The sequence below is a fragment of the Onychomys torridus genome, chromosome 11 (genome assembly GCF_903995425.1).
Source record: "Onychomys torridus chromosome 11, mOncTor1.1, whole genome shotgun sequence".
Lineage (NCBI taxonomy): Eukaryota > Metazoa > Chordata > Mammalia > Rodentia > Cricetidae > Onychomys > Onychomys torridus.
In genome coordinates, this window is record NC_050453.1 from 30,377,248 (window position 1) to 30,521,426 (window position 144,179).

General features: G+C 41.5%; 2 protein-coding genes across 2 annotated transcripts; both read right to left on the bottom strand.

Moving 5' to 3' along the window:
* Positions 1 to 236: 236 nt before the first annotated feature.
* On the bottom strand, positions 237 to 70,951 carry F5 (coagulation factor V). The gene is made up of 25 exons (XM_036202546.1): positions 70,691 to 70,951; positions 67,889 to 67,977; positions 55,540 to 55,662; positions 43,969 to 44,181; positions 40,969 to 41,112; positions 37,450 to 37,671; positions 35,885 to 36,050; positions 34,663 to 34,840; positions 32,738 to 32,837; positions 31,743 to 31,954; positions 29,831 to 29,981; positions 27,157 to 27,369; positions 23,005 to 25,564; positions 18,637 to 18,811; positions 17,245 to 17,481; positions 14,458 to 14,665; positions 12,680 to 12,859; positions 10,474 to 10,590; positions 9,651 to 9,722; positions 8,522 to 8,625; positions 7,950 to 8,105; positions 5,575 to 5,719; positions 3,066 to 3,217; positions 2,118 to 2,300; positions 237 to 805 (listed from the first exon to the last, which is right to left on the bottom strand). The coding sequence occupies exons 1-25, from the start codon at positions 70,846 to 70,848 to the stop codon at positions 659 to 661; spliced, it is 6,405 nt and encodes a 2,134-aa protein (XP_036058439.1). The 5' UTR covers positions 70,849 to 70,951; the 3' UTR covers positions 237 to 658.
* A 3,232-nt stretch (positions 70,952 to 74,183) lies between these two features.
* LOC118592853 (selectin P) lies at positions 74,184 to 101,838 on the bottom strand. Its single transcript, XM_036201957.1, has 16 exons — positions 101,825 to 101,838; positions 99,413 to 99,497; positions 98,660 to 98,750; positions 96,369 to 96,755; positions 95,548 to 95,655; positions 94,885 to 95,070; positions 93,245 to 93,430; positions 91,091 to 91,276; positions 88,437 to 88,622; positions 84,849 to 85,034; positions 81,113 to 81,298; positions 79,814 to 80,023; positions 78,627 to 78,812; positions 77,665 to 77,784; positions 75,409 to 75,439; positions 74,184 to 74,238 (listed from the first exon to the last, which is right to left on the bottom strand). The coding sequence occupies exons 1-16, from the start codon at positions 101,836 to 101,838 to the stop codon at positions 74,184 to 74,186; spliced, it is 2,403 nt and encodes an 800-aa protein (XP_036057850.1).
* Positions 101,839 to 144,179: the final 42,341 nt, after the last annotated feature.

Consider the following 144,179-nt stretch of genomic DNA (forward strand, 5'->3'; position numbering starts at 1 on the left):
TGGCAAAATCAAAGGATAGCTTTTCAGAATCAGTCCTCTCCCTCCCCTCTGGGTATCTGAACTCAAGCCATCAGTTTTCCAGAAAGCTCTTCTGTTTGCCCACGAAGCCAGCTCATTGCAGGGTCCTTTACATTCTCACTTCATTACAGCAACATTTTTTTCTCTATTCTCAAAAAACTAAACTAATTTAGTCTCCATTGTTTAAAAATTATGGTTTGTTTTTAAAAGAAAAATATAGGAATAAAAGTTTTCTAGGTCTATGAGTAGTTTCTGAAAGTAATATCTCTTTTATTAATGTCTACAGGATTTGAAAGAGCTATTACAGCGAACCACATTACTCCATTATATAACTATTATATTATATAACATCTTTAATCAGAGTAAAATACAGTCATACTCTTGCTGGCACTTAATATTTTCCCATCTATATTCAAATTAATGAAGAAATAATAGCTGCCACCTCACTTAATGGCAGCCATGAATTAACATTGTAAAAGCTTCTTATATAAAATTTATTCTCTATTAGAAAAAAAAAAACCTAGCAGAAAATTTTTTTAACATTTGAAATAGCCATACTATATTGCCTGCTCTAAATGGTTTAGGCCTTCAGAAGTTTTTTCAGTTTTCATTCTTTCTTTCCCAGTTTTGGTATTCAATTCTAGTAAATGTCACAGCCGAAGAGTTCCAGGCGAAGCGCAATACTTTGGTTCCATGTTTTAGGAATGATGCGGATAAATCTGGAAATGATGGGTGGGTTAAAAAAGTTCTTCGCATGTCCTTTGGTATTACTATTTCCTTCAAAGATCTGAAAGACAAACATGACAAAAAACTGTCAACATCTGCATCATGGGCATTCATGTTTCATACTCATTTTTAAAAAATTCTCTTATACCAAAGTCAATCATCAATTATTATTATTATTATTATTATTATTATTTTTTTTTTTTACCATTATCAGTAAGTTACTAAACCACAAGCCAGAAAGAGGGGCACAGAGGGAACCTTAACCACTTGCCAATTTGGCCCGGAGCAGCCCTTAAAGATGCTCCTTTCTTAATGATGGGTATCAAATTAGGAAAAATAAATAAACCTGACATGAGGGTTTGTAAACTTCTTCTGTAGCTTCTTTGTTGCCATGTGACCTTGAAGAAGTTGTTACAGTCCCTTGCACACCATTGCCTCATCACCAGCGTGAGAGTAACAAAGGCTTTTCATCACACAAGTTGTACAGGTTTGAAAATGTCGGTAAATACATGGCAAGTACCTAGTAAGGGTCATGTGGTGGGTGCCAATAAATAACTTGCTGTCATTGACATTTAAAATAAATATGACCCTTGAGGCTTTTATTTTTCTTTTTGGTGTGTGCTTCTCCTCGACTGTTCATGTTTGTTTTCATTTTCACCCACAGGAAGTTCCCTGAGATTTGCACGAACAGCAGGGACAAGTCATCATCTCTTTATGACAGCGGGGTTTACCCTGGTGTGGGGATAGCCTGCTATAACAAGATAAAACGCACTGCCAGTGGTTTTAAAGGGAGGAAGGGCACAAAGTTATTCAGTGCCGAGCATCAATTAGAATTAGAATTTAATATGTCCCCCTCACTGGGTTGTGTTTCCTACTAGTTTTAGCCCATTTCCCTTTCCGGAGTCACTAGGCACATTTCCTTGGCCTGACTTGTGGTAGAAGGTAGAGGGACTTAGGAATGTAATGGAGTAGTTAATTTCACCAGAAGAGCAGTCTTCCCAAATGTTTTCTGTTTAATAGCAACATGACACACAGAGGCTGGTGGGCTCGGGCATCCGATTTACTACAAGCAACAAATCTACCTGCAGCAATGCTTTTTTTTTTATTATTTTAGCAGGAGCTTCTCTGGGTAGGTTCACCGTCTTTCCCAGTCAGAGATCATGAACGGCACACTGCATCTCCTGGCATTTTGTCCCTCACCATTTCACTTCACAGGGGGGCTAAGTCAGAAAGGTTATACAAACGGGCCCTCTGCGAAGAGCAGCCCCCTGTAGAATGGGGGTCCAGAAGACCAGGGGGAGTGGTACATAATCAGCATCCTCAGATTCGAGATGCTGCTCTGGGTCTCGCTTTGCCAACCTGGCGCCCTGTACCTTGTCCACCATGGAGGATTTCTGTCTGTAGGGCTTCCAATCCACGCCCTGGTCACTGTACTGGATGCTGTAGCTCTTCACGTACATTTCAGAGGACAGAGACTTACAGCCCTGTGTGACAATGGCAGTTATCTTCTTGACTTTGAGCAGATCGACTTGTAACCACTGTTTGTTGTTATTTGCCTGTAAAACAAAACAGAACACAGAGACGAGGAAGAGGCTGAGCCTTTTTCTTTGTTAAGATCGGGATGTTTAGAGATGCACAAAGCTTTCCCATTTGCTTCCTCGGGAGTCACTGTCTTTTAGAAGTCTTCCCTGTGATTTCTTGTTTTCTGTTATGGATCGTGATGGGGGCGGGGGCTAAAGAGAGAGGAACAGAATGTGTATGGACAGGGGATGGCAGTGCTGAAGGGAAATGATTGAGAACAAAGTACAATGACACATATGTATGAAAATGCCATAATAAAACCTATTACTTTATATGCCAACTTAATAAATTTAATTTCTACGGATGGATTCCATATCATATACAACCATTATATGCTTTCATAGGTCCCTTGCTGTTCTAGGGTGAGAGCTTACTTAGCTTTTCCCCTGATCTTCGTAGCAATGTTTATATAGCTGCTACATTAATACTTAGACTAATTTTACTTGAAACAAAAAGAATAAATTTCCAAATTACCTGAAAGCCTAAAATATTTACTATCTAGCTCTTTGCAAACTGCCATCCCTTCCTGTTTTAAATCAAAGCTAGACCAAGAACCACAGGGAAGCTGTGTGACTTTCCTTTGAGCCATGGTTAGAGCTGCTTTTGATTCTGCAAGTCATGCTAGACTGTCACACCAGGGACTTGAGAATCTAATGCCCCTGCATTAGCCGCCCCCACAGTAAGTGGTCATTGTTTGTTTCTGGAAGGCAAGAGAACACCATTTATACGGTTGCTGTCACCTTGGCTTGCCAGGCATTCACACGGCCCTGGGCATTCAGGCGGGCACGGAAGGGATCCCAGAAGTCTCCCCACCATGACTTTTTAAATGAAGATGCAGTGATTTGCTTGTTTTCTATCCTTCCATCTTCCAGGCCCAGTGGTGTGGAACATCCTGTCAAGTGGAAAGTAATGTGATTAATTACATAGCACTAATAGTCCTTGCATTGCATTTTGCAATAGAGGAGGCAAGAAATACTATTCCTAGGGAGACAGCAAAACAATCAAAACAAAGAACATTTGTTCAATTCAAGTGCAAATAGCACTCTGGTGCTACAAATATACTGGTCAATGCCATACTCACACCCATTTGACAGGAGAGGAGAGAGTACAACAAGACACAATAGCTTGCCCAATACAAGACAGTCAGGAGAACAGGAAACTGAGTTTAATGCCAGTATATCAAATACTGTATCCTAAGTATGGGTGCTCCCTTCTCCAGACAGTCATGGAACTATCCACGCCACATGTCCATGCCACATAATGACATTTCAGTTAATGACAGACCACACAGATAATAGTGGTCCCATTAGACAATGGTACTGATGCCTTGTGACATCATAGTTGTCATAAGCAACACATAACCTCTGTGTTTGTGATGGTGCCCATAGAAATCAACTTACTATGCTACTACATGTGTAGGGGTATAGTGCATACAATTATGTACAATTCATAATAGTCAATAATAAACTACAGTGCAACCACTTTGGTACTTACTATACTTTTTAATCATTTTTTAATGTGCTGCTTCTACTTATAAAAAAGTAGCTCACTGTGGAACAGTGTCATGTTATTATATCAAGAAATCACATTGAGTGACTTGCCTGCACTGTCTAGGTTTGTGTAAACAATTTATGATGTTTGCATGGTAACAAAATAGCCTAAGGATGCATTTCAAAGAACTGATCCCTGCTGTTGAACAATGCATAGCTGTACAAAAACACAAACAAATAAACAAAAACAAAAACCAGTTTCTGCTAACAGAAGCTGACGAGAAGATGTAGTGGGGCTTTGGATGCCACTGCTTGTTTTTCCTTTTCAAAATTCTGAGCACATATACTCTTTGGAATTTTGCCCAGATATAATCCGAGCATGGTAGGCAGCAAGGCTGACCTATTGGTGTAGGAAACCTAGCTAGTGAGCAAGGCTAGCTCACTACTTGCCTTAATACTACTTTGGTTTTTTTCCTCTGAAAAACACAGACAGTTGTTCGAAGCTATAGCTTGCTTTTTCTGTGGGAAAAAAAAAAATTCTAAAAGGAACATGTGCTGCTCCCTGTATAAGTTCAAAAAAATGGAGAAAAAAAGTAATGTTTATTATGTAGAAAATGAATGTTTTCAATAAATTAACAGACTTGAACTTCACATTTTAGGTTAGATAGACCACATGATAGAACAAAGCTATCACTTACACTATAACTATGGAAACAAAACTTCCATGACTTGTGGAACTGTTTCATGGAGTAATACCGCCTACACAAAATTTGCATTTTGTGTGGGCAGTTTTATACACTACTAGTATTGAGATACTGGTATTGGTACTATATATTGAGATACTGTCCAGATCCATATCTCTCACAAACGTCAAGTGCCGCATTATCTGCTTTGGTAAGAAACTGGTTCCAAACTTCAGGTGCTCTCTTCATGGTGAGGTGAGTCAGGGCTTCCTCCCCTACCTCAGGGGAGGATCCTGTAGCTTACAAGAGTATGACACAGCATCTAACTATACATGCCTTCACCTACTGACTTCTTTAGCAGTCAGCTGAGGCCTGGGTCAGTCAAGCGCTGGCCAATTGTTTTAGTCTTTTCCCTCAGAATGCCTGGCCAATGATAGTATTTTCTGTATGTGCCTGAAAGTTAAAAATACTGAGAAGCTTTGCTTCAAAATCTGAGAACAGTCAGTGGATCATTATTATGACTGATTCTTATGACCCAGATTTTATTAGATCACAAGCCGAATTTGATCCCTGAAAAAAAAAAAAAAAAATAGAAGCTTGAAAAGACTTGAGTACTTACACAGGGTTCAAAACAGAACACAGAGCACACTCATGGTTCAGAAATTTGAAATCAGGTTCAGAGTAAAAAACACTCACTGAACTCCAAAAATATTCCAGTGATGTGACTCCTTCATTAAAATCTGACTGTTCTAGGGGACTTTGAGTCAGACAGCTCTCACTGAAAATGGGCTGGTGTTCCAACCTAGACCATTTCCTTGCAAAGCCATGATGTGCCATGATGGTGCTCACGTCATCTAGACATCATTTAGTGAGGCATTGCTTACCTCCTGACTACTGGAAACAGGTCTAGTCTCTGTTTAGATCATATGGAGAGTATCCCTGATTGGAGCTTGTGTTTTTGCAAAGAATTTTCTGGAGCCTAAGTCATTGAAGGTTTCTAAGAATTCTAGTCTCCCACATCACTCAAATCTTGAGTCTTGGAGGGGCCATGAGAAAGTGGTGCTTCTTGCCCTTACCATTCACTTCACAGCCTTGCAGCTCTAACCGAAGGGCGGGTCTATTATAGGACTTTGTTGGGTGTATCCTAATGTATCTAGCCACAATAGGTGGATCCAACCGATTCTCCTTTATTGTAGAGGCATCTGAATTGCCAGCAAAATCCTGGAGGGAAAGGGGAAAGCATCAGTAACGATTCTCTATAAACACTGTATTTTAAAAAACCCCATCTAACAAGTTTTGTAGGGTTCTTTCATGAGAATTAAATCAATTCAATTTAGTTTGAAAAACTGTGGCTACTTCTACTTGAGGAAGCTGATGCCAATGCACTTTCCCCTATTCCCTCTGCTACAGTGAGCCAGAAACCCTGGACTACACAGAAAAGAAGCAAAAGAAGATGGGAAGATGGTCAAAAAAAGTAACCCAGAGATAAAGAGCAGTGAGGTCCTGGGGCCACCAGGCTTTCTGTTTACTTCAGATGTCCCAGGCTTAGAGATGAAGAAGGCAACAATCTCTCTAGATAACCTGCCAACTATCACAGAAAAAGAAACAAAACCCAGACACACTCCAGCACAGGAGTAACAGTTGTAATGAAGGGTTAGACTTGAAGGGTTCCTGGACCTGATGAGGAACTAGAACCATCCTAGGGTATTAGAGAAGGCCAAAGGAGGAGCCTAGGATGTTGTCTCTGCAGATCCTAATAAGGATCCCTCAGCTGGGCGGTGGTGGCACATCCCTTTAATCCCAGCACTCAGGAGGCAGAGCCAGGCAGATCTCTGTGAGTTGAAGGCCAGCCTGGTTTAGAGAGTGAGATCCAGGACAGGCACCAAAACTACACAGAGAAACCCTGTCTCAAAAACAAACAAACAGACTCCTCAGCATTGTTAAGAGAAGCCAGTGTGGAACTCTACTCCTCCCTAGCAGCCGAGAAAAATAATGCCGCCTAAGGTACCCAGTGAGAACCTGGACTCTGACCTGCTACCTGACAGTCACCAGACCTTGCCCCACCTCCCTTTCCCTGACTCAGAAGTACCAGAAAATGCCCAGCTAAAACGGAAGCCAAGAGTAGGCATCAGTAAGACTGAACACAATTGACAACAGAAGGAAATCAATAAAGGAACTGGTGCTTGAAGAAGATGAAAAACAAACCGACAAAACCACAGCAGGACTGACCCAAAAGTAAAAGAAGAGAAGAATTATGATATTAGAGATGAAACAGGCAGTGTTGCCACAGCCCCTGCAGATGTCGGGAGGACGTCCAAGGAGACAGTCTACACACATGACCAATAACTTAGAGAAAAGGGGCCAATTCATATTTTAAGAGCCTCAGGAAGTATCATTACTTGCCCAATATAAAATAGACAATCCAAATAATCTTCAAACTATTAATGAAAGAAATTGAATTAAAAATTTTTAAATTTCCCACAGAGAGATTTTTTCCAGGTCCTGGTGGGTTTGTGGGTGATTTCTGCCAAATGAAGGAATCAAACCCATTTTAGAAATCTCATCCTAAGCACGAAAGGGAAGAGAATGCTCCTTGATTTACTTTACAAGTTTTCTATTGCTGTGGTATTAAAATTAGAAACAGCACAAAACAATCAAACTACACACGGAAGTTCCTCACAAATACGCTTGTGAAAACAACTTTAAGTATGATATCAACTGTTCTCTGTGTTGTCTCTCCCGCTACTGGTTTATAAGCACCATAATTTAAGATTTTTAGTGATTTTGATCTAAGCTACATTAGAAATAGCCGAGATAGCAAAGGAAAAAGTAGCATATGGTAAATGTTTCACGTAAATTATCAATAGAAACAGATTCAAGGTGGTCGGTCTAAGGATGGCACACAGGCTCTCTGTATTTGGATATTTTTCTTTGGGAAGGAGGCTGGGAACAAGGGAATGATCTAGGACTCTTGGTTGGGCTCATGGAGGACCAGGCAGAAGTACACCAGTCCTCAGGCATGTCCTTTAAAGCAGCCTAAAAATCACACTGCCTCAGAGCCTCACTGAGTAATCATAATCGCCATAAGTTAAGGCATGTTAGATAAAAATTGAATAAAATATGACAGTAAAATCAAAACTCTTGGAGGGCGGTCTCTAGACAGGTTGTGTGCTGATCAAGGGCAGACACTGGTATATACCACCTGGCAGTACTTTGTAGGGGTGCTTGCTTAAATGAGTTGTTCCCCTCAAGTTTTGTGGAGATTTGAAGTTTTAGTAGCCCCATGTATCCTTTTCATTTGTAATATACAGATTTGTCACATATTGCCATTTTTACTTCCCAATACCCTCAGAAAACCATTCACATTTCAACCCCCCTGAAATATAATTGTAAAGGATACTGGAAACCCCAGGGTGAGTCTTAAAATTTAGACAGAAATATATGCACAAACCATCATGTTCTTTGTACTGTTCCCTCTGAAGATCTTCCAGTTGGTTTGGTCAGAGCTGTAAGCCACATGGAATTCCGTGATAAAGCAAGACTTTAGGTAGTGTTTAGCACCTTGGGTTTGTATCCCTGTGACTACAACTTCCTTCTGCATGTCCACCTGCAATACAGCCAAGTCAGTAAACAGAACCATCCTTGTTAGTGAGTCACACCTTGCCATAACCCATGCAATAATCAGCTTTCATTAGCATTGGACCATGCCCAAGTTCTTAGCGAACTCACACAATGGCAAGGTACAGTCCATAGTAGAGCTATGCGCATCCGGACTTGAGCGTCATTTGAGGCACTGGTATGCTTTACTTTAGGAAAGTAGTTGACAGCTTTGCCTGGGTTTTTCTTTCTTACATGGAAAATCACTAAAGCCACCTCTCAGTGTTGATATGAGGAAGCTCAGTGCTGAGAATGGTACCTAGCACCACGGAGTGCTCTTTCCTTTGACACCATTGCAAGAAATTACCAACTCACTGCCATTTTTGTCATAATAACAGTCAGTCTTCTCAAGTTAGTAAGACATACCTGGATCCAAGATTGAAAGGCAAAGTCTAATGTAGATTTCTCTATACTCCAAGCATTGTATGAGCCACCATTGTTTAATCGTGCTAATTTGGGCTCCCAATAACCTAAATTCAAAAAAAAAAAAAGGAAAAAAGGGAATTATGAATTAATTTATTTTTTGAGAGAAGGCCTTGTTATATAGCCTAAGGTAGACTCAAGCTCACAGTATTTCTACCTCAACCTTTGACTACCATGTCTAGCTTGAAGTGGTTTTTTTGTTGTTGTTTTGTTTTGTTTTGTTTTTTGTAATAGAAAAGTACCAATTTCTCAAGTAAGTTTAGTCCAGCAAAGAAGCAGATCCTTGGAGATCTGTTCTAAGTTAGGAGACTAGGCAGGTGGCATGGGCATGAGCTGCCAAGCCAGTCCTCAGTGATGAAACCTTGGCTCCAGACCATGTTTAGTCAGCTGTAAACCATCACCCACCCTTTCTTGCGCACAGGTCATGTTTGTGTTTTCTCAGTTCTGTTGATATGGCTACTGCTGAATGGGTCTACCAAAGAGGAAGATTTGGGAGGAATCTGTGGGAGCCTCATTATGCTCTTGATGATGACTTCTAGATCTCAGGAAGGGATTTGGGGCAGAATGAATAAATTTAAGAGATATTTTGATCATAACATTTCTTGACTAGATGAATGATTAGCATAAGCATTAGGACCATCTTTCCTGGATGATAAAACCCTGTGATTCTGGCTGGAGGGGTTATGTGTGTGAGGCAATCTAGGCAAGATAAATGGAGTTTGGGTAATGATCACAAGGTCATAAGATTAAGCTATTTACTTCCTGCCAAATCCCTGCAGAGTTATGGGCTGCCTAGGTAGAGATATCAGCAATGCTGAGTTCTTGGTGTTTCCTAGAGAAGACCCCCTTGGGAACTACACATCAAACGGAGTGGAAATGATAAGTATATTAATAGGATTTTATCTCCTGCCATACTTCTAGCTCTACCTGAGGAGAACCACAAATGGAGCTATTTCATTAAAGCTGTGGCAGATGGAAGCCTAGAGAGAGGAACTGGCCCAGGGTCAGGTTGTCATATATGGCTTTATGAGTTGCATACTGCACAGTGTAGGTATCGCCAGTTACTACTTACTCAGATGTCCTGAAGCCTTGATCTGTGAATCAGATATGATACCAGTGCTCAGTCCCATTGGCATCTTACATTCTATGAAAAACAAAAACAAAAATCAATAATTTTTGCTTAGAAAATATATATAACAAGAAAAACCTTCATGGTGAGAGATTGTTTTCATGTACCTTTCATCATAGTGACTTTAATATACCTGATTTGAAAGTGATAAGCACTCAGCGAGATTGGTGTTTATTAAAATAGTGACTACCACAGGAGAAAATAACTGGAGTCTTAAAAAATATTTTTAAGCTGATTTTTATCTGGTTGGATTTTAAAACAAATTATTGATATTAAGCACTATTATTCATAAGACTGTACTCTTGGTCATTGACCTAGAGATTACAAGATTATTTACATCTTACTCAAGGAAGGAAATGCCAGCTAATGGGTACGTGGATGTGAGCACAGTGTTTGGTAGTCAACAGATGATTGTCAAGACTTGATAATGGATGGATGGATAAACTACCTGTTACTACAGAGTCCTGGTTTCTCTTTCTGCAGTACTCTAGGAACTTGAAGATTTTCTTACATCTATTTTTCCCTTGGGTCAAAAATTATGAGGAAGCACACTTTCTATTGGCTACCCCAGTCATGAAATACTTGACCCATCTGTTAGGGTTTTATAGATAAATTGTTATGTTTTTAATGGCCAGAAAAAAGCCCATTTTGTCATTGTCACAACAGAATGATGAGAATCAGATATTTGCAAGAATCACATATTTGGAAATCGGAGACATTGTATTATCAGGCATCTCCTCTCCAGCAAATATCACATGGGTGATACCTTTGTCTATGATGAGAAAGGGTGTTTGCATGCCCGCCATCTGGTTTTCTCCAACCTCTGTGTCCAGGAGCCACCAGCCAGGCTTTGATGCCTTCATTTCAAGAGTTTTAAATGAACCTAAAATAGAGAGTGAAAGAAAAGTTATCAACGCGATGATGATGATGAGGAGGATGATCAAATTAATACCTCGGTGGAATTCCCTAAAGGCCTTACAGTCAAGAGACTCTGCAGAGGACAGTCTAAGAGTGATTCTTTCCTCCTGAGGCCATGACAGATAAAAAAGAATCTGACGATAGCTACAACACCAGCAAATCACAAAACTAAGGAAGGGAGGGACTCAGTCAGAATGCTTGCTTACAATTCACAACGCTCTAAGCTTGACCAAGAACCCTATAAACAGGGCACCCCAGTGCATGCCTCTAATCAAAGTGCTCAGAAGCAGAAGGAAGAAGGATCAGGGGTTCAAGGCCATCTGTCGCTGCTTAGGGATACATGGACTTTATTTCGAACAAACAAACCATCAAGCAGATAAATAACAAAAAAGAAATTGCTAAAAATAAGTCACCCAGATTAAAAAAAAAGCCTACCAGTCCTCCTTAAAAAGGAATTTTCTTGTATCTGAACATATTGTTATAAATTAGCCCCTATAAAATTCAAATACATAGTTTCAAGTTTCAAAATGACTTTGAATGACTTATCACCCAGCTTTATAATTATGTTTTCTTTTTCTTTTTAATATTTAATGAATAAAAATATCCTTATGGTTTCAAATTCTCTTGAAAGTGTATATACTTTGATGAAACATATATAAATTGTTTCAGAAAATGGAAAAGGTTTCTAAAACTTCTGTTTATTTGTATTGACACTTAATGCCACTCTCTTCCATTTGATTCTATACTTAAATTCTATTGACTATAATTTATAACCATGCCTCAGATAGTGAGTATAAATTAACAGCTGATAGCTAGCCATCTCAAACACAGTGAATCAGATCTCTCATGTTCCTTTCTGAAATTTGTTATTTTGGTTTGAAGATTTATGAAGAACATTAACCTTAGCTTCTCAGACCACCTTGCATGCTTATGCAATGAACCACTCTCTTGCTAACACTTGGTGAAAAGATGGCATGAATTTGGCCTGGTCCATTCTGCCTCTGAGATTAAACAAAACAGCTTTGTTTTTCTTCCCTAGATCTCTTTCTCCCTCTATTGAGTAAGACAGACTCGTCTGGACCTCCATATCAATATATGAGACCAATTCATACAATGACTTATGCACCCTAACTCCTGTGAAGGGGTTGCCTTTCATTAGTTCCTCAGTATGTGTGGGAGGGCAGCTGCTTGCAAGAGATTCAGAATCCTGGGTCTTCTCCCTGTGATCTATACTTTTGCAAAGTCTCTGAGAGTAAAGTCTCAGTAGATGTGCATCTTAACCATTGTCCTGGGTTCTTCCATGGCATCTCACCTTCATAAACCCATTCACTAACAGAGTCCTGGGTTTGTCTGTGGTATCTCACCCTCATAACCCCATTCACTAACAGAGTCTTGGGTCCGTCTGTGGCACCTTGCCCTCATAACTCCATTCACTAACATATTTCCCTACAAACAACTCAGTGACAGAACAAGAGTCTTTCCCGATGCTTCCCATCTCTTTAGGCCTACATTAATCATCTCACTGTCACGTGAATAGTTCCAAATACCTCTGTTAGTTTTTACAGTCATTAAAAGGATCTTGCTTTCCAAACAGAGTCGTGAATCAGTTCGAGATCATGATTCCCAGAATTACTTACTCAAAAAGGCTAGAGTGAAAGTTTCTGAAGTGGAATTCAAGAATCCAGAAGAGCTCAGTTTAAGTTTCTAATCAACCTCGCAACAGCATTAATTTGTGCCTTGGTAAGTTATTTGTCATAGACTGAGATCTGATTCTTATGGCACACAGATGCCCAGGAGAAACTGCATGGGGCACAGAATCTCTGAAGACCCAAATGGGGTCACAAATCTGTCTTATGAGATGCCTATACATAGCTCATAGGAGATCTGGGTTGTGCTCTGTATGTATATCACATAGAAACAAAGCTTTGCCTTGGCATCTAGATCAGAAACTTCCCTTCAACAGTAGATGTACAAAGAGACAAGAAGAGGAAGTTACAGGTGCCCTGTCCTGCTATTTCTTAGCAGGGACCTCTTCCATTTGCCCAGATCTTTACCAGGCAGAAGGGGCCAGACCCCTAACTGGTGCTGTTTGGTGCTATTATCCAGCAGGGTCTGGCCATGGAAGTGAACCACATGAATGTCTTGGGAGCCGCCCATGTTCAGCAGGTGGAGCCTCACCCACTCTTGCTCGTACATTCTCAGGCCAGGCAGGTGGTAGATCATCCCATTGATGGCTGAAATGAAAGAGAGCTGCAATCAATTAAAAACTTGAATGCACAAGGAGGAGACGGGTAAACCACCCACTCGCCACCCATCTTCCTCATTCCTAGGCCTAACCAAGTAGAGAAAGGGCCCTTCATGGTTTCATAGAACCAATACCAGGCTGAATTAGAACTTCCAAATCAGTAGGCTACTTCACAAACATCTACCAAAGTGGGGGGTCAGTTCATTATGGAACAGTTTTTTCTCTTTTTCCCACAGATTTTGTCCCTTTCCTGCTTAACGCTTTGCCCATTTGCCCTTCACATTGATAGTATAAGTATCCCTTTGCTGCTGAAAAATGAAAAGAGCAGATAAAGAAAATCCCTGGGTAACAGTGTGTCACACTCTCCTTGGTATGACTGTTCCTCTACTCACCTCCCAGGCACAATCTAAGATTGCCATGCTGTATCTACCTTCCCTTTAGCAAAATAGGTGAATTTTGTTTGTTTTAGATGGGGTCTTGGTGTATACCCCAGGCCAACCTGGAACTCTTTCTTTAGCTCAAAGTGACCTTGAACTCAAGGTCTTCTTGTCTTACCGGTGGGCACAATACCACTGTGTGTGTGTGTGTGTGTGTGTGTGTGTGTGTGTGTGTGTGTGTGTGCTTAAAGCACCTGATAACCTCAGTCACCTTAAAAACATAACACACAACACACACACACACACACACACACACACACACACACACACGCACACACTCACAAATTAATGATAAAGCCTGGTGCTACCAAATACTTCACTTGAAAAGAAGCAAGGGAAGAATTCTCTTCCCCTTCAAGGGATTGCTGTAGGATTTCAGAAACCAGTCAAAAAAACTTTTGGAGGGGGAGGAGGTGAAATTATTTTGACACTTGTCAGATCATATCAAGCCTACCTACATACTTGAACATCAGCTCTCACCCCCGTGCTTCAGTTTCTGTTAAAGAATTAGATGTTGTAAGAGAGAAGGACATTGGGAGTGATCATTATGTCATTATTATTAAGCAGCTGCACCAGAATATGGGAGTGGAGACTTTCAACAGAGATGCTCAATGGACATTTGATAGATGGAGATGAATATGAAAACTGTTCATTTATTCACTATTTCATATAATTCCTAAGCACATGCTATAAAAGCCAGGCACTAAGCTAGGGCCTGGGGAACTCCAGAGGTCTGCTTGTCAAATACCCTGATAAATATTACATATTGGTATCACCAAATGTCCAAGAATTAGACAGCAATGTGTTTAGGACCAAAGTTACAATAAGTGTATATGGCTTTTTTATTTTTATTTTTATTTTTTTATTTTATTTTATTTTTTTTGAGGAAATCAGGGAGCATTTCCTAGAAGATGCTCCTCAAGCAAAGGGCATGGCCAAGAGACAGCTCATCTGATTCTGTAACCTGTGCTGTCTTATTAGGCTGAGGGGGTCCCTAAAGGGTACTTTCTGCTCATTCAAGTAAACTTCAGGGCTGAGAAGCCTAGATATGGGAGAAGATAAGGAAAAGGAAGGGAAGACCTCAGGACAGGAATTTATGTGACCTGGTGAGGTTTAATCAGAGAGCAGATTAAAGTTAGAGGAAAAATACCGTAAAACTCATGAGAATTCTTCACTTCTGGAGATTCAATTCTCCATGACCTTTTGGACTTTTCATAGTACCAACTCTTTTTTTCATCGAAGACCATAAAGAGTAAGACAAATTCCCTCATGTCCATAGGCAGGTTGCTCTCTGGGTGAAGTGTTCCTTTCTGGCAGATCAGAAGGGGACCGATCAAGCCCGAGTGAATGTCTCTCTCCTGAAAGACAAGAAGAGCAAACTGCAAACACTTTCCTTCCATCTGAATATTTTTTTTTCTGTTCTGACGATCATGGTTCTTACACAAAAGGAAATCTCATCAAACTTGAAGATCAGTAATGAATAAGTCTGGACAGTTAACCTTTATCTGAGCAATAAGAACAACATTGACTACCAAATGGATACCATTTATTGAGCATCTATGCTGTATTAAAGGCTCTGCCTATAGTAGCTCATTTAACCTTGACAGCTATCCCATATGGCAAATGGAAATACATTCACTGAACATGTGTCTACTAACCTCCCCACACTCCCTTCCTCCTCTCCCTCTCGTTTTGGTACTGGGAAGGGTCCAGCCTCTTTTTATTTTCTTAAAGTCAGGAGGAGCTCACTAAATCACTCAGACCATCCTTGAAAACACTCTGTGCCAACCCGTCAGCCTCCTGAGATGCTGGAATTACAGATCTTTGCTGCCATGTACAGCTCCTAGTTTATTCTTTAATTTTAGAACCTGAAGTTAAGGAAGGGCAAATCATTTTCCTAGTGCTCCTGTAGTGACAGATGTGTATTTACACCCAAGCCAAGAAGTACATGTGTTTGGGGAGGGGTGGGTGTCAATGGTGGAGTATCTGTGAGCACATGGGAGAACCTGGGTTTGGGGAGGGGTGGGTGTCAATGGTGGAGTATCTGTGAGCACATGGGAGAACCTGGGTTTGGTGCTCAGTATTGAAAATAGCATCAAACATCACCACCAACAAATAAGAAAGAAACTGAGTCTGTGCTTTCTACTACCCCGCCCCCCAAAACAAAGGACTCTCTTGCTCTCTCTTCACTGAAAAACACATGTGTATTTACTATATGAAGCATGTTGTTTTAAACAACACATATATTGTAGAATGATTAATGAGGGATCTTTGAATTTTCAGCGAACAGCGTTTAAAAGCTTATAAATACTCTTCCAAAAGAATTTTGAGAGTCAAAGCCTTCTGCTGCACCCAGAGGGCCAGCTGGGTCAGTGTAGGGTATGGTAGGGAACTGCATCCTCTATGACAGGGTAGCACAAGGGCTGGGTGGCCAGGTCTTGTCCCTTCACCCTTGCCCATGAGGCTAACTCAGCCTATGCTGGGCTGTGTCTGGGTGTCTGGTCGCCAAGGGGTGCAGGGAGGTAAGCAGAAGCTTGATACCCGCATGGCAGCCCCAGACATTTGATGTCTGGCTACCTTTCCCCAGGAGTGCCACCAGTGTTCAGGGGGTCCTAGATGGCCAGAGACAGGCACAGTATTTCTTGTAGCACTGGGTTCAGGAGGCTCCCCAGGGACCCCTCTGCCCTTGATATGGGCTGTGTGCCCTTGTTACTTGAGAGGCCTTTCACAGCCTGTGATGGCCTTGACCCACCCCCACCTGCCCCCAAAAAGTGTTGGAGACCTCTGGCACACCTGATCCTAGTAGAAATCAGCCTAAACCACTCATTCAGGGACAAAGAGGAACCCCAGGAAACTTTCCAGATATCTTGCACTAGCAAAGAAACCTTTGAGGGCAAATCTGAACCCAAGCCGCCCTTTGCCTGGTGGAGGGCTGGGAGAAGGCTTTGTGTTTTGTTGGCTGTGAACCTGGGTAGAGTCCTCAGCCACCTGTGTTTGGGTGTCTCACTGTACAAAGGCCTCTTTGTCTGAAGGTCAAAAGGGGAAAGAAGGCAGCTGAGTGTCCAGTGGGGACTGCATGGATACAGGCTTCCTTCTGGGTTTCCTGGGTGCCCAAGGCCAGCCAAGAAGACAGGGGGTAGGCACAGTTTGTCATGATCAGCACAATTACTAGTTTGCCCAGAGAAACTAATTGTTCCCACCTTCCTGTGGGAGTTGGACAGGATGGAATGTGTCTGGATTATTCCTCTGGGAACACCACGACCTCCTCCCTGTGCCCTTATTTAACTTAGAACAGGGATGACTTCTTATCACATTGTCCTTTATTGGCAAAGGCTACTCATTAAGTAACACATTTAATCTCCCCGTGGCCTAAGCAGAGCAGGGAAAAAATTTCCTCCTTAAACTCCCAACCCCAGCATGCAATCTGTGCCCACACGGTTGGCTCAGTCCTTTCCTGTACCCTCCCTACCTCCTGGAGACCCCCAAAGCCTGGCTTAAGACTACCCTACTTTGAAATTGCAAACAGTTCTTTGTAAGCACACTTAGATCACTCACTTATATAATCCCCATGATGTCCACTGAAGGGACACTTTTCTCAGTGCTTCATTCGATGAAGTGTGTGGAGAATCCTTGGCAATGGCAGCCATACTGTGAATGACAGCCTTGTCACATGTCCCATACAAAGCATAGGAGGCTTTTTTTGTTTTGTTTTTGAGACAAGATTTGTCTACATAGCCTTGGCTGTTCTCACTCTATAGTAGGCTGAACTCACTCTGTAGACCCAGGCTGGCCTCACAGAGTCCCACCTGCCTCTGCCTCCTGAGTACTGGATTCAAAGGTGTGTCCCACCACCCATCAGCCTGTAGGAGAGACTCTTAACAGGAAACATTGAACTGTGGCTATATGGTGAGGGGAGAGATCAGAACTTGAAACCTACCACATTGACTGCAGAGTAGTAGGCCCAAGCCCGGCATGCAGAGCCAGGGTTCTCTGGGCCGGAGCGCTCGGTGGCATGCCATACATACGTATAACTGCTATTGGGCTGGACAGCATTGTCTTCCTGAAACCATTCAGGAGAGTCATCATCATAAGTCTTTCCCTCGGAAGACTTTTCATAGGAAAGTCCATGGGCATGAAGAGAATATGGTCTGGATGCTAAATTTTTAAAGCGAACCTAGGAAGAAAAAAAAAAAAAAAGAGTGTCCCACAAATGTATTAACATACGAAACCAAAACTTGTCAGCACTATAGGCTGTGGCAGGAAGTTATGATATCAGTTAAGGTGTACTGGGTGCTTATAACTGCAAATTAGTTTATGCATATTACTTGATTTAATGCAAGACCCAAAGTGAAGAACTCAAGCAACTGTTGATAAAATCGTGGGCTAAAAGAAGTTTTTCCGGGTTGGGGATTTAGCTCTGTGGTAGAGCGCTCGCCTAGCAAGCCCAAGGTTCTGGGTTCGATCCTCAGCTCAAAAAAAAAAAAAGAGAGAGAGGGAGAGAAAAGAAGTTTTTCCTCCTTTGGGTTATTCTCTCAGATCATTTATCACAACAACAGAGCTGACTAACCCCGATTTCCATTGCCTTCTGTGTTGGATTGATTGGTTTTGCTGTGTGGGGAGTTCAAGGCCAGGATCTTGCATATCACATGCTAAGTAAGTGATTAATTACTTTTTACCCACTGAGCCATTTCCCCACCCCCTGGGTGCCTTTTGAAAAGGAACAAATGGTCATTAGCAAATTGGCAGATACATACCCGCACAGGTAAAAGGTTCTGTTTTTGGACATAGAATACTCTTTAGATGCAGGACATTTTTCCTGCGTTTTGTTTACTGTTACATTGTTTTCTTTGTTTGATATGAAGGATAGAAGAACTGGATGCAGGGTTTTGAAACCAATTAACGACAAGCTTGGTAAAATACTTAAACTGGCTCACCCTTTTAGGGCAGAGAGACATCTTTCCTTTCTGGTTTCCTTTCACTTCCCCATATTGCCTCTTACAAAAAGCATGTTTATAAATTACTATCCTGGCTGCCACTGCTTCTGCCATGGAACATGGATGGATCATTTTCCATGTTAGCTCAAGACAGGCTGGTGTCAGCTAGGAACTCCAGTGCCACCTCGTCCAGATTAAACGTTTTCAGGATTAAAAAGTCTAAGTTTTTTTTTTTTTCTAATCTCAAAAACTGTCAAATAGCCAAGCAGTCTTTGGTGGAAAAGTGCAGTCATTTATTAATTCTGGGAAGCAAGCTACCTGTAGTTTTGATGTCTCCACAACGTGGGCTCTGTGGCAAATTCCTGAAGATTCAGAGGGTTCAAGTGATGACTTACTTGGATCACATCGCCCACTTCAGCTCGGATAACAGGACCGAGAATACCAAGATGCTCCTCATATTCCCCCTGAGGATCACGTCTCGTGAAAGTACTGTCAAGGTATTTTCTGAAAACAACTTTCTTGTATGTGGTGTCCTTTGGAATGCCATCAGTGTCTTCATGGTCCATCTCACTAAAATGACAGCAAAAGCATTTGTTTAAAAAAAGGAATTAAAGACTGTTGGAAAAATCTAGGAGAGATGGCTCAGTAGTTAAGAGCACTGGCTGCTCTTCCAGAGGACCTAGGATTGGTTCCCAGCACCCACTGTGGGCAGCTTATAACTACTTGTAACTCTAGTTCTAGGGGATATTCTGGCCTTTGAGGGTGCCAGGCACACACACAGCTCAGATACATACATTCAGGCATTCATATATGCACATAAAATAAAAATCAAAAGTTTAAAAAGAATTTAGGAAAGAATCTGTTTGGTAACCAGCATAGAATATTTAATAACCACTTCATGTATAAATTAATGAATATATGTAAATGAAAACACAGGTGACTACATATGTTTTAATTTCCAGCTCAAATATAATTTCTTAGGTAAGATTCCTGGATCTCTTGGACTAGGTCAAGTATTTCACACACACACACACACACACACACACATATATATAATTATTGTTGTCTACACAGTAAATTCTTATAGTATTTTTATAGTATGTATAAAAGTTATATAAGACATGAGAGATCTATTAATGTCTTGCCACTAAGGAGTAAGTCCTGTGAGGTCAAGTATTCTTCCCAGCCTGCTCATGATACTTTCTCCAGTTCTTAGCATGTTATTTGGCATACAGAAGGCAGTTAATATACTTTTGTCAAGTACCTAAATTAATAAACAAATATAACAATATAGTTTTTAACTATTTAGTGTAAAAAATTTTGACACCAAAGACAGACTAAATCATTCAGTGGTTAGTGCCAGAGCTGGGGCTGCCAGATGATGATCAGCTAAACCAGACGATCGCATCGCCCTCATAAAGACACTTGGATAGATGAATGTCTTTTACCCTGAGTGGCCAGTCTTAGCTTTGATTTTTATTAAAACATATTACCCCCTAAGCTTTTAGACACTGGCCTGAGCAAAGACTTTCATGAGAGGACTCTCGAATTACAGGTAATAAAACACAAATGGACAGATGGAATTCCGTTCATGCAATATCAGACTGAAGTTTATGCACAACAGAGGAAATAGTGAAGAGAATTAAGAAACAATCTATATGATGGGAGAACACATATTGATAAGCATGTATCTGATAAGGAAGCACTATCTACAATATATAAGGAACTCAAACAAATTAGTAGCAAAAATATTGATTAATAATAGGCAAAGAACATGCATAAACATTAATAATTAGTAAACAAATATAGTAATATAGTAACATAAATTTTATACATAGTATATTTAAATTTTTGATATATTATCAAAAGACTTAGAAATTGCTAACAAGTGCATAAAATGCTCATATTAATAATCAAAAACTGAAAGTGAAAATCCCAAAGATACCGATTTTAATGTTAAGATGGTGATTATAGGAACAAGAGATAAGTGTTGATAAGCATATGGAGAAAAGGAAACCCTTTAAAACTGAAAAAGTGTGAATCTAAATTAATTTATATCACATTATGAAAAATAGTACCGAGGTTTCTCACAAAAATAAAAATAAAGCTGAATATACATTTCAATTTCTTTTCTTTTCTTTTCTTTCTTTCTTTCTTCCTTCCTTTCTTCCTTTCTTTCTTTCTTTCTTTCTTCCTTCCTTCCCTCCCTCCCTCCCTCCCTCCCTCCTTCCTTCCCTCCTTCCTTCCTTTCTGTTTCTTTCTTTCTCTCTTTTTTTTTTTTGAGATGGAGTTTCACTGGTAGGACGAGCTAGCCTAGAAGTTGCTACATTATATAGACCAGGCTGGCCTTGAACTCACAGAGATCTGCCTGCTTCTGCTTCCTGAGTGCTGGAATGAAAATGTGCCACAATGCCTGGCTGGAAATAACATTTTTTGGCAACAGAATTGAAGGCGAAACTTGTACATCAAAGAAATGGCTACATTATCACAGCATTATTTATAACAATATATGCCCCAAAGCATAATCAACCTAAGTGTCTATCAATGGATGAATGGATAAAGAAAATTACACACACACACAAAGAGAGAGAGAGAGAGAGAGAGAGAGAGAGAGAGAGAGAGAGAGAGAGGAGAGAGAGAGAGAGAGGAGAGAGAGAGAGAGAGAGAGAGAGAGAGAGAGAGAGAGAGGATACAGCCTTTACAAAGAGAAAAAATTGTTGTGTTGCTAAATGAAATGAGCCAGGCACAGAAAGACAAAAACTCACACAGACAGAGTGGTTACCAGGGACTCTGAGGGAAGCAGACTGGGAAGATGTTAATAAAAAGATACAAATTTTCATTTACAGAGCAAAAGTCACTGCAGGAGATCCACTATACAGCATGACAACTGTGAGTAATCATTCTGTAATATAGCCTTGAAAATTGGCAAGAGTAAGTTTTAAGGGTTCTCTAACAGGAAGTACATGTACGATGCATGTGTCCATTAGCCTGGGATACTTGCACGTGTGTTGAAACCCTCATATTTGGCACCATCCATCTATGCAAACAGCAGGAACTACAACAAAACTCGTGGTGCATGTCATGTGAAATCCTGCTGAGCAGTAGAATGAATTGGTAAAGTGTGCAATAACAAGGATGAATATCCGGAGAATTATGTGTAGTGGTGGAAAAAAGCCAGTTCCCCAAGATCACATGTGGCATGACACAATGGTCATGAAATGTCAAGATGACAGGAACAGAGATCTGACCAGTGACTGTAGTGTTAAGGAGGAGTATGGTGGGAGGGAGGTGGATGAAACACACAAGAAAAGTATGAGGCACGAGTATGTGTGTGTGTGTGTGTGTGTGTGTGTGTGTGTGTGTAAATGTTCTTTCTCATGACAGCAGCAAGGTCTATATACTGTAAACAGTATACTATAGTTTTCTAAGAGGCTACCATTGGGGGGAACCAGGTAAAACATTCAAGGAATATTTGTAATTTCTGACAACTGTGTGTGACCCCACAATTTTCTCAAAATAAAAAGCTTAATAAATTATAAATCCAATACATTATTCCTACAGATCTTTTCAACTCAGCAAGAGGCCAAAGGACATCAAATTCTCTTATAGACTCAAATCTCCCCAAGTGTATGGAAATAAGCCCCCAACTCATCCTTCAAATGCATAATAGCCATCTATCACAAAACACACGGAGTAGGCAGAACAAGGCTGCCAGCCCGAAGAGCCACTGTTAGGCCTGAGATGTAAGATTTTGAAGGAACTAGCTCCTATTATTTCTAGTCTGGGTAAAGGCTACAATCCTGTCTCATCTTAGAAATAGTCAGATAACTAGTTTATTCCCATGTAGTAACGGGCACTGCGTTTAAGTGAGAAATCACAGGGAAAAGCATTTTAAACAAGAATTCTAAAGAGGAATGCTAGCCACTCTACGCATAATTTGGGTGGATCAATCTCAAGGTACATTGTGTTTACCTACTATAATTACACTTCTAAAATATTAGCGTGGCAGCCTTTTTTAACCACTACAAGCTGTTTATGGTACACAGTCATCCAGATATATCCCAGTGAATCTGTAGTTGACTAACGATTCTTGCCCCATTCTTCTCTGTTTTCATCCCAGGACACAGGGCCCTGCCCAGAGTGGCTTCCACTCCTCAGTGATATTGAATTGAAATGATATTTAAAAAAAGGAGTAAATGGATCTCTTAGAAACTGCGGTTAGCAAGTCAGTGCAAATGGAGACATCTACATTAAAGTTTAGATTGGAAGCCAACCTCACATAAACCGTATTGGTTAGCAGATAACTATGCATAGGTAAAGGTGTGTGTTAGAACAAGAAACAGGGATAGGAGCATGGAAGAGGATGTGAGACAGGAGAGACTGATTTACCCATAGGATACCACAGACTTCCACAGTATTGGTTCTTTGTTTGCCTGGGTGTCATCTAAAGTGTAGAAGCTAATATTGGAAATGACAAAGGAAATATCACAGGCCCAGCTGAAACATGAGAATTAGACTATCTTTCGGCGGTGGTGGCGCACGCCTTTAATCCCAGCACTTGGGAGGCAGAGCCAGGTGGATCTCTGTGAGTTCGAGGCCAGCCTGGTCTACAGACAAAGATCCAGGACAGGCACCAAAACTGCACAGAGACTTAGACTATCTAAAGCCCAGTTTGTCCAAAATCATCTCCCAAGAACTGTTGTAGGTGACTTTCATGGCAGTGGTGGAAAAATGAGAATATAAAGAGAGAAAACTAGCCAAACCTTTGGGCAAATTTTGCATAATCCCAGGATATTTCTTCAGCAGCAATAAAATAGTATTGTTTGTTTCCACGATGGCCGCGGAGGTACCACGCTGCAATAGTATCAGGATTTCTGGAGGAGTTGATATCTGTCCTGGTGTCTGTCTTGTAGGGGTCATTATAGGACACATAGTCATCTTCAGCGTAATCATCGTCAATGCTTTCTAGCTCTTCATATGGAATAATTTCAATGTCATCTCCATCGACTCTACTGAGACCTACTACAACAAGAGGGTTGAACTCCTTTGACATAGAAGTGGTATTGAGTGTGGGTGATGGTAAAGGAGAAGGTATGTGAATGAGATCTGGATGGGTAAGAGTCTGGTTTGGTTCTGGAAGGGGTGAAAAATGACCAGAATCTGTTTTTGGTCTGTGGTTAAGAGGGGGGCTTGTCTGGATGAGGTCTGGAGAGAGGGTCACCTGACTGAGGTCCTTCGATAGGATTATCTCATCAAAGTCTGGAGAGAGGGTCATCTGATCCAAATCTGGAGAAAGGACTGTCTGATCATATTCTGGAGGAAGAGTCAAGAGGCTAAGGTCTGGGGTGGTCATCTGGGTGTTGTCTGGAGAAAGGGCCATTTGGTCCAAGTCTGGGGAGGAGGCCTCCTGGTTGTTGTCTGGAGAAAGTGGCACCTGGCCCAGGTCTGGGGAGGAGGCCTCCTGGTTGTCATCTGGAGAAAGTGGCACCTGGCCCAGGTCTGGGGAGGAGGCCTCCTGGTTGTCATTTGGAGAAAGGGCCACCTGACCCAGGTCCTCAGGGGAAGTCATCTGGTTGTCATCTGGAGAAAGGGCCACCTGACCCAAGTCTGGGGAGGAGGTCATCTGGTTGTCATCTGGAGAAAGGGCCACCTGACCCAAGTCTGGGGAGGAGGTCATCTGGTTGTCATCTGGAGAAAGGGCCACCTGACCCAAGTCTGGAGAAATAATTATTTGATCCAACTCTGGAGAGATGCCAAAGAGACTTAGGTCTGGGGATGGAATTGTCTGGCCATTTTCTGAAGAGAGAGACTTTTGACTTTGGTCTGGAAAGAAGGGTGTTTGACCAATGTCTTCAGGGTAGGATTCATGGCTTAGGTCATAATCAAGCCCCTGTCTGGGCTCTGGAAAAGGGGATCTGTGACTAGGGTCTGTGGTAGAGTGTGCTTGATCAGGATCTTGGACAGGAAATGTTGGAGAGTGTCCCTCCGGAGGCACTGACTGATACAGATCTAAAGGGGTATTCATCTGCCCAGGGTCATGTCGGGGGGTCTGATTATGGTCAGGAAGTGACCTGTCAATATTCGTTGAAGGATTCAGGCCTATGGCAAGAGTTGTTTCATTGGGATTGTGGGGTAACAATGAGTGATTAAGTCTCTGGTCTAAAAATGTGGTCTTGGCATCTCCTCTCAGGGGATGAAAGCCCCTTGGAGATAGAGGGCTATGGAATGCAAACTTCTTATCCTTCTTCTTCTTTCGTGTCCTGATGAACAACTGTCTTTTCTTTAAGTCACTGTTTCCTTCCTCCTGTCTGACTTGTGGAGATTTATGTCTAACTCCAGGAAACACTGGGAAGTCACCTGGCTTTCCTGTTGTTTTTGTAGGGGAGGTGATATTGTCCAAAGTCACTGTGATGTTCTGATTTTGAGGGCTGTTCGGTGACTTATCCACAGCTGTGTCTTCACTATTTGCTGGTATTATTTCATAACTACCCTTTTCAGAAGCCAAATACCATTCTCTATCCAAGAAACTGGATGAGTTCTTTGGTTTTAAGAGGAACAAACCAATAGGAATTTCCTCCCTGGACCTGGATCTGGGGTAAGTACTCTTTGGATTTGCATGCCTTGCAGTTTTACGGGCTGGTGATTTCATCTGAGGGAATCTATGCTTCATCAGATGGAGTCTTTCCCTCTTGGCTGTTTTATGCTTAGCCTGTTCTTGGCTCACCAATCCTTTTGCACCAAGGGGAAGTAGGTGAACCACCGTGATGTCTGATTGTGAATCATTCATATCATTTTCATAATATGAGCTGGAATGATGTTCTGTGGAAGGGTTGAGAACTGAGTTCTCATCTAAGCTGGTGAGGTCCTTCAGGAGGGTACCAGTCATGGCAGCTCCTGAGCCAGGAACGGTTCTTTGAGATTCTTCAAGGTTATTAGCAGGGATCCCACTAAAGTTTCTTGGAGAAGATTTTGAGTCATTAACTCTGTCTGATCTTGGAGAGATGAACTCAGAGCTGTTCTCTAAAGCAAGAGCAGTAAGATTGAACTCATCTTCCTCCTGAGTCAATGATGAGTTTCTGAACGACCTAATTCCTAGTGATGAAGCCAGTATATACTGGTAATCATAATCTTCACTGTTTATGCCAACCTCATTTTCTGTAGATTCATGAATTTTCCGAGTTGTCATGGATGTAGGTGCCAAAGGTTCATAAATCTCATATGAGTCTTCGTCGTCGTCATTCCGGATACATTTAACATCCCTGAATCTCAGCCTTAGGTTTCTGTGTCTTGGATTGGAATTCATGGTAGTTAACATCCACGTTCCTTCAAAGGAGAGACAGAAGAGAAGGTTGAAAGCTTAGGAAAAGTTACAAAAACACCAGGATCTGTTGAAGAAACAATTTCTAGTGAATTAAAAAAAATACTTATTTATTTTTATTTTTTGTGCATTGATGCTTTGCCTACATGTAGGTCTGTGTGAAGGTGTCAGATGTTAGAGTTACAAACAGTTGTTAGTTGGCATGTGGGCACTGAGAATTGAACCTGGGTCCTCTGGAAGAGCAGTCAGTGCTCTTAACCTCTGAGCCATCTCTCCTATTTTCTAGTGAATTTTAACCAGAGGTAGCCATGTGTGAGTTATGGACCAGGGTAGTCTATGAATGGTGAGTTACTGAGCCACAGTGACATAAGGAGAAAAACCAAAAATAGGGTGTTTAGGAATTTTTTAAAATGTAACTTGACATTGTTTTGATATCGAAACAGGATCATTGTCCTTATAGCCCAGGTATTTAACAGAACTTGGCATTAAAGCACTGGTCTGTGGAGATTAAGGAGAAACAAAGAAATCTTCAGTTTGGATTGTTTAAGAATTGCCATTTTAGAATCTATCAAGAAAAGAGGGGAAATTGGAGACAAAATGGACCTTGAAAGTCATTACCATCTGCTTAGTGGTACATTTTGTCTGAGACTTGGAGTTTGGGAGATGATGGTGAGGTCATCTTCCCACAAAGAAGGGATATTTAGGGGTTTCTAAGAAATAATGTATGTGGGACAGGGTAAGTTTGAGTCATTTTGAAAGTGAATCACGGACACACTGAGGGTGACCTGGGACATCTCCAATAGCAACCCCTTGTTGAGGACTAGGCACTGGGCACAACTTACAACTAGGAGCTGAAGCAATTGTAAAGGGCTGTCATGCTTTTCAGATGGGTGACTTCAGGCTTAGTCAGGGCAAGCAACCTGTCTAAAGTTGCAAAACACTGTGTGGCAGAACAGGATTTGAACTTAGGTCTTACATGCTAATGCTGTCTCTGAGACAGCCTCTAGAGCTTATCTAATGGCTAGATACCTGAAGGTGGGGTGGTCTCTAAACAGAAGTTGAAAAGTGGGGCTGGGGAGATAGTTCAGCTAGCACAAGGAACTGAGTTTGATCCTCAGAACCCATGCAAAAAAAAAAAAAAAAAAGTCAGGCATGGTAGCCCATGCTTTTAATACCAGCTCTGGGGAGGTGGATATAGGTGGGTCCTTGGTAGCCCCCTGGATGGTAACTATAGCTTATTTGGCAAATTCCATGCTCATGTTTCATAAAAAGGTCAACAACACTTGGGGAATGGCACCAAAGGTTGTTTTCATGGCTAATAACTTTATGCTGCTTCTTCATTTGGCTATATTTGTCTTTCTGCCATTGTGTGTCTTTACTGCCCAGTTGTTCCAGAGACGTGCAAACAGAATTGGCATGAAACTGGTTCTATGTAAGCCATTAATTTCCCAACTATAAACCATGAGAAGCAGGATAAAAACAAGCCTTCAGGGGTCCTGGAGACACTCTAGGAGTGGTGGTAATTTGGATAACTCCACAGACCTTTCCACTTGAGAGCCCATCAGTTTTCTCTCCAAATATCTACACTCTTACTCACCAACATTATCCATCGTGACAGTCACAGATTCACCACGCATGGGGAACAGGGTCAATGTGTCCTCATGCCTCTTTCCATAGATGAATGAGTGTCCAGTGAAGTGGATGGTCAAAATATCGTCATAAGTTCCCACACTGCAGAAGTGCCACTGGACAGTGTCATCAAAACAGAATCCCAGAGTGGATATGCTCTCGGGCACGTAGCCATTGATAGCTGAAAGAACAAAATCTGTCAGATGCCGGCCCTGAACAACAAGGGGACTCCTGTTTAGTTATACCTAAGACAAATGCCCCTGTGTTCATCTGGCTGCATCAAAGCAATACTTATTAAAGATAATTATTAAATTATTTAAAATTTAAATATTAAAAAATATTTAAAAATTAAAGATGAGGTCTAATGTGTGAGTAGGGCACATTCAGCTTCCCAAGTGATGGCTGATGCTCCTGAGTTAGCTGAGGGAGGAAAATCAGGATAAAGGCAAAGCCTTCCACTCACACTGATTCAGTCATTCATCCACCAAGGGAACAGACAATGTTACTTTATGCTTTGCTATAAATATATTCTCATAACTGATTTAGATTGTCTAAAATGAGCCTACCAGGAAGACACGTCTCTATAAGAGAACTTTATTTTCTTGACATAGTAGTTTGAGTAAGAACAAAAATCTCAAAAAAAGGAGCTTTCTGAGCAATTTGTCATTGAAACCTATTATCTGTAACCCACAGCTAACCTGGCAGTTTCCATTCAAGTATTGAGCTCATATATTTTAATAACCTTTAAAGGAACACCACTTTGGGTAATATCTTTATTTACATATGTATTGAGCGCGGTAATCCAATTAAGACATGATTTATTTGAGGGCACAACCTGTACACCCAGGTCACAGTCCAGTGTGGTGGTTGATACTAAAAAACAAGTTTAAGTGATTATGTATCAAATACACATTGAGCTCCTGAAAGTGTGTGTTATTAGGTATTTCTACTTCAATCCAGATCCTTTTCTAAATGGTCTAATATTGTGGACACTGGCTACAGTGGCTACTGAGTGTTTGAAATGAAGGTGTACTCCATTGACACGTGCTTTACGGGTCAAATACACCCTGTGCTGCTAAGACAGTAATAAAGCAAATCCCATATTTTTCTATTACACTTAAAATCGTAATATCTTTCATAGTGTGACCCTATCTCAAAACAAGAACAACAAAGATAGTATCTGGAATATACCGAGCTGGGTATTTAGTGTTCTAATTAACTTCACTTATTTCTCTTCACTTTTCAATTTACCAGAAAGTTAAATGTAAGTGACTCACATACTTTCGTTGGGCAGCACTGGCCTAGGACTGTCACAGACCCATTGCTGAAAGGAAATTATGTGAAGAAGCCTGGTGTGGCACCCATCGGTCCTGAAGCTACATGCACAGACCGTGGGAAGGCACCTGCGTGGACGTGATTATTCGTCAGTAAAGGTCGGCAGGAGGCTTTCTGTTTTGAGGAAGTGTGTGTCGGGGGAACACTGGTTGTTGGGGGGAGGGGGGAAATTGCTTGCAGATGCCCCAGTGAAATTCACCTCAGACTTCGCATGACAATGAATTTTGGAATCGTAGCAAGTGCACCACTTTCTCTTCAGACCTCTGCACCCATGACCTCTGCATGCACTGCCTTTTTCATGACACGACACTCAGTTTCCAAACTCACTTTGCTTGGCTCTGATTTGAGAATGAAGCTTTCTTAAAAAAAAAAAAAAATCTTATTTCTGTCCTGGCCAGTTAGAGGGTATTCGCCATTCACATTTCTAAAACCCTCAGGTACCACTGACCAAGGCCCTCAGTGCCCTTCCTCCCTGCCTTCCTCACTGCCTAGAGCATGAACACTGAAACACACACACCACACACTCAAACACACATACACATACCATACCATACCATACAGACACACACACACAACCACATACACACACCATACACACATCACACTGCATAAAAATCACACACACTGACCACATATCTCATAACATACCCCCCCCACACACACACACAGAGTAATGGGCAGTAGTGGCACATGCCTTTACCTCTGAGCACTGCCCATGACCTTGGACTATATGGCCTGAAGAAGGCGGTGCTTCCTGCTGTCTTAAAAAAAAGAAAAAAGGAAGAAGGAAACACATGACCCCTCTCTCCTTTCCTTTTAAGAGGTCACCATGTACCACGGCAAGAAGCACCACCTCCTTTGGGCCATATAGCCCAAGGTTATAGGTGGAGCAAATACCACTACACACACATACACACCGTATGCACATCACACACACATATACACACACATACCACACATACATACCACACATACACACCCCCCATCCATCCCCACCACACACATCATACCACATACATCACACCACACACACACACACACACACACACACACACACACACAAACTTGGAAGCAGGAGCCACTCTGACCGAAAGGATTACCAGACTTGGAAACTTTGTCTGTGGTGTTACCAGGGTTCCTATTGCCAAGTCCTTGGACCATGAGCGAGGAGAGAAGGGACTACCTTTCAGAGAGGGTAACATCATCACATTTTTGCTGCTGACATCGCATTTTTTGCCTTTGGGTAAAGACACACTGCATCCTCCAGAGTGAAAAAGACGGGTAGAAACGCGGGGGCTCTGACTTACTGCTCATGATATTTGATTCATAAAACTTGGGGTCATCACGTTTCACCTCATCAGGATTTTCACAAAACTTGTTGATGTTGTCCTCAATGTACCAGCTCTTGTTCTCATCAAACACAGCAAAGACAGCCTGCTGCTCAATGTCTGCCGCCCTCTGGAGGGAAAGGGCAGTGGTTAAGGCTCCAGGTGGCTACCTAGGCCCCTGGTGTCCCTGAGGTCAGGGAAGCCACATGTCAGCCCATTATGTACCAAGTACTTGTCAGAGATAAAGCTACTATGTGAAAGCAAACAGAAGAGATCAGAGAATGCAGTCAAAAACACCCACGGGAAAAACGTTATCTCGGTACAGCACCTGTAAGTCAGTGCATGTCCACCACTGAGCACTTTTCAAAATGAGTGACTGACTGTGTTCCACATGGTGAAAAGGATGAGGAGAAGGCTACAAGATGAAAGCCTCATGCCCTTCCTTCCTTGTGCCCTTTACTCTGTCAACAAACTAGGATCTTGCAAGTGTTATGATTTTTCTAGACATCCGCCTATTTTGCATGCCTTTGGATAAGACTTCTTTTACTACTGTTTAGCCTAATGGCAATTTTAGATGAATAATATGAAACTATTCATTTTCAATGAAGATAAACTCAGGATGCTGGGGATGTAGTTCAGTCGGTAAAGTGTTTGCCTAGCATGTATAAAGCCCTGGGTTCAATCCCCAGCACCATATATGCCTGGTGTGGTGGCATGTCTCTAATCTCAGCACTTGAGAGGCAAAAAGTTCATGGTTATCCCTGGTTACATAACCAGTTTGAGGCCCGCCTGAACTACAAGAGAAACCTGTCTCAGAACAAAAACAAAACAACCAATAACAAACAAACAAAGGGGCACCCTGGAGAGCTGGTGCAGTGATTAGGAGCACTGTCTGAGGACCTGGGTTCGATTCCCATCATCCTATATGCCAGTTTACAAACTAGCTGTAACTACAGTAGTACCAGGGGATCTAGCGCCCCTTTCTGGTCTCTATGGGCACCAGGCATACACACTGTATGAAGACATGCATGAGAGCAAAACACCCAAACACATAAAATAAAAATAAAAACTAAAATTTGGAAAGAAAAGACAACTTTTAAAAGTCCAAGGCTATTCTAGCCCATATAGTGAGTTTGAGGTCAAGCTAGGCCAAATGAGAACTTATCTCAAAATAAAACGAACTCAGAAATCCAACGTCTCTTTGGTCATATTCTTTGCTATAAATTAGTCCTACCAAAGAAAGACTTTTGACAGGCTCCAACTCCACTAAAAACTATGGCTCCAGCTGGGTGGTGATGGTACAATCCTTTAATCCCAGCACTCGGGAGGCAGAGGCAGGGGGATCTCTGCAAGTTTAAGGCCAGCCTGGTCTACAGAGAGAGTTCCAGGACAGCTAGGGCTACACAGAGAAAATCTGTCTCAAAACCAAAACAGAACAAAACAACAAAAACCCAAATAACCAAACAAGGAAAACTGTGGCTCCAAATGACCTTGGTCTAAAAGCCTCTCTCCTGTCTCTGTTGCATGCCTCTGAAAACAACAAAGATGAGCCCCAAGTTTACACTGAACTCCGCCACCCTGTAAGTTACTTATTTGATCAGAGGAAAGATCTGAAAGAGCCTGGCTGGCTTCTTCACCACACAGGCAATACCAACAGGCCTGGGGTTTGAAACTAAAATAAAATCCAGCAACTTGGGATGTGCTTTCTGCAGTGAGAGTCCAGATGAAAGGGGAAAGAATAACAACATAAAAGATGATCCCTGATGATAAACATTATCACACCGTTGCTGTGCATTTTACAAGGAAAAACCCTATTGTCCGGCAGGGAGACCTAAATCTGCTCAAGCCAGGGGAAATGGCTATTTTAAAGTCGACTTTAAGGATAAAATACCTGTATGCCTCTCTGGTCCAGGGACCTGCTCTTGCAGATTAGAAGCAGACCTATTAGTCCAGAGGCGAGGTCCTTGGTAACATTCACATCACTGTAGTAAGGCCTTGTCAGGCACTGGGCGTCATTTTCTGTGGGTTCGTCAAACTCTAGAATGTTCCATTTGTAAGTGTAAGTTTCCCCTGGCTGAACTGGTCTGATCATGGTGTGACTGCCTGAAAGAAAATATGCAGTATTAATTTTAGGGAAATTATTTAATCACAATAAATATCTACCTTAGCATTTATTTAGAGTAATTGATATCAGGAAAGAAATATTCTTTTTGTATTAAACTCTTGACTACGGACCGTATGTAGCTGTTCAGTATTTCTAAGAGATAAGGACTTCCAGATGCTAATTTTGACTGGGGAAACTCCAAGAAGGTTCAGTCTCCACGTCCTCGGGTTAGCTGTGGAAGCTAGATTCAAACTCAGTTCAAAGTCTGAACCCATTGAGACTGTGGCCCCCTAAGAACATTCCAGGCACTGTTGGTCACATGGGAGGTTTGTTTATACTTATATTCCCATGGATATATGTGCGTGTTTATTTTAGTGTTGATTAAAATAATGATGCAACTAGCATATCTAATTTGAATTTGATGAACAGCCTACTTAATTTTGCATCTGTTAAACATTTTTAAAGAGTTAGGGGAAGAAATAGTCACATTCTCCTAAGGTTTAAGCAATTTGACTTGTGAGGGATGGAAACCAAGCATTTATTTATTTATTTGTTTGTTCAGTATTTCTCCACTAGATGCCGCCAAAGACACTCAGAAAGGCATTGCATTTGTAACCTTTAAAGTGTGAAGGGTTTGCCTGGTGGGATTTATAAAGGACCCCCCACCCCATGAGTACTACTGGGTGCACTTGTCATAACCACTGAGCTAACAGGACAAGAGAAGACTGTGGAAGTCTCTCAGAGATCAGTAGTCTCTTTCAGTAGAAGTGGAAGGTTCTCACCTGAGGTGGAGGAAGAGTTGACTCCATCTTCATAAGGAGAGAATGTCACTCCATGAGGGTAAATGCTATAGGGTCGGCTGGCCATATTTTTGAACACAATCTACAAAGGCAAGTCATATTCATTATTTTGTTATCTAAGGCCATGCATGAAAACTATTGGACAAGAGGCTTTGCACATTCACCCGTTGTGTGTGAGTGTATGTGTGGGCAGGCATACACGTGATATGCAGGTGTGTAGGCAAACAGTGGGAAACTCAGCTCTGCAGTTTCTGCCCCCCCCCCCCATTACCAGGCAGGAAGGAGCCTCTGGGGAGTTTTACTCCCAGATAATGATGAAAAATGGAAGTTTGTCCCCGGAGGACAGCTTAGGAGAAATCACGTTTCCCTCACAGCACATTATCCTTCCCTGAGTGGTCGCTACAACCTTCCCTTATTCTTTCAGATTGGACCACATCCGTTCCTTTCCCCCTCTGACCATGATGCTCTTCTGCCTGCCAGGCTCCCTGAGATCATTGTCAATGAAGTTATCTTCCTGAAGGGTCCCACTAGCCAGACCCTGAGTTCCCAACAGAATACCTTATGCTGAAACCTAAAGCATCATAGTGGAGCCAAAATTGAGGGAAGGAAGAAAAAAAGGGAAAGAAGGTTTTGTCACTTAAATATTTTCAAATGAACAAAATAGGCTCCTTCCGGGGCATGACTTTCATAGAGGTCCTAATTTGCCTCTTAATCTTTGATAGGTAACCATAGCCTTCTCTTGGTTTGCTGACAAAGCCTTCAAATCAACCCTGATCTGTTAGATTATCTACCTCCTAGGGTCTTGCCGAAGATTGTAGCCTTCTATTGTCGCTGCTTGGGTCCTTACCTAGCTCTGTAATGTGATGTAATGTTCAAGTAAATTGTTTGTGTGTGTGTGTGTGTGTGTGTGTGTGTGTGTGTGTGTGTACGCACGCATGTGCATGTTACAGTGTGCATTTGAGTCCAGAAGACAACCCGTGGGAGTTGATTCTCTCCACCATAGGCTCCAGCTAATGAACTTCGGGTATTCAGGCTTGGCATCAGATGCCTTTATGCACTGAGCCATCTTGCCAGCCCAACACATACAAATGCAGCTTTAATAGAGACCAGTCATGAGAGCCACACACTCAGACTGCCCTGAGGAGTTATTTCCTCTTCACTCTCCTGACTTGGATGTTCACACTGATAATGAGTGGTATCATTTTCAAAAGCCACCCGACTTTTCTGCTTTGCGACAGTTTGGGGGATGTTGTCACGGACACGGACTTGAGAACGCACTACACGGGATTTCTCCTGGTTCTCTACCTCAGGCAAATTGTGCAGTGTTCCCAGGTATGAAAATCTTGCTCAGGCATAATTCCTCTTTAATTTGCTATAAAAGTTAGGACAAGGGGGCTGGAGAGATGGCTCAGAGGTTAAGAGCACTGACTGCCCTTCCAGAGGTCCTGAGTTCAATTCCCAGCAACCACATGGTGGCTCACAACCATCTGTAATGAGATCTGGCTCCCTCTTCTGTGTACATAATAAATAAATCTTAAAAAAACAACAAAAACAAACAACAACAACAACAACAACAAAAGGTAGGACAAGCTTTGCAGACAACCTTGGGGGTGTACGGGTGTGTTTCATTACGCTTATTTGTGGTCTTACAGTCTTTGCTCCCATACTGTTCTTCACTCCTAGCTGACAGTGACTGTTTTATTCCCTTCTAGTTTGATTGTTCGTCAAGATTTCTTTTTGTATTTTTGAGTAGGCTATAAATGAATGAAATACTAAGTAAAACTAAAAGCTATGTTTGAATTTAAATTTTAAATTGAATGAACACATTCAAAAACATTGAACTCTGTCAACACCTGGCCTGCCTTCCCTGGTTTAATTCTTCACTGCTTCTGTATTTCTTTGCTTACCTTGAGTGTGTCCCTGACCTGGGCTCTGATAATAGGGCCCAAAATCCCACTTTGTTTGATGCTGAGACTCTCCGTGCGTTTGGTGAAGGTCTCTTCTTCATACTGCCTATAAATAACTTTCTTATACTGTTTTCCAATTTGATTGGAGAAATTATCCAAGTGCAAAGACCTATATTTCCTTAAAGTGAAATGAAATAATAAAACAAAAGTTAAACTACTTCGAGTAGAGAGTCCGCTGTGATATGCCGTGGGAAACCCTTACACATGCAAGTTCTGCTTTGGGGTTAACTAGAATGCTACTTCTGGAACATTCTCAGTGTCATTTGCAACATCCTGATGTTCTCTATGCAGCCAAAAGCTAACAACCAAGAGTCACCTCCCCCACCACTGAATGAGTCACAGGTACCCGATAAGAAGTAGCTACATGGACAGAGAATGTCTGTACCTTCTTTTTTTTTTCTTTCCTTTCCTTTCTTTTTGTGGATTCAAAGTATTCTAATGCATGAATATGCTATAACTTTATACCCTTTTCCAATTGATGGACTTTTGGAATTGATTCTAATTTTTTATTACTATTAACAGTGCAGCAGTGAGCACCCTATTCACACAGCCTGTGAACAAGAATACTTTTGTACAATTAAATTCCAAGAGCATGGTGTTGGTAGAAAGGGTATATGTGCTTACAATTATAACATATTTTGTCAAGTTATCCCACAGAATGGCTTTAGAAGCACACTAGGTCATCAGAATGTGGGATCAGTTTTGTTTCCCACAGCCTTGGCAATAGATGGTGTTAAGATGAACCTGCCAGTCTGATAGGTACTGAACAGCATTCCAGTGAAATTTCATTTTCATTTTTCTTATTATGAATGGCATATGAAGAGCTTCTAGAACTTCCTTTTTTTTATTATTCTGGCGTCTTCTCTCAAGTATGAGAACAGCAGAGTAGCTGAATCTGTAGAACTGATGTGAAACCCTCAGCAAACGTCTACTATGAGGATTAGCAATAACAAGCATTCAGTGAGCTCTAGATGCCATTGTTCTTGTTATTATCATCAAGCCACACTGCTAGGGTGATTTAGGGATAATTAAATGTTGATGAGGATAAGAATATATAGGTGGAAATCAATGCACATGTCTCTCGGGAGCTCGCCACTCATGACATCAGATTCCAGCCTCACACGCTAAGGACCCCAAGGGACATGACTCTTCCCTGACTCACTTGTCCATATTTGCAGGGATCACAGGTGCATAGTTCCAGATGACTTCCTCTGCTGCAATGAAGTACTCCCATCTCTTCATGTGCCGCCTCTGCTCTCGAGTGAGGGTCTTGGTGTTCCTGGTTTTCTTCAGGCAATTTTTAATGTCAATGTAAGCCTGCATCCCAGCTGGATTGGGATATAAAGTCAGTAGTAGAATTTAAGAGAAAAAAATCATAAAAATGTGTATAAAAAAAATCCATGGAAGACAAATACTAACAGCAAAGCACTGCTCAGACAACCTTTAGTCATTTGAGTTTAGCATTCTTCTAATGGGCCACAGAGGAGGCAAGAGTAGAAAGCCAGGTGAGAGTTGAGGACTAGAGGAAGTAGTTGGAAAGGTTCCCTGCATGCATTTCTTCTGCACCAGGAACAAACTGAACACCCTGGGATGAGGGCTGGGCTATCACTGTATGATCAAGTGTGGGCCTATCATGTAGTTGGCCCTGGGTTTGACCCTTAACACATCTCTCTCTCTCTCTCTCTCTCTCTCTCTCTCTCTCTCTCTCTCTCTCCAAACTAACTAAGAAATTTTGTCTTTTCTTGTTATTTGTCCCTTTGCTAAATGAAGAACACAATAGTGTATACTTAATGTGATTATTAATTATCCATAATACCACTTGTCTTTAATTTTAGTTTTATTTTTGCTTTATTCCTATTAATAATGATACCACAGTGACAGTTTATCAGCATCATCACTTCAACATAATTTTCATTGCTTAGAATGAAAACAAAATGATCCCATACAATATTTATTTCTCAAGTGCCTACACACCTAATGGTTAACAAACAGTTTCCCATAGTAACAGAATGTGCTTAGATTTTCATCTCTGTCAGCATGAATGATCCTCTCAATAGTCCAAAAGCAAAAATGTATGATATGACAGTTAACTGTTTTATTTAAATGGTGCCACATGACTCCTGCTGGTTCAGGAGAATTCACCGATGCTCTCTAAAGTCCATTTTATCTGGTGTGGTGGCTCATGCCTATAATCCCAGCTCAAACAGCAGGGTTGCCATGAGTTTCAGGGCAGCTTGGGCTACAGTGTAAGACTCTTCCTCAGTAAAACAGACAGACAGCAGAGCATTTATGGTCCATTCAACACACACTGGTTGGGTTGGTTTCTGTGCCAGGCTTTTGTGCTCATTTCATTTTACAGGACCATGTTCATGTTTGGCCTTGTCAGTCTTGGTAACTTCATACTTCTAGAGATTTGTAGATGTTTGCCTTGCTCTATCTAACCTCTGGGTTCCTTCCCTTGGCTACATGTGACAGACACTCAAGAATACATCTACAGAAGCATTAATTTTCTTCCTCTTTCATGGAAGTAGAGACCTCTTCAGCTTTTGTTTTATTTTAAAAAGGTCTCTGTCAATGCCTGGACTTCCTTCATCCCCAAACAATGGGTCATGAGTCTAAGAGCTGAGGGTCTAATGGTGTAATTGGGACCATAGGTGGGACTGACTAAAGGCTAAAAAGAACACAGGGAGCTGCACCCTACACAAGATGGTCAGAAAGGTTTCTTGCCTTGATAATGCTTTGGGAGGAGAGAAGACACAATCCACTTTCCTTCTGGGCTCACAGTCATGTTGGCAGTCGTAGATGTAGCACTGACCAGCGTGATGGTGGACACCTTGTGCTGGTTCTGTTCCAGGACTTGGCCATTGAAGTGAATAGAGAACAACTCTGGCCCCGAGCTCATTCCAATCAGATGCCAGCTGACATGGTCATGGGCACAGACTGTTATGTCTGAGAGGGAGAGACAACATCCAAATGCATAGGGAAACAGAGTCACAATTCACATCACAAGTAGTACCCTAAAGGGGCAATAGAGCTTAGAATGGGGATTAGTCCCCTAGAACTCTGGGAAGTGGAAGGCTGAGGCAGAGAGACGCTGCCAGCTACCACTATGAGAAGATGTTAAGATACCGGTAAGCCACGAGCCATGTGGCAACTTATAGATTAATAGAAATGGGTTGGTTTAAGATATAAGAATGGTTAGCAAGAAGCCTGCCATGGCCATACAGTTTATAAGAAATATAAGTCTCTGTGTGTTTACTTGGTTGGGTCTGAGCAGCTGCGGGACTGGAGGGTGAGAGAGATTTGTCCTGACCATGGGCCAGGTAGGACCAGAAAAACTCTAGCTACATAGAACCGAAAGGACTAAGGCTAGGGGGCAGCTGAATATGTGTCTAACGATCCCTGTTTGTCCAGGACTGAGAGGTCTCCCAAGACACAGGGCTCTCAGTGTATGAATTGACAAAGTCCTGGGCAAAGTGAAGTGACTGGTCACATCAATCTGGCTTCAGATGGAAGAAATCACCAGCACCTCCCCTAGGCCAGAGTGTCAATAGCTAATCTTCTCATGCAGCTAGAGGTCCAGTGCCATCAAAGTAGAGGAAAATGTGAAGCTGCACTGCTGAATTTTCCATTGTGTCTTTACCCACTTTTGAATTATTTTAGTGACAATGGATAACTCTCAGTGTTACTGATATCCTTGTTGTAACTAGACCCCAAGAGCTTTTTATGGACAGATTGATAACAACCGAGGAAGAAAGAACCGAGAGAAAAGCTCTTCTTTGCTTTATATGTTGCCACAGTGATTGAGAAAACACTCTCTTGCTCCAGGAAAGAGTCCAGGCTTGGCTCCTACCCAGATTCATGATCACTAGTAAAAGAGGATGGTCTGGAAATTGTCTTCTCATCCCTAGAGGCTCTTGTCCTTTGAGAAGGCATTGTGAACAGGAAGTTGGGAGGTAGTGAGAAGGTATGTGTGTTTCTATGGGTGTGTTTATTCACTTCAGAAATGACTCGCACTGAGTCCAGCAATGAACACATCCACAGTAGTATTGTCATGTCTATTCACTGTATGCTGCTCCAGAAGACTGGGGCCTTTAGCAACTGTTGTGTCTACTAATGATTTTTCTTCCCTTCTCTTGCTCTTTTGCATTTATTTGAAAATTCTTTTTCAACTACAAATTTATAATCTCCCTATCCTGATCAAGTTGTTTCTGTTTAATTTGTACACATAGTCCACTATTTCAGCTTTTGTATATTTACACGGATTATTCTGCCTGTCAAGACACAGATAATGGGATTGTTAATTCCATTTCTGGAAATAGCATATTGAACTACTAGTTGGTAAGGAGAACACAGAGGTAGGGAAATGAGTGAGGTATGAATTCAGATCTTCCAAGGTAGAGGTCAGTTAGCTTGGTCTCAGGTTTGCAAGAACCCAGTTTTGGAACTCAGAATCAATACCCAGAGCTGCATGAGCCAGGCAGAAGATGGCACCAAATGAAATAGAAGAAAATTGAAAGCAATACCAGACTTCAACTCTTGACAGTGTTTTCTGTATTTTTGTTAACAGTTATCTATTGATTTTTGTGTATGGGCATAAACCACATGATTCATGTGGTCAGAGGATAACCTGTAAAAGTTAATTCTCTCTTTCCACCATATGAACCTTAAGGATCAAACCCAGGTCCCCTTGAATTTTTTAATAGGGAAATATTTTCATTCTTTCCTAAACTGAATATAAATATAGTATATGATATATACTATGGGATTTACTTACTTACTTACTTACTTACTTACTTACTTACTTACTTATGTGTATTATATGTATGTATATATCCTAAGGGACTTATTTTTAGCCAATTATCTTGTATCCTGTGATTGTTAATTTGAAATTTGAAATGTAAATCCAGGGTAGAAGTTAAGATTAGAATCTCCCATGGAGCAAATGAACAGTTTCCCAGTCAGCATGGGAGGAAAGAAAGAGCAAATCAAACCTTTCTCCCTGAGTTGTTATTACTACATTACACACACACACACACACACACACACACACACACACACACACACACGAATATCTTGGATTTTTTGTTCCATGGCAGTTCTACTAGAAAGACATAGAAGAAGAGATATAGGTGGTTGCTATGGTTATGGTATGTCTCCTAAAAGGCTCATATACCAAAAGCTTGGCTCTGTGTGGTGAATTTCAGATGGTAGAACCTTTGAAACACAGAGCCTAGGGGAAGTGGCTACGGTACTGGAGGTCCTGTCCCTAGAAGAGATTAATGTAGTTCTCACGGGACCTTGGTTAAGTCTCATGAGAGCGAGTTACTATGAAGCAAGGCCATCTCTGTTCTTGGCCCTTCTTCATGTAGCCATCTCCTTTTTGCTTCTATGTCCTACTATGACACAGACACATGGTCCCTCACCAAAGGCTGAGCTGATGAACCTGCCAGTCTTGAGTTTTCTGCTTCTAAAACTGAATTGTTTTTAAACACCTTTTCTTCATATTGTAGCCAGCATTCAGTATTTTATTCATATAAAATTGACTAGTACAGTGGAAATCTGATCCCCCCCCCTTAACAGTTGGTATGATTTTATTTTTTTCTGAAGATGGGAAAACATTCTATACACCACTGAATACTGTTTATCAATAAACTTTTGAACAGCTACTAATATATTTATATGGTAGAGAGAGCATACTCCTGTTTCTCTGTACTACAAGTATCTTTATTTTTTAAAAAGATTTATGTATTTTATGTACATGAATGCTCTGTCTTCATGCACAGCCAAAGAGGGCATCATATATCCTATTGCAGATGGTTATGAGACACCATATGATTGCTGGGACTTGAACTCAGGACCTCTGGAAGAGCAGCTAGTGCTCTTAACTGCTGAGCCATCTATCTCTCCAGCCCTCTTTATTTCACTCCTTCTGTTGACCATTCCTATAGGGAGTGACTTGAGTACTCTGTACTTGACTAGAGCTCAGAATGCTACACTTCACAAGGCTGTAGAGAACAAAGGTTCCTTGTTACCCTCTGATTTATCTGTTGTACTTCCTAGATAAGGTAGAAAAGGATGATGATGATAAAAATCGCAAGAGTCCCTGAATCATTGCACAAGAGTGTGATCATTTGCTCCTAGGCATTGGAAACCAGTGTATGTGGCAAGCGACCTTAAAGAAACAGTGGGGCCAAGGTAAGGGCGACACTGTCTTTGCGGCATGTTGTATGGCCCCTCTGTTACCTGGCATCGTCCTATTCACAAAACCATTGACTGTGTACATAAGGGATGGTGACTGGCTCCAGCTCTTGCTTTCATCGAACACAGCAAACAGTAGCACATGTTGCTTGTCAAACATTTTCTGAGTCCCATCCTCAGTTAGTGTGCCTGAGAAAGAAGAGACAGGCTTCCATCATGTTCCCACACATCCGAATTTGGGGCCAGAAACAAGTAACGTTTATATAAACTTGAAGCATACATTCCCAGCCAGGGAATATGATCTATTTTTATAATTACAGTATTCAGGAAGCTGAGGCGGGAGGATGATGGGTTTGAGGCAATCCTGGGCTATATAGGGAAGACAAGTCCACTCTGGACTATGCAGTAATAGTCTAACCTCAAAAGCCAAACCTCTCTTCCCCTGCCCCTTGCTGCCTGTGGCGAGTGGGAGAGCTGGTCCTGAGGTCGGGAGAGTGGAAGAGCTGCTTCTGACCCTCACCAGCTGCAGCGCTCCAGGGGAGTGGCCCCTGCACCTCTCCTGGGCAACGCAGTAAAGCTGGACCTGGTGGTGTAGGTGCAGGTGAGAGAACCAGAGCAGCAGGCTCTGCCCCTTGCTGCTTGCTACATACTGCAAACTAGCCAGGGAGGTTGAAGCGCTCACCTTGGTGATGAGGATGAGGAAGAGCTCGTGGGCTGCTCAAGCCAGCTATCACCCAGGCCCAGAGGCAGGGATATGAGTTGGCCCACCCCAACATCCACCCCATATATGATCTGCTGGAGCATGTGAAGGGACCAGTCCTGCAGATCCAAAGCTGTAGGATCTCCACAACACAGGGCAACAGCAGGATGCCGAGAGGAGTCCAGAAGGATGTCTAAGATGATGTCTAGGATGGCTCAGCAGAAGCCAGAGGCCTCAAACCAGACCAATGACTCACTGCAGTGAACATATGAAAGTAGGCACACTGTGTGACTCAACCTTATCACACTTCGGCTTCTACAATGAGATTTTTCTTTTCTTTTCTTTTACATTTGATTTTGTTTTGTTTCATGGGGGAGGTTGCAGGGACAGAGAGTGGTTGTAAAGGGACGGGGGATGAATGGGATTGGGATGTGTGAAGTGAAATCCACAAAAAAAAAAAAAAATCAATAAAAAGTTAAAAAAAGAATACCTACATAAAATAAATTGAAAATTGTTCACTTGATAAAATAAAAACACAAACTAACATCATCAACAATGAAAAACACCCATTTCTTCCAGTCTTCTAGACTACAACATGCACCTTAGCGTAGATGGTACAACACAACACCCCATGTTGAATACAGCTTCCTCATTTATACATAAGTGGGATACTCAACTAGAGAGCCATTTGTATCAAGATAAACCAATGAGTAAAACATGGTGTTAAAATTAAAAAGCCTTTTTATAAGATTAACAGTTTTTTTCAATGCAATTACAGTATATATGCCAGAAAATTAAAAAAATATATATTGTATGATGAGTAAGTATCTGGGTATGGGATCTGTGCATAGGCATAAAGGACATTATCACCATGTCAGTTTGCTGTAATCCTTTGAATACTTCAGTGAAAGATGAGTTGGAGCCTCTCAGAGCAAGGCAATGAAAGGGAAAGTCAAGTGTATTTCTGAGAAGCACAGCTCATAGAATTCATCACTGCCGGAACATGATCTAAGGAAGGACATACAGTGAACAATGCCTTAGAGAACTGTGAGAGAGGCCTCAGGAAAAAGGCAGAGGGCCTTTTACCTCTGGTGCATTTACTTCTCTGGATTGTTCTCAGACATGCTCTCATGCCTTCCATGTTAAACATTTACACTCAATTTACAAGACATTTATTCTTGTTGGATGTCAGAACACAGCTATAGAAAGGACATGTTGAATACCATCCTCAGGGTACCTGAATCTAGATACGGCCTTCGTGCTTTCCCAGACGTAATCTATGATACGTGACAGGCAAACGTGTTTAAATTGGTCTGTCTGGGAAAGTTCTGGGAAAGGGCTGCTCTGTCAATATTTGGTATGTGCTTACTGGAGTTTATTTACATGTGTTTCTGACCATGTTTTTCTGAACTCAAACAACCTTCCTTGGATCATTGCTTTCTTTGTTTTATTCATGTATAAAGTACTCTGAAACTGACATAAAATTGTCTACAGCATTAGACTGCAGTCTGCTTCATTCTTTAAGGTCCTCAGATTCCAGGTCTCAAAGACACATATCTGCATAGGTCAGCAAAAGTCAATACTCACAAAATCTGTGGGTTACACCTGAAGTGTTCAACTTGTTTATAAGAAAGCAAGCTGAGCTGGGAATGATGGCTCACACCTGTAATCCTACCACTTGGGAAGCTAAGGGAGAAATATCACTGTGAGTTCAAGGCCCTGCTTACTAAAAAAATAAAAGACCAACCAACCAACCAACCAACCCTCAACCAAATAACAACAAAGGAAGAGAGCTGGGGTATACATGCTTATAAACCAAATCACCAAAACGAACCTCAGCTATGCCAGTTGTTCCAGCCAGTGACCTTTCCAGGAACTCTCTCAGTGGGTAGGGTGCTGTACACTCTAAAATAAATAGATCTGGCCTTGAGGTAAAGATTCCTGGCCATACTAACATGCAGGTACATTGTCAGAACAGATGTGAAGGAAATTGCCATGACTAAGATGATGGGAGGTTTTTTGTTTTGTTTTGTTTTTAGAGACAGGGTTTCCCTGTGCAGCTTTGCGCCTTTCCTGGATCTTGCTCTGTAGACCAGGCTGGCCTCGAACTCACAGAGATCTGCCTGGCTCTGCCTCCTGAGTGCTGGGGATGATGGGAGATTTTTAGAAGAGACAGGAAAGCCAGTACCAGGTGCCATTTTTTCTCATTCATGATCTGATTTCCACTGTGTTCTCCTGCCTCACCTACAGGAAGGTACCAAGGTTCTCCCAAGTCTTATCCCAGTATCATCTCCCAGCCACCCCAGCATCTTTGCTGTGGTTGAATCTGGTATTATTGCTTTTACCTTTCTTACAGATAAGCAGAGGTCCAATCAACCCCGAGTTGAAATCCTGGGTCAGGTTTTCATAGGAGTAGTAGATGTGGGTGAGGCACGGAGGGTCATCGGGTGTGGGCCCACTGTCCTCAGTGATGACCCACTCGTAGGTGTACTCTCCTCCAGGAGCCACAACATCATCCATCCTCTCTGCTGGGAATGTGTGGTCAGGATACGAAGCCCCTGGAGAATAACAGCCACAAAAACATCTGGAGTTTTCCATCACTCTCCAGTGTGGGCAACCCGAGATGAGCTCTCTGCAAATTACCTGCTTTACACAGCAACTTTCCTAATTGGAAAGAGTCATATACCTACATCTATCCCCACATCTACATAATACTATGGTGACCTGAAGAATAATTGCTACTAGCGAAGATTAGTTAAGATTGACCAAGTTAGTTCTTGGGGTATTATAACAACTGTTTATATGTAATCAGAGACTCAAATCACATTTCATCAGTAAACTATCTCCTAATACAAGAATCAGTATGCTTTCCTCAGAGTCCTTCACGAGTCATGCTAGCTAACTGTTGGCATGGGATGTGTGCACTCTCTACATATTGTTTTGTTTGGCACTGAAAATACCATGTCTTCTTTCCCACTGCAATCATCCCCAGACCTGTTTTCTGTCTCTCAGTCGCTCCTTGGCAATGGGCTATTATTCTAACTCTTCTCCGTATCACAGTCTCAGCCTCTAGCTCGTGCATGCTGTCCGATCCTTGGGCATATGAAACCAGTCTGTCCCAGAAGTGAAGATGCCTCACTTCACTGTGCAAAGACACCATTGACAACCTACGCATGCTGAGTGTTCCCTCCAGCAGCAGGGAGGGGGCGATGTAGAAATGAGTCTTCCGCTTTTGAAGAAGAACCTAGATTAGAGGGGGTTTGGGGGGTTGAGACACGGTAGGGATGGGGCAAGTGAGAGCAGGAAGGGGAGAGGTGAGGGTTCTAGGCAATCAAGAGGCACTGGCTTCCTCTTTGCCAGCAGCGGTCCCCATTCAACTAAGCCAAGTGTTTCTCTATTGTCAGCTGATGCCAAGATTCTCTTTGGGACGCAGTTGCCTTTGGTAGAAGGCAAGTACAGGGAATCTAGCCTGAGGTGTTTTATGTGATGGGCCAAAGGCCAGTGGGAACTGTTCTTCCTGAATGGATTGTACTTTTGAAAGAGGAATGCTTGGTTTTGGCCTTGCTCTCCCCTTCTTTCCTCTCACTATCCCCTTCCTTTCCGGCCTCCCTCCTGCCATTTCCTTTGATTGATATATAACAGAGTTCACAAAATTTAAATATGATACTTGGTGAGCTTTAACCAATCTGTACAATCTGATAGCCAGTCACAGTGAACATAGAGAATGGTTCTTTTGTTCAAAATATCCTTATGCTACCTGTAATCCATGCTCTCTTCCACCCAGGCCAAGAAGCTGTTCACTTGATTTCTTTCACTAAAACTTTGTTTTTATATCATGTCATATAAATGAGATGATATATTGTTTATCCATTTGTGTTTGATATGTGTCTTATTAGGGTTTCTATTGCTGTTATAAAACACACCATAAGCAACTTGAGAAGGAAAGTGGTTTGCTTCAGCTTTTACCTCTCAGGTCACACTCCATTGCTGAGGGAAGTCAGGACAGGAACCTGGAGTCAGGATCTTAGCCAGAAACCATGGAGGGGTGCTGTTTACTGTCTGGCTCTCCATGGTTTGCTCAGCCTGCTTTCTTATAGCACCCAGGACCACCTGCCGAGGGATGGCACCACCCACAGTGGACTGGCCTTCTCACATCAATCATCAACTAAGACAATACCTCACAGGCTGTTTTTATAGATCCCAGAGTTTATAGCTGACTAAAATCGATTACTTTCTTCCCCCAGTCCTGTGCATAGAATCTTCCAGTACTATGAAAGTGAGCCAGTAGAGAAGGAGCTTCCAGGTTAGTTCCAGCTTGATTTCCTCATGTCCTATAACTCCAGTATGTCCCACCACACCATTTTAAGGATGCCCCTCACTGTCACATGACTTGCACTGATCACAGAGTGAGACGTCTGCTGCCATTTCTTAATTTTGCCCTTCCCTGTGTATGGTGTCTGTTTTTCTGACTACTTTCAATAGTTTTGCTTTATCATTGGTTTTTGGCCATTTGGCCATGAGATGCTCTGTCGTGGTTTTCCTCCTGTTCCTACTTCTTGGCTTTGTCGATTCCTTTTTTTTTTTTTAATTAAAAATTTTCACATTATATTTTGAAAACATTCTTTCCTCTCCCTTACCTCCTCCTAGATTCTCCCCACTCCCTACCCATCCAGCTTTGTGATCTCTCTCTCTCTTTCTGAAAAACAACCAGGAGGAAAGAAAAAATACAAAAAACAAAAATGAAAAATCAAAACAGAAAAACTGACTAATAAAAAGAAAAGTCAATAAGACGAAAATATCAAAACAAAAGAGCATGCAGACACACACACACACACACACACACACACACACACACACACACACACACACACACACACACCCCAATACAACAACAACAACAAAAAACTCATCCCAAAACATAGAGTCCATTTAGTGTTGGCCCACTACTCCTGGAATGGGACCTGTCCTGGAGTACAGTTGACATACCCAGTGTCACTCTATTGAAGAAATTAATTTTCCCTTTCCCAGCAGGGAACAATTGTGAATATCTTCTTAGTGAATGGTGGGACCTCGCATTTACTCCTCCTTCTTAGTGCTGAAGTTTTGTCTGCTTTGAACCTGTGCGTGTCTTATGCATGTTGTCACAGACTCTGAGTTCATAATGCACATCAGTTTTGTGTCTGGAAGACACTGTTTCCTAGGAGTCATCCACCACCTCTGGCTGTTAATCTTTTCACCTCTCCCTTCACATAAATCCCTGGGCCTTGAGAGAAGGAGCTTGATAAAGACATCCTATTTAAGACAGAGTACCCCAAAATCTCTGGCTCTCTGCACACTGTCCAGTTGTGGGTCTCTGTGTTAATTCTCATCTACTGCAAGAAGGAGCTTCTCTGATGATAGCTGAGCAATGCATTGAACTGTGGGCACAGCAGTATTTCATTAGGAGTCATTTTATTGTTATGTTCCTTTAGCACGACAATAGTAGGAGGTTTTCCCTGAGGGTCCATGATCCGCCTAGTCTCAGGTTCTTGTCCACTTGTAATCAAAAAGTGATTGGTAACTATCATGACAGTTGTGCCCCTCTTGTACCAGTATATCTCGTGGGTAGAGCAGGTCTCTGTTGTAGGTTGCAGGGTTTGTAGTTGAATGAAATTGATAATTATTTCTCCTCTGGGAGGGTGCAAAGTGCCTTCCAGAATCATGAATGCTAGTCATTAGGGGTGAATGCTAATCTAGTTGGGGGACCAGCTCAATTTCTCTGTGTTCAGTAACATAAGTAAATTGTATCTCTAGCAACAGGTTATGTACAGGAACCAACAGCCTGTGATACTGGTGGCAGGGTAGGTTCTTATCAGGCCTTTCTTCATCTGCAGATCTGTAGTCTACACCACATCAGAAAAGTTTTAAGCGATTCTTTGCTTCAAGTTCTTTTTCTGTCCCTACCACTTCTGGGACGCAATTAAACATGTTATATCACTTGATAGTGTACCACAGTTCACCCATGCTCTGCTCATCTTCAATCTTTTTATCTTTTTAAATTTTAAACATTCTTTTAAAAACATTAATATTCTCTAACAGTTTCTTCACACCATCTAACGTGTTAATAATATCATTTGGTACCCCTTTTCATTTCAGCTATGATGTTTAAATACAGAAGTTACATTTGGGTATTTTTAAATTTCCCATCTCTCTTCTGATCATGCTCCTATTTATCTCTAATGTAGCAGGAATATTAAAATGTCTTATTAATAAAATCAAACCTGAGGCCAGGTTATTGGGGTGACGGCTGGAAGATCAGGAGACAGAACAGGCCACAGCATCCTCACCTCACCTGTTCCCTCAGACTGGAAGCCTCTGAGTCCTCATATCTGAATGGATCTCAACTGAACTGCTGCTCAAAAGCCTAAAAGCTTAACTAGCCAAATGCTTCTAGTTTCTGGTCCTCACGCCTTATATACCTTTGTCTTTCTGCTGTCACTCCCTGGGATTAAAGGCTTGCTTTCTGGGATTAAAGGCTGTGTCACCATGCTTGGCTGTATCCTTGAACTGATGGATTTCTGCCTCTGGAATACTAGGATTAAAGGTGTGTGCTACTACCACTGCCTATCCTCATGTTTAATATTGTGGCTGTTCTGTCTCTGACCCCAGATAAGTTTATTTGGATGCACAATATTTTGGGGAACACAATACCACCACACTCTACTTGATGGAACACAATGGAGAGACTCAGAAACAGTCCCCTAAATTGTTATATTGCAGCAGTGCTAGCTTCCCTATCTAGTTGTACCTCACCTCAAACCATCTTCAGAAAATCTACCCACTCAAAATGTGGCAAGAATTTTCATGGCATCAGCATGCATCTGTATTCTCCAGGTAGGAGTGGGAAACAAGGCACCCCGTATGGTCAACAGTGGTGGGGAGTTCAGGTGCTGCGGTGTGTGTAAGGATGTACTACATAGGGTCTAAGCACAGGAGCCATGCAATGGAAAAATTAAGAACTTATATCTAGATTCACTGATTTCACCAAATTTTTAACATTGGCCATAATGCCACATTTGATAGATGTATCCCAGCTTCTCTCTGGCCTCTTATGTGATTCTTGTCATTTGCTCTGTATCAATCACCCACGCCTCCTGCCTGTTCCCCAGACATGCCCAATGCTATGCTACTCAGAGGCTCTGCATATACAGTTCTTCCTGTTTAGAGTATTCTTACCCCATTTCATCCTTTAGATAAAAGCATGCTAATCTTTCTGAAGCCAACACAAACACCGGTTACTTCTCCCTTCATCTCTGATTCTGTTCCATACACTTGCGTTTACAGTACTCGTCACTATTTAAAAATTAAATATTTGTGGTATATCCTTTCCTACTGGGTTATGATTACTAGCATTCTACACATTTTGATTGCTGGAGTGTGGGCTCCTTGACGGAAGGGGTTAGGCATGTATGCTCAGTACTCTGGTGTCTTCTCTAGTACATAGGAAGCACAGAATATATGTTCAAAGCACGTTTGCTGTAATGTGACAATTTAAGGTCCTGTGGGCTATAGCTAAGGTCATTAACACAGAGCTTATAGACATAATCTGTTGGGATTGCATGATACAAATGTAAATTAAAAGCCACCATTAAAAACTGCATTATTTTAGAAAACTGAATATATTATTTGGAATATATATCACTGATTGCTTTTAAAAAAACAAACCCAATGCAAATCTCAGAGATCTGGTGGCATAGCCAAATTCTGGCATAAAGTCTGTCTGATCCAGAGTGTTGGCTGTGGTTTGTTTTTTAGTTTCTGCTCACCAATGTGCATTGTAATCATTTTTCATCTAACTAGCCCACCTGTCTGTCATAGACACATGAGGCTATGACTCTTGTTCTAGGGTAAAGATCAACCATTGAGTGTATTACACCTATCCCACCACAAGAGGTTTAACACTAACAAATAACTAATATTTACTATGAGATAAACTCCCATTTCAATGATCAACAGGATTTGAATGTTAACAATGATCAGGAGCCAAGGAAAGACAATAGCTTGAGTAACTCCCCTTGAGTTATAACATTAACTCTTAGTAAAGAGTCTACAAAGAAGACTCTCAAAGGACAAACAGGAAGCTTTATCTCAGAAATCTCTGAAGCACAAACAGGACTGATAAGGAGGCCATCTGCCCAGATCAGACTTTGTGCAACAACTGGTAGGCATGTGGTTCCTTGAGCTGCCCTATACGAGGCATGCATACTCAGTGATCTTCCTCCACAGCCTCCTGGAATAAGACATGGTGTTTCCCAACTTGATGCTCCCACTGTTCTAGCTGCTAAGACCCCATAGGGGGTTCCTAGAGTGGGAAGTAACATCTTCCTGTTGCCTTTCCATACTCTCCAAAAGAGAATGTGGCCTCCTTTGCAGGGTAAAAGGTTGTCAGATAAAATGTCTGCTTAGCTTTTAGATGTCTGATTTAACACAACTCACCCCTTATCTGACTGTATGCTATGTATGGTGGTGATGTTCTTTTTAAAATTATTTTGTTGTGTTCACATGTGTATATGTGATATGTAGGTATATGTGCATGATTGTACAGGTGCACATATACCCATGTGCACGTTGAGGCTGATGTTGACACTAGATATCTTCCTCCTTGGTGGTTTTCACCTTATATGCATTGAGGCAGGGTCTCTTGCTTGAAACCAGAGTTCACTGATTCAATAGTCTGATTAGTCCTCTGACTCTACCTCCTAAACCCTGGGGTGACAGGAGGGCTGCCATGCCCACATCCCCTGCTGGGCATCCAAATTCCTGCCCTCTCACTTACACAATAAGCATTTCATACACGGAGCCATCTCCTATCACAATTTATGATTAAATATTTGTTGGATTATATGAATCATGGTAACTTTTTCAGCTAGGTTGAGAAGGAAGGCATCTGAACTTTGACATCAAAGTCAAAACTTTTGCATTGTACCCCTGATAATTTCGGAAGGAGTCTTAATAACTTTTAAAGCCCTTTACCTTAAATTAAGATAAAATAATCCCTCTTTTAGAGATACTATTTTTGATGGGTGGAGAAGACTAGAATACACACACACACACACACACACACACACACACACACACACATGTTCTAATGTCTTTGTGTTTTTGACACAGGGTCTCCAGGGTCTTGCTCCATATCACAAGCTGTCATGTCAATCACAATCCCTCCATCTTAGCTTCTCGAGTGCCGACATCACAGATCCAACCCTATGCTCAGATGAGACATATCTTAGTGCTCTTGTGTCCTAGCACATCTGAGAAAATTGATATTGGGTGGATTTAGGTTGCTATAACAGAGGGCCCTAGACTGGGTAGCATCTAAGCACAGCCATTCTTCATGGTAGAGGCTAGATGTGGGTTTCAACCTGGTGGTGCTCTCATGAGGCCCATCCCTGGTACCAACTGCTCTCTTCATTATATTCACATGTGATATACAGAAGGTGAAATGGCTCCACTTATGGTTCCATTTATAAGGGTACAAAACCCACCATGAGGGTTGTAACTTCATGACTTAAGGCCCTCTCAAAGGCCCCATCCTTGATATGGTCTCATTGAGGATCAGGTTTCCAACACATGAAATTTAGCAAACACAAACATGGAATCTATATCAGCCATGCATTTTAAGGTGAGGAAAATTGGTAATAAGACAATGCAACTGCTTATAATTGCCCACAAAATTAATACGTTTCTGAGCAAAAGGAAGATAACACAGTGTCCTTCTCTCTACTAAATTATCAGTCCTTCAGTTTAGCCCAACAGTGATTACCATGACTCCCACCACCACCTCAAGCATCCCAGGTGCTGTGTCCAGTGCAAATGCAAAGGAGACCAGGGTAAGCACATGATGGTGCTGCAGTTGTGATGGCTTTGACCTCTGTTTACTTCCCATAGCTACTCAATGCAGAGGGCACAGTCAGAACATGCTGCTTGTCTTGAAGAAGAACCTGTATAAGAATGGCCTTCTTGGTGTGTGACTGATTTTCCTTGTGTCATCAAATTTATTTGTGAAAATTTAATTATGTTTGATGGGTTTTAAAACCTGTACAAAACAGGATGCTAAGACATGCAGGTAGGTACTAAAAAAGGTTGCTATGGTAACACAAATAGATGTCCACAAGGAGAACTTCATTTCTCATTTTAATGTAAAATAGCATTTTGTATGATTGAATAGTAATTTTAATTAAGTTTAAAAGGTGAATTTTGGACACCTGGAAATAAATAGTGAACAGTAGATTTGCACATGGGATGTAGCTTGTACGTATACACAGGATTACTCCTAGGGTAATTGGAGAATACTTTTATCAGTTCTTTTATTCTTTTCATAGCAGATTATTTTAATTTTAGAATAAAACAGAAATGTTATATTTCTCATTTTGTAGCCTATATAATCTAAAACACAATAGATACAGCTATTTAGAGGAAGCATTTATGAAATGTGGTTTGTTTTCTTTTGGTAAATCTGATTTTGACTTTGTAATCAAAATAAAGTCAAACAAATTGAAAAGAAGAAAGGGACAGGATGGACTGAGGGGGCACAGAAAACCTTGTTCGCCCTGTGGTAGAGTAATCCCCTTACACAAGAGTTCTCATTCATTTTATATTTATTCAGTTCTGTTCATTTTCTGCTCAGTCCACACTCAACTTTATAACATGTTTACTTCTGCCATGAGGTACTAATTATTTTCAAAGAGGCCCCCAATATGTTTTAAAATGTGAAATGGTGCATGCAAGCTTTGGGACAGTGAAGTTCTGTGAAGAGACTCTGGTTACTCTTTAGGGCACTCATTCATTAAATCTCCCTTGTTACTTTTTTTTGTGAACTCTTTCTTCCCCATTTATTAAACACAGTGAATGTCTCTGTGCATACAAAGATACAAAGATCCAGGATATTCCTTTAGAAGTTGTAATTTAGACAATGGGCACATTAATGCTGGTGTTGTAGAATGAACTTGATTGTATTGCATAGACATCAAAGGGCTTTTAAAATGAAAAATGCAGATTTTTTTGTGATTTGTGAGAATTTTTTATTCATCATTACAATTTGTTTCATACTTGGTAAAAATAAATAAATAAACTTGTGTCAAGAATTGGAATGTTACGGAAAATCCTTGAAGACTAAGTTTTCATATACAGAATTTTGCAACACTTAGATGCAAAATACAATCTCTTGGATTTTTTTAGATTTAGGGCTCTAGCTTATTAGAAGATGGTTAAATATAATGGAATTATAACATTAAATACAATTTAAAGCAATTTATAAACCACTAAAAACAATTTTGTGGTATTGTACAATGCAACTTCACAGGTAAATACAAGAATATAAATCAAATAAAAGAATACTATCAAGGGTCTGGGAATGAAGCTCAGTGGTACAGTGCTTGCCTAGCATGTGTGAGATGCTGGGTCTGATCCCCAGCGTGTGCATGCACACACACACACATAAACACACACACTGAGGAAGGGAGGAAGGGAGGAAGGGAGGAAGGGAGGAAGGAGGGAGACAGAGAGAGAGAAGAAGGAGGGAGGGAGAGAGGGAGAAGAGAGATAGAGAAGAAAAGAAAGAATAATAGCAATATTAAGACTTAACCGTGAAACTTTCTTAAAAAACAATCATTCAAATATACCTTACCAATAGTGTAATGCATGCTACTTACAGACTTTTGGAAATTAACTTAAATTTTATTTCAATTTAAATTATTTTAGTGATAGGAAATTTGAGTTTTTACAGTGGTGTGCATGTGTGCATGGGCAGAAGACAGGGGACATCTGACAACCTGATCACTCTTGCCCTTCATCCCTTGAGACAGAGTTTCTTAGTGACTATGGAGCTCAGCTGGTGACCAGTAAGCCCTAGAGAGGTCCTGTCTCCGTTTCCTGTCCCCCAGCACTGAAGGTTATACATGCACCTGGCCATGCCTCACTTTTTCTGGGAGTTCTGGAAATTTGAACTCAGGTGCCCATGTTTGTTCAGTAAGCACTCTTACCTTCTAAGCTGTCTTCCGAGACCTGATTCAAAGCTTAAAAAATTCAACACCATTAGCAAGGACATGTAAGCATTTCCACAAACCAGCTTGTGTGTTCTGTCCAACAGGGGAACCCATCTGTAACCTACCTACCTCTATGGCTTCTAAACACTATGCTTATTGTCTCTGTCTTGAACTGTCCATCTATTGATCATTTACTTCTGAGATAAAGAATTTGGACTCTCACATTGCTGGCTCACCATGTAGCTAGTGTATCTGCACCAAAATAGGTCCAACCATAGAGGTAGGCAATAGGTGAGAGTGAGTGCTAGCTACACATGGGGAGATACCACATTTTAATACAGAAGGGCATGACACAATGGACAGGAAGCTTGTCTCCACATACAGGAAACTATGTACTAAGTCTACATCTTGTTTCCCAGGGAAATTTTTTCATTTTTTCCTACTTATCTGCATTTACTGTTTTTGAATTTATGGAAATGTGGGCACTCATACACAGTGCTAAGAAGCTACAAATAGATGTGCTGGGGTCATGTTCAGTAATTTTGTTTCACAAATGCTTGCTGACTGAGTAATAGAGGGTCAAATAAACATTCAAGGAAGATAGATGATGTTGCAAGGTCCATTCCTTCTGCAAACAACTGAGCTGAGGGGCAGAGTCCACAACTCTTACCTTTTCCCACATTGTAAGTGGCACTTGAAAGGGACAGTTTGCCAATGCTGCTGTTCCTTTCCCTGCTTTGCATTGTTAAATGTTGGTTTAGAAACCTCTTAAGTAGACTAACCACTGTATGACGCAAAAGAGAGTCCTATGCACAATATCTCGTCCAGGAACTTGCCAACTGTTCCAATTTTTTTCTCTGTTGCTGTGATAAAACACTGACCAAAAGCAACTTGGATTACAGATTACAGATTACAGTCCATTATGGTGAGAAGTCAAGGCAGGAACTGAAACAGAGATCACTGAAGAACTCTGCTCACAAGTTTGCGTCCCTGGTTTGCTCAGCCACCATGTATATGTATATGTATATGTATATGTATATGTATATGTATGTGTATGTGTATGTGTATGTGTATATGTATGTGTATGTGTATGTGTATGTGTATGTGTATGTGTATGTGTATATGTATGTGTATATGTATATATACACATATATATGTATACACACACACACACACACACACACACACACACACACACACACACACATCCCAGGCTCATTGCCCAGGGGAAGCACCATCCACAGTGGGCTGGAAGCCTCACATGTCAGTTAACAGTTAAGAAAATGCTCCACAGACAAGCCCACAAGCAAATCTCATGGAGGCAATTCCTCAGTTAAAATGTCTTCTTTCCAAGGCAGCATACATTGTATTGTCTGCAAAGGTGGATGTATTTAGTAGCTGGCTTTTTAAAAAAAACATGTTTGCTCACCCTTAATTACCTTGGGGCTTGTTTGTGCCCATTAGAACTCATAGGAGCAGGGGAAGGAAGCACAGCAGCCGTGGAGTTGATGTAGAACGCCTTTACCCTGCACTTGTCTGTGTGATGATAATTCTTGCTTCACTTACTGTAAAACATGGACTTATCTCTGCCCCAAACCATCCTAGAATCTATTGTCATTCCCATTTTAAAATGAACAGATGGAATTCAGAGAGATCAGATGATTTTCTACTAGGAGCGGGAACTTAACAAAATCCTGGTATTTAGGAGACTCTATACCATTAGTTTTCATCTCTGAAATGGAGAGCATGATCAATTTTTATAATCACAATATTCAGGAAAGGAAATTTCTCTAAGAGTGCGTGGTTAACAGTATCAGTTTTTAAAAATATTTAGCAATAATATTAAAGGGATCTACCCTTTCTCTGGTCAGAGGAATAATAAATTCGTCTTACCTTCTGAAAATTTACTGTATTTAATTCCTTGAGGATGGATGCTTATGGGCTTGTCTGCTTTGTTTTTGAAGTGAACTTTCATGATGTCTCCAACTTCAGCATATAAAGTAGGTCCAAGAAGTCCTATGGGAGGATAAGTTTGAATTTGTTTACATTCAGGATCATCAAAGACACAGCTGCTAAGCAGGAGGGACATGCAGAAAGGTCCCAAGGTGATTACCACCATTCCTTCTGGTCCTGAAGTTGGCTTGCTTCTTTTGAACTTGCCTTAAACCATCTCCTGACTTTTGTGTCTTTGTTGCCCCATCTACTCCACCATGGCTTATTAAATGACAATGAACCGCAAATCCTTGGCCTTAACCCAAAGCAACTCCAAAGATGTGAGAGACAGTTTGCCCCAGATCCTATCCATTCTCATGTGCTGTCTTTTTTTACACATTTGAGTTTCTACTCTCCCATGGGTCTGCACCATTCTTTGGTACTCATGTAAGTTCAACAATCCCCAAATTCCTGAGATCTTAATTAAAAATGACCTCACATCAGTCCTCACACCAACAATTTTACAATATCAAGGAGAAAATGAGAAGTGAGAAGGTGTAGGGATTGGGAGGATCCATGGGCCATTATGGATTTATTCTACATGGAATAGCAAGCCATTTGAACTTTGTATTGTATAGGCATGGTTTGACATGTTTTTAAAATTCATACTCATTTGCTGTGGGATGTCCTGTATGACAAATATGTTGCTCTGATTGGTTAAAATAAATAAAGTGCTGATTGGCCAGTAGCCAGGCAGGAAGGATAGGGTAGGTGGGCCAAGGAAGAGGAGGAGGCGGAGAACAGGAAGGCTGGGAGGAGAGACTGCCAGCCGCTGCTAGGAGAAGTAACATGTAAAGACACCAGTAAGCCACAAGCCATGTGGCAAAGTATAGACTAACAGAAATGGGTTAATTTAAGATAGAAGAAGTAGATAACAAGAAGCCTGCCACGGCCATACAGTTTGTAAACAATATAAGTCTCTGTGTACTTTCTTGGTTGGGTCTGAGTGACTATGGGACTGGCGGGTAAGAGAGATTTGTCCTGACTGTGGGCCAGGCAGAAAAAGTCAAACTACAAATGGTGCCCAATGTGTTTGCATGAGTTTCCACCTAAAACCTGAGAAAAAAGATTCTAAAACAGAGTTAAAAACAGCTTCCTAGTTGTCTCCCTCAAGTTAGCGGCAGCCTGCCAGTTTGAGCTACTATGGCAGGTTCCTGGCGTGTGCATCTGACCTGCAGTGTGGCGGGAATGAGGAATCTACAAGCGGCATTTTACTCTGCTACATGGTGGATTTAGCCTTTGCTAGTTTAAAGAAAAAAAAAAGTTCTGGGCTATGCACTGCTTTGATAGAACTGCTTCTGATAGTTGATGGTACACATGGCTCCAGAACCAGAGCTGTCAGTAAACTGTACCACCGCCATGTTGGGAAGCTGAGGTGGGCAGAGCCAGCAGCCACAGTGGCATTTCAGTCTTACAAAGATGAATATTACACAGAGAATCTGGTTTGTCTTGTCTTTGGGATTTTTAACTGCAGAAAAAGATTTGATCATAAAAGCTGTTGAGCTAAACAAATATGTAAATTTTACAGGTACCTTGACTTCAAAATTTGGATATAAGGATATGTTGCTTTGGAAAAGAGTCTCTGCTTTTGTTTCCACAGAAAGCCAGAGGCTATGGATTTGTTCCAGATTAAGATACATCAGGTTTGATCAGCCAAGACCACCTGAAAGGTCTCTGATGACACCATGGTCCAGATGATCCAACATCCAGAATGGTTTCGAGGCAATTGGCTCAGCGGTTTACACTCATGGACTACTCCATAATCCTAAAATTTTCTTTATGTCCCCATAAGATACAGCGCCCCCCTCCAGCAGGAAGTAGTAAGAAAAACTATGCCCAAATTCCCAGCTGGCTTTGGAGATGGAATTGGCTCACTCCTTCTCTAAACCCAAGCACATTGTTAAAAGAAAAGGTTAAGAGCTTCTTATGTCCCAAATCAGAAGAGCCCTCTGGTGTGGGACAGAGAAAAACCAATATTTTATTTAAAACAGGTTCATTATAAATGCAATCTCTTTCTAAAGATAAAAAGGGGATATGATATAGATATGATAGGATGAAAGGGTAGATTAGTGAACTTACTGCAACAACTCATTTAAAATGTTTTACATTGGTATAGATTTTAGTCCATTGATACAAACTTAAAGTTAATTTTGTTATACTGTGTGTATATTTCTACTCTTGTTTAAGGTATTATGTTTGTACAGCTCATTTAAAATTTAATGGATAATTAAAAATAGATTAATAACTTGTCATCTATGATAATCATACTCATAGCCATGTTAGTTACGTCTTCTAGGTATACACAGAGATATTTCAGATAGACAGGTAATCTTCAAACACTTCAAAGGTCTACAGAATATGGCATTTAAAATATTTTTAAAATTTAGACTTTCTGGACAGTGAGACATGTCTGCTCCTGGCAGCACCGATTTACTTCAGAGAGGAGGATGGGCATTAAAGACACTTTATATGGAGTTTATCTTCACCTTGGCAAAAATAGCCATTTGGGCAAGAAACTGTTCTTGCCTAGACTACTTGATCAACTGGACATGCAGGACCCATAGAAAGATGACCACTAAAAGTTTACTTGACAAAATAGTCCTTCAGGTTCCTGCTTCGCAGAGGAAATTGCCAGACATTCTACAGGACACTGAGAAAAGTGACCGAGAGACTCTAGCTCTGTGGGCTGAAGACAAATGCCCCAACTTTACAAAGGAACATTAGGTGACTGTCCAGGCTGCCAGCTGTCTCTGTCTACCCTACAAGACTCCTAAAAGTTGCTTGCATCCTTTTCCCAGTTCTCAGGTAATATTATATCTTTCTGAGGCCTTTGATGTGGTTGAAGACTAGACAGTTATAATTTCCTCAGTTATGATAAAAGATAAGTTAGATATAAAAACCTTAGACTCACAAATATAAGATAGATAGGATATCTTCTTTAATATTGTAACTGTAATTCTTGCTTGATAATTGTTTTATTATCAGAAATTTCACTATATAAAAGTTAAAACCTTGCTTTTAAAAAAAAAAGAAAAGGGGAAGTGCTGTGGGATGTTCTGTATGTCAAATATGTTGCTCTGACTGGTTAAAATAAATAAAGTGCTGATTGGCCAGTAGCCAGGCAGGAAGGATAGGGTAGGCAGGACAAGGAAGAGGAGGAGGCGGAGAACAGGAAGGCTGGGAGGAGAGACTGCCAGCCACTGCCAGAAGAAGCAACATGTAAAGACACCAGTAAGCCACAAGCCATGTGGCGAAGTATAGACTAACAGAAATGGGTTAATTTAAGATAGAAGAAGTAGATAACAAGAAGCCTGCCACGGCCATACAGTTTGTAAACAATATAAGTCTCTGTGTGCTTACTTGGTTGGGTCTGAGCGACTATGGGACTGGCGGGTAAGAGAGATTTGTCCTGACTGGGCCAGGCAGGAAAACTCAAGCTACACTCATTAGAACAAAGAACACAGCAGCTGCTATGTATGAAAAAGAGAGCTGTAGTGTAAGGAATAGATAGTGGTATATTGAGCTAGTGTGTGTAGCAGTGCAATGGTGATTTTCTGGACACATCTGGGAGTTAAGCTAACAAGCTCTTCTAACAGATGGGATGGACCATGAATGAAGAGTCAGGAAAGATCCCAAAGCTTCTTGATCTGAGCCACTGGCTAAGTAATGCTGTGAGTTACCATGGCAGGGAAGAAGCAGGAAACAGCCTAGAGACACAGACATCAAGACCAAGGTCTTACTTGCTATTGCCAGGCACAGTGCAGAGTCTTGAACCACACAGGTGAGTCCTTGACCCACCCCCAGGGGATCACAAAGTAGTTTGAATGTGGACATACTCTAGATGGACAGGATAATAAGGGAGCCAAGAGGCTGCAGGGCCAGCTCCATCTGGTTCCTTAGCAGGGAGTTTGTATATGAGTCAGAGTTCTGGAGACTCATGCTAGAATTGCCCAAAGTGTAGTCTCCATTTCAGATTATCTTGGTTTCTTACCAAAAAGAAGATTCCCAATTACCACCTTGGCCCTCAGTTTTGGAGGCGGAGCTTGGGACTGCATTTTAACGTGTGCTCAAAATGATTCTAGCACTCATCAACTCTAACTACAGTTCAGTCTAGTGGCAGCAACAGCTGCCCTCACATCCAAGCCAGCCATAATCTCACAGCATCTGTTTCTGACCATTGGGAGTCAGAGAAGCAGAAGAAGGAAATTATAGCATGGTCATGAAGTTCAACCAGCATCCATTTACAGTTGATTGCACCTGCAGTGTGATAATTAGGATGGGACTTTCACTTACTGTTCCTTCAATATATCTAAGCATTATAAGTCCTTATAGTAACCTTCATAATACAATTTTAGGATAGCTATTAGCTCTTCATATTACATACTAGGAAAGTGAACCTCAGAGTATTAAATACTATACCATAAAACCAACAAAGGCAAAGCAATGATTTAAACTTAAATCAGTCTGACTCAAGGGACTGAATTTCAAGCCACCTCTTTATCCAGCACTTCTCACCTTGCATTCTTTCATACATCAGACACTGAGTGCTCAGACTGTCTTAGGCATCAGCCTGTGGTGACACACGGATGAGAAATAACCACTTTCTGACTTCTTACAGCTCACAAAATATTAAGAGAAACATTCTAACAAATAAGCACACAAAGGTTTAATTATTATAAACTGTAGTAGCATCAAAGAAGATGCCATTCTCCTGGCTGTGAAGATGGAGGAAGGGAGAAATGTACCAAGAAACACAGGCAGCTCTAGTTAATAGGAAATGCACAGACTGTGGTAGTGAGTGCTGTATGGAGAAAAGTCTGTTCCCGGCTTATGAGTAGGGAGAGGGTCAGATTTGGCAAGCATTTTCCTCAGGAAGTAATGCTTTCAATGAGGTGTGAAGGCAGGGAAACAAAGAAATGGGCAAGTGGGACCAGCGTGTGTAAAAGCTCTGAGATTCCAGAAAACTCCACCTTCTCAGGAACCTCTTGATGGCCACTGAAGCATGTAAGAGTGTACTTTTCTTAGCAGGTAAGAGAGAAAGGCGTTGAAAGTAACACTGAAGGCATCATTTGGGCCAGGCACTCAGGGCCTGGTTGGACATTTGGAATTCTGGTTTTCATCTGATAACAGGTAGAGGTTATTGAGGTTTTTCAGCAAGATATAATATGACCCAGACTTCCAATATGTTTTTTGGTCCTTTATTTTTTTTTGTTACTGCTTTCCATTCTCTCTCTCTCTCTCTCTCTCTCTCTCTCTCTCTCTCTCTCTCTCTCTTCAAGATTTTGCTTTTAAATGATGTCTGTTTCTTGAGAATAATCTGGGGAGAAATTGGAGTAGAGGCTAAGAGAAGGCTCTGAAAGAGACATTGGTAAGATTAAGGCCATAATGAAGGTCTTCAGCAAAGAAAATATCCCATTATGTATGCTGGAGATGAAAATTTCAGGTTTTAGAGTGGATTAGCTCTGAAGTAGGGGTGGGGACAAACAAGGTAATATGGTGCCAGTAACATTCTGCTCTGGGGCTGGGTAGACAAAGGTGACATCCTGTGGGATAGAAGATGGCACGCAATGGTTCTGTTTGGTGTGTGTGGTGGGCAGGACAATGCCCTTTCCCTGCCGTGTTGTAATGCCTAGGATTTGGAAGTGTGCTGCCTTGTGTGGTAAAAGGGACTGTGTACGTATGATTAAATTAATGGTTAATTGTGGGAGTCAGAGATTTTCCTGGGCTACCAGATAGGTCTTATGGAGTCACAGGGTACTCATTAAAGGGTTACAAGAGAAGCTTGAGAGAGAAATTAGAAGATACCACTCCACTAACTATGAAGATGAAGGAAGGAGAAAATGTCAATAAACCCAGGCATCTCTAGTTAATGGAAAAAGCAAGAAAGTGACTTCTCTAGAGTCTTCAGGAGGGACAGAGCTCTGCCAACTCTTATTTTTAAACCTAGTGACCCCAACTTTAATCTCTCACACATCCAGAACTGTAACTGTAACAGAAGAAGAAAAAAAATAATTCATATTTTGAGGCAGGGTCTTGCTATGTAGCCTAAGCTGGCCTTGTCATACTTGTGATCTTATTGTCCTGGACTCCTCTCCTGATGCTGGAATTATAGATGTGTGCCAGGACATCTGGCTGATTCATGCTCTTCCAAGTCACTAAATGTGTGGTGATTTGTCACAGCTCAATAGAAGTTCTGCCTTCCATGATCTGTTCCCATCTATCTACTCACTCTTGTCCTATCCTTGCCCCCTCTGTCCCTATCTTTGTGGCCACTGTCATCTACTTCCTGCGTCCTTTGCCCCTATCTTTGTGGCCACTGTCATCTACTTCCTGCCTCCTTTGCCCCTATCTTTCTGGGTGCTCTTGTCCTGTTCCTTTTTTTGAAGCACCCTTCTTGGAATTTATGCTGTTTTTATGCCAGGAGCTGTTTTATTTGTTTTTCTGTTTGCTCTGGACAGGATCATGGAGGACACATTCTTCATGTCTCATTTTGGAGACAGTTAACAAAACCTGGTGTGTGTGTGTGTGTGTGTGTGTGTGTGTGTGTGTGTGTGTGTGTGTGTGTAGGAAGAGAGTTGGTTTGCCCAAGATCCGTCACTAGCTCCCTGGCATTGCTGAGACTAGAAGCTAGGTCTTGGAGCTCCCAAAAAAAAACTCTTTCCCTAATTCTTTTTCTAGAATAGTTAAGACTCTAGCCTTCCTAGACTAGTCCAGATGGATTCCTCTTTCTGGTTCCTAACTTCATCTGCCTCATTGGCTGACCCTGTCTTCTGAACGTTACCTTTCATCTGACTTATTATGGAAGCACAACCTGCCCAGGCTGCAAACAGCCCAGTACTTACTGACAGTACCATCACAGTGGGCACTGTATTTTGCTGTCATGTTTCTCTTGCATGGTTACTTGTTTGTTGGTATCAAATGACTACAAATACTTGCTGCCAAGTAAAACTTTCCTAGGTTATTGGACCCAGTAAGACCTCGTACTTCAATGGGCATTTTGACAGTGTGGGGTGTTTATTCAACCTCCCTTCCTGCTTCTTTATAATTAAGGGACAGCTAAAGGATGTTTTCATAACTGCGGCTCAAATACTTTAGCGCATGTAGCAGACTCAAGGCTGAGGATTTCCTCCTCTCTCAGCCACATAGTCCAAGCCCTTTCCCGCTGATGCTTTGATGGGAGAGAAGGGAGGTTGAGGGAAGGAGTAATATACCTTGGGGCTTAGAGACAACTGCATAGCATGTAGCCAATCTCGTGCAGTTGAAGAATTGGAAAGATTGCAGTGGACGAGCTCATCAGATCCACTGCTCTCCAATGAACAAAGAATAACAACATACAAAGACAACCTGTAGTTAGCAATTAAAGCTCACCTGGGGACAAGGACTTCATAGAAAAATATGGAGACTCAAAACTTTCAAGTACAAGTTGGATTCCTGAAACCACATCTGGCCTCTCCAGCTGTCTAGGTGTCCACAAACTTCACCAGAAAGTCACCTTCAGGCCATAACCCAAATGACTAGCCTCTGCTTTCAATTCAGTAAACTATTTTGGACTCCTGCTGCCATAGAGGTGAAGAACTATGACTTGTTCATGGCTCAGCTGGAACCACACCCACCAAGTATTTGGAAAAAGAAACACAGCAAAGGTACAAATAACACAGGGCTAGATCCAGGCAGTGCCAACTAGCATTCAAATCCAGATCTCAGCCGGATCAGAGGCTTTTCTTTCTCATCAGTTCTGTATCCTTGGGATCTAATGATGAACGCAATGGCACTCCTACCAATCAGGGGGTCAGAGTTAAGCAGAATTGGAAATTTAAGAAGGAGCTGCAAAAACCAGATGCTACAGTCCCTCAGTTCCCCCACATTAAATATGTTCTGTGATACACAGATGCTGACAGAAAACTAATGTTTAATGTGAAAGGGCTTAAATATGATTCTGGCTGTTCCTACCCCCTCTTAAGGTCTTCTTCCAACCAACAAGGCTCTATCAGGAGCCCACTACAAAGAGCCTTCATCTGGGAGGATGTCTGTCACAATGGTCTCCTTCTTGAAACACTGTTGGTGCCTCCTATCAGTTCAAAAGTCTCCAGTCTGGTCGTGGTCCTTTCTGTTACTATGCATTCAGTACAATGCATTGCCTAGCAATGACATCAATATTTGGTGAACCTGGCAAAAGCCCCAGTGTATTCAGCTTTGGACGCTTGCTTTCTCATCCCCATTTACTCACAAGTTAAATAGTTCTTATGAATCTATTGAACACAGTAAGCTCTGCACTGGAATATGAAAATGGATTCTGCAACAGAGGAAGGTGATCCTGCCCACAACCACAAAAGTCATTTTATAGGTGACCTTAATGGCCCACCCCGGGACTCACACTGAGGCAGCGGCCTTTTTATCTAAGGCTGAACTAGTCACAGCTTTTAATACCAGCACTTCCTGTTTCTTCTGTGTTTAGACCCACCAATTATTCCCCAGTTATTTCTACGGAATTAATAAATATTAGATTCCTATGGTGCTCCACAATATCCTTGAACCTCCCATTCATCTCCAGAATGCTCCTGCCTCCTTCCAAGTCAGAGTCACATTTCAAGGAAAATCCTGCTTGCCTTGTGTTTCCATTTCCTCACCCACCACCCACTCCCCAAGTCCCCACCATGAGTTCTCACTCCCACCCCCACTACAGCAGAAGCTCTGCTTTACCATCGGTAGTCATTGCTTTTGGTCCCATTTGACTCTGCCTCTGGGGAATCAACCTCCTCTGGCCTCTCCAGGAAGACTTTCCCAAGCTCTTCCGTGACATGGCTTTCTCGGCTCATGCCCTGGCCTCCGTTGCTCCTTTGAGCTGTCACAGCCTCCTTTTCTCACTACATTTTCCTTGGATGCTCCCTCAGAGCTTCGTTTATAACCTGGTTGTGATGTCTCCTGAATATTTGTATCTATCTGCCTCAGCCCTCCCTCCTAAAAGCAAGACTCATATCCACCTGCTCCTTGGATAACACTGGGTGGATAGTCTACAGATACCTCAGACTCCGAGTCTCACCTCATTATCCCTGCAAACAGGGTTCCTGGTTTGTTTTCTTAAATTTTCTCTCTTACTGAGTGGAACATTATCCATTCTACTCTTCAGCCCAGAAAACTTGAAGTCAATTATAATCCCCTTCTCCTGTTTTCATCCAATTAGCCACCTGTTTAGCTGGTTTGAGCTCCTAAGTATCTTTGGAATCCATTTAATTTTCTCTGCCTCAGCTTCCCCGCTGTCTTTTTTCCTGGATTGGCACTAAAGCCCCATTACTACTTTTTCTGGCTATTCTCTAATCCATCTTCTAGATGTGGACAGAACGATCTTCTTATTCTAATTAATTTTTAGTTAGCATAGGGAGTGATGGTGTTTATTATGGCGTTTTTACACACATATGATATTGTACTTTGTTCACAATCAATCACAGACCAATATTGAAACAGTATTAACGTGCAAATCTGGGTCTATCTTTGTCCCACTTAAATTATCTTAGTGGTTCCCTACTTTCCTCCAGACAAAGCTTTTAGACAGCTCCCCTCCTGATCTGGCTGAGTCTATCTAGTCCAGTGGTTCTCAACCTTCCTAATGCTGCCACCCTTTAATACAGTTCTTCGTGTTGTGCTGACCTCCAACCATAAAATTGTTTTCGTTGCTACTTCATAACTGTAATTTTGCTACAAAATTTGTTATAAATTGTAATGTAAATATCTGCATTTTCCAATGGTCTTAGGCAACTCTGAGAAAGGCTCATTCAACCCCCAAGGGGTATAACTCACAGTTTGAGAGCTAAGCTGAGCTAAACACTCTTGTGCTCTGTTTGTTGTTGTTGTTGTTGTCGTTGTTGTTCTAAAATGCATCTTTATACTCCCATTCACACCCACTGTTTGGTTTTCCAATTCCCCTTTCTTTCTCTGTCTTTTCAACATTAGACTGGAGATACTTCAGTATCGTTCTTCTTTGTCACTGTGCTAGAACATTTTACTATCAGTCATCTCTAATGGCTGACTGTTGGAACTCAGAATCCACCTTTATATCCCCAGACCGTCAAATGTGCTATTCTTAGGTTGTGATAATTAAAAGGAAAGAATAAAATGTATTTATCTAAAGACAAATAAACATATAAATTATAATACACAGGGGAATAAAATGAGCAAAAGCATAGTTGTGTTGATATAGTCACAATATTATGATATGCATGCTCTAATGGAGGCATAATTCACAGCTACAGCAGCAGTTAGCTGTTAGCAGTTAGCTAACAATGTAGCTAACTTGTACTAAGTGCTTATCATAAGTGAGCATTAGTACAAGTACTTTGTATTCATGAACCAGCCTGAGCCTCACAGCATCCCTAAAAGGAAAGCATCGGATCACGATGCTGGAGTACACAGAAGAAAGAGACAATCCTAATGCCAGGATATGGTAGAAATCTGCGCAATGTCATAAAGGGTGTGGGTTCTGGGTAGGCACCTGTAGAAGCCATGGTTGTGGCTGAGTTTGGAGCCGCAGAGAAGAAGAGAAAGTGGGAAATTGAGAAGGCATGGCAAAGGAAGTCAGAGAAAAGCCAGGGAAAGTGTCACACAGGAAACAAGGTAAAGCGCTCTAAAAGGGAGCGTGTCAGGCAGCCTAGGAGTAGTGAAAGAACTGGCAATACTTGACGGTGCTGCCATCTCAAAGGTCGGTTGACAGTGACCGAGAAGAGAGCGGCTAGAGAATGGCATTGGCTTCTCACACAGGGAATTGGAAGGAAGGAATGGAGAGAAAAGAAAAGGGTGGGAGGGTTAGGGAGAGATGCTTTCCTTTTTCTAGAAAAGATTGACCAGAAAATGACTTTGTTGTTGATTTTTTCTGAAGGAAAGACTCAAGTCGAGGAAGAATTGAAGAATATAGGGAACCAGATGAGGCAGGGCAGAGTAGGGGGTGGGGATGGGGATGGATGGGCGGAAGAGGCTGAAGGTGAGCCTGGGAAAGATGGCGGACCATCAGCAGGATGGGGGAGTTGATGGCAAGGGGCCCGACTGGAAGATGTTCTCCTCTGTAATTCTTGTAAAATACATTTCTATAGTTAAGATCCCAGAGCCCTTGATAAATTAGTCTTTGATTGATGAAGCACCAAAGAAAAATAGAAGAGAAGGGTTTTTTGTTTGTTTGTTTGTTTGTTTTCAAATGCCTTAGCTTTTAGAAAAGCTACATGCAAAGGATCAAACATTCCTAGCTCCTTTTAATGAATGTAGGAAGCTGGATAGAAACAATGACAAATTCATTCTCTTGGAGTGCATCTGTGCCTATACAGACAGATCACAAGCACCAGGAAAATCTGAGTTCACTTTGTCTAACCTTTATATTCATAGTGCCTAATTCAATGTCAAGCCCACAGAAGGTACTCAGCTGTGGGTTGTTAGATGAACAAATACAAATTCAAACACTGAAAAGTTTTGTGTGGCTTTCTTGACTAAGGTTAAAAACATGACTGGCTGTGTGGGCATGTGACCTGTTCAATTCCACGGGGCCTCATGCTAGGAAGAACTCCTGTTTGGTTTAAATATTACTGTCTCTGAAATTCTCAAGAGTATGAACAAGGAGCCCCATATTCTCTCTGCATCTGGGTATGCACACATAGTATATAGCTAGTGTCTGATAGAAACATCATATGTTTAAACAGAAGATAACTAAGTGGATATTTAAATATTTTTACATTTATTTACTTTGGTGTGTATGTGCACACACACACACACACACACACACACACACACACACACACACACCATGGTGCATGTGTAGAGATTAAGAGAACAATTTGAGAGACAGTTCTTTCCTTCTACAATGTGAGTCCTGGGGATGGAACTCAGGTCGTCAAGCTTGGCAGCAAGTACCTTTGACCACTGAACCATCTGGCCAGTTCACAGTGTGGGTATTTCAAGTATAAAGAATATAATACTATCCATGAAAATTATATTTAAAATTAAAAGAAGTACCAACTGAGTCTGATGGCACAGACCTATAACCTTAGCTACTTGGGAAGCTGAGACAGAAAAATCACAATTCACAGTTTTCTTGGCCTATAGACCAAGTTCAAAGCTTGGGTAGCAAACTTAGTGAGATCTTGTCTCAGAATAAAAATTTAAATGTAGATTGGGATTTAGATCAGTGTTAGAGGTTTTCCCTAGCATGCATTAGACTGTAGGTTCAAACCCCAACACAAATATAATTAAAAAATATATATTTCAGACTTACCTGAGATGCTAGACCTTGGCTTTTCTTTCTTAAAATATGGCTCATACTCTCTGTAGACAATTTTCTTGAAGGAAGGTATAGAATTCAAACTAGAAATAAAATAAAAAAATAATTTGAAAGTCATATGTGATATCTATTCCCATTCCAAAAGAGGAGGTGTCCACATGCTCAGATTTTGTTTATAAATATAGAATGACAATATTTTATTGTATTTCCAAAGCCCAATGTTTTGTAGATTGGAATATCAAGTGAGGTCAATGGAATAATCATTTGTCTTTACAATGATAGTCTTCCATAAATATGTCTAGTTTTGCTCTGATTCTGCTTTTCAGAATCAATTTTTCTTTTTTTATAAAGGAAGACAAGCTCATAGTGCAAACTCAATCTTCAGGTCTAAGTCGAAAAATACAAGTCACTGATAACTATATATTTGAACTATTTTTCAATCTATTAATCAGATATGATTTAATATTTTTCCACTTTCATTTTGCAATTTTAAACCAATGGGAAATGTGGTAAATGGGTATCTGTTCATTGGAGCCCGTTTCTAGTTGAGAGAATGGAGACATCAGCAGGGCAAAATTCTGGGATCTGCACTGGAAACAAACCAAAAACCTGCACTGAAAAGATTAAATTGCTTCCTACGAAGATGCAGATGATAAACAGCACCACCAACATCCAGGAAGGTTAAGCCATTTCCTCAGCTTTATCCAGACCCAGGTGGCTCCTGTTCCATTCTCTATTTCTGTTCTGCATCTTGATAACTACAGCACCATACTTCACAGGAGTAATGAATACCCTGCAGGAAGAGTGTCCTCTAGTAATTTTCCCTACCAACAGTGTGTGCTGACTGGTGGTGTGTGTGTCAACTTGGCACAAGCTAGAGTCATCAGACAGGAAGGAGCCTCAGTTGAGCAAATATCTCTATGAGTTCCAGCTGTACGGCGTTTTATAATTAGTAACCAATGGGGGAGGGACCAGCCGCATTTTGGGTGGTGCCATCCCTAGGCTGGTGGTCCTGGGTTCTATAAGAGAGCAGGCTGAGCAATCCATGGGGAAGCAAGCTAATAAACAGCATGCCTCCATGGCCTCTGCATCAACTCCTGCCTCCAGGATCCTGCCCTGTTCTTGTCCTGACTTCCTTCAGTGGGGAATAGCAATGCTGACGTGTAAACCAAAAAATCCCTTTCCTCCCCCAACTTGCCTTTGGTCAAGATGTTTCATCAAAGCAATGGGAAATGTCCATTTTCCAGAGGGGAAGACCTGCCCATATAATACACTGTTGTTACCTAGAATCCTCATGTTGTACATTTGATCTGAATTTGTTCATCCCTAACCTTGTGTCCTCTGGCTTACCTGTGTCCTACCCCAGGCTGAACACAGCAGCCACATCTGTGTTCTACCACAAAGCAGGAAAATTGGTGCTGGAAAGAATGTTATTTTCTTTGGGAGTTTAGTAAATGGCAGTTTCCTAAGAGTGTGGGTGTGGTTTAGATTATCACTCTAAATGCATTACTTGAAATCATTTTAATGTGATATTTCTTATTAGCATAATACCAAGATAGGCTGTAATGTCCTCCCAAATAGCCCAGTTATAACAACAACAACAACAACAAAAATTAAACGATTATTATGCATTCATACTAAAATGTTACACATTGCTTTCAAAATATTACATTATTTTTTGGCTGATTGCTTTGGTTTTGCAATTGTAAAAGAGGAACACATCTTTCACAATCGCTTAAACTTTGATGTCAACTAAAAGGAAAAAAAATGAGTCAACCAGAAGGCTAGGCTTGCCATTTAAAATAAAAAACAATGGCTGTAAATGCTGAGCAAAATCTATGATTTGGTTAGCTCCAGGAAGACTTTCATTTAACCTTCCAATTAGCAAAATGTGTTTTACAACTCAAAGGTAGGTGTGATATTACTTAAACCTCCTCTTAGTTACACATGCTTTGGAATGGCCACCTCACCTGGTACTAACATGGGTAATATTCAGGGCAGACAAAATATCCAGGATAAACCATATTCCAGGAAGTAATCCAAAGTGAAAGAAAGGGAAAAAAAATGGAGCCACATTAGGTGGCCAGGAATAAGTCAAGAATTGTGAAAATACAAGTGTGTCCTCTTTCCATGAACCAACATTTTGAAGGTCATTTATAGGAAAGCAATAAAATTAAGGCGGGAGTCACTAAAATATCTGCTTACAATGAAGCACACGGTGGACATCTTTCTCTTTAAAAGGAATAAATGTTATAGAACTAGAAGTTCCTTTTTTTTTTTTTTTTTTTTTTTTTAAGCGGACTTATAAGGCTGGCACCAGACTTTTAGGAAGGTGTGAGAGGGAGCGGGAGACTGGTTATTTCAAATCATCAGTAGACTGAACTAACAAAGTGAGAGTCAACAGTATGGTGTGTGTGTGTGTGTGTGTGTGTGTGTGTGTGTGTGTGTGTGTGTGTATGGTTAGCTATGGCTGTCTGAAAATTTTCCACCTCTCTCTATATCTATCTATCTATCTATCTATCTATCTATCTATATATATATATATATATATATATCAGTGGAGGCAAAATTAGCACACACACCATTGTTATATTTTAACTGTGACTTTAACTGTGTTCTCTCTGTCTCTCTCATGTCTTTCTGTCTCTGTGTGTGTCTCTGCGTGTCTGTGTCTGTCTCTCTGTCTCTCTCTCTCTTCTCCCGAACCAAAAAAAAAAAAAAAAAAAAAAGTCAAACTTGCAATTACAGTGGATTTTCTCCCCTGGAGAAGCCCACCTGAACTCCACCCCGAGTTACCTTGGGTCTTTGGGCTCAGGATGGTAGCTCCAGAGGATGCCCTGAGCAGCCACGTAAAACTGCCTTAGGCGCGCTGCCTGGGCCCGGTGGCTGCCCCAGCCCGCCCAGCTGGTGCTCAGGACCACCAGGAAGCAGAGGCGCGGGCAGACCAGGAGCATGGCCCTTGTCCTGCCGCGGCGCACTGCCACTGCCGCCGACAGTGCTCAGTTCTCAGTCCCCGCTGCGCCGTCGCTGTCGTGGCTCCCTGGGGGACTGGGAGGCTGCGGGAAACCGTGTCCCTGTCCCCTGTGGCGGCGGGCTCACTCTACCTCCCTTCCCTGGCTGTGCCTCCTGTAGGCATGGGCTTGTTGAGGTCACTCCCCCCTGTGGCCAGAGGCATTTATTAGGGAACCAGACTAGGGACTGTGTACGACAAAGAAAGGGCAGCCCTGCTGGAGGCTGTGCCACAGGAACTGTGCCCAAGAGTCTCTGCCCCATCACAAAGCAGCAGCAATCTCACCCATCCACCCCTAACCTGCGGGGGTTAGGAGCGGGGGGGGGAGGGGAGGGAGGGTCAAAGTTTAGGCTTAAGCCAGCCTGTTTCCACAAGCCTCGCTGAGACCCAATACCTGTCCTCTGATCTCAGGAAAATGACCCTGATCGTTTACTAGGCACAGAAACTGGCCAGAGGACGATTCCACCAACAGGTTAGCGTTCTAGCTCGCTTCCGTTACTTCTTCCAAGGCACAGACCACCTGGTAAGGGCTTGTCACCAGCTCAAGTGTAGCAGAGAACAGGGCTTAGAGTACTCATTTGAGCCTGTCGGTAGCTGTGTGGTCTTGGGCCAATTACCTTTTGTTTCCGGAGTACTTTTGACGTCGGCAATTCTAATTTTCCTTGGTCCGATTATTGTGAGGGGGGGAAAACGTTGTAAACTGTATGGTCCCCTAGTGCCAAGGCGGCTGCAGCCCATGCTCTTGTCTACACTTAGGCTGTCCCGTTCTGTGGTGCCATGTTTTGAGGGGTCCTTTGCATATTGTTTTAGATTTTAATTATCTGTTGGTGGAGAAACTGAGAATGATAATAACTGAATCAGCAAAAAGACTTGTCCCGAGTTCCCCAGGACTGTTTCTGTCCGCGCTTCATGCTTTCAGCACATGGAGTAAATTGGGATCTGGCACCACCTGGCTCCTCGGCATCTTCCCACCCCCACTCTTCCCTTTGTTCCTTTGCTCATATTATTCAGTCAATTTAGAATGCCCCTGCTCAAGTAAGGCATGATGGCACATGCCCATAATCCCAACACACAAGGGGCTGAAGCAGGAGAATATGAGTTTGAGGATTGAGATCAGCCTAAGCTACACAGCGAGACCCTGTACCAAAATTAATTAATCAACAGACACGTGCATATCTAACTATATTAAAAAGAATGCTCACATTCATTTTCTTCCCTCTCTGCTCTCCCCATTCTTTAAAGCAGGAGTTCTGCCTTTATCTCTGATTCTGGGTTCAAATTGACATCTTTCTTTTATGAACTTAATCTATTCAGATTATATACTCCTTTTGATTACCTAGTTTTTCAAGGTTCTCTTGTATCCACTGCTAGATTAGAATCTATTCAAAAGCAGGAACACTACCTTGCACTCTTGACCCACAATTCCAGGGGTTCCCATTGTCAGAACCCTCTGGGTAGTTTAACAAAATACAAATTCTGACATGGGAGACAGGTTTGAGGGGTTGAGATCTTGGGTCCTATAATACCTAGCCTAGTGTTTGTCTGTCTATCTGTCTTTGTCTTTATCTCTGTCTCTGTCTCTCTGTCTCTGTCTCTCTGTCTCTGTCTCTCTGTCTCTGTCTGTCTGTCTGTCTCTCTCTCTCTCTCACACCACACACACACACACACTCACACGAGGTTATCGACAATGTATCTGAGAAAAACATTTAAAGCAGCAAGTCCCTAAATTACTTTAATTTTTTTCAAAATCCCTGTAACTTTTCAAAGGATGGCTTTACTGTTTTTTGCTTGCCTATCTGCTTATGTGTATCCAGTCTACATGGCGATCATTGGATTTCATTACACCACAGCAAGGCAGCTACCTGCATTGTTTAACTCCCTAATGTTTGCATCAATTAGAGACAAGCCATATATAATTTTCAGTGACTTATTTATTAAATACATGAATTAAATTACATATAAAACATGTCTGTTCTTTCCTGCAGAACAGTAATGCAATGAAGACCTTTTCTGTTCCTCTGGCTTTTTCTCTGTGGTCAGGGGACATATGACATATATTTAAATGCTGGCTCATTGGAAGGTCTAGCTGTTATTTGGATGACTGTAACTGTGACCACATTGGTGGCAGACAATATGAGATACATAGACCTTATTAAACAAAACACGAGGAGTCCAACTACATATTCAGACAATGGCCTTTAGGTGCTTTGGCAGAGGGAAAGTCTGCAGTGGAACCCTGGCTCTGTTCTTGGTCTTCCGTGACCTCTGGTACCATCTGGAAGTTTCTGCAAAAGTGTCAGCAGCAGAGGTATAAACCACCTCATAGACAGGGAACACTGAAGGCCCAGGAGATCTTTATAGCAGGCTCTCCCTTAAGCTGGAGGTTTCCCTGTCCTCCAGCATCTTGGAGTACCACTTTTCAAATCCAAGAGAAAGCAGAACTTCAGCTCTTCAGTCTGGTCTCCTGGTGAGTCAGACGCCCCAGTGTCTTGGAATAACTCCCGTTTTCAGTAAAAGTAAGGTCAAAGCCACAGACCACAGCAGAAACATTTGCTCCTGTTTCTGTGGCTGTGATAGAGGAAGGTGAGAGGCAGAGCAGAAAGGGGTGGGTGAAGAGGTGGGCAGGTACACAGTTCTTTCACTCCGTTCCTGTCCAATTATTTACAGAAAACCACAGCAAATGCAATGGAGTTAAAGTCCGGAAACTTGACTATGCATGCAGAATCCTGAGAGACTGAAGGAGGAGACAAGAGACCAGATCTCTGAAAAGAAAGAAAACAAATTAAACTATCCTTAAAGGAGAAAAATTGTCTTTCACCCTGCCAATCCCCTGATGTTCAAGACAGTTGCCTCTTTCTAGGTTCTACCCTGTCTGCCAGCAGGTTGCTCTTCTTAGGAAAGGGGACTTTTCATTGCAGGATTTGAAAAAAATGGTTTCAGAAAATTCCAGTTTCCCATCAGTTATCGCAGGGGATTTTGAGGCAAGCCATACTGTCCATACCACTTGGCTGCCAATAATGGGATCTCACACATCTGGGAACAAGTTATGCGCTGCTACAACCCTTCATCTAGGAAGGAATGGAAATCCTTGGGTAAACTCTATTGGCCCCCCCACTCTCATATACACTTGTTGCCAATATGGTTTTTGTCATGGCTTGATATTTTACCACATGCTTAACAGTTAGTACATGATGATATAAAGAAAATTAAAGCTTTACATCCTTGCTCTTTCCCTTACTGTCTTATTTTCTTCAAAAATATCCTCATAGGGAACTCACCTCAAGGGGTTGGGTCAAACGCAGCATTAGTGAAGACTCCATATGTTCCTAGGTGGCTGAAGAACAGAAACACAAGGATGATCTACCATGACATTACTCCTCCAAACAGCCAGCTCACACTATCTCTAGAAACAACAGATTGCACCTACCCTGGAATTCTATTTTAATAAGAAAAGTAAACGGAAAAAGCAACTTTCAAGGTCCCACTCAGAGCTCTGGGTAATTTGACTTGCGCTTTCCACTCACACTTTTTCATGATACTTGGGAATGGAACCCAGGGCCTCAGGCAGGCTTAAAAATGCTCTACCACCAAGCCACATCCCCAGACATACCTACACTATTGTTGCTTTTGGTGTCTGTGCAGAAACCTTAATTTACCCTATATGGGGTTGCAGCCTCTTCTTGATAAGAAATAGTTACAAAGTTCTCAATCTTGATAACTGATACTTGAGCAAGGGTTTCCACAGAATGTTAGTACTGCCCCCTAGGGATGGTTTTTGGATTTTCATGGTGATGAAGATGCCAGACATGCAGTGTGGGCAGAGGTCAGGGATGCTACATGTCCAAAAATCCAAGATACAAAAGAATTGTAGATCTTAGGTCCTATATGGCTTTGGAATAGCACTGTTCAGAATTAAAGATCGCCTGGAACTTAATTGTTTCACGTGAAAATACTAAGTGTGTTTTTCATCTTTTAAGGTGAAAGTCATTGCCCTGTGAATTGAATTAATACAGTATTTTCCCAGGGGACAGACCACTGTCTCTTCCTGAGTCATTGCTCATGGAGAGTCTACTGAAATGTACAAACTTTCAGTGGCCTCCAAGCATTCACTAGTGTAGCACCTGAGGGTTAGCATTTGGTTTCTATGATAAATCATTTCCCACTTCATTTCTTTTTTTATACAATAATGAGGCTATCTATTGTTTTTAATCAGCGAGGTAAATAAATGTGATGTAAAAAAATGTGCACACACAGCAAGTCCTCAGAAATAAAGACTCTACAACTCAGAAGGGGGACTCAAGAGCCTGAAACTCCCTAAGTATTGATCCTTAAGACACTATGGTTAGCTGACATATATTACCCGAATGCTTTTTCTCAAGACAGGAAAGACATGGCAGAAGATATATTACAAGGAGGAGGAAGCATTGTTCATGTTCCCCTGGCACAGCATGTTAGAAAGACAAACTAATAAAATTTGTTCTTGCACAGAACATTTCCATCTTACCTGTGAGGGTTCAGGGGGCATTTTCCATCATCTGAAATAAGTGAGAAAACAAGAATAAAAGAAAAAAAATGAGTTGACAAGAGTTACTGGTGTTAGAAATTCTTGAAGAAAATTAGAAGACTAATTTTCAGATAAGTTTGTTATATGCAGAATATGAGGAACCATTTGGCCTAAAAGGTAGGCAGTACTTGTTTTAGGCTAAATTGAGCATTTTTATAATATTTTATTCCAAGGTCCTCTTATCTTTTTTCCCTTTTTAACTTTATCAGGAAAAAAACCCAACTACCCTGTCCTCATGTCTCTGAGGTCTGCAGTCCTGGTACTTGAGGACTCCCTATGCTGTATCCAGGTGTTTAGTCCCTTGGTCCTCATCTAGCATGGTAACTTTGTAAATCAACCCACAACGACACTACAGTGGATGCTTTCATTTTCCTTCCTAGGAATGTATGTGACCAGGAGCCTCTTGTCTTAATCTACATAGCAGACTGATGGTTAAGTCTTGAGACATGGCTATATCACTGTCTGTTACTTGACAATAGACTGTTTTGACATTGGACACCAAATTGGGATGAGCCTGGGAAATGCCATCCTCCCTCAATGCATCCGTTCATTTATTGTTAGAGATTTAGAAAAATGAGAGGCTACTGGCATTTTTCTAACCCTGAATTTATCTGAAAACTGAAGAAACAACTTGGCCATGGTTTGTAAGGTCAGTGGACCAGGGGTGGGTCAGGAGAAAATTATACAATTCTGACACGATTATGGAGATTGAAGTTGGGTCTTAAGCCTTCTACCTTCTTGATTTGGTTAAATAAACACACTTTCACGAAGGAATTCTTCCTAACTATTGGCACACTTCTCCCATCAGTAAGAAACTACCCTTTGCTATCCTTCAGTGTTATCCTCCCAGGAGATTGTGTGCAGGAGTGTTGGAGAAACATACAGGATTCGATGGTGGCTTTGAGTGGGGAATCATAAAAGAAGGGCACAGGACATTCCGTCCCAAGAGCAATTAAGATTAGTTATTGGAACTTCTCAATGGAACGCAAAGTCTGGAAGAGTTTAACACAGCTCCTTCCAGTTGTCTGGATTTGAGTACCAGTCAGTCCTCTGTGGCTCATGCTCGCTATGAGGAAAGACAGTGAGAGCCTCCTTAGTTTATAGAGAAGTGTTTGTGAAGCCAATAAACACTTGGGCAGGCTACAAGTCACAGCAGATGGAGAAAAGATGTTTGCAAGTCTAAGGACTGGGCGTTTCTTTTGCCTCTGGATCTAAAGTCTCTTTCTGACAACAGACTGGTGAGGTGTCCCTGATAGAGTCTTCATCATTTGGTCATTCTCCTGCTTAAATCTTCTCAAAACCTACACATTTGCATGAGAGAATGTTTGAGTGTGTGTTTTCAGGACACTGCTGAAGCAGTGGCTTCTTAAGTGCCAGCTTCTCCCCACTGGTCTTGGAGTCCAGCGGGTTCAGATGCTCTCAGCTGCTAAACACACCACTTCTCCCAGGTCTCTAATGTGCTTGTGATTTTCACGTGCAGTTTTCTTTGCTAGAACTCTAGTTCACCTTCCCATCTTGGCCCTATCCCTTAACTCAACCTAAGGCTGAGAAAGCCTATTCAATGTACTGTTCTGATCCAAGAATCATCCTTCTATGTTTGGGTAACATTTACACTATATTTTGTTCTTCCAGACATACCACAGTCAGTATGCATATTGTTTACCTGTCCCTCTTAAGGGACTATATTTTCCTCAACCTCAGGCACCGTCACTATCGGCCCCACTGTCTGGAAGAGCTGATTTACAAATGCCTATTACATGGGGTGGGTGAGGGAAAGAGGCATGACCTGTTTATAATTAATTTTGGTTGTTCCAGAGGCTCTCAGATGCTTCATCAGAATTTTAAGGGAAGGCTTTGTAAAAGTTCATATAATGGCTGGTGTCACAGCTCAGTGGTAGAACACTGGTTTAGTATGCGGAAGGTATGCACATACACACACACACACACACACACACACACACACACACACAGAGAGAGAGAGAGAGAGAGAGAGAGAGAGAGAGAGAGAGAGAGATAAATTCAGAATTTCTGTATTTTCATAAATTCCTATAGGTGATTCTAACAGGCAATCATGGCTCAAAGTCACAAATATTAGCCTTATTTTCTTTAACAAACTGTTTTTAAACAGAAACTACTGACTTTAACACTTTACTCCAAAATAGAGAACAGAAAAGAGGAAGGTTCCTTTGTATTTACCTTTCTTTCTGAGACGCTTTCTGAGCAGAGCCAGGAGTGTCCCACCCACTGCCAGACCTGTTGTAGATGCCACTGCCCCACCCAAGTAAGTCAGCGCTTCCTGGATGGTCAGTGGTCCTGCTAAAATAAACACACGTGCAAGGTGTGAGTGTAGTGTGCACAGACCATTCATCCTTCTTGAGGCATCCCAAGAACAAAGACAGGGCCATAAGCAAGATCCTCAAAGGTCCTGCCAAGGCCAATAACCTGGCAGGAAAGATCTGGAAATCAGAAATCCACTGCAATGGAACAGAAAGCAGGGCATGACTGCATCCCAAGGCTTAAATATTTTGATTAATTTTGATTAAAAACCATGATTTCTAAACTGGACAAGATGAAAAGATCCCATGAAAGGAACTCAATAGTAGATACAAATTCATCAGTACAAGTGTATGATTATTTGGGTAAATGAAATGAATGTTGGGGTAATTTCTCTTTATCAATCAATGGTTTGGATATGTAACAGAAACAAGTCATAACTGCTAAGGGAAAGTAAGGGAGGAGTAAGGCTGAGATAAAGCTTGCAAACAGATGGGGCATAATTAAAGGACTTGAGGTATTTTTAGAGGTAGATGGTAAGCAAAAGTCTTCTGACACAACAAAGTAGGACTCTGTGTGAAAACCCTTGGCTAATGTATTTGAAGTTTCAAGGTGTGTTAAGTGGAGGCTATAAGAAGTGGGGAAATTAATTCCAGACAACTAAACAATAAAAAGGAATGGCAGGGATCCACATGGTCACCAGCCTCATCCCTAGGGCTCTTTATAAAGCAAGGGGAGCCTTTGTGGCTCATTGTGAAACACTCATCAAGCAATGGAGAGGGTCAGTGAAGGGAAGAAAAGCCACCGTGAGAGATATGCAGAAAAGAACCAGGGATTCTGTCTTCCATGCCAAGGTCATGTTCTAAACCATATGAAAAGTGTACCTTGGCACGTTGGCATGGCAGCTGACCAGCGGCCATTCTCTTGGCATGTTGCCCTTGTAGAACCATTCAGTAACTGGCCCTCTGGACAGTGGAAGGTGCAGGATGATCCATAGCTAAAGTTTCCCCAGGGGCTGGAACAGTTCATCGATCCTGGTGTGTCCATGTGCAATTCTGAGCATTTTATGGCTGCAAGGGAGAAAATGAATGAGAAACAGATAAACAGAAGGAAGGCAGATAGGTTGTGGTTTGCTTTTAACTTGACTGGAACTGACAGTAGATGGAGTCGATGTGAAAGGTCAGAAAGGAAGTCATCCACACCCAAGAACCACAGCAGCTCTTCAAAATAACATCTCACCAAATTATCCATAAAATAATACTAGCCAGAGAACAAGGATGACCCATAGAGCATGCAATAAATTGCTAATATACTGATCTAATCTCCAAAAAGTCTCCTTACAAAATTTGCCCCTCAAAAACACTACTGAATTTGTATCTCTGTGTTATTATTGATACACTGTGACTAACTGGCCATGTCAGCATTATGATTATTAAAATATTTATTTCATGTCCCTCACAGGTGGACATTGGAAGTTTGAAAGAGGAGACCACAATCCTCTTTAAACTATTTGTTAAGTAACTTCAGATTATTTTCTGTAAGTTGTGGAGAGGAAACGAACCTTGGGAAATCAGATTTAATTCAAATAGGTGTGATAGAGCAATCCTGACATTTCTAAAGCTCAATGCTGTGCTGTGGAAGCTATCAAGATGAAGGAGACTGGGGACTCTATGCTTTGGGAATAGTGTGGTAGCTCCTTAAGAAATGTCACTCAGGGCTAACATCTGAGTTCCAATCATTATGAAAATACTGTAGGTTGATACTGTCACCTAGTTAATAACATTGCAATTTATACTTCACCATTCATTGAGCTGGCTTTACATTTGCAAGCTTTTAGCTCTGACACATGTAGACATATGCACCTTTATGCCTGTGTCCTCTGTATAGAAAGTGGTTTGAGGGAGGGCCAAGCTGAAGGGGCTGCTGCACATTCCTTCTGCTTGGGACTGCTGTGGATTTCATGGAGGAGTGGGGGCTTGCAGCGGTTGTTAGGGCAGAGACATACAATGACGAACTCAAGCATGGACAGGAAGACAGCTTCAGAATCCCCTGCTCCTGCCTGGTTAGTTACCTCTGCACTCTGGAGTCACTGCTGTCCATTGTCCTGAAGTCCTGCATCTGAGCGAATTGGTTCCTCTGAGTGTAAACCCAGTTTTGCACCCAAAGTGACAAGTGGTGTTTGGACCAAAGCTTCCCAGGTGGTGTCTGCAGAACATTGTCCCCTGCCCAGGGGTAGTGAGAGCGGGACAGCGCACCTCTGGGTTAGGAAGTGATGTTACACCTATCATGAGAAAAACATTTCATTTGAACGCGTTCAGTACGTTCATGGGTTAAGGGATCATATCTGAACGAAGACTGTCATGGAATAGATGTCTTCATCTTTTCCCATAGCAAGGGATCTCTAGCAATTTATAGATGGAAGCTATGAAGATCTATTAATCTCAGATATGGAGAAAATTATCTAAGGGCTGAAGAGATGACTTGGTGGGTGAGAGTACTCGTTTTGAAAGCAAGAGGATCTCAGTTCAATCCACAGCATCCACATAAAAGCCAGTGTTAGCAGGCAGAGACAAGTAGATCCTGGGAACTTGATGGCCAGTCAGCCTAGGCAAAAAGCTGAGGTCAGGTGCATTGAGAGACCTTGACTCAGAAAATAAGGTGGGTAGTAACTAACAGGAAGATGGCTGCTGCCCTCCTCAGGCTTCTGTGTGCATGCACATGGGCTCTCATACCTGCATATATGAGCGTGCATACACCACACTTAAGTAAATAAATAATTTAGAAGAGATGATGTTTTAAAAAGTGCCCATGAAAAGCCATTGTCCTGGTCATAAGAAGAAGCAGAGTTGATATTACCAGTAGTTTAAAAGGGAGGCAGCTGGAGAGCTGCTACAAAGACCTAGCACTTCAAAAGAAGGCCACATTAAATGCAAGTAACTGCCTGTGCTCCCTAGGTTGTTGGCAGATAGACTACTCTCTGGTCCAAGGTCAACACGAAGATGAAATGGAAACAGTGCCACTGGCCTGGTCATACACTTGCCATGTGATAGATTGAAGATACTTGGTATCTCTGCATCTGGATTCCTGGTCCCAAACATTTGGCCCATAACTGCCACACAGCAATCTCAGCAAGTACAGTATACCACTCCCTTTGCTCAATAAAGATCCAAAATTTCTTCATAAGAATCAGTTATCTTTTAGTTGAGAACAGAAAAATCCTGTCACTTCTTAGAAAGTTTAAAAACCTACACCTGTGTTGACTACATTTCACCGACAGTGTATAATGTGCACTTGCCACAGAAGTTAGCTGCGTGTTAACTGTGTGGAAAGATAACCCCAAGTAAAGCTTCCCTGGTGAGCACGTCATTACCTTTGCAGGTTGGTGGAGGTGCTGACCATCGTCCAGAAGCCATGCATCCCACAGTTTTGGATCCAACTAGCTCAAATTCCTTGTTGCAGGAGAAGTGGCATGTGGAGCCAACACTGAATTCTTCCTGATCCTGAGAACAATCCAGGCTGCCTTGATCTGGGGCGAAGATCCTCGGGCACTTGATGGCTGGAGTATCAAATGAGAAAGTCCCAATATGGTGCTTATTAAGACCTTCTGTGTTTCACATAGTTTATCCTCTCAATGGTTGACAAATAGTGATTGACTACCTACTGTATCTCAGGCATTTTGCTGAGTAGCAGGCATACTGCAATGTATAAAAGAAGTTTGCTTCCAGAGGGAAGAGCGGGTAGGCATGCAGAAAGATGCATAGAGAAAGATCAGGAAGTCAAGTACTCAGTCTCCCTAACCCAGTTTTCAGGCCTTTCACTGAACTCAGACTTATTGTTGGAACTTATAACGTCACATTACACGCTGTAGCTCCTTTACCTACTGTATGTAAAGTTTCTAAAACCCCAACCATTCACTTTATCTAACATCATTCCCACTGTAGGTATCTCGGGGTTGGGAGTGGCAGTCAACAAGTACAGGTCAAAGGGCAGAACAAATGAATTTCTAATTTTCTCACCACAATCCTTTCCATCATTCAATTACCTGACACATGACCGACTTGCCAACAGCTATTGACAACAGTGACTGTTGTTTCTTTGAGTCCACTGTTATTCTGAAGGTAACGTCAGGTTCATTTTGCTTAGCCATTTGGATTCCTAAGGTTCTTTAAGTTTTATGTGCTGCCTCATGAAAAAGTATATGGGTATCTTGGTATATATGTGTTTGTAGTAACAGGCAGTTTGTGGGTGTTTTGTGGACCCTTCCATCAGTCCATTAAAACAGTCCAAGAAATGAAGCAAAATAGAGAAGTAAACTGTCCCAGGGTGCAGAGGGCACATGTTCACTGTATTCCAGAACCTGGACTTGGGTAAGCTGAAAAAACCAGAATGATGGAGCTGGAGGTGGATGTGAGACCAAGTCTCCGTTTCCTAAGAAGATTAAGCAAGGTATCAGGTGCTGAATTCAGTGGCCAACAAGGTCTCCCAAGGAACAGTGAGTGAGGAACCATGTTAGTGATAGGAGAGCAATAGTCTGTGTCAGGGAGGTGGCCTACAGATGGGGACCTAAGGGACACAGCCACTGGACTTAAGCAATCCAGCTCATAGACGGCATCATGGAAAGGAGATGTGCCTCAATCATTGCTGTGCTCATGGAGAAGATTTCCTGAGGGGGAAGGGCAGGTGGAGACAGGGAAATGTAGGCAGATCCTAAGTTTCAAGGGGCCCAGGGAACCAGTGTTCTTACCAAATGGAAATACTTGTGAATCCCCTCCCCCCCCTCCCCCCCCCCCCCCCCCCCGCTTAAATGGAAAACTCAGTGCACAGTGAAAAGAGAAGCTGGGGGTCCCACCTCATGATGACCCCAAGGCCCTGTGGTCCCTTCTAGGGTTCTGAAAAAAATAGTGTGTGAGAACCAGGGTTCCTAGGCAGAAATTAAGGGTGAAAATTCCAAAGATTGGTGGGAAAATGAAAAGGAATCACTTCCCGAAATATACAATGTGAATGTGGCTAATGAAAGAAGAACAGACATAAAAATATCTTAAAAGTAGGGTTAAGAAGATAAACAATACCGAGAACCACATTTTCTTAGAGCTGCTGCCCCTGGGTGGAGTCTGGGCCCACAGATAGGAGGCACAGGCTTCCTCCTGCACAGAAGAGAGGATTGGGGCAGAGTAGAGGGAAGTGGTGTGGGAGATCACAGGTTTAGCAACTGAGCTGGCTACATCAATAATTTAAAAGTTTAATGGAATTTATAAGTGGAATTTGGTTCTTTGCCCTTAAAATACAATCTGAAAAATTGAAAAACTTATGAACATGTTAATAGGGTAAGTGACAGAAACAGCGAGAAATAAAGGAATGAGTAATGTATACAAGGCATAAACTCTCCCTCCTCACGTGGCCCGGGTTCCTTGAGGTTAGTGTATTTTTTTTGACAGCAAGTGTTGGAATTTGTTACCCTATAGTACAGCAGTAAGATCTTGAGATATCAGTGTAGGGATGACTGAACAATATTTTAGCTGTTTTTCACAGTGCTAACAGATTTTTAAAGGCATAGTCTCTCAGCTGGTCACCAGTCACCACCATTTCTAAGGCTTGCTTCTGAAATCACACCTGCAGCCAGTGCTTGGACCCGGGGTTCAGAAGTCCTGCCGCTAGGTGGCAGTGTGGCATAGTGGTAAAAACACCCTGTAGCCTGTCATTCTGCCCTTCTTTCCATATGCCTATTGACAGCTACTCATTCTCTTGATGCCCCGTTTTCTTCATCTTTAAGAGGGCAATGACAATAACTTCTTTAGAGGTGGTTTGTGTAGACTGAATAAGAAAATGTCTGAAGTGCGGGTCTCATTATTCCCAACCCTGACTATGCTGAACAATAAATTGGAACAGTGACTCTTCTGAAACCAAAGAGGAACTATACATTAACTAACATGGTGCACTTCTCTTTCAGAACATACTATATGCCTATACTTATATGCGATACATTGTGCCCGCTGGGTGCTTCCAGGAAGTCAAAGGTAGGTGTGATTCACCCTGTTTTGGAGAGTTCCACCAGCTGGCACTGTCAGCAAAGCTGTGTTTGAGTGAGTGTGACTAGGAACGGATAAGCTTCTGTTCAACAGATGCTTGTTACTCTCTCATTTGATTCCATCTACTGCTGTAGGTGATTTAAAGATAAAGGAGGGGCTGAGGAGGTGGCTCAGGGGGCAAAATGTCTGCCAGGCAAGCCTAAGGTCCTAGGTCAGATCTCTGGGCTCTGTGTAAAAGCATGGCATGGTTGCACGCATCTGTAATCCCAGCACTGAGGGTGTTTAGACAGATAAATCTCTGGAGCTTGCTTGCTAGTCAGAATAGCCAATTGGTGAGTGCTGGGTTCTGTGGGAGACCATGTGTCTAAAAGATAAGGTCAAAAGAAATAATGGAAGACTGCCAACATCAACGGTTTTTGTATACACATACATACTACCCTTGCACACATACATACAACAGAAGCATGCACATATATTATTCACATACACATGCATGCATGTACAAGATGGAAGAAGCACAGCTTCTACCTCAATGAGTTTAAATCCCATAAAGAAGTAGGAGGAAAAATGAAAGCCAGGCTAGGTTAAATGACACCCATCCCCAAATAAGTTACTAGTCTGAGACTTAGTGGGGTTGGTGAAGGCAGATTAGAAATAAATAGCTAGAGAGCTTGATAGAAAAAGAGGAAGGGGTTTTATAAGAAAATAAATGCTTCAGTGCATAACTGAGTATCATCGTTTGTGAATGTCAATGGCCTTGGACTATCTCACCTCTGAGCTTGTTAGTTTCTCACCTGTAGCATGGAGATGATGTTGACTTCCCTTATTATTCTAGAATGATGATGTCATGTGCTATGATGATGTAAAAACATTGCTAAGACTGAAATGTTTTACTCAATTTGTTATTCATAGAGAAAGACATTTTTTATCTAGATTCCCATGCCTAGAGAAAGACATTTTTTATCTAGATTCCCATGCCTAGTGTTTAACCTGGGAACACCTTCACCCAAATATCTAATGTTTCTTACTTGTATGATGATATCTGAGAAGTCACAGGGTAGGGCAGACTCCTGTGCCTACCTTCACATGTGGGTGGTGTGCCTGTCCAGTGTCCAGATGGAGAACAATCCAATCTTTCTGGTCCAGATAAATAAAATCCTTCATCACAGGTGAACTGGCATGTGGATTTGTAAGTAGAACCTCCAAGAGGCTGGATACAGGTCACGGTTCCATTCTGAGGGCCGAGCAAAGGTGAGCAGGTGACAGCTGAGTGGGAAGGACAAGGTGGGAGAGGGGAGATCATGTTAGAACTCAGGGTTCTGAAATCCATCTTCTCTCTTTTTCTCTCTCTCCTTCCCCCGCCAGCCGTGTGTGTGTGTGTGTGTGTGTGTGTGTGTGTGTGTGTGTGTGTGTGTGTGTGCTGTTTGTCTCTGCTTGCTAGTTTAGCATTTTTTGTTGTTGTTGTTTGCATTTCTGGCTTTTTCTCTGTAAGAGGCCATGGAACTGGTGACAGCCACAGCTTCTTACAGTTGACTGTCATTCTGAGATCTCACCCACACAGGGTTCCTGGGGTAATTCTAAAAGGGCCTTAGGGCCTGTTGGAGAGATCTCCATTGGGGTTCACTTTTTTTAAAAAGATTTATTTATTTATTATGTATACAGAAGAGGGTGCCAGATCTCTTTACAGATGGTTGTGAGTCACCATGTGGGTGCTGGGAATTGAACTCAGGACCTCTGGAAGAATAGTCAGTGTTCTTAACCGCTGAGCCATCTCTCCAGCCCCTGGGGTTCACTTTTGATGCTTCCAGAATTCAGGGAAAGTTGCTCCCCTGATATCTTCTCAAGAAACAAGCCTAATGATGCTTCCATCAAACAGTGCCAAGAACTTAGAGATGGAAAATGGGGTGAATTTCTTTCTCCCATCCCCAGCAGGTGGTGGAGAGAATCTGGGCCTCTATCCTAGCTTGTGCTATGCATGGAGACCCTTTTCAACCTCAGCTGTCTCATTTTCAGTATATGGAAACCTGTAACTCTTGCCTTATAGCCACCCTGAGGTATATAGTGAATCACTTGAGTCACACTCACAGATGAACTGTGAAAGGGAATAAAGTAGGCAAGCATTTCATCAGTTGTCTACAAGTGCCAACTTCCACCTCAGAAGTCATCTCAACCTGCAGGACCAGGCATAAATGCCCCCCACCCCACCCCAGTTCGTTTTCCAGTAAAAGTTAAGTCAGGTCTCACAGTTCTTTGACACCATATATAAACACAAGTGTGAGGTGTTGGGAGACTGGCTTGGGCTGGTGATCATACTGTATGACTTTGGGCAAGTCGCTTAACCTCTCTGAATCTCAATATCTCAAAATGACTTAGTCAGACCAAGAGTGAATACGTTCTCAGCACCAATGTCAGTAGCTGTCAAGATGGTCCTCTCCCAACTCACTGAGCCATGAAGCCCAAGAGAATCTTACTGACACTCAGAAGAGAAGACTGATGGCAAACATGAGCTCAGGGACTTCTTTGCTGCTTGGCTTGGTTGCTCAGTATACAGCTTTAAAGCAGAGGACGGCGGGGTACAGCTGTCCCAGGTCAGCTGCCTATTGGTCAGCTTGCTCAGCAGCATGACATTTTAAGGTGTTGGCTGCACCTTGGCTTCTTCTTCCTTTCTCGAGCATCACTCCTCTCAATCTAATCTGTTTTTGCAGAGACTGAGGTACCATCAGCCACGTGCAAAGTCTTCCTGTGTTCAGTGGGGGGGGGGGGGTCAGGGATGGGAGGGCGGTAAGCTGGAAATACCAAGGGGGAAGGGGTGTGGGTCCTTGGCTTGGTGGAGTCATTTCCAGCTCTCCCATGACTTTGCAATGTTGAGCGTGGAGGGCTGTGAGGACAGCGACAAGGGAAATGATCTGATAACACGCTCTCCCTGGGAAGTGTCACAATAGCTTGTGGATTTCAGGCCTCATGTCACCTTCCTGCCTCAACCGCAAGTGAGAATTTCACTTGACTGGGCACCCAGCAAGAAGAGGAGAAAGTTCCCCCAGAGTAAACAAAGGGCTAGAAGCAGAAGGGAACTGGAAGGTCACAGGAAGCTGGGGTGAGTAGCAACCTCCTGGCTGTGAACACCCATAGCCAGGACTGTGGTTTGGCTTTCCTGGAAGGGCCTGATCACTCTGATAACCCTGCTCAGGAATTCTGAGCTCTTCTTCAAAGCTGTGCAGACTTCAGTGTGGTGAGGAGCTGAAGGAGCAAGTTCACAGCCCCACTCTGCTCTCTTCAGATCCAGCTCCTCATTCCCACCCCCAGCTCCTGCTCCCCATAGGTTCTGATGCCTGACATGAAGGACATCCTATTATGCTGTTAATTAATTCTTTTTTTTTTTTTTTGAGCTGAGGATTGAACCCAGGGCCTTGCGCTTGCTAGGCAAGCGCTCTACCACTGAGCTAAATCCCCAACCCTAATTAATTCTTTTAGTTATTCATACACGCATTATTGAATTTGCAATGGTGTGTGTGTGTGTGTGTGTGTGTGTGTGTGTGTGTGTGTGCACTTCTGTGACCTGAACAGCAAGTGGTTTCCTCTTCATGAAAAACATGACCTGCTTGCTTTTACTTAGATATTGAAGACCTATACAAAGTTAAAGGTATGACAAATGACACAGAAATATTTCATATTGCACATATTAAAATATTATTAAAATTGAATATACACAGTGAAAATAACTATTGTAAAGGAAAAAATTGGATGAGAAAATACAGGAAGCACTTTGTGCTAGAATGTTAGTAATATTTATTTTGGGGGGTTGGTGTTCAAGAGGATATTTTTTATTTTTCTGTTTTCTTATTGTATTACTATTTGTAGATTTTATAAATGAAAATCTTGTTTTGTTAAAGGTGTTTGTCATAAATCTGGCTAAGGTATTGGATATACTGAAAGGAAAAGGAATAGGAAAATTTGAAAATCACGCATCTGTCCTTCAAGTCATCAGATCAGGTGATTAGACCAGCTCCACTTCACACAAAATGATATGGTGCTCACAGGGCACAGTGACTTTCTGCCATCAAGTCTAACACAGGTATAAATGGTCTTAATGAATGTGCGTGCTGCTTTCTTCTGAAGATGCTCTAACCTCTAGTTCCTGGCGTGGACTCTTCCTTTCCTCAGCCTTCCCACTCTATCCTAAGCATGGTTCCCCACTATTATACAGATCTCAGTGAATGCTCACAACTTGGTTCTGTAATTCTACTGTTCTCATTCCAGCAGGACATACCATGATCCCTAAGAGGAAGAAAGTGCTGGACCAGCCTTGGAACAAACACTCAGAGCTAACTTTTCTTTGCCATCTTCTTTCTAGGTACTGTATTTAGTAGATGAGTACCATTCATGACAGGAGCCTGTGAGTCCTGATGTAGAATCTCATAAGGGCAGTGCAAAGGTCAGTGCCTTGCTGTCATCATTGCCAAATATCCTGACACTCACAGTATCTGCTTAGCTTCTGATTACATTTGTATGCAGGGTTCTTGGGTAGACGATGAAGGGGTTAGTGACAGTACTCATTCCTTTCCCATCTAGTTTCGTGGTAGACCCTACACAGTTACCACCACATACATAGCCTGTAAGCATACTGCTTCCAATTTACTTCCAGTGAAAATGGGAAGAATGCACTCTTACCTTGACATTCTGGAGGGGCCCCACTCCAGTCTCCGGTAGCCAAGCATCTTATTGTACTTGCGCCCACCAAGAGTGAGCCTTCATCACAGGCAAAGCTGCAGACTGACTGGTACTTCAGAGCACCAAAGGGGTCTGAGCAGGTCACCTGAGCTTTTCTTGGAACTGGAAAATCCTGACACTGCAACGCTAAGGAATGAAGAAGGCATGGAGTGAGGAAACAGTTACACACAAGTGTTTGTGACTTTAATCCATTAGTCCCTTTAGTGAAGGAATAAGGACGCATGAATTGGGTTTGTTTAGCTAAGATTTTTTTTTTTTTAAAAAAAGTTGTCATTAATGTCAATGATACTTGATGGATTTTTACAAGGAAAAAGTTTGAACCAGTGTTGGCTACATCAGTATTAGCATAGCCAGTGTAGAACAGTTTGGTAACATGCACTAATCAATCAATCAGTCTTAAGCTATCATATCTTTGGACTCAAGAATCTCTGAAAAGTGTAGAGATTCTTGAGATTAATAGCAAAATCAACTCAGGGGTTTTTGTCAAGGCATTATTTGTAAGAGTAAAACAAGCATCAATGAGGCATAAGTATGGGGCTCACCAAGTAAATTATGAGTTCATGAAAGGAATATTCATAGTTCTTAAATTTCATGTGTTTTACTTGCAAAAGATTTTGGAGGTATATCTACATATAATGTTAAATGGAAAGCAGAATAAAATTATGATCATGATCTAAGTGTGGTCTTTTTAAAACAATTTTAGTTAGCATACAAAATGATGGTTTCATTATGACATTTTATATATAAATATACATACATGCACCCATATATAATTGTACCTTTCTCATTTCATTCCCATTGCCCTATCTGCTCCTTCTCACTGTCTATCACTACACTATTATCTGTAAATAGATAGGAATAGTACTGTATGGAGAGAACACACTTATTTCACATTTTTCACCTCTAAAATATGAATAATAGCTTTCACTACCTCTTGGCATTAGACTATCTGAGATCATAGGAAATGCTCAATAAATCCTGGCTGTTAGCCACAGTAGCAGCCACAGAGGCACTAGCAGACACCAGAGCTCGCCTCAAGGCTGTATAGCAGCTGTAGACCTTGACTATTGAGGACAATAAAAGGAGTTACTGAGGCTTCAATTCCAGATGCTTAAGAAAATATCCAACCATCTGTTCCTGATCAGTTGACATTTATTTGCCTGGATACAGAGTAGCTTGAGCAATCCCTTGTGATCTTTTGAAAGAAAGGCACAGGGCTTAGCATGTCTACGTCTCCAGGACAATACACAACAGCACATTTAATCATCCTCGTGGTTTTACCACCATAAGGCACACACTTTTATTCCTCCACTGCCTGCGTTTCTTTTCACTGTTTTCATCATGCTAAACACATGAAGTATACAATCTGCTGTTCACCACTTTGCCAGTTGAAGTGTCTGGTTCTGGGTCCATTTGCATTTGTATTGTCAGACAGCATTCGTCACCGCTCACCCCCAGGACTCTTTTCAAGATCTCAGGCTGAGTTCCATGCTCACTAACAGTAATTCCTTTCCCTATCCCCTATCATTCTACTTTCTATCTTTGGTTATATTGTTTTCAACAAAATATACAGATAAGATTATATAGTATTTGATTTTTGGAGGATGACTCATTTTCCTTATCATTGTCTTTAAGATCTGTCCATATTGGAGCATATGTTGGACTTCCCTTTCTAACGCTGGATAGTATTCTAGTATATATGAATACCAGATTTTGTTTATCCCTTCCACCCACTGGTGCTTACTTCTTTCCACAGTTTACTGTTTGAATAGAGTCACCATGAACCTGAATATATACATATCCCTTCAAGTCCCACTTGCAATTCACAAATCACTGGAGGACCCATAGCTCGTCTCAAAATCAGGGTATACACAGCTCCAGGGATTCACACAGATTATTGAAGAGTACCACTAAATGTCTACATAAGATGCTACCACATACTTCTGGATCTTGGTTTTGTACAGATACCCTTTTTAAAATGAGGCAGTCCCAGTGACCTCCTTGTGACTTAGTCTTTATTTTAAAGCAAAACACTGAGAACATGAAATACTAAGGAGAGTCCTTTTTTTTTTTCAGATAAGACACAAACTTGGGATTTATAAAGTAACTGTTTCATTATGGCTTTCTCTGTGTTTATAAAGTTGACAGCAGTATTAGTGGCTTTAGAACACATTGACCCATAACTGTTGGCGACACAAGCAGGAAAAGCTGGTTATTAGTGCCTCGTTTTACCGGAAGTCACAGAACTCAGAAAGCCCCAAAGCCTGCTGACAAAAAATGATAGACCTAGACAAACTGCCTTGTCCATTCCTCTTCTACAATCTCATGATGTTCCTCATACATTGTTCTTTCCCTCAGCGCTGATCTCCTTGGCTCTCTCCAAACATGTGGACCAAAGCAACTCTCACCTTGACAATGCTGTTGTGAACACTGTGCTGAAAACATGTTTTACCTACTCTTTGATCCCTGACATCAGACACAAAGAGTCCAGCACATCTCAGGCTCTCTGTGAACGTCCAACAGATAAACGAATAATAGTGTTAAGTGCCAACTGTACTCAAGAGATACAGAGGAATGATTTGGTGTCACAGTACCTTCACAGACTGGAGCTGGGGCTGTCCACTGTCCCAAGTCAGCACACTGAATGGCATCATTTCCCTTCAGCATGAAGCCCTCTGCACAGCTGAACGTACAGCTGCTGTTGTACTCAAATGCTCCTGAGGATGGGGAGCAATCCATGCTTCCGTGGATGGGGCTCTCCAGAGGTTCACATGCAATGGCTGAAGGGAAAATTTCAGATACCAGGTCTTTCTCTGTAGAGTCTCTTGGGAGAGGCTGCTTCTTTTCTGCTCACATTGCCTACATATTCAAAACCTCAAGCTTTCTTTGTCCAAAAGGAAAACTACCCTTCCCATGTTCCTCTTTGCTGGCTCCCTCTTCAGGTCTAAGTTTTGACACTGTTTTCCTTCAGAAGGCTTCTTTTACACCCAAACTGAGGGATAGGGACTCCTCGTGTGGGTTCCTCAGATCCTGCATTGTGCTATTTATGCGTGAGTGCAGTTCTTCCCTCTTACAGCACAGTCTCCTTGATGTTGGGGTAGTCATTCAGAACTATATTCTGGAGCCCTACAGTCTGCTTGATAAATTCTGAGGGCTCATTAAATGTTTATCGGATTATAAAAGAACAGATACAGAAAAAGGCTTATTATGAGGAAGCAGGTGGAATAGTATCGCTTATTGTAGATACTCTGACCTAGTGCTGTATGATGATTCCAAGTGGGCTGTGTCCTAGAACACAGGATGTCATCTTAATCAGACATTGTTTGCCAGATGAGTGCAGCCCGAACTGGGTTCCTGCACATCGCTATGCTCTGAATGACCCCAGTTCTTATAGACAGTTTTCCTCAAACCCTTCTGTGGATAGTTCTATGTCTCTAGACACTCCTGTGAATGTGCAGAGCACAGAGACCACCTTGTCACTCTCGCCTCTAGTTTTGTCAGAATCAGAGCATGTAAGGGCCAAATGTCCTGTAGTGCTCCTCTTTCATCTTATACTCAAGAAAAAATGGGAATCAGAAATGGTACGCAGTTTCCCTAAAGTCTATGTGTTGAAGTGTATGCATGCTTGTGCTTGTGTGTGGGGGTGTGTGCGTGCACATGAGCATGCTCGTGCACGCTTGCATGTGCAAGCAACTGTCTGGGTGTGCTGGTGTAAAGGCCGCAGCTTGATGTCAGATTTCTGTCTCTATCACTCTCCACCTTATTTCTGAGACAGAGTCTCTTATTGAGCCTGGGGTTCGCTGCCGCAGCTAGACCAGCTGGCCAGCGAACTCAAGGGATCTCCCAGCCTGTAGTTCCCCAGCTCTAATGCTGAGGTTACAGGCACATGCCACCACACCTGGCTTTTATGCTGATTCTCAGAACCCCAATTCAGGTATTCAGGCTTGAAGAGCAAGTACTTTACCCACGGAGCCTTTGCCTTAGCCCCGCCCCCCAGAAACCTCCCAGCTAACAGTATTTGAGCTGGGCTTGTAATCTAGGTCTGGGAATTTACTCATCCAACCTTCCACCTCCCAGCTTCTCTCCCCCAACTCTGCCCCATAAGATGAAGGGATGAAGCAGCTGCCCACAGTTCAGTCTTCGTGTATTACATAATCACCCAGGTTTGCACCACAGCTGTTCTATAACACAGATTCCTTTATTCCTTTGCAGAGTCTACCTCCAAAGCTTTCTGACCCCAGCCAGATGCCTTGCCCTGCAGAATGTATACCCCAGTGGGACAGGAAGGGGATGTGGTTGAAATAGGCAGATCCTAAAGTAAGCAAGTGCCCAAGTCTACCCTCTGTATTTTATACTTGCCATTTCTTTTTTCCTTAGGCTTTTCTTTATTTTAATGTACGTTTTAGACAGGGTGTCATGCAGCCCAAGCTGGCCTCCAGCTCCCTGTGCAATCCAGGTTGGCATTTAATTTACAGAAACCCTACTGTCTTAGGCTCTCAAGTGCTGAGATTACACACATGTGACACCACATCCTGCTTATACCTTCTATTTCATTGTGTGCATTTCATATGTTTAATTCTCACAGTGCACCTGGCAATTCTTAGCCTCATTTCACAGATGAGAAATCTCCCAGCGGTTGAACAAATATGATCCTAGAGGAGGCTGTCTTGTCCTTAAGAGCCTTTGGTCATTCTAACATGGCATGGCTCCTTTTAGGTTATATTGAGTACTGATAAAACTAATCTTACCTTCACAGGTTGGCAATGGTCCGGTCCACTGGCCAGCATCAGTGCAATGGAGTATGTCTGAGCCCCTCACTTGATATCCAGGAAGGCACTCAAACTTACAGCGGGAGCCATAGGCAAAGGCAGTGAGAGGGTGCATACAGTCCATGGTTCCATGGATAGGGGCCTCCAGGCCCTGGCACTGCACAGCTAAACAGAAAAACCAATGCTAAAGAAAGGGGAGAATACCCAGCATAGAGGGAAGCCACACCCACAAGGAACAGTATGGGTCTGCCCGTGGAAACACAGATGGAGCTGGGAAGATATAGCGATCAGGAGTCTCTAGCCATTTTGACATGGAGTATCAATCCTCAGAGTGACCTGAACATCTTAACACAGAGTACCCCAAGCTCTCTCCTTAACATTCTTTATGCTTTGTGTACTATAATTCTGTCCCTGAAGGTCTGTGTGTTGATGTATCTGCCCTCTTATATGAAATACACAAATAATACCATTCTGAAACTGTTTGTGGTATATGAGTTGGGGAAAAAGTAGATTTTTTTCTATTTTGATCATAGCAAAATCAGCCCTTTGTTTTTCCACAGACTGATACTGTTTTCCCATCTCAGTGTTAAGCAATCTAGCTTAGTAGCTAAAGGAGGGAAAATTCAAAATTGACAATTCAGAACAGCTTCTCTGTGAGATGACCAGTTTCATCTGTGCTCCAGTTAAGACGGGGTGGAGTGGATATTATACATCTCAAGGTCCTGACATTTGCTTTTACACTCCAGAGACTGGAGCTATTCCCACCCCAAGGGACTCCATTGTTCCATCTTGAGCCAACTAAAGGGAGTCCCTCTTCACAGTGAAGCTACAGCTTCACTGATGCTGAAATGTTCCTGTAGGCCAGATGCCAGCCAGCCTTCCTCCTTCAGGATTGTTCATGGCTGAGCACTAGGAGGCCAAGGATAAGCACAGAGCCATGATGTTCATTCTGAGACAAGTTTCATCCAGTACTTTGCAAAATTGGGGATTCTGTGCCATTTATATTTTCCCAAAGTGGCAGACGAGGTCATTCTTAGTTAAGTAGAACTCAGTGGCTGGTCAGGGTTTCAAACAGCCATGGTTTTCTGCTTAAGAAGCAATGATTGATATAAGGTCAATCCTAAGTTCTCATCATTGTTCACAGTTTGCTTTTCAAGTAACAAAAGGAATTTGCCTAGGAATAAAAAAATTAAACTAATACCTCTACATAGGTAGGAGATGACCATGAAAATGAAAACCATGGTTAACCTGATTGACTAATAATTGTGGTAACTAGAATCTCTAGCTAATGTAGATTCTTATTCTTTTCTCAAGTTTTTATTTTTTAATTTACTTTAAAAGATTTTATGTTTATGGGTTTTTTGCCTGCATGTATGTCAGTATACTATATGTTTGCCTGATTACTGCAGAAGCCAAAAGAGGGCAATGGATCTCTTGTAAATGGAGTTAAAGATGTCTGTGAACCTGGATACTCTGGAAGAGCAACCAGTGCTCTTGACCACTGAGCTTTCTTTTCAGCCTCTATTTCACAAATTTTTAAATGGAAAATTCACTGCCCCATATATAGTCTCCCAAATTCTAATTATTTAGTAAGGATGGAAAAAATAAGGTCTGCATACCTTTACACTGTGGGGGTTTATTTGTCCAGATTCCAGAAGCCAAACACTCCAACTTGCTGGGTCCACTCAATTCGTACCCTTCCACACAGTGGAAACTACAGTTTGAGCTGAAAGAGAAGACCCCTAGAGGGTGGCTGCAGTTCATGAGCACGTGTGGAGGAAGGTCCAACTTTCCACACTCTTCAACTGTGGGGAACAAAAATAATGATTTTTCTCATTATAGACTTAAAATCTCTGCTGCATCTACAGCAAATTATAACTCTCTTTGCTCTCCCTCCTTAGGCTCCTAACTCAAGCCCTCTGTCTTAATCTGGATCCTCTGTATTGCCAGCATCTTAGAAAATAATTACTTTTTGGACAGCTCAATTCATTCATCATTTTTTAAATTTCAAATTCGTAAAAGTAAACTTTAAGGCTTTCATTTTGTCTTCCTGTGTTTGTATTTCTCTTTTATTCCTTGAAATACTATGAGTGAATGTTCTCTCCAAAAATAAAGTGACTTTTATCCTGGGAGTCTTGAGATACTTGTGTGGAGCAGGCAGATAGTGGGGACCTCCCACTTGCCTTTACTTGCTAGAGAGGCTCCATTGTAATTCACTTTCTGGCATTATCTCTCATGTAAGCTCAACCGCCAAAGCAGCACCACCCAAGTGCCAGCCTCACCGTATTCACACTCTGGCCCATAGAAGCCAGGGTAGCAGGAGCAGGTGTAGTTCCCGATGGTCTCAATGCACTCCCCTTGCTTATTGCAGGACGTGTCCTGGCAGGATGCTGCACAGATATCAGAGAGGTCAGAATCACAGAAGGCACAGGCTCCACCCTCTCACGAGCCATGTAGAGGACCGCCTTGCGCCCTGTGGAAGGCTGCAGTTTTCTAATAGAAAGTATCTCTTCCCTACTTTTACTCCAAGATGGTTAGGAGACAGATATGGGTCTCCAGGAAGGAGATTAACAGAGACTCGGAGACTCAATCTTTTCATGATAACATGTACTGAGACCTGACAAATCCTGCAGATAATTATCTCAACAACCAAACTTAATGTCTCATTGCGATATTCCTATCTACGTGCGGTCTCTCTCCCACAGGAGCCTCATTACATCTTATACTGCAAAACGTCAGTCATCGTCAATATGTCTAGAATATTGGGTTGTTAGGGAAATAGTCCCACTATGTCAGTAATTTCCCATGCCTTTTCTATCTTGTAAATTTGTCTTGAAAACCTCAGGGCCTTAAGAAATTAACACTTCCTGAGCATCGTGTCTTCGGTAATAATGGCAGTGCTAAAGTTCCTTTTGGTTTCAAATAGATGCTTTTCTCTAAACTTGATCTTTCATTCTCCAAGATGCTCGGTCATGCCGAGTCATTCTACATTTTCTTGTGCCCAACTTTGTGACCCCGTGTGACTGACTCAAGTGGTTACGTGCCTCAACCAGGAAAGACGTATTTTTAAGGGACGATGGCGAGAGCTCCGAGGAGGCCTCACCTGTGTAGCACAGGGCCCGCTTGCGTTTGGAGCAGGGTTCATCATTCCATTTGCCAGGGGCCGAGTTACTCTTGATGTAGATCTCCACGCAGTCCTGGTTGTTCCTCTTGTTGTTGGGCTCGTTCTCCGCCCAGTTCTCGGCCTCCTGTGTGAGAGTCTTATTGGTCCCCACCCAGGTCCACTTATTATTGATCTTTCGGATTCCAATCCAGTAGTAAGAGCTGAAGTATGGGATGACGTCGTTGAGGTGAGCGATTTCATTCTTATTCTGGATGGCCACTAAGTCCGTGAAGTACTTCTGGCAGAACGCCCGTGAGTAATTCCACGTGTATGCCCGTGTGCTGTAGTTGTAGGTCCACGCTACCACTTCCTTCTGATGTACAAACTCTGGGAGGTGGGGGGGGGGTAAACATGGGTTGGTATCACTCACTGGATGGAGCCTGATTCAAAGCTTACTTCTGCAAGTAAGATGAATGACTCACCGGGAGATGGACGCCAAGAACAAGGCTATTTTCTGCTTGATGTTATTTTAGGAAAAAGGGAGTATTTTCTATTTTCCACTTAAAAGTGCGTACCAAGTCAGAAAGGAAAGCACCATCTTCTAAAAGATTCTGCGTTAAAATATTCCTCATCTCAAGATACCAGAGAGGTCATCTGGTCTATTCTTGTTTCATAAATGGAGGGGCACATGAATGTGTGATGGAAATGAGATGTCTTGTGGCCTGGAGCCTCCTGCTAGCTCAGTCTCGGTACCTATCAAGTTTACTTTCTTCCTTATAGAACACCTACCTCGTTTATTTTGTTTCATTGAGTCAGGATCTTACAGCATAGCTCAGGCTGGCCTGGAACTCTGCCTCAGTCTCCCAAGCACTGGGGTCATAAGCATGCACCGCCATGCCTGGCTACTTCTTTGTCTTCCTTTGTGGTTGTCTTACTGTGTTGACTACACTTCCCTTCATCCCTGGTGAACTTCCTGTCTTCTGCTCCCCTTGATGGTTTCAGATAAACTTCATCTTTCTCCCTTCAGGCTCCCACATCTCTTACTGCCCCATGCTGCAATACCTGTTTCTGTGATGTGGCCCATACCCACCCCTGTGAAGCTGGCTGATTGTGGGCCTTTTCTTAGCTCTGGATTCTCATCATGAATCACAATGTTTAACCCTTAATAATTGTTCAGTAGATGCCTGCCGAATGAGTGAAACATCTCCCTACTTGCAGCCACACACTTTACTTCTCTTCGTTGTTACTCTTTGATAAGTAATCTCTTTCAAATCTACTTATTCATGCATTAAAATGGACCCTCCCTTGTAAGTGCTTGTGATATAAAAATGAAATAAATAAAGTATGACCCCTTGGATACAGTGGTTGTTATTAGAGCCCGTGGGAACTCATGGGGCAAAAGAGGCCAGTTCCCCAGAAGAGGTAGACAATGCCAGCAATCAGGCCTGGAAACAACTCCCTTCCTGTTTATAAAATTCTGTTTCTATTTGACCCGTGAGGATCTGCAATATTTCAGCTCCCCTCACTAGCACCCTTGTGGTGGTGTTTTGCCTTTAGACTTTACTCTGGAGGCAGGCAGGCATGGTGGTACACACCTATAACCTCAACGCTTGGGAAGCTGAGGCAGGAGGATCAGAAGCTTGAGGCCAACCTGGTCTGCATAGTAAGAGATGAGATTTAGTTGGACATAGCCAGGTTTACGCTATTGTTTCCATCAACTAAAAGGCAGTGATGAATGTATTAGTATTACATATCAAACTGTTTACTTTGACTTTGAAGAAATTCATTTTTATTTTTAAAAAAGATTTATTTTTATTTATGTGTGTGTGTGTGTGCTTGTGTGAATTTATGTGCACCACTTGTATAGAGGCATTGGCTGAGTCAGGAGGATGTCAGGTCCCCAGGAAGCAGAGTTACAGGAGATTGTAATCCACTTGATAGAGGTGCTGGAAACTAAACCTGGGTACTCCGGAAAAAAAGCAAGTGCTCTTAACTGTTGAGTCATCTTTCCAGTCCCCAAAATTATGTTTAAAGAAACTCAAATATTTTTGTGAGTCACTAAGAATATTGTGTGTTCTGTCTGCCTTGTCCAATGATGACGTTGACCCTGCATGTAGCAGCTTATTGTTTCTGAAGCCTTGTAGATCAGTGTGATTCTATCAGCTGTGTCTTTCTCTCAGGTCTCTGGGTGTGAGCAGTTTCCCATGTCTCCTAGCAGGCTACCATCCCAAACTACTCCCATGTGGCCCTGGGATCCCTCCTAAGTACTCAAGGTTAAGTGAAGGGTTTACCAGAGATCAGAGCAATGGACCAGATGAGCTGAGCACCTCCCAGGACCACACTCCAGAGTCTTGGCTTCCAGGAAGCTTTTAGGCAGCCGGCCTGAAACAAAACAGAAAACTTCCTCTTAGTATCTACAGCCAACCAATGGAACTGTCGAAATTCAGTTGATAATCATGGGGTTAATTCTTAATTTCAGCAGGAGGGTGTCACAAACCTTCCACTTCCTTCTGCTTTTGACCTACTCATCACTCTTTTGACCTACCCTAACGAGGCTGTGAAGGTTGTACCAAATCTATTGGCTTTTAAAAGGTGATTTTAGACAGATAAGTTCTAGAAATGTTGACCTACCCTAACGAGGCTGTGAAGGTTGTACCAAATCTATTGGCTTTTAAAAGGTGATTTTAGACAGATAAGTTCTAGAAATGCTCAACTTGTCCAAGCTCTTATTACACACAGCCACACAAACTTGTAGCATCTAAATGACATCTTACAGATGACACCTGCAGACTTTGACACAGAAGCTGTCTACTTGCCATTTCTACCTTCATCAACCCCTAAGATTTCAAATTCACACTGCATCACCTTTGAGGATGTGGAGTGTGAGGCATGACCAAGCTGAGAAGGGTACCAATATCCCTCCAAGGCTGCTCTAACATTTATGGCCAGTGTGAAAACAATGCCTTTGTGTTTAAATGTTGTCGTTCTATTTCTTCAGAGAAATGGCTTCCTAGAGCCATTACTGTATAGAGAATCTGAATTACCTCAGACTGTACGGCAGTAAAAGATGATGCAGGGTACAGGGTGGATAGCACACGTCTGAAGATGCAGGTGCACTGCTGACACAGGCTGACCAGACACCAAGACGTGCACAACTCAAATCACAGCAAGTCTTCTAGTCAGTGGCACCTGTCCTTGTCAGCTTGGAACTTTCTACCCCACCCTGGAGTTTCTGAATGCTGGCTTTTATAAGAAGGTAGAATGTCCTCATAAGCTAGCATGCTAGTCAGCTGACTTCTGCATAGTCACCTCTCCAACCCCAAATTTTTTTCTCTCCTTTTTTAATTTATTATATTTGTGTTTTAATTTTACACATCCAACCCCAAATTTATAGTGTATTTGTCACATCTTAATTGCATACTAAATGTGTGTAAATGTGCATGTATGTATGAGTTTGTGTTTGCATGTGTGAGGGAGAAACACACAGAGGGAGAAAGAGAAAGAAGAGAGAGAGAGAGAGAGAGAGAGAGAGAGAGAGAGAGAGAGAGAGAGAGAGAGAGAGAACAGTGGTTTGAAGCAATGCAACGTTTTAGAACATTGGTAGTGCTCTGATGAAATCATGACATCTGAAAAAAGGAGAACATGAATCTCTGTGCACCTGTTCCATCATGATATATCTGTTCTTCCAAATTATTAAATACCAAGACTCATTTTCCTGGGCTATTTCAGTCCTGTAGGAGATGCTAGGATTCCTGCCACATCAATTCAGTATTTCCCTGGCATTATACGGTAGGTGTTCTGCCCTACTAATGGGTGATCACCACTACCCACCATTGAGTAGAAGTGATTTTCCCAAGTTGGCTAGCTAAATGCACATCAGGTCAACATATCAATTCTTAGTCTCATGAGGCTCATGAACTTTGGAAACAGCGGGGAAGAAAATGTTTATTTGCAGTGATTAGACTCCTTCTCAAAGGCTCATGGATCCATTAATTCTTCTGTGGTAATTCTTAGGTAGTCTAGGCTAACTTTAAATTTTCTATGTAGTGAGTTCCTCAGCCTCCTGCCTCCATCTTCCATGCACTAAGAGTGAGCCTCCATGCTCAGGTGCATCTCCTCATTCTGACCATACTTAATGGACCCCCAAATCAAACCCCTGTGTCAACAGTAAGGTTGTCTGTTGACTTAATGATGGTTGACAAGACTGTATGTGTGGGTGTGAAAGGTGGGAGTATTTGAAAGTTTTACTTAGTAATAATTTTCCTCTGGAATGTCCTTTGGGTGGTGGCGGCCTTTTATCCCTGCTCCTATTCCACAGTACAGCTTTAGGGATAGTATCACATCTAGGACGCTGAAGAGTTAAGGGCCCTGTATATCAAGAAGTGGTGTAGAGGAAATGTCTCTCTAGGAGAAGCAGCCATGTGCTCTGCTAATCTTTAATACTGTCTGGCAACCTGCTACAAACTGGAAGTGGCTGGAAAAGAGTCTGAGACTGACTGGGTCATTACAATAACATCCTGTGACTGCACAAACCTTGTGGAAGCACCCTGGTTGTTGGCAATGCTACTGAGCGACTGCAGAGTACAGGAGGGAGCAGAGAGAAAGTGTGAGAGCCTTTGACCCTTGGCCTCCCATTTGAAGGAAGAGGTACCAGCATGCAAGAGTCTCATGACCACAGAGAGAGGACCACAGTGCAGCAGTTCAGAAGCAGAGGTGGTGTCCCTTCTTGACTTTTGTCTGCCTTGTCCAGATCCTCTTGGCTTTCTTTGCTTCCTCTCAAGCTAGAAGTTTGTAACTCCCCTGCCTCTTCTTTGTTTTCCAGCCTACAGCTTCCACCTTCTTATCAAACTGCTCTTTTGAACTTTATCATGAACTTGCAAATCACCCAACTGAATGACAGCTTTGCGCCTCTATCTTACTTGAACTCTGTGCGCCAGCATTTGCTGTAGACCAATTCATTTTGCTTAATGTGATGTTTCTCAAATGACTTGAGCAATCTTTCCGAGTGTTCCTTTGAATTTCCCTCAACTCTCTGTCCTTGGTGCATTCCTGCTTTCATGGTTCTGTTTTCTTCTTCTTTTGCTTGACCTTATGGTCCTTTATTTGTAAAGGTCCCCGAATCAGCATCTCCATTTCTGGCCTCACTCTCGACCATGAGGCCCCCAACACGAATACTGAGCAGACACAGGAGCATGCAGGTTGTCAGGTCCTAAAGAAACTATGGCAACTGAAACAACTGGCTAACTGTAGTGCCTATTAGCATACCCGTGGCTCCTCTCAGCCCTTCTCAACACGTGGAAATGTGTTAAATAGTAAATAAGTGATAATCATAATTTAGTACCTATGATACAATATGATATACTAGAGACTGTGTCTGAGTAAAAAATGTTACCAACCATCAGGAAGATCTGAAAAACAATATTCTTGCCATTTACTCTACTCATTAAAGTACATACTTATTGGGTGACATGTCGAGAAACCTAACGTGCAACATGACCACTATAGGTCATAAAACATATATTTCCTGTGAATTCCTGTTAAATGAGACTTTAGCTATTCTTTCCACAAAAAACGAAACTAAAAATGAGCAATGGCAACCATTTGGCTACCTGTATGTATCCCATTACATCATGCTCTATATTTAAATATCCACATAAAGTATATTTTTAAAAAAATGAATTATGGATTTCTACATACACAAATGAATAATGAAATTTGAAATAAACCAAATGAATCAATATAAATAAAATAATAATGGTGAGAGAGTGACTGGAAATAAGGCAGATGTCTGCTAAATAAGGAGCTATCAGGAAAGCACATACATATCCCTGACACTTTCCCTCACTGTACTTGATGTGAGAGAAACAAGAGATTGATGGATCTCTCCCCTACATCTGTAGGAGATGAGATGAGCCTGACTGACTCTCTAATGTAACTTGTGACACCAAAGGAAGATCAGACAATCGATGCAGATTCTTATAATCGACAGTAACATTGACCTGAGCTCCTTCATCTACATCCCCATGGTGACCTGAACTCCTTCATCAAGTAGGAGCAGGGAGGGAGGACCAAGAGACTTTCCCTTGTCTGAACCCTTTACAACAACCTGCCATCAAAGCCTAATGACTTTACCATCTGGTGAGAAACTGGACACTCTCCAAATTTTCACTTGAATTGTCACAGAACTGGCTTGTATGTCATCATTTCTTTTCTGGACCTGAGAAATCAGCTCCTAATTGGCCTTGTCCCTCAAGATTAGCTATGGCTAATTACTTCTCTAAAATGCAATCAAAATTATTATCTTTCTTTTCTTCTTTCTTTTTGTGGTTCTGGGACCAAACACAGAACCTGATGAATGCTATGCAAGTGTTCTGCTATTGAGGAATATCCCCAGCCCAGAATGACGTTTCTAACAAAATGTGGTCATGTTGCTTTACTACTTAAAAACCTTCAATGGTTCCTCGTCTCTAAGCCACACATTCAAATTCTACAAGATGCACATATGAGGCCCTTTAAAACATGGATCCTTCCTGTTTGACAGTTCTCTCCTGCCACCACTTCTCAGCTTCCTAATCCTTCTTGTAATACTAAATGAAGTTATAGTAAGATGTGCTACAATTTCCATAATACATTGTATGCTCCCTGTATTTCTATGCCAAGAGTACCTATGTGTATCAGCCCAGCTCCCCTTAATTTTCTCCTTCAAGTAGCTTGGCTATCAAGACCACTTCTTTCTCCACACCAAACAGCCACTCTCTTGTTACTCTCTGTGGTTTATTTTCCCATTAGTTACTTCAGCAATGACTAAGTTCCTAAAAACCCTCAGACACATTGCCAGGGAGAGGAGTTAAAATAATGGAAGTAGAGTCAATTTCTGTCCTCACAGAATGTACAGTATTGTAGCACTAAACAAAGACGAAAATGCAGGACAGAAGCATTCAGGTAAAAATTGAAGTATTGAGAGAGTGACTGACTGGTGGGCTAAGTCAGACGGGGCATCAAGGCAGGCCTCTGCAGGAAGGTGATAGTTAATCCAACAGCAAAATGACCAGAGAAAACTGTCAAGCAGGAAGCAGAGAGAACATGAAAGCCTTTAACACAGGAACAAGTGCAAGGCCAAACAACACAAAGAAAGAAATGTGGCTGGAATGGATGGTGTAAAGGGCAGACAAATATAACAGGAGAGTAGTTCAAAGGTCATGCCAGGCTCTTGGAGCCAAAGGAAGGGATGAGATCTTATTCTAAGTACAGGAAGAAGCCAAGGGGGCAACTTTAAAAGAAGTATGGTGTGGTCTGACTGATGCTGAAAGACCCTGGGGATTAAGTGAAAAGGTAGCTCATTTAAATAGGTCTTGTGTTAGATGCCAATCAACAAAAGGGAGCCAACTTCACTGTTCTAAATAAGAAGCCCCATGAAAAGATGCACCTGATAGGGTTGTTGTTGTTGTTAAGCAGGAACAAGAAGCCTGAGCTACAAAAAGCAGAGGCTGTTACCATGGTGCTGATGGAAGTTAAAGAGGACCTGATGGGCTGCAGTCAGTGGGAATGGAGAAGGGAAGGAAGATAAGACACTCATCAGGGACGAAGAGCCATACAGCCACAGAGTGGCAAAGTTCAGGTATCACAGGCTTTGCACAGTTCCAGTCTCAGTGTCCTTAGCTTTCTGAATGCTGGTGGTGAATTGGCAAGACCCTAGCAGCCCCCTCTTCTAGAAAAATAACACACAGAAAAGAGCTTGTCTCTAAGTCCAACAGATTTCAAATAAAATTAGACAAATCCTAGTACCTGACCATTCTGAACCAAAGCCTATATTTAAATCAGATTAGGCATGGCCATTATGTAAAATGAAACAGTAGCATTAAAATAAAATGCATATTTAATTTTCAAAAAGACCGTGAGACCTTAGATGAGTTACATCCCTAAAACATGAAGGATTTTCTCTGCATTCGACATTGTAGAGTATCTCCTTCACTTTTCCATCAGAGACGTTAGACAGCTGGAAGGCAATACAGTGACCATCACTATCAAATCACCTCCCTTGAGGCCCTTGCTTGGAGCTATTATGTCAAAAGTCATGATTTCTTTGGCAATTAGACTAATAATCTTCTATGTCCAGAGCTCTAAAGATGCCTATTCTAAGAGCTGATTGTCAGCCCAAAGCACCATGGAGCAGAAATAATGGAAGAAACAGTAGAAACTGGAAGCTGGAGCCTGAAGTGGTTACAAGTTCACATGAAGTGATCCTGAGCTGCTCCTTGGCCTGATAAAGCCTTGACAGACCTAAGGGTAATTTAACTGGAAATCCTTAAGCAGAAGTTCCATGTCAGCTGGTTGAAAACATCCCACATACAACTTAACTTCATTCTCTTGGATCCTAATTGAAGCCATTGTCTAAACATGAAGCAGATCTCACACAGACAAACTGAGGTTTCTGAATCCTAAGAGCCAAATGTGTTTAGAGAGGAAGAAATCTAAGTATTATGGCCAGTCCCAGGGCTGGGTCCCTAGCACTTCATTGAAGAGTTCCAGCCTCTTTCAAGGTGAGAACTGAGGAGCGTCTGAGTATAACACATAGGAGGGAAAAGTCTTCAGCGTTTCCTGGGACCCACCCAGAAGTCCAGCGACCTCCTAAAGTTGTCTGTAAAGGTCATCTTATATGGAGATTTGTATCTAGGCAGAGGAATTGTAGCTTTCCTCAGAATCCTCAACAATGCCATGATGTAATATGTTTGTCTTTGAGACAGAAGAAGATGTCAAAAAGAACAGAAGGAAGAAATTGATGGTTCATTCACTATGTCAACCGATTCAGAAGAATGACATGTAAAAAGACACCAGCAATCTCATTTTATGTCATGATCATTTAAATAGTGCAGGCTCAAATGTCATCCTTCTACCACTGTTTTTCTATTCACACACACACACACACACACACACACACACACACACACACACACATGGGGTGGGGTGTTGGGAAGGTGTATTGCAGTAAAGTAAGGAGGACGGAGGAGTTATATGCAAGCATGGCTTTCTTCATGAGTGCTGTAGAAATATGCCAATAGAAAACACTGGTGTGTTAATTACCTCATTAGGTACAGACTAGAAGATCTTGAATTCCAAGACTATGTGAGATACTCCTAGCATATACACATGGAAGGGCCCCAACTATGTGTGTTTTATCCAGAGTCATTGTACTGAGTTCAAAACACTTGGTTGCCTATGTATCTCCACTCAATCCCAACCTCACTATACCTCTGGAGTTTTCTCTCACTTACACAGTAGCTAGATATAGAAACACTCTTCAGTGTAGCCTTATTTAATCTCTACTGGTATTGTATATGTATAATATTAGTATTACATCCCATTTGTAGATGAGGAGACTGAGTTAGTAACATTGAAGATAGAAATTTAGATCAGAACCATGTGCATATTCTAGATTGGTCCCAGAAAACTCTCGAGACTTAGAGGAAGCGTCTGGAAGGTTGAGAATAGGAAGAGTAAGAAGCTGTTCAATTGTGGCTATGTCCCAATGCTCGTTCTCAGCCTTCCATTTATCCCAGAGAGACCGGCAGACTTAGCAGAGGTGACATTCTTGCCAAAATCTACTCCAAGGGAGTTCCTACAAGTTCTAGTAGAAAGAAAAGCAGTCAGGCAGCCAGAAAATGAGATCAAGTCTTAACAGGCAAGTAGCCATTGGTTAAGTGCCTGCCCACTGTAAGCCACAACAGTTCTACGTGTAAAATAGAAATTATCCAAACTTATAAAGAATATTGGGAGAATCAAAATGGACAGTAGCCTTTTTAAAAATGCTTGCAAACTGGACATGATAATGTGTGCCTATAAGCCTTACCTATCCAGGAAGCGGAGTCAGGAGGATAGCAAGTTTAGTGAGCCAAAGTAACAAGACCCCATTTCAAAAAAAGAGAAAAATGCCTTCAAATTCTAACCAGCTATTCAACATAAAGCCCCATGGCTATAATGGCTTTAATGGCTATTGCTGTTCTCTACTTTTGAGCCTTTCTTCTGTCTGCTTCAGCCACAAACCACTTCAGCTCCTCTCTTTCCCATACAGAGAAAAGTGTACTCACCATCTCCTCCACGACTCTGTTGGCTCTCTTCCTTCTGGCCAAGCCACACTTCTTATACTTTTGCTGCCTCCCCTTGGTGTCAGGCTGCCTCAAAAAACAACTTCCTATTTGCTTTTGAGAAATTTACCACGGCCTTTCCCCTAAAGTTAGAATGTTGATACTGGAGGACCGTGTTGGCAGCTTGGAAGAAGCTGTTGCCAAGGGGGCAGCAGGTCACTCCTTCCAGGGGAGACCGTCTGGAGACAGGCGCAGGTGTGAATCATGCCTGGACATCCCAGGCTGAGCAAAGCAGGAACAGTCCCCATGCCCTCAGGGGTCAGGTTTCCTTTGATTATGATATGAGTTCCAATCTAAGGTCATAGGTTTGGGAGACTTGCTTTGTACTAGTCACAAATTCCCAGTGTAAATTCCAGTTAGTGGGAGATGCCAGAGAATGTTTGTGATTCCAGTAGCCTTCTGAGGGGACAGAGCAAAAATAGACACCAAAAAACTAAGCAGGTAGCAAAGGGAAAACCCAGTGAGAGTTTCTGACACTTGGGGAATACTGGTGGAAACAGTTTTAAAGTGACATATGGAACAGGCACAGGCCATCTGAGCAGAACTCTGCTTCTCATGTCAAAAAAGGGAGAATGGGAAAGTGTGGTGACACATACCTATAATCCCAGCACTTGGGAGCAGGGGAAGGATTCAGAGTTCTGGGTGAGAGTGAGCTGGAGAATTAGACTCTCTCTCCATAACAAAGGGAAGGTTTGTATTTCTCTTCTCATGGGGCGTGTGGTCATGTGGGACCAAACATTCTGTTAGTGCAATGGTTAGGGCTTGGCTGAACATTTAAACTTCTTGAGACCTATTCTTAATCCGTTTGTAGTCATCTATCGGGCAAGTCACTAAATTAATGAGATTCTCTACCCTATTTTCTCAGCTGTGAATCAGAATGGTAACAGTGGGTCTTACCCCTCTGGGTTTTGTGAAATTACATGGATTGATATAAGGAGAGAGCTAGAAATAATAGCAGACTCACAGTAGGCGTTCCACAAATGTTGATAATCATGGCTACTTTCCAGATGAGTAGCAAAATTTTAAAAAACAAGTGTTCTGCATCAAATTGAAAAAAAAAAAAAACCAGACAATTTATCCTTCTAGAATTCTAGTCCATAGTGTTGGACATTATTCTTTTCACTCTCTTTAGGATTGTTACAGTTTCTTCACAAACATCTCATGGTTCAAATCTGGCGGAAGTGTTATGGTCTGGAAGAAAGCCAAAAGGCAAAAGTAAATTAAGGAATGTGTGAACCTGCTCTCACGCTTTGGGGTCTAGGACCAAGGCAAAGTACTTTAGTACACAGGTAAGGTAGAAGGGCCATTTACAGAGGTAGTCAAAAAGAATGGCCAACAAGGAGTAAGGGAAGACGAGTGAGAAAAAGATCGGGGAACTCTGAGGTTGCATGAAACAGGGGTTTAGAGACCACACCCTAGAGCCAGACTGCCTGACTCCACCGATTCCCAACTGTATGAAATGAGTAAGTTACTGACTTCTTCAAGACTCGTTCTCCCAAGTCATGTGAATAAACAATGATAACAATCACCAAGCGTGGGGATTTCAGGGCAATTATAGAAACTCAGTGCTTGGAATAATACCATGCCTAGTGTCAAGTGTAAGTGCCAGCTTGCAGACACTCACTTCAATCTTCCTCTAGTCTTACTTTTTTTATTCCCTAGTCTCTCTGTCTGGCATTGCTCCATTAAAAAAAAAAAAAAAAAGAATAACAAAAAAGAATCTCAGACAGGGCTGAAGGAGGATGCTATGGATAATGATAGATTCCTACTGAGAATGTGGCTTTAAGTTAGATAATATTAAACTGTAGTATTGGAAATGGCGAAAATTTTCCTGGAGAGGTGATGTCAGCAAGATAGTGGAGTACACAATTCTAGACTCTGTACACCCTGACATCCTCCCCCACCACACAGACAGCTATCCACAAATCAAAACAGCCTTGGGAGAGCACAAAGGCTCATGTAAAGATCTTCAGCACCACAGTGGAACAAAACACCAGAGGTTACACACAGAGAGAAAATGATTGGTGAGTCAACATATAGGTGATACCTGGAGACACATGGGCATAAGGAGAAAGGCAGAGGTGGTCATTATCAGTCACAGAGTCCCCCAGTACCTCTTGGTGGCCCCATTGTCTGTAGGAGACATTGGCATTGTTTTCCACAGAGGTAACTTACCACAATTCCTATTGCAAACTCCTAGCAAAGAAGACACATCTTTACATATCCCTCCCAAAGAGCAACTGCTTGTACCATCCTGGGACAGGAACCAGGGCCACTACTTCTCACAAGGCCATGTGTCACCTGAACCTCTATGCTGAAGGTGCCCTGCAAGAGTCCTTACCCCACACCCTGCTGCTGTGGTTACATGATGGTTTGGGTTTTGTTTTTTTTCATTTGTTGGTTTGATTTTGTTTTTTTCTCTTCAGATACCAGAACCATCACCATTGTGATCTAGATCTCACCTCAGGTGTCTGTGCTCTTCTCAAGATGTCAGTTAAACAATCACAGAGAGATAGGTGGTGCCTCAATCCCTGGAGTCAGTGTACCTTTGTACAAACTCAAGCTCTGAGCCCTAGCTCTGAGGCAATGCTTTGTGTACCCATGACTCAGATTCTACCCATCGCTGTCGACAGACATTCTGTACCCAGCCAATGTATCTCTGTGAGAGCCAATGCTTTAGACATCATCAGTGCAGACACCATAGGGAGTTAGCCTGTGTCCTAGATACCAGAACTACTACAATAGAAAGGTGCTCCTGTTCTAGACCCCAGCTCTAAGGTTGTCCTTCTTGTACCCATACCCCCAATCACCACACTGAGTGAGTTCGAACCCTAGGATCCAGAGTCTCTATCCATGCTTTAGTGACCAGCTCAGCTGCTAAGGAGATCCATCCCATGGCCTAGACCCTGAAACCAGTGAGCTCTGCACATGCCCACACTCCAGCCTTTGGTTCCTCAGATGTTTGGGAAGACTTAACATCTTGTACATTACCAATGTAGCAACAGTGATTCCTGTGCCAATCCCTGGCTTCATTACTTCCCTGGAACCCAGTGCTGTGGTCCATCCATGCATGCCTGTGCTTTAGGCTTTGACTTTGGCTACTTTATGAACATTGATCTGTGGATATCAGTGTCACTCCTGTTTGGGGGCAGACCCGTAAGTCAGATTGAGTGCCAAAAGGAAATCTCCTGATACTAAGTTTCTAGGTTAGAGAAAAAATATTGTCAAAGGCAAATAAATAAATGTAAAGGAATGGAGAAAACTTAGAGAGTCATGGGACAGCATCAAGACATGAGCATTATCAGGGTTGAATTTTATGGAGAACGTAGAAAGGGATAGAAGCTTATTGGAAGAAAGGATAATTGAAGATTCTTAAATCTGAGAAAAGATGTCATTACTCAGGCCACAAGTCAATGGTGGGTGTCTTCTTCAATTGCTTATGCATCTTATTTTTTGAGACACAGTCTCCCACTGATTCAGCTACCAAGGCTGGCCACAACTGTAGTGGGTAGCCATCCCAGTCTTGGCCTGGAAGTTCCAACCCCCATTGAGGCTTCAGTAATGGTCACGCCCACAAGGCGGGGCAGGGGTTGGAACTTCCAGGCCAAAGCTGGAATGGCTACCCACTACACACAACCTCTAGAGATCCATCTGTCTCCACCGCCCCAGTGCTGGGACTGACTGCAAACACACCTCTGCACAGCCTTTTTATCTGGATATGAGGGAATCCTAACGGGCTCTCCTGCTTGTACAACAAGCACTTTACTGACTAACCCATCTCCTTAGCCTGTTAAAGAGAGTTCTTTTAGTGTGTGTGTGTGTGTGTGTGTGTGTGTGTGTGTGTGTGTATGTGTGTGAATGTAGACATGTACATGCATGTGTTCATGTTGGTGTGCTTTCCTATATGTGCAGAGGCCTGAGGAAGATGTTGGAAATCCTGCTCTATTACTCTCTGCCCTGGTCTCTGGAGACAGGGTCTCTCACTGAACATGTAACTGGGCTGGCAGGCAGCAGGCCCTAGCAATCCTTCTCTCTCTGCTTCCCCACCCACCACTGTGGATGCAGGTGTGTGCAGCCATACCTTGTTGGGTAGCTTTGTCTGTTTGTTTTGTTTTTAGCTCAGGCACACTTTCTTTAGAGTTTAAAAGAAAAACTCCCCAAAGCAGACAAATTATAAATTAGCAGCTTGCCTGGAGGGAGTTAGAGGGTAGAGAAAGAGGAGGATGGAAGGTGGAGGAGGAGGAGGTGGGAGCCATGTTTGAGTTAGGCAGATGTGTAGGTCAGCCACACGGCAGACAAGCAGCCACATGGTAGGAGGGAGTGTGGGAGAAAGCGTGAATTCTGCATGTTAAGGAAAGTGTGCTTAGAAAAGAGATAGAAGAAAAGGAAAACTTATGCTTTCTGAGTCAGTATGCAGGAAAGCAGTGGAAACTCATAGTGGGTCTTCAGCAACTGGACTAGAGCGTGGGGATTGTGGAATGAAAAGGGACAGTATCTCAGCAGTAGGATAATTATTCCTCCTGTCTTCTTAGTGTGGCACAAGGTGAGCTTGCCTTCCTAAGAGGTGGTCCCTTAGCCAGGTGATTGATCTGACCAATCAGATTAGTATTTTTATATTTTGGGTAGTTTAGAATGCTAGGTCTCCATTCAGGCTAAAGAAAAATCATTTAAAAACCAGATCATGGATCAGAGCTCTTAAATTAGAAATTTATCTAGAAGTCCGTACTGTCATTTCAAAGGCAACTGAAACTCATTTGGAATTCGTTGCCTTTTGTAACCAAGTACAAAGGAGCCTAGATTGTCAAGCTCAACTGAAGAATTACGTGTGTGTGTGTGTGTGTGTGTGTGTGTGTGTTGAGGAACAAACCCATACACTACTTTGCACATGCCAGGAAAATACATAAAATCACATAAAAGAATCTTGTATAATAACGTAGTAGCTGGGAATGCAGCTGAGCAGCACAGTGCTTGCTTAGCATGTGTGGGGCCCTGGGCACACTCTCCAGTACAGCAAAATGAATTTTAACAGAGAGGCCTGGCCAAGCAGGGTGGTCCTTCCACTGTCCCCCTCATCCCCACTAGGAGCATCTTTATATTGTGGGATGTACAATAATGGCTTTTGTTCAAAGGGATTTTCCCTCTAACTGTTCTCAAGGGCACAGTGTTCTTTTTGATTCTGGTTATTTACTTTTTTTTCTCTCTCTGGTACAGAATCAAGGAGCCAGCCTGACTTAGTACAGGGAATTTTGGAGGACACTTGAAATAACAAATTATGTCTCAAGTGACTGGGCCTGCTTGCTCCCAGGATCTATGCTCAATAAGCACAACCACACATGACAATTTGCCAACACAATTCGTATTCCAGCTGTATGGTAGAGAGTTTTCCTAACATATTCAAGGCCCCGAGTATGGTCTCCAGCACTGTAACAAACAAGCAAACAGAATAAAAATGTTGAACTCCTAGAAGCAGAGAGTCAGATAATGACTACTGAGGATTTGAACCTGGGACCAGGAGGACATTGGTCTAAGGATATAAAATTCCAACTGGATAGGAGAGTGAGTTCAAGAGATCTATTTCATGAGACGGTGACTAGAGTTAAAAACTATGGTATGTTTGACTGTTGTTCTACCTCAGTTTCTGTTCCATTACTGAAGGACGACAAGGCAGACGCTGAAGCAGAAACCATGGAGGAATGCTGCTCAGTGGCTTGCTCCCATGACTCACTCAGCTTTTGAACTTTTTTCCTTTTATTGAAATTTAGATTTTTGTCATATAATACACTCTGATTGTGGTTGATTTCCCCTCCCCCACTCCTGACAGTCCCCTCCCCTTCCCCTCTCATCCAGATCCGTACCCTCTCTGTCTCTTGTTAGAAAACAGACAAGCAGCTAAGCAATCATAATAAAACAAAATAAGATAAGACAAAAACGAACAAACAGAAAGAAAAAGCATAAGAAACAAATATAGACCCAGATACATACATGTTCACACACATAGGAGTCCATAAAAACACAAAACCAGAAGCCATAATACACACACACACACACAGACACACACACACAGACACACACACACACACACACACACACACACACACACACACACACACACACACACACACACACACACACACACACACAGAGAGAGAGAGAGAGAGAGAGAGAGAGAGAGAGAGAGAGAGAGAGAGAGAGAGACTCTGTAAGGTTAAAAAAAATGCCCTGACAAAACAATATGACACAAAGAACCTCCAAAGATGCCTCCAAGTTCATTTTGTGTAAGCCATTTACTGCTGAGCAAGTGGTACCCTTAAGCAAGACTATCTTTAAGAGTGGTTTATTTCTCCAGTGAGAGACGCCCTTGGAGAAAACTTTTCATTTGCAAGTGGTTATCAACTGGAGACAGCTTTTGGGTTATGGATGGGGGCTTGTGCTCTCATTCTTGGACCCTATCTGGTACAGACCTATGCAGGTTCAATGCATACTGCCATGGTCTCTGTGAGTTCACATGTGTGTAAGTCATGCTGTGTTTTGGTCTTGTTTCCTTGGTGTCCTTTGTTCTGCAGAGTTTTCCCTGAGTTGTAAGGGGGAGGGATTTGATGGAGATATCCTGTTTCGGGATGTTCCAAGGTCTTTCACTTTCTGTGCTTTGTCTGGCTATGGGTCTCTGTATTTGTGCCCATCTGCTGCAGGAGGAAGCTTCTGTGATGATGGCTGAGCAAGATGCTGATCTATGAGAATAGCTAGGAGTCATTGTATTGCTATGCTCCTTTAGCAGAACAGCAGTATTTAGTTTTCCCCTAGAACCTTGGCTTATCTATTCTCAGGTTCTTGACTACCCAAGCAGTGTCAGGTATGGGTTCCATCTCTTGGAATGGGCCTTAAGTCAAATCAAATATTGTTGGTTACTCCCATAAGTTTTGTGCCACTATTGCACCAGTATATCTTGCAGGCAGGTTACCATTGTAGATCAAAGGGTTTGTAGCTGGACTGGTATCCAACTTTTTCCTTTGGCAGTACTCAAAGTACCTTCCATTACCATGAACACTTGTCTACAGGGGCAAAGACTCTAGGTAGGCATCAGCTCAACTTCTCCATGTTCAATAAGTTGTGTAGGTTTTATCTTCAGCAATAGAGCCTTGCTGTCAGCTTGTGGGAAGCTACCAATAGCTTTGGCAATAGCCTGAGTTACTTGGAGATTTCCATAGGATCTTTTTGGACAATCGATTAGATTTAATACAATTCCTATAGTGGAACCTTTATTTGGCGACAACAGATTTCTAGTTGGGATTCTGCCTCTTCAGTTATTCGATGATTTCATTTAGATCACCTTCAAATATATATAATTTAGGAATCTTCTACTGTATTAGGTTTCCATGTGACTCCTCAAATGGTCCTTAGTTTTAGTTGTCCTTCATAGTTCCTCCCTTGCCCCTTCTCTTCTCCCTCATTGCTTGATCCTCCTTTTCTAGTCCCCTCCTTGTCCATCCATGACTATCTATTCTATTCCCCCTCCTAAGGCTACCCCTCTCTCCCACATAGTCCCTTACTCTACATGTAACCTCTGTGGTTCTACGGAAAGTAGCTTGACTATCAGTGGCTTAACAGCTGACATCAATATATAAGTGAATACATATATTTGTCTTACTGGGTCTAAGTTAACTCACTCAGGATGATTTTTCTAGTTCCACCCATTTACCTATGGATTTCATTTTTTAACAGCTGAGTAATAATCCAATGTGTAAATGCACTATATTTATTATCCATTCATCCACTGGTAGACATCTAGGTTGTTTCCAATTTCTGGCTATTATGAATAGTGCAGCAATGAGCATGGTTGAGTGGTGTCTCCATAATAGGATGATGCATCCTCTAAATCCTCTAGGTATATGCCCAAGAATGGTATATCAGCTTGGTTTTTTTTATACAAACCTAGGGCCACTTGTCCAAGAGTGCCATTGTCCACAGTGGGTGAGGCCCTCATACATCAGTCATTAATACAGAAAATGCCCCACAGACTTGCCTTCAGGCCAATCTGATGGAGGCATTTCCTCCATTAGGTTCCATCCTCTCAGATATGTCTAGTTTGTGTCAAGATGACAAAAATCCAAGCAGTACAAGTTAAGTAAGTTAATACATTTTAAGTATTCTTATAGCAAAATGCTAAGCAAGTGGAGGAACTAATATGCTAATTAACTTTTCTTAGCATTCTACAAAGTAACGTCAAAACATATTGAACATTGTAAATATAAATCATTTTTATTGTGTATTAAACACACTTATACATAGAGACTGAGAGAGAGGGAGGAAGAAAAGGTGAGGAGGAGGAGAGAGAGAGATGCTGAGAGAGGAAAAGGATCTCTAAGGATAGGAATGATGTAAATACAGTACATATATGTGAAATTTTAAAAATGAATATATTTACCTTTAAAAGGAAGAATGTCAAAAAAAGAATAGCAATGGGAAGGAATACTGTTAGATTGTGTTTAAAAGACACTCAGGTTGATACCATTTGCTGATGTGAATATGATATTTAGATAATTTAGGTTGTTTCAAATTGTATATAAGCACAATATAATTCTGGTTCCAGTATAAGTTAATTAATCATGTCCTATAACATAATCTAATTAGCTTTGAAATGTAATATAGTCAGGACAAAATATTATTACTGTGATCTAAACATGATATAATTATTTTAAAACATAAAATAATTATGTTTAAGCTATGATATAATTTATATACAACTTAACACTGTTATATATTTGTTATGTTTTCTCATCTCTTCAAATTGTAGTATGTTTCCAAAGCTTAGAGACCCTTTCCTATAATATTTTTCTCTTTTCTAAAGTGTTTAGGAGAGGTTGAATAGACACTCATCAGTCATTTCTTAGGTTGGTGACACCAGGTAGACACAACGAAGAACTCCCACCTAGCTTCCTTCCTGAACCCCATGGTCTCACTATTCTGATCCATTCACACAGACTGGAAATATTGAAGTCTTTCTGAGACTCTTGGTGGTTTGAAATCTTTGGGAATGCAATAATGAGCAAACTTCATATGGCTAACCGTTTTGTTGCAAGAGAGAACACATATCAATATTAAACAAAAATCACATCACTAGACGCAAGGGGAAGAAAGAAAAAAGAAGAACATAATCCAGTGACATGATGTCAGGATCTCAGCCTAAAATAGGCTCCTAAGAGTTAATGGCCACAGAGGTAAGATCCAGATGTTGAGAATGTTTTACATCAGTTAAGGTTTAGAGGTGCCTGGGAGCCTAGAGACAGACATGGTGGCTGTGTGGACAAGAAAGTAAACTGGAGAAGTTGAAAGGACTTTGGCTACATTATGTTAAACCTGTGTTTTCATGTGTGCTGCCTATTATCAATCAAACGAAAGGAAGTTAATACCCTGGGAAGGTTCAACTTACCAGCTGTTCCCTCTAGTTAGAGAACAGGAAACTTTCTAACAGAATAGGTTGTAGGATGTCAAGTTATGGTTAAAAAAAAGAAAAAGAATACATAGGGTTTTTGTTTTTACTCTTTTGGCTAATATAGTATATGATCATTGCAAAAAGTTAAAAGTATGGAAAAACACAAAGAAGGACAAACCACTAAAGGTTGTCACCAATGGAATTATACATTAGACATTATTTTATATCTGCTTTTATCATTAGATGCATTATCATCTGCTTTTCGTATATGAAAATATATTCCTGCTCTAGCTGCAATGTCACCTACCAAAATCAACATACAGAGAGATGGATATTTAGATATTAATATAGATCTAAAAATAACATAGAGATACAACACAGAGGTGAGGAATGAGGGGTAATTTTGACCTCCCTATGGTTGAGCATGGAAATGTCCCAGGCAGCAGAGCCCTCCTGACCTTTGTTCCTTAAATGTCTTTTCCTTCCTTTAATGCTCTCTACTCCCCACATAGCCTTAGGAAGCTATCTCAAGCATGCTTCATTAGCGTCTAACTCTTCCTGTTGAGAGTCTATTTAAGTTGCTCTGTGGTGTTATGCTTAAGCATTTCTTTTCTCTATCTTTGCTCTCCAGTTTTCTGAAAAGGAAGGAAAGGCAAGGAAATCAACTGGCTTGGCAAAGATCCCAAACAACAAACATGAAATTTTGTAAGTCTATCCACCCACATGACCATAAATAGAAATGGGATTCGTAGGACACATTCTATATTGCCACATTTATACCAGCTTAGTACCATAGAGGGATTCATTTATTCAGCTTATGGTGTGTGTGTGTGTGTGTGTGTGTGTGTGTGTGTGTGTGTGTGTGAAATAAAGAGAGAGAGAGAGCCTGTAATCCAAACTATGCTCTAAAGACATGAAAGCAGATGAGACATAGTCCCTATTCTAAAGGATCTCATAGACCACTCCAGAGACAGGCAGATGGACAGCTGAGTATAAACAATAGGGTGGAGGTGGTATCTACATGGATTTGTGTGAGATCCACTCAGGACATCTGATGGCTTATTGGTGGTGATGGATTGACAGCTGGAAGACTGTAGAGGGGTGGAAGAAATCAGTATTTTGTGAAAACAGCATGACTTTAGTTAGACATGTGCACACAGAAAAGGCTCTAGACTCAGTAGATGATTAGGAAGTGGGTTTTCACAGTAACAACACTTTTACCCTTCTAAAAGCTTACTGTTTCTGAGCCCAGGGAGTACCAGAGGGCTGAGATAACCACAGAAGTCTTATCACCTACCCTAACACAGTAGAATTCGTTTAAATGAGTGACTTGTTTACAAATGAACATTTGTGAGTAGACTAAAGCTATCAAGAAAATGAAACAGAAATATTATATTTATGATCTATCAATATTGAACCATTATTCTTGGGCCAGAACCTACACTAAGCATTTTTAATGCTGTCTCAATTCTTACAACAAATTCATGTGACAGGTATTTTCTGCAGTTCTTTGTCTATCTACCCCAAAAGTATTTTGACATGGATTTTATTATAAATGAAATTGAGGGTTGGAAGATTAAGTATTTTAACATGGCACAGTTCTTAAGTGGGAAGGTTGGACTTAATCTACAACGACACTACAGTTGATTAGAAAGTGAAGTTTTTCTTTAAGCTCATTACAAAGTGCTTTCTGAGGAGAGAAGCCCTTTGATCCTTTAATCTTATGAGGGTACTTACATATGCTAGAAATCTCTAGCAATTTCAAACTAAATAGGAGTGAGATTGAATTGAATTGAGCTGCATCTCATATCCATGCCAAAAAACATGAACCCTATCTCAGGGCAAGGTCTTCTGTGTAATTCAGCCTCCCGGGATGAAATAACCTTGAATACAAAGGTTTGGCTTAATTTGTTGGGGAGTGTGTATTTTATCTGGAAATACAAAGAACACATCAAAAGAGCTTCATGTCTGAAGGAAGAAGCTTAGGTGGGATAGGAAGTAAAATTGGCAAATTTCTAAGACTCTATACAGTCATCAAAATGAGGAATATTTTGGTTCTGAGCTGCCCACGACTTTTTAGTTAATTTCTACCATTTCCCATTATCAGCTGTAGTAAAGATTAAAGAACAGGTAACATAAAACACACAGTGCATAATGTGATTTGCTTTCTGCTGCCGCATGTAGGGGAATGTTACTCTAAAGACGTTTACATCAGCCGTCAGCTGTCTGCAGCCGTTCACTTCCTTAGAGATAAGATTCAGAAGGGAAACATAGATTTCATATTTTTCCAATATGTATATTTAGATAGAATTTCTTTCTTTCTTTCTTCCTTTCTTTCTTTCTTTCTTTCTTTCTTTCTTTCTCTCTCTCTCTCTCTCTCTCTCTCTCTCTTTCTTTCTTTTTTGATATTGGAAAGTCAATTCAGTGATTACGAAGATTGGCTATTCTTCCAGAGGACCTGGGTTCACTTTCCAGAACCTATACAGTGGCTCACAATTGTCTGTAATTCCAGACCTAGGCAATTAAACACCTTCTCTGGCCTCTTTGGGCACTACAAGCATGATGTGAACAGACATGCATGAAGGCAAAATGTTCATATATAAAATAAAATGAAAAAAAAAGAATTTCTTTTTTACTATGTAGTTCTGGTTGGTCTGAAACTCACTAAAAAAAGGAAATTTATCTACCAAAATCATTTACTGATTCAGTTATTGTTTGTCTCTTCTCTGGGTCTATTTCTCCCATAGGATCCTAGACTTGTGGCAAATCAGAATTAAAAATACTAATTCAGCCTTCAGAGATATCTCTAGTGGTCAAAAAACATTGCTCCCCTTAACATTTTCTGTTTAGAAATCAATTCAAAATGGGTGAGCTGGGCAGTGGTGGTGTATACCTTTAATCCTAGCACCAGGAGGCAGAGGCAGGTGGATCTCTGTGAGTTCGAGGCCAGCCTGCTCTACAGAGCGAGTTCCAGGACAGGCTCCAAAGCTACACAGAGAAACCCTGCTCGAAGAAAACAGAACAAAACAAAATGGGTGAGACCCAAAGGCAAGATTTGAAATTCTAAAATTCCTAAAAGAGACTGAAGGGGGAAGATGCCAGCAATGAATTTTTGGAGATGATCTGTGTCTCGGGCCAAAGAAGCAAAACTAAACAAATGGAGATGCAACAAGAGAAGACATTTCTGTTCATCTAAGGGGATAACCAGCAACGTAGAAAGATAATCTATGAATTGGGAGAAATACTTGAAAAGCACATATTTGGGTTTAATATTTGGGTTTAACATACAAATGAATCAGGAGCTCACATAACTTAGCGGCAGAAAAATGAATAACCAAATTTAAAAACTGGCAAAAGACTTTGCTGTGGTTCACAACTTGAAAATCCCCTAAAGGCTCTTATAATGATAAAACCTTGGTCCTTCGCTGCACAGTGCTATTGAGAACAGCTTCAGATGGGACAGGAGAGAATTACAGGAGAAAAGTACATTGTATCCCCTCACACACACCTGCAGATACACTTTCTAAGTTGTTTTCAACTACAGTGAATACTTCTCAATTTGATAAATATTTTCCCCTTTTCATTAACATCTGCTAGGCTTCTATGAATAACCTTTGCTACATAGCCTGAAGTGGAGACAGGTATCCATGGATAAGTTTCCTTGTAGACTGGAGCAGGCTTTAAAAGGACAGCAAGATGCTGTGAACATGATCTTTCATGTGGATGCCAAGTGCCCTGTTGGCCTACATCCACATTGAGCCTGATCATTTACCTCCCATAGTAGACGGGAAATTCTTTGCTGCAGAAATCCTGTCTTAGTCATCTGTACAGTGTCTGGTCTGTACCATTCTTGCCAAAAGTCAATGCAAGTTGTATGAAGTTCACTGTCCTGAAAGAGTCCTTCTTGAAATGTAACATTTATTCAGTACAATTTTCTCTCCCTATACCAACCACAATTTCACTATTCTAGTGGAATTAACTTCTTCTCCATGAATCATTCAGCACATAGTTCATGTGCTAAAGAAAATTTCATGAACATTTCTCATTCAAGAGGTTGCACTCATGTTCTCTTCTTCCTGATACACATGAAGTATGAATCCGACAAATTACTTTTTCATTTGAAAGGAAAGTATAATAGAACTGTAGATATACCTGATTCTTTCCAAATTCTCTGGAAAATGTGTCTTTTTTCTTTTCTTTTCTTTCCTTTTCTCTTCTTTTCTTTTCTCTCCTTTTTCTTTTTTTTGGAAATGGCCTTTTGCACAGTATCTCTATCTGCCCTGAAATTAGGGATAAGAAGAGAAGGCTGATGTCCTCTGTATTCTTACTTATGAAAGTGCCAGTTTCTCAGACGCAAAGAGAACGGAGCAAAGGTGACTTGGAGCACGCCTCTCACCAGCCCCAGTGTCCTTGGGTAAGCCTTACAGGTAGATGCATAGTTTTGAGCTGTGTTCCAAATTTTTCATAGCTAATTAAAAGTTATTTCATTTGTTTGTAAATATCTGGCTCATCAAAATGTATACTGTACACATAAACTTCAACTGTAACGTTAAATAAGAGATTATTTAAAAAAATAAATAAATGGGAAAGTGGCAAGCATATAACTATTTAGCTGGAAGTAATCAAATTAAGTCCAGTTTTTAAATCCTCAAATAATTCTATGATCCTGGCTCCTGATAACAGGGAATTTTCCTACCAAGAAGAATAATAGTTCCCTGGGGACTTGTTTTTCTTTGAACACGAAGGAGGCAGGAAAGGCAGTACTGGAGATTTGAATTTGGTGACTTACTTGTTTGTGCTTAAACTCTGCTTAATAAACTTTCTTTTCCTAAGCTATATTTTGTGTTATTTTCATTGTTATTGAATTAAACTTTACAGTTTTAGAGATAATAATAAGCTTTATGAAAATAGTCTTAAAAGCAGAGATTAAAATTGGGAAGCAATTTCTTTCTTGATTTCTTTTGTAAGTCATTATCATTCAATAGTGTGTTGTTTATTCTCCATGATTCTATGTAGTTTCTGTTTTTGCTATCCAGATTTATTCTTTTGCAGTTAGATAGGGTGCAGGATGTGATTTCAATTTTTCTATATTTTGCAGTTATTGACAGTTGACACAATAGTATATAGAGAGGCATGGTCTGAATTTTTGTATCTCCCTAAATTTATTTGTTGAAACCTAATTCCTAAAAATAATGATAATTAATCTCTTCATAGAGAGGAGATTAAGTGATGAGACCTTTGGCCTTCTGGAAGGAATTAACACTTTTACTAAGATAGTTGGGAGAGCTAGATCACCTTCCTCCATGTGAGGACATAGAAGATGCCATCAATAAACAGGAAGTGGGCTCTCACTAAACCCCAACAATTTTAGTACCTTCATCTTAGCCTTCTCAGTCTCAATTTAAGATATTCATTTCTACTACTTATAATCCTATTATTATAAGGTATTTTATTGTTGCACCCCAAAAGACTTCAGCTGGATGGAAATGGCCAGCAAGGAGAAGATCAACATTGGGATACAGACACTACCTGATTTTAGGACTTACTGAATTCTAAATTAGTGAAGTCAGTACTAGTGAGAGAAAAGGATAGATCAGTGAAGCAGACCCAGAAATAGACCTCATAAACACAGCTGTGTGATTTCGAGCAAGGGAACAAGAATGGAAGGAGGAGGCAAAGACAGTGTTCTCGAGACACGGTGGCATGGCTGTGAAATGGCTCAGTGCATCAAGGTGCCTGGCACCAAGTGTCACGATCTGACTTTAATCTCTGGGACCCACATGATGGAAGAACAGAACTGCTCTCTGTGTGTGTGTGTGTGTCTCTGTGTCTCTGTCTCTGTCTCTGTCTCTCTGTCTCTCTCTCTCTCAAATAAAAATTTTAAAGAAAACAGTTGTTCCAATTTCTGGAACAACTGGATATTTATATACCATCAAGAGAAAGGCAAAGGATTTAGACACAGACTTTACAAAATGTAACTATAAAGAGTCTGGGAGATAATGAAAGAAAATCCAGATGTTTCTGATGATGACTTTTTAGGAAAGTCCCAATAGAAACAGTATCAAGAATACCAGAAGACAAGCCAAATATGCAAACAACTATTAAACTTCAACAATAAGAAAAAATTTTAAAATCTCAGCTAAATTGCATTAAAGATCTTAACAAACACTTCATCAAAGAAGATACAGAAGTGGAAAGTAAATACAGGAAAAATACTCCACACCAAATATCAGAGGAGTGTTTTATTAAATTAATAAATGTTTACTGAGCATCCAGTTCTTGCCAGTCTCTGTATCATCATGAGCTATAGCAATGAGCATGACAGGAAGTGACCGTCCATGAGGACATAAGTCATGCTAGCGAGAGCAACCTACTTAAAATAAGCGATTATTAGTGTGACATGCTGATTACATACATACTATGTAATTGACACTTCACAGACAGTAAAAGTGAGGGGTCAGCAAGATAGTTGCCTTATAGGAGATGAAATATTTTATATGTAACTGTCTACTCACTGTTCTCAATGAGATGGAAGAATATGGCATTAGAAGCAGTTTTGAGAAATATACAATTTGATGAAATATAAGCATAAGAAGTAAAGGCTATAAGTAGTAAAAAGCAGAATAGTTAATACAGAAAAGGAAATGGTCAATGGAAGAAGATTCTATATACTGTAATGATTTAGAACTTGACAGACATATTTGTCCCTAATGGAATTACAATTGTGCCATGTATTCCTCAAATGAGTTTGAACAAGTTACTGAAGCTCTATCTCTCTCTACAAGATGAGAATAATGGACAAGATAACATGTTTCTAGTTTAATCTAGTACCTGGCACATAGCAAATGCTCCATAAAATAACGCCCCTTTTAACTTATATTCCAACCTATAAAGTCAATGTTTATTTGAATGGAGACACTTAGGATCCTTTGTTACAATGTTACCATCACTAGAAGGGATAGACATTAAAATATTATCATTATTGTTGAATATCTGCTTCCTTTAAGGCAAATTTATCAAACAAAATATCTTATCAATAGTATAAAGATACCAAAATCCAGAAGAGAGAAGACAACTAATATTCTGAAGTATGAGGTGATCTGAGTTTCTCATTGTCGCCACGAATACCCTGGGTCAAAGAGGACACGGAGGAAGTGCCACCATTTTGGTTCCTCCCACCCCCATACTCATTCCTGAAAGATAATGATGGTACTTTCAGACCCCAGTGTTTGGTGTGGGATAACGAGCTATTTTTCCATTGCCTACTAAAGACTCATGTCTACACAAAGGTCCCTGATCTTACCAGGTTGAACAGTTTATGTTCCTTTCCTTTGAAGATAGTTAATTTGGCTGGTTAGTTTGTTTTTGTTTTGTTTTGAGACAGGGTTTCTTTGCACAACCTTGGCTGTCCTGGAGATAGTTAATTTTGAATTATTACACAGAAAGAGTCAGGGAATGGGCTAAGAAAATTAAATTAACATCATTTCTCTACACACCAATGGTGGCGGTTAGTGCCAGGGAAAAAAATTGCCAACCACTGAGTTAAATCATTTTGAAGTATGGTCTATATATGAATGAAGAAGAGAGCCATAATCTCGGCTTTCAGTGAACAAGATGAGACCAAAGTTATGCTAGAAAAAAGGGGATGGGGATCACTACAGACCAATTTAAACCACATAACCATCAGGCTGGTCAGAGCTTTGGTTTGGGCACAAGGGCAGGGATATCCGGGCAGCAGCATCCTTTCCTGTCTTCAAGCATCCAGGGAATTAATCAGGAAGTCAGATACTGTTGAGGGCAAACTTGGATGATCAGGCACAGTGGCCTTTCCCAGGCAGCATTGTGCTTCCCTTGCGAATGCCTCCCATTGTGACAAAGCTAGATAAACAAGAATTAACGGGAATCCAGAATCTTCCTCTCTACACTAAGTTTCCTTGCTGAAGTCTTTTAGGAAATTCCACTTTGTCATGAGGGTTAGGAGGTTGGAAAAAGAAAGTCTTAACATTAGTGAATGTTGCTTTAAAACTATGAGTGTTGAAAATGAGTATCTAATTTTAAAAAGTCTAACACATATAGCAAAGGTGGAGATCTATCTAGTACAACAAAAATGAAAGAATCTCATAAAAGAATAAACCAGGCCACAAAATGAAGACATTCTGAAAGACAGCAATACACAGATCAGAGACAAGGGGGACCAATCCGTAGTGCTGGTAGACATGGGAAGAGGAACTGCCCTTGGTGACAAGGACCATTTAATGATCAGAAGCCAGAGCAGGAACACCTTGGGATGTGGCACTGGTCTGGTTCTGGACCTGGATGCTGGTCATAGGAGCATATTTAGGTAGTAAGATTTTATCAGATACTGTACACTTGTTAGACACCTGTTTTCATACACGCATTACACTTCTAAAAAGATAAAATAGTGATTTTTCACAATGCCGGAAAGATTAGTTAAGGGACATCAGCATTCTGGCCATTTCCAGAAGAGAATCCTTAAGTCATGTTAAGAATGGACAAATTTCAGGAGAAGTTCAGGGTGAATAAATTCAGAATGTGAGTTTGTTGAGTAAGATCCTCTGTATGTTATAGTATTGTTATGGAGTCTAAACATTGTGCCTTTTTTTGGTGTGAGAAAGACAGGAAGACCCACTCTTAAGGGTATTTGACTGGAAGAAAACACTTTGTTAGTTAGAACTTATTAAAGAACAATATTAGACTCTAACGTCTAATGAGAGCTTGATTACAGCACTCCTTGACGTTTTTAACTGACTGACACTGTCAGGCATGAGCCGATTAGCTGCCTATCCCTACCTGAGAGTTCTCAGATCCTCCTTCATACTTGGTACATGAGTACTGCCCGGCTGCAGATCTGGTGCCTAAATGGGGCCTGGATACAGACTAGTCCTGTCATCTATGAAGGCTGTGAACGATATTTTTGCCTCTGCTGAGGATCTCTGGTAGCTACAAAAAGCACAGCTTCAAACCGATCATTTTCCCAGAGGCCCTGGGAGCTCTAAATTGAACAACTACTCCTTCAATGTATCAACAGCTAAGGCTGCTGGAAAAGTCTTGGGGATGCTTGGGAGACTTGGACCCAGCAGTAAGCACCCCGAGGAAACTACAAACCAGGCATCGATGCTCTGAAGAGATCTAATTCTAGTCCCAGAGACCACAACTGTTAATATGACAGACTCGAAGCCTTGGCTTCTGCTGTAGGAGCTCACCCCTAGGCCCGCTTTTCGTGCCCCGACTATTCCATACACCCTGTAGTGACTCAGAGGGCTTTGCTTCATCCATGACACCTTTGGATGACCCTCAGATGACCTTACTCACACTCTGGATCTTTCCACCAAAGCTCTGTGTGATCGGCACATGGCAGCAAGGAGCAGGCAGATCTAATCTGCCTGCTCCAACTGTGTAAGCAGAAAGCTTGTGTCTAGCAGAAGGGACGCTGTGCTCCCATGGTAACCGGCTCTGTAAGCAATGCCCTTCTCAAACCCCTTGAAGAAGTTGTAGAGCCCTCCCTGCGTGTCCCCCAGCCTCAGTGTCATTGCTGAGGTCCCAGTGAAGTATAATCTTACGTGGGCTTTATGGGTAGGGAGGGCTAAGCTGGCGGCACAGTTAGCAACTTCCGGGGTTGGTAGCCCTAGGCGCACCTGCACCTAACAACAGCTAAAAAGGGGTTAAGTGTTCCAGATTCCTGCTGGAATCACAGAGGGTGCTGGTGCTATGCAAAACAGAAAAGTGTGAAGAGATGAGGTACAGAGCATCTTCAGGTCTTGGTCTCTGGAGGAAAGTCCCAGAAAGCTGTAGGAACTGGCTCTAGCCGGTGAGGAACCATAACACTAAGAGCCGAGGGTCCCGATACCCCAAGCTTTGGGATTCTAACACTAGCTGCAACCCTTAGGTGCTCAGCCACTAGCTCAGAGCTGTGACTGTAAGAGCAAGCAGGGAGTCATGACATGTTATAACACCTTACACAGTGTTTACCATCAAGGAGTCAAGGAAGAAATAAAGAAAGAAATTAAAGACTTCCTAGAATTCAATGAAAATGAATGTACAACACACCCAAACTCATGGGACACTACGAACGCAGTACTAAGGAAAGTTCGTGACACTAAAAGCCTACATAAAGAAGTTGGAGCAATCTCACACTAGCGACTTAAAAGCACACCTGAAAGCTCTAGAATAAAAAGAAGCAAACTCATCCAGGAGAAACAGACACCAGGGAATAATTAAATTAAGAGCTGAAATCAACAAAATAGAAACAAAGAGAACAATACAAAGAATCAATAAAACAAAGAGTTGTTTATTTGAGAAAATCAACCAGATAGACAAACTCTTATCCAAACCAAAAGGCAGAGAAAGAACACCAAAATTAACAAAATTGGAAACAAAAGGGAGATATAACAACAGACACTGAGGAAATCCAGATAATATTAAATCATACTCCACAAAATTGGAAAATATAAAAGAAATGGAAAATTCTATCATATCATATCAAAACTAAACCAAGATCAGATAAGCAATTTGTTTATTCATTGGTTTTTCAAGACAGAGTTTCTCTGTGTAGCTTTGCACCTTTCCTGGAACTTGCTTGGTAGACCAGGCTGGCCTCGAACTCAGATAAGCAATTTAAACAGACCTATAATGTCCAAGTAAATAGAAGCAGTCATTGAAAGTCTCCCAACCAAGAAAAGTCCAGGCCCAGATGGTTTCAAAACAGAATTCTACCAAAATGTCAAAGAAGAGGTGATATCATTACTCCTCAAACTGTTCCATAAAATAGAAACATAAGAAACATTACCAAGTTCTTTTTGAGGCCACAGTTACCCTGATACCCAAACCACACAAAGACTCAACAAAGAAAGACAACTAAGCAAAACAAATACTACTGAATCCAAGAACATATCAAAAAGATCATCCAACCAGGTAGTGGTGGTGCATGCCTTTAATCCCAGAACTCGGGAGGCTGAGCCAGGCAGATCTCTGTGAGTTTAATACCATCCTGGTCTACAGAGCAAGATACAGGACAGGCATCAAAACTACTGTCTCAAAAAACAAAACAAAACAAAAAGATCATTCATGATTAAGTGGGCTTAATCCCAGAGATGCATGGATGGTTCAACATATAAAAATCTGCCAGTGTAATCCACCATATGAACAAGCTGAAAGAAAAAAAAAAGCCATATGATCACATTAAATGCTGGAAAAAGCCTTTGACAAAATCTAACATCCCTCATGACAAAAGTCTTGAGAGATCAGGGATATAAGGAACATACCTAAATATAATAAAAGCAATATACAGCAAGCAGACAGCCAACATCAAATTAAATGGAGAGAAACTCAATGCAGTTCCACTAAAATCAGGAACCACACAAGGTTGTCCACTCTCTTATATCTATTAAATAGAGTACTTGAAGTTCTAGCTAGAGCAGTAAGAGAACAAAAGATCAAGGGGATACAAATTGGAAAAGAAGAAATCAAAGTATTTTTCTTTGCAGTTGGCATGATAGTATACACAAGTGACCCCCAAAATTCTACCAGGAAACTCCTACAGCTGATAAACACCTTTAGTGAAGTAGCTGGATACAAGATTAACTGAAAAAAAATCAGTAGCCCTCTTATATATAAATAATATAAGGACTGAGAAAGAAATCAGGGAAACAACATCCTTCACAATAGCCACAAACAATGTAAAATTCATTCTAACCAAGCAAGTGAAAGACCTGTATGACAAGAACTTCAAGCCTTTGAAGAAAAAAATTGGAGAAGATATCAGAAGATAGAAAGATCTCCCATGCTCCATGGATCAGAAGGATTAACCTTAGTAAAAATTGCAGTCTTACCAAAAGCAATCTACAGATTTAATGTAAACCCCATCAAAATTCTAACCCAATTCTTTACAGATCTTGAAAGAACAATACTCAATTATATAGGGAAAAAACAAAAACCCTGGGATAGCAAAAATAATGCTGTATATTAAAAGAACTTCAGGAGGTACCACCATCCCTGATCTCAAGCTCTTCTACAGAGCTATAGTAATAAAAACAGCATGATATTGGCATAAAAACACATACTGCACTTATTTAATTATATAAAGATGTGTTGCATTTGTTTCACCTTGTTTGCCTAAGGCACCTGATTTGGTTTCATAAAGAGCTGAATGGTCAATAGCTAGGCAGGAGAAAGGATAGGTGAGGCTGGTGGGTAGAGAGAATAAATAGGAATAAAAAGGAGAGAGGGAGGAGAAGAGGAAGAATGAGAGAAGAAGGAGGAGAGAACAAGGGACACACCCAGGGCAAAAAGCCAGCCAGATGCCAGCCAGCCAGACACAGGAGGCAGTGAAAGTAAGATATACAGAAGTAAGAAGGGTAGTAAGCCCTGAGGTTAATTAAGCAGGTTAATTTAAGTTAAAATTAATTAAGTTAAGTTAAGAGAGTTAGCCAGAAATGATCCTAAGCTAGGCTGAGCATTCAAAACTAATAACAGGTCTTTGTGTCATGATTTGGGAGCTGGTTGGTGACCCAAAAGATCAAGATTGGTACACAATCTACCTTAAGACCCAATGATACCACTCTTGGGCATATACCGAAAGGATGCTCAACCATACCATAAGGACACATGCTCAACTGTTTTTATAGCAGCTTTGTTTGAAATAGCCAGATTCTGGAAAGAACCCAGGTGCCCCTCAACTGAGGAATGAATGAAGAAAATATGGTACCTTTACACAGTGGAGTATTACTTAGTTGTCAAAAACAATGACGTCTGGAAATTTGAAGGCAAATGGATGGAACTAGAAAAAATCCTCCCTAGTGAGATCACCTAGACCCAGGAAGACAAACATGATATGTACTCACTTGTAAATGGATATTAGCTGTAAAGTAAAGAATAACCAACCTACAATCCACAGACCCAGAGAGGCTAGGTAACAAGGAGGGCATAAGAGTGGACACATGGCTCTACCTCAGAAGGGGAAATAGAGAACTCCTGGGTGGACTGAGGATGGGTGGAGATGGGAACTTGAGGGATCTGGCTGGGGGGATGTTTGGAGGGGAGAGTACTGAGAGAGATGACTGGAAATGGGGGCTTTACAGGGCTGGGTAGAAGCCTGATACAAGGGAAACTCATGAGTCTACAAGGATGGCCTCAGCTAAGACTCCTGGCAGCAGTGAATACATAGCCTGAACTGGTCATCCCTTGTAATCAGATTGATGACTACCCCGGTTGTCAGTCACTGGAACCTTCCTCCAGTGACTGACAGAGACAGATTCAGAGACTCACAGCTAAACATTGGGTCAACCTTGAGGATTCATGCTGAGGAAAGGGAGGAGGGAGTGTAGGACAGGGTATAGAGGGTACATAGCAGGAAAACCCACAGAAACAGCTATCCTGGTCCATGGGAACCCACAGAGTTTGAACCAATAGTCAGGGAGCCTGCATGGGACTGACCTAGGCCCTCTGCATATATGAGACAGATGTATAGCTTGGTCTATTTGTGGGACTCCTGGCAATAGGAGCAGGGACTGTCCCTGGTGCTTTGACTGACTCTTGGGAACCCATTCTTCATGCTAGAGTGCCTTGACCAGCCTCACTACAGGGTGGAGGGGTGCTTGGTTTTATGGCAGCTTGATGGGTCCTGCTTTGCTGACTCAGAGAAGAGGCCTGCCCCTTTCTGAGCAAACATGGAGGAGGGGGTAGGTTGGAGGGGAGGGGGGAGGAAGTGAGAGGAGAGGAAGAAGGGGAAGCTGTGGTTGGGATGTAAAATAAATAAATAATTTTTTTTTTTAAATTTTTGGTTTTTCAAGACAGGGTTTCTCTGTAGCTTTGGAGACTGCCCTGGAACTCGCTTTGTAGACCAGGCTGGCCTTGAACTCACAGAGATCCACCTGCCTCTGCCTCCCGAGTGCTGGAATTACAGGCGTGCTCCACCACCACCTGGCCATAAATAAATAAATAAATTTAAAGCATTAAATTTTAGGTTATCTTACTGTATTAATTGCTTCATGCACAGTTATGACAAATACCTGGCAAAAGCTACTTCCTGAAGAAAGGTTTTTCTCCTCTCTGGGCTCGCAGTTCAAGGGACTAGTCAATCACGGCGTGCACATTGTGATGCTAAGAATTTGGAGATGAACAGTAGCACTGCCTTTGTTCTTTTATTAGGTTTGACAGCCAGAATGAGACTTCCCACCCCCGTTAACCTAGTGTAGAAAATCCCCACAGACATTTCCAGAGATTTCTCTCCAAGGTGATCCTACATCCTATCAAAGTGACAATCATTATAAACCACCAAACTTGCCAACTTGACACCCAAACATCGTTTTCCACTAAGCCCAAGAGTTTGATCCCAGGGACCCACAAGGTAGATGGAGAGAATCAACTGTTAAAAGTTTCCCACTGCCCTCCACACATACCTGCACACAGGCAGAAACATGCAAAATAAATTAGCAAATGAGTAAATAATTAAAATGTAATAAATTATCTATCACGCATGCGGAGTAATGGGTTTGTGCTGTTAGAGTGTTCCCCTGCCACCCCTCCCCACTCTCCTCCTCCTTCCAGCTGGTTCCCTTTCTTCACACACAGCTAGCGCTCCCTCTTCTGCTTTCTAACTGTATGTACTCCATGCCCTCTTCTGTGTCCACCTTCCTGAAGATTACTCCCTTTCATCCCATGATCCCTTTCTAGTTTCATAACCTGCATGCATGTCTGACTAGAATAATTTCTAGTCAGCTGTATCCATTTTTTTTTCAGAAAATAGTGTCTCATTTTTTTCTTTATGGCTGCATAAAACTCCATTGGGTCCATGTGCCAAGTGTACTTATCTGTTCTGTTCTGTTACTTGACAGCTGGGCTGGTTTCAGTTCCTGGTTACTGTGAATAGTGCAGTATGAAAATGGATGCGTCAGTATCTATTACAAGATGTTCTGAGTGAAAAAAAAATGTTTATTCAATATTTAACTCAGACACTTCATTGAACTAGTTATATTTTTGTGTGATTTCAGCACAGAGGTAAATCTCATCAAACAGTATATTGTCGTTTTTATCCCTTCGGGCATAGCTCTTCATAGCATTAGCTCTTTTTTTCTTCTCAAACCCACTTAAAAGATGTATTTTTAATAAAAATCTTGTTTCAATAGTACATGTGGTATTTTTCTGTAATGAAAGCATTCTTTTTAGAAGTACATGAGGCATTTTTCTATAACAAAATAATCATTTTTAGAATTGTCACCATGTTGTTTTTGTTTTAAGAATTTGAATTTATCTATGTGTGGCTCATGTTTGTATTCCTAGCACTCAGGAGTCAGGATATGGTTCAAAGCTGACCTAAGTCACAAAGTGAGTTCAATGATAGCCTGGGCTACTTAGCAAAACCTTGCCCCAGAAGACAAATAACAACAAAAACAGTTAATGTTAAAATTGAGAAGAAAAAAATTTGAATATTCCAAAATTCTATTGCTCATAGATAAGAGTGTTTAAATTTTTAATATATGTATAAGTACGTATACACAGATAGTCTACACTTACGTATATACATATAGCATCATAATTTTCTTTCTGTGTGTAAATACAAAGACAGATAGTTAGTAAAAATGAGAGTAATGCTTTTTGAATAAAATTGAATATTTTTATATTCTTTAATTTTACACAATGACTTTTCTTTATAGGATATATCATGGCAGTCAATAAACAATCAATGTTTATGACTGTCATATAAATTCTGGAAACAGCCATAAACTGGATTTTAATCTCAGACCTTTCCTTAGCCAGCTTTGCAATCCTGAGCTAGGTTCTCTTGTCAGTTCTGTCTTCATTTGTAGAATAAAAGAGATTAGAAATAATTATTTCACAAAACTGACGTGAGAATTAGATGATGGAGAACACAGAGAGCGATGTCTATCACATGCCAAATCAAACGTATTATTAGTTGTTGTCTTGTTTGCTGAATGTTTTGATGTTTTCTTCCCACGAAATACGTGCAGGGATCATATCAGTCTTGTTCTCTATGGCATCCTCACTCTGCTATACAGTGTACTGAAGAATTTGTGGAGTATTAGTGAAATTTAGTAACTACTTATTGACTGGAGAAATAAGTCACTTATTGCGGCCAGTATGTGAGATTGACGATATAGTGAGGAAAAGCTCACACTGTGAAATCAAACATGTTTCAAGACTGTAGTATTGTGTCCTCCATTACTAACATTGGGGTTGGATATATGGAGTGGGGTGACTTACTGAACTTTTCTGAGCCCCAAATTTCCCATCTATAAAATAGAGACGATGCCCAAGGTTTCAGTTTATGAATATTCTATTCTGAGTATTCCTGATGTCTTTTGATCCTGGAAGTTAAACAAGGTCTAGCCTGGTAAGTACTTCAGCAAGAGATAATTCATCCTTACAATGTAGTTTGCCATATATAGATTTAATAAATTGTGCAAATTTTGAAAAATTGCAAAAATTTGTATCATTAAAGGGTGTCTAATTTTATTGGATGCTTTCAGTGTATCCATTGGAATATTTATATGTTAGACATTTTATTGTATGAATATGATTATTTTACTTTGCTTTATGTTCCTTTAATAAATAGCATGATCAAAAAAACAAATGCTTATTGATGAAAATGTTGATTTGGCTTATTTGTCCCCCAAAAAGTCCACCTTTAAAGGAAGTCAGAGCAGTACTCAAATGAGAGAGGCGGAACCATGGAGGAACACTACTTTCTGGCTTGCTCACCTACCTTTCTTCTATAACCCAGGCTGCCCAGGGATGGTATAGTACACAGTAGGCTGGGCCCTCCAACAGTAGTCAGAAATCATGAAAATGCCTCAAAGATATGCCCACAGGCCAATCTGATGGAGGCAATTCCTCAATTGGGATCACCTCTTTCCTAGGAAGATCTAGGTTCATGTCAAGTTGACGAAGACAGCTATGACGATGATGTATGACATGTATTGATTTGCATATATTAAACCATCTTTTCTTTTCTATGATAAATACCATTTGATTATGGTATTTAATCTATTGCTTTATTATTATATTCAGTTTGCTAGTATTTTGTCAAGGATTTTCATATCAATAGTCATAAAAACTGACCTATGCTTTATTTTATTTTATTTTATTTTTAGTTATTTAATTGCTTGGATTTTATATCTCAGTAATGCTGGTCTTACAGAAATAAGGCAAAAAATTCTTTCTCAAAATTAATTTTGAGAAAAAAATAGTATTGGGCTTTTTTGAAAATGTTAGATTCTAGGTCATGCAGGCTTCTTGGTTGGGAAACAGTTTTATCGTTGACTGACTTTCATGGCTCTTTGTTGGTCTATTGTGGTTTCTACTCCTTCATGGCTCAGCCATGGTATGTCATACATGTCCACGACCTTATCCTTTTCTTCAGTGTTTGTCAGGTTTGGGGCACACAGCTCTCATACTGTTCCTGGATCATCTTTTCTATTTCTGTAATGACATTTGTAACACTTCTTTGTCATCCCCGATTTTTATTTTTTGAAGCTGCTCTTGGTTTTCTTACTCTAGCTAGAGGTTTGTCAGTTTGGTTATCTTGATTTTGTTGGAGGTTTTCTAGTTGTTTGCACTTTATTAGTACTTGAACTCTTTTTATTTCTTTTTTAAAAGATGTATTTTTATTTCTGTATGTGTGTGTGTGCCTGCACAAGTTCAAGTGTTCCATGTGCATGTAGGTGCCCGTGGAGGCCAGGACAGGGTGTTGTGTTCTGTATTTGAGTTATAAGTGGTTGCAAGCTGTCTGATGTGGGAACTGAACCCAAGTCTTCTGCAAGAGCAATGTCCTGTTCATTTGATGTCAACTTGATACACATTAGAATCATTTGGGAAGAGGGAACCACATGAAAATGCCCCTACCAGATTGGCCTATGTGCAAAACTATGGTACATTCTCTTGAGTGGTGATTGACCTGGGAGGATCTCATTCACTGTGGCTGATGCCACTCCTGAGATGGTTGATCCTGGGTGCTGTAAGAAAACAGGCTGAACAAGCCCTGAGGAGCAAGCCAGGAAGCATTGTTCCTCCATGGTCTCTGTTTCTGGTTCTGCCTCCAGGTTCTTGTCCTGTTTGGGTTCCTGCCCTGACTTCCCTAGTGACAGATTATAATGTGGAACTGTAAGCTGAAATAAACCCTCTGCATCCCAAATTAATTTTGGTCATGGTCTTTATCACAGCCATAGAAACCCTAACAAAGACAAACAGTAAGCATTATTAACAGCTAAGCCATCTCCCCAATCCTTTTTCTACCTTTTCACATAGGTATTAGTTGCTATAATTCTACGAAGTAGGCTTACTCAGTAGTATAATTTTTTTCTGTATCTATTTCTCTATGTTCACTTGTTTCAAGAAAAAAAATTTTCACTTTTAATTGCTTCATGACCCAGTAGTTATTCAAAATGATATTATTTGGTTTTCCTGCATTATTACAATTTTCAGTTTCTATTATGATTGTGTCTAATTTTATCCTGTTTGGGTCATAGAAGATACTGGCTATAATTTTGAATTTTTTTTATTTGTAAAGACTTGTTTTATGACCTAACATGATCTGTTCTGAAGAAATCCATGAGGTAATGAGATGAATGTTTATCTTGCAAGTAGTGGGTGAAATGTCCTATAAATGTCCTGGATTCATTTGTCTCTGGCTGATATGGCTATTGATAAAAGTGAGGGTTGAAGTCCCTGGTCATTGTGTATGGCAGCTTCTAGCTCCCTTTAGATATTGTAATTTATGATTGGTACATTTGGGTGATCTGGTGTTGGACATTACTCTGTTGGTCTTTTGCTTATTGTACAGAAAACTTTTTTCTAGGTTTTTTGTCTTAAAAATTTATTTACGTTTTGGGAGGTTTTTTCTTTGTTTGGCTGGTTTTTGATTTTTGTTTTTTGGGCTTTTTGAGACAGGGTTTCTCTGTATGTAGCCCTGGATGTCCTGGAACTTGCTCTGTAGACCAGGCTGGCCTTAAACTCAGAGTTCCACCTGTCCCTCTGCCTCTTGAATGCTGGGATTAAAGGCATGCACCACCACTGCCTAGCTAAAATCTATATTTAATTGAGGAATACGACTTTTCATTGAGGAATTTAATCCATTTAACATGGAAGTGACTATTGATGGTGAAAACCTGCACTGTCCCAGTGTTAGTTGTTTTGTTATTTTGTGTATCTGTTGCTCATTTTTTCCTCTCTTGTTGTGAATCATTGTGGTTTGGCGGTTTTCTGTAGTGAAAAGCTTTGATTTCTTACTGTTTCTCATTTGTGTATCCACTCCACCAGAGAGTTTCAAGCTTTTGCATGTTTTCACAATGGCTGCACCCTTGAGTACTTCATAAAATCTTTCATAGTATTGATGAAATCCTTCAGATTTTGTTTCTCTTTCATTTACGGAGGATGTCTTTGCTGTCTAACATTCTCCATCGGCTGCTTTTTCTTAGTTCTCAGAATATATTATCCTATCTTCTTTAGGGCTGCAAGACCTCTAATCTGCTGTTGGCGTAGAAAGGATTTCCATATAGGTGACTCAACACCCTTCCCAAGCTGCTTTAGAATTCTTTCTTTTTGACTTTTGACTGGTTAAATACAGCACTTTGGAGAAGGCCTCTTTGGTTTGTGTCTAATCAGGACTCTAAGATTCACTGGCCTGGGCGTTCATGTTTCTCTCACAGCTTAGGACCCTCACAGCCATTCTTTCCTCAGATATTCTTTCTGTGGCTTTCTTCATCTTCCTGCATCCGAAATTCCAGAATGCAAGTACTTGCCCATCCATTGGTGTCTCACGGGTTCTGTAGAATTTCCCCCTCCCCCAACAGTTTCTGCTTTCCATCTTTAGGTTAACAAAAATAAAACCTACCTTTAAGGGGTTGGGGATTTAGCTCAGTGGTAGAGCACTTGCCTAGCAAGCGCAAGGCCCTGGGTTCGATCCTCAGCTCTGGAAAACAAACAAACAAACAAATAAAAAAAAAATCCTACCTTTAAATGTAGGGAGTTTTTCCTCTGTTTAATCCAGTCTGTTGTGGCACTTGATTTTTATTTATTTTAGTCATTGAGTTTTTCAAGCCAAATTTCTGTTTGATTCATCTTTGTAATGTCTCTCTCTGTTGAAATTCTCACTTAGATTGTGAATTGTCATCCAGATGTCACCAAACTGTCCTCTGTATTCTCACTGAAACATCGTTCAGAATTCCACTTTTTGTATCTCCTTTCTTTGTGTCTATCTGTCACTATAGGAATATTAGATTTCCTTAGGGCTGTCATTGTTTGTTTGTTTTTTCATGTTTCCTGTGTCCCTACACTGGTATCTGAACATCTAGTGAAACAGGTGCATTTTTCCAATTTGGGGAGGTTTATTTTCCCCATAAGAAGAGGAGATTCCTGTGTTGTGTACTAGGATACTGGTTAGTTATAGTTAGTCAGCTCTGAATCTGTGTATAGTTGGCATTGTCTTGTTGCTAGTTCAGCTATATTCCTTATAAAAAGGAATTCTGCAGTTGTGTTAGTGGACAAGACTGTGGGTGTCTATAGATACGATTTGCGTAGTATGATTTTCCTGGGGGTAAGATCACTGCCTGGCTGTCTATAGCAAGTACCTAGAGATGGTGTGAGGCCAGGGACTATGTGGTGGGCTACCTGTCATGCAACACTCCTTCGCCTTCATGTGAGCCAAGCCTCGCCAGCTGTGCAACAGGGCCACCAGGGAGGCTGTTATCTCGATGCTGGGTCTGAGACTATTTCAGATAGGAGTGTAGGCATTGCAGTTTAGCTCATCATACAGGGGGGCATTCTAGAGGACTGGGGTTACTACTTGTTTTGGGGAGGCCAATGGTATGGCAGCCTCCCTGAGATGAGCAAGGCAACCACTCCATAGCTGTCAGGTTGGGTTTGGTTATACACTTCTTATGGGCTGGCCAGCTTTGTGGTGTGCTCTCAATCAGGGCGGGGGATTTAGATGGTTGTTGGGATGGTGGCAAAAGGACAAAGGTGCTGCATGCTGAGTGCCTGTGCAGTGCTTAACAAGAAACACAGGCTACTGACCAGTCATCTTTTAGGTCATATAGCCATAGGGTCTTTGCCGAGTTCTCTTTCATTCAGGTACACCTGTTTGGGGGAAATGGGGCATTGTATATGTTTGGAAGCCAATGTGGTGGCAGCCTTGCTGCTGGGCACAGGCAGAGTATTTGTGTGGTTACGGGGGTGCTGTTTATGTTAGCATGGTTGGATGACAGCAATCTCTAGAATGGAGATATGCTACGAACAGTGGCCAGCCTCAGGATGGTGGCTCTATGCCAGAGGGTTCACTTTTTAAGACAGCACTGAGTCTCGGCTGCTTACATTAGGTGTGAACTGCATGAGCTCTGTAGTTGTGTAACTGCACATTGAGCAGGCTTCCATACTACATCCAGAGACTGTGGTGACAGAGGAGTCTCCCGTCCTAACAACAGAAGCAGCAATGACACCATAAGGAGCCTGCAGCTTATTTTCCCCCATAGAAACCCTGGCTCGGAAATGACTTTCAGGTGGAACAGATGCAAGGCACCTTACTTTTCTTTCTGCAAGACTGTGCTGTGTTTTCAAACCCCAGAGGATCTCAACCACTTCTCTACGATTCTTTTCCGTACTTGTCCATTAATCCCTTATTGTAGCGTTACCAGTCCTTTGTCTCCTCCTATCGCCTCGGGGAATGAGTGACAGGTAACTCCATGCAGCTCTGTTGCTGATGTCACTGATGTAGTCATTTTAAACCATGGAAAATGGGTCATACCTATGAATTCTAGGCCTAAGTTTAGGCTCCAAGTTTATTAACCTGTAAAATCTGCTGTACCCGGTGAGCAAGGACGAAGACGAAGGCTATTTTAAGCAACTTCCTGTGCAGAACCTACTTGGTGCAGTGTTCGCATCCTCTTCTTATTTACTATTCATTCAACATCTTCCAGATTCGCAGGGCTAAAGGACAACTGACTGCATGCCATGCTTTCTCTCTTCCTTGCATCTAGAATCAGTACAGTTGGTACCTTTTGATCAGTGGTGTTCACATAAGAATGGAATTTCATGGCACAGGTAGCTGCTTGTCTGTTTCATGAACAGAGGATGAATCACTAGGTAAACAGATGAGCAGGATGTTTGGCAGGAGAAGTTGCCACAGAGTCTGCTGACACGCTCCTTGTCAGCAGTGCAAAGCAAAAAGCTAAATTCATCTTCAGTTTGCACCAGTTCACCCTGTTGTACAAATGCCTTGTGTGTTTGTTTCTGCTGCCGTTGCCTAGTTCATGAATCAGGACCTAAACAGACAAGTTTCCCCAGAACTTTCTTACAGGCATTGTCTTAAAATGTTTGGGAAATACGGAAAATAGTCCTAAGTTAGTACATTGGAGAGCTAACCTAGGGAGTTGATAGGGCTTGGCCAGGGATTGCATATCAGTGCAGTCAGTAGGAAGAGGAAATGGTGGCCTATAACCTCAGGGAATGTTGCCAGCTGTCCACGCCCCTCTCACCCCTGTCCAGAGGAAGTAACAGCCCGAGGGCAGTATCTCACTTGGGAGAAAAGCAAACCCAAAGCCGCCTTAGCTCTCACCCTGCTCCTGGAGACGACATTTTCACGAGTACTACCAACTTCTATTCAAACTCTTGAAAGCATCCAAATACTCGCAGAAATGAATTTTGTTGTGTCATCTGTAGCTGCACTATTGTTCTTGAGCCCCTTGAGCCAGCCAATCCCATCTGTGCAGGGATCCTTCAAAAAACCAGGAATAATGGATCACCAGAGTCAGAATCAAAGGAACTTCCTGAATGCCATGCTAATTAAATGCTAAGTTTTTTTTTTTTTTTTTTTTTTTCCAAACTGTTGTTGTTTTCAGGAAGAATTGGGCCTGAAGAAGGTAGAAGTCTAAAATGGTCTTGCAGTTGGCTGTGGCTCTGAAAGGTTTGGCGCCAACTCCGATGCTGCATTCATGCTGTTACTCTTTCAGTGGAGGACAGTGGTGAGTGAAAAGGTTGGGTTACCTGTGAAACCTGACGGGTGGACAAGGATGTTATTCTGATTCAACTCTAACATCTACAAAGCACAGCCATGGAAGTTGGGTGTGCCTAAATTTTGGGGATTCAGGAAATTTTGCCTCAGACCCAAAGCTCGGCTCCAGAGACTGAAGTTTGGAAAGAGTAGAGGTGATGACAGCTCAAACAAAGACTGGACGACAGAAGTGCAGGCAGAGAATTCAAGGAAAGGGAACTGCTGTGCTGTGTCCAAAACACAGGCTCAAGGAGTAGAGACTTCTGGGTAACGCACTGGCCAGACCTCTAGTATGTAATGAAATGTTGGATGGAGGCAGTGACAATTAATTAATGTGTTTTCCAAAATGCATGAACTATAAGGGTAATTATTTAGGAAATGTTTTGGAGAGGTATCTATGAAAGGCTAGAGGAGTAGCCAAGAGCGGCCTTTGGAATAGAGTGCAGACATAACATCTGTGGGGGGGAGGGGGGAAGAGGGAAGTTGAGGGAGCACTTCAGACTCAGAGTCCTGGACCAGTTACAACCAGGTGGATGGAGAGTCCTTCAGGCACATCATCTATTGTCCAAGTCTCACACCCATGGGAGGGGCCTGCACTGGTGTGTTCCTGTGCTCCATCACTGACTGAGAGCAGCCTGAGGAACATAGAGCCTCCCTGTGGAATTGTGTCAGATCCCAGAAGGGAGGTGAGTGGGGCTGTCAGTCAACCGAGTTCTGTAATACAGAAGGCCTGGATTCAAGGTGAATTGTGAGTCCAAATGAGGAACCAAAAAGTACCAAGTGCCTAGTTCAGGCTCAGGCTTGTTTTCAGTGCCCAGATTTTTCATTTGTAAGGTAGGATTATGAACAGATAGGTAGTGGTTAAGGCAAAGACTCATAAGTGCTCAAAGTCTGAGAACAAAAGACTGAGAATGTTTAGCTATAGATAGTTCTCTGTCTCTCTGTAGGCAGAGTTTCTCTGTGTCAGGGCAGATGCTCCCAAATAACCACACAAAGGCTTATTATTAATTATGAATGCTCAACTGATAGCTTAGACTCGGTTTTAGCTGGCTCTTATCATTTAAACCAACCCATTTCTATTCATCTGTGTCCTGACCTAATTTACCTCATGTATGTACTTTCCAACCTGCTCACTCTGTGTCTCATGGTGTCTCCTCTGACTCCATCCTTCTCCACAGCATGCTCTCTGCCCCAAAATTCTGCCTAACCATCTGCCAATCAACTCTTTATTAACAATGAAACCAACATGTTTTCCCCAGTGTACAAAAGGATTATTTCACAGCAAATTCCAGAAAAACAAAACCTTACAGGATGGACAGTTATCTGAAGTGATGAGATGGAATGCTAGAATAGAAAAGTAATTGTCTTACAAGACTTGACCAGATCTGCTTAATTCCTCACACTTCTTCCTCTACTCTACTTCCTCTGTTTAAGGATAAAGTTCATGTCAGTAGTGTGAAAATGGGTGTGTGGGGGTCATTGGACCCCATTTATTTGTTCCTCTCCCCAGGGTAACCACATTAAATAAATCCCTCTTTGCTTTTCACCATCCTCAGCAGAGGATCAGCACAAGTCTCTTATCTTGGGATTCTGAGTAGGATAGTAGAGAAGGCCAAGTCATATACTTAAGACCAGACTACTATTAGATAGCAGAAACACAGATCTTTGAAATTAATGATAATAACAATTATTATATCAGCAGCTATCATCTGGTGCTTTCTATTTTCCAGTCACTTTCCTAAGTTCTTTGCACGCATTAACCCATTTAATCCGTACAACTAACCAATGAGGCTGGACTAAACTGACCACCATGTAGTGATAAGAAGATTGGCATAAAGGGCTTCAGTAACTTGCACAGTTACACAGCACAGTGACACTACAATGTTGCTCCATGTTGCTGGTAAACTTCAAAAGCATGAGAAGGAGACCTAAAGTCACAAAGTCATTAAGATTAAAATTAGACTAGGAACACAGCTCAATGGTAGGGTACTTGTCTATCACACACAAGGCCTTGTGTTCAGTTCCCAATACTGAAAGAAACCAAAACTGGGAGTTCTAGATATTCCCCTTCCCACTACAGCACCAAAGATCAGAGATAGAGGTTGTGTGTTGCTCTGGGGTGTTTTGACAGGTGAATCTCCAGGGAAGCTCTGATCTTCTGTCGATGAGAAGCAAGAGTGAGCCCTTGAAAGTTTTGCATAGTGTAAGAAACCTTAAGTAGTCTCAGGATGAGGAATTTTTAAAAAACAAAAAACAAAACCCACAAAACATTTGTTTATTATTGCTATCAGCAAGAGCAAATCTCTCAAAACAGTTATCCTTGGTGATGGAAGTATGATCAGGAACATTGCTCAGCCAACGCTGTTATTCCTCAGGTGTTGAGTTGGGGCTGGTTCATACACACCACCAGCCGCAAGAGCCTCCTTATGCAAGAAGGAAAAGAAACTTGGAAGTCAGAGTATAGCTTGACCATGCATGAGTCCCTACATCTCTCTTAATTACTTCTAAATATTAAAATGTAAGTATCACCCTGCCATTTAATAAGCACATCTAAGAGAAAACTATGGCAACTATTGATGCAGGTATATGCTTTCTAAGGAGAACCAATTTATCTAGAAGGTTATGAAATACTCTAGAGCAAGTAGTACAATTGTGTCAGTCCATCATTCAACACACTTGCTACCTTCTTACTCTAAATCTACATGAAACCAACCTAAGAGGCAAATGTGAATCCAACGAACAGGAGCTTCTTACAGCTTCCCAGCACCCTGACAGAGGCTGATCAATCTGTATCAGTGTCTCTACCTAAACTGTGTTCATGAAACTTGTTTTCTTGTGAGTGAGCAGAATTGATTACCAACTGCATTTTAAAGAGCAGTTTAGATCTGGGGCCTTTTCCCATTCCTACTCTTCTCCAACTGTCTTTGTGAGTTTACAGGCATTTGTGCTACATCCTTGACTTGATCCTGTATTAAGAATAAATAAGATAGGTTCATATAGGGGAAAAATAACAAAGGAGGGACTTTCCTACAAGATCTTTGAAAAGAAAGGACATTTGCATAAGCCATATTTAACCAGCATCTTTGTTTTATGTTTTTCCTTTCTAAGGGCTTTGGTGGACTCCCTCCTAGTCTCCACCCTCCCATTAATCAGAGAACAAAGGCTTCAGGTTGCCTCCTAGGGACCTTCCTGGCTCATCATCTTCATGCCTGGACAATTACATTTAATGATTTGCACCTCCTGCTTCCATTCCCTCTTAAATCATCAATATGCTCCTCTTCCAGATGTGGCTGTGATTCTGTCCTTCTCTTGCTCTCGCTTTCCAAAGATAGTGGCACAAGCTTCATGAGTTTTAGTTTGAAATTTAAAGCCATGTGATGTCATTTTCATCTCCGCTTTTCTTTAAGCCAGTAACATTTGTCTGCATAGCAATAGGCTCAGTAACATTTCTTTTCTTCCCTTCTTTCTTTCTTTTAAACTTTTATTCTTCTTTCATATATTACATCCTGACTGCAGTTTCCCCTCCCTTTACTCCTCCCAAGTCCCTACCCCCACCTTCCCTCTTCCCCAGATCCACTCTTCCTCTGTTTCCCCTTAAAAAAAAAAGCAGGCCTCCCAGGGATACCCACAGAACATGGCCTAAGAAGATACAATAAGATTGTGCACAAACCCTCCTATCAAGGCTGGGCCAAGAAATCCAGCAGGAGAAAAAGGGTCCCAAGTGCAAGCAAAAGAGTCAGAGACACTCCCCACTCCCATTATTGCGAGTCTCAAAAGAAGACTAAACTACATAGCCCTAAGGCATATGCAGAATATCTAGTTCAGACCCATACAAGGTCCTTGTTTGTCAATTTGGTCGCTGTGAGCCCTTATGAGCTCTGCTTAGTTGATTTTGTGGGCCCCTCTGGCTCCTACAATCCTTCCTCCCTAGCTTCGGTGGGGTTCCCCTGGCTCCACCTAGTGCTCTGCATCTGCTCTCATCAGTTTCTAGATGATGCACCTGTTATGAGAACTAGCACCTACCTTTGAGTATAGCAGGATATCATTAGGAATCATTTCACTGATTTTTTTTTTTTTTTTTTGCCAGTCGTGTTTGGATGCATGGATCTTCCAGAGAAGGGGAAATAGAATAGATTTTGTAAGTGGACTGGGGGCCAGTAGGGATGGGGACAGGAAGGGGGTCAGGTGGGAGTGAGAAGGACAGAGGGAGAGAGTACTAGGAGAGACTACTGGAACTAGGGAGCATTTGGAGTGTGATGTAGAGACCTAGTGTAGTAGAAACTCCCTGGAATCTACAAGAGGGACTATAGAGAAGTCTCCTAACAATGGGGGATACAAAGCTTGAACTAGCCATCTTCTATAACCAGGCAAGGCTCCTAGCAGTGTTACTGGGACATCCAGCCACAAAACCTCTGACCTATAATCTGAACTGCCTACAAGATATGCTGGGGTAATGGTAGTGCAAAACTTTTGGGAGTAGACAATCAATGACTGTTCCAACTTGAGATCCAGGCCACGAGAGGGAGCCCACGCCTGACACTGCCTGGATGGTCAGGGACCAGAAGCAGGACAGTCCAAAGACCCAGAATAGAACCAAATACGCTGGCAGTAAAATTCTTTCAAATAATAAAATTTAAAGTTTCAGTTCACAAAGCAGCTTCACAACATCACAATAACCCTATGATGTAAACAGGTAGACTTCCTTATTTTAAAGGCAAATAAACTAAATCTCAAGGTAATAAACTCTACAGTCTTTGAGATTTATCTCATCATTGTAATAAAATTCTTAAATCACATACTAAATTTACATCCTGAATAGAAGACTGTATTTTGAAATCTTTATACATTGTGCCCTCTAAGAAATAGTCTTTCTTTTTGGTTCCTTGTCCCCTATGTTTTAAGTGACTAAGCATTTCAGGCAGGGCTGTGAGCACTTGAGTTTATCCTTGTGTACTATGTTTCTCTATAGGGTGCACACTAAGCCACGTGATTGTGATTGACACCTACTAGTAGACACACTGTATGAAGGGTCTTTTTTGCAATAGTGATAGAATCTGACATGACTTTAAGAAAGAAAAAAATCCTTATTTAAAAAAAATACTCTCACAAGATGTGAAAATGTACATAAGAACAGCATTGGGCATGAAACAGGAAAATATTGCCAGCCAGTTTCTTTTCTTTTTCTTTCTCTCTCTTTCTTTCTTTCTCTCTTTCTTTCT

Excerpts from the sequence above, each read along its gene's own strand:
- F5 (XM_036202546.1), bottom strand. The coding sequence starts at position 70,848 with ATGCTCCTGGTCTGCCCGCGCCTCTGCTTCCTGGTGGTCCTGAGCACC. Across the intron at positions 44,182-55,539 it reads ATACAGTAAATTTTCAGAAG|GGGCTTCGTATCCTGACCAC; the intron begins GTAAGACGAATT and ends GTTATTCTCCAG. Across the intron at positions 12,860-14,457 it reads GAATTCTCATGAGTTTTACG|CCATCAATGGGATGATCTAC; the intron begins GTATTTTTCCTC and ends CTTTCATTTCAG.
- LOC118592853 (XM_036201957.1), bottom strand. Across the intron at positions 88,623-91,090 it reads CCCAGCTCCAGTCTGTGAAG|CGTTGCAGTGTCAGGATTTT; the intron begins GTACTGTGACAC and ends TTCATTCCTTAG. Across the intron at positions 78,813-79,813 it reads AGTGACTCCAGAGTGCAGAG|CCATAAAATGCTCAGAATTG; the intron begins GTAACTAACCAG and ends TCTCCCTTGCAG.